Below are 144179 nucleotides of genomic sequence, written 5' to 3'. Positions count from 1 at the left end.
CCTCCTCCTTGGTGACAGAGCCAAGATAATCAAAAGAGCTGACAAATTCAATTTCTTGTCCATCCGTTAGGATGGTTAGGAATAGAGGTCCATCAGCCACTTCCATCAATTTGGTCTTCTTCCAATGCACCTGAAGACCAAGCTTACTTGCTTCTTCTTTAAATAGATTCAAGGCACTGATGAGATTAGTTTGTGAGGATGCAGCCATGTCACCTGCATATTCCAGGGCTGTTATGCAGGACTTCTATCCCTTCTAAAAAAATAAAATAATTCACCCCCCTTTCTCTATCACCATTACTAATGACGTTCCCTTTTTTGAATCCTAATGGACTGTTGGCCTCAATTATATCCTGTGGCAATGAGTTCCCCATGTTGTATTATGGGAGGAAAAAAATCCTTTGTATCTATGTTAAATGTGTTGCCTTTCAATTTCAATGTTATTATATTATTTTAAGGAGGGTTTTTTACCTTCTGTAGACCATCCATATAGGCACAGGCAATTGCTATTGTGGGGGCACAAAAGGTTGGCCCCCATAACATTTTGAAGTGGTGGGGATGTCACAATAAGATTGGAAAACCATGTGTGCTGGGAGATAGTGCTGGCAGAGAGGAGTTCACAAGAGTCTTGTGCAGCTACACTTTTGATTCATGTCCAGAAGTTTGCCTGCATATATAATTTTGAACTTAGCCTCTCTTCTCTTTCCAAGACGTTTCTCAACTGCCCCTCTTTTCATGAGAGCAGGGAGATTTGAAAGTATGCCCAGGAAACTACAGATTGCTCAGTTCCTGAGCATTGACTCACTCTATACTCTGTCTCACTAGGACTTGTTGACCCTGCTTTTATAATATAAATTGCCCTCTCTGCATTAGGCTAGATTAGATATCGCTTCCTTTGCCCCAGATCAACATAAGGAGGCCTCGTTTTCTGGGCAGCAAGTTGTCTCTCTGAAATTAGAGATGGATAGGTAAAATAAAGGAGCAGATGGCAAACAGTCACTTAATAAAACAGCCATTAACATTTTTGCTGCATTACACATGGTCCACCTCCTAGCCCCATAATGGCCCTCAAGTATACTCAGATGATGATAGACAGCATTAAACCCCAGAGTATTTGTAACCAATCTTGCTTTGCACATGGACGCCTTTTTAGGTAGGTTTCCATCACTACAGTAGTTCTGGTTTAATAGGGCTTTTATGGAACCTCTCATTATCTGGGTATTATTTAAAACAACTGTGGATCTGAGGGTTACTGAATGATTCCATTTATACTGCTGACATGTTTCTCCAGCTAACTTTGGATGTTAGTGGAAACATATCCCAGCTGAACGAAGTCCCTTGTCAAACAGATGCATTAAGAAAACTTATTAAAAATATACATAGCAGTGGGAACGATTAAGCCATTGCTCAGTCCATGTTCTGGAACTGTATTGATTTACACCTAGTACACACACAAATCCATTGTTCCTGATGTTAATGGCACAGTGTAAAAATTGTTTCAATCTGCATGTCACTGCATCCCTGCCCCAACTCTTTTTAAAAGGTGTCTGTATTAATTATTACTAGTGATCTTGCTATAGCATGGCTAGTGGACTGGGCACTGGCTTAGAAGTCCAGAAACCTGGGTTCTGCCACTGACTTTCTGTGTGACCTTGAGCAAGTCACTTCACTACTGTGATTCAAGTTCCCCATCTTTAAAAGGGGATAATGATGCCTACCTTCCTATGCAAAGCGCTCTGATCTCTATGGGTAAGAAGGGCTATGTAAAGAGATCAGTAATATTGTCATGTGCACTTCTTTTCTACAGGAATCAATTCTGATGTAGAGGCTGCCATTCGCACTGAGAATCCTTATTTGTTAGCTTTAAGGTTTTCCAGAATAGCCTCAAAAATAGTCTGAACCCTTGTACGTTACAGTCCCATATTCCTGTCCAATACACAGGCAATTTCTCCTCTGAAAATGTTACTGTTTATTGAACTGGGATACTGAAATCTTGCATTGCATGTTGCACTTTGATGTAGCATATAACATGAGGGGAAAGGGATGTTTCCCTCTGGCAATGCAAGTCAGAGCCCCGAAATGAAATGCTAGGCCATTGCAGGGCCAGTATTGTTTTCACGATTCTTGTGCCTCCTCCTCCTTGGCTTTCCCTTCCTCAAGCAGCTGATGCTCATCAGCACAATTGCACAAGTGCACTTTGGAACAAATGAATGAGGGCTAAGGGCCAAGTCTTAACTCCACTAAGTGTATGGGAGTTTTTCCACTGACTTCAATGGGATCAGGATTTAGCCCTGAGGCCTTCCCCTTATATTCATGTCTTTCAGCCATTCATATGCTGTACATCTGTGGCCTCTTGGCAGTTCTCCTGTTTGCAGAACAAGGCACTCCCAGGTACAAAGGTATGATAGCTTTATAGCATCATAACCTCCAGTTTTCCTGTTAAACCCCCTCTCCACAAACCCTTAATTGCCCAGTATTATTTTAATATCTTAAAGAAAAGGAGTACTTGTGGCACTTTAGACTGACCAATTTATTTGAGCATAAGCTTTCGTGAGCTACAGCTCACTTCATCGGATGCATACTGTGGAAAATATAGAAGATCTTTTTATACACACAAAGGTGCCACAAGTACTCCTTTTTCTTTTTGCGAATACAGACTAACACGGCTGTTACTCTGAAACCTTTAATAGCTTAGTTCCCTGATTTTCAATCCATTGTTAAAGGTTCTTGTGGGCTGCAGCAATTTTAAAATCCTCTCTTACATCACTTTGTTTATCTAGTAGCCTTAAGACTTGTCTACATGAGAAAGTTGTACCAGTTATTTAAGCATTATTTACTTAAACTAATGCAACCCCCTGTGTGGTCTCGAAGTGCATATTAAGTTAGGTTTATTTTGGTTTAGTTTAAATGAATTGGGAGTCTGTTTAAGATAAACCAGAAAAGCCACTCCAACCAAAACAAGGGTGTCCACACAGGGGTTTGCTCTGGTTTAACTAATCTGGTGTAAAAACCAATATAAGTATAAGCAGTGTCAGGATGAGCTCCACCCTGACATCTGGTGATGAAGTGTGGCAAGTTGTGGAAAAGAACTTCAGGGGCCGATCTCATTTGCATAGGCACACCCACCCCGCCTAGAATGAGGCCATAGCTGCCCAAATGGTCACTTTGGCTGCTGTGGGATCCCCAGTGTCTCTGTTATTGGGGCAGGAAGAAGAAATTGTTATTACCCTGATTATGGGAACTGTGCTTGGAACTGTACGTGGCCTTTTGTTATGATGGAGGGACTCACCATCAACTAAGTAGCACTCGCTAAGCAAGGGTCATGGGTTCCAAAACTCTGTGAATTGAGAGAGGCTGGGGACAAGTATTAATATTTGGTGGTATGGGCCCCTTGGTGAGGGCCTTACATGCTAATTGCACTTCCTCCTCTCTCCACTGTAGAATATCAGAGCTAATTTTGATTCCATTAGGAGTCTCGTTACAGGCTGCTGAGCTCACTTTGGGCTAATAGTGCACCAGCACTGAGGCTCCCCTACTGCAAGCTGAATTCACCAAAGAGCTGAACTGACTAAGAGCTGAAATCACTGAGCGTTGTGTTAAGTAGTGGGGGAGGCTGAAGACATATTGTGGAGCAGTTTGCGGGACGGCTGGAGTGCCTTGTGGACAGGCTGGTGGAGCAGTTCGTGGGACGGCAGGAGCTGCTTGTGGGATGTGGAGCGGAGCAGTTCATGGACTGGCTGGTGAAGCAGTTTGTGGGACAGCGGGAGCTGCTTGTGGGCCGCAGAGCGGAGCCGAGCAAAGCAGTTCATGGGGCAGCTGGTGGAGCGGAGCGCAGGCCTATGGAGCTGTGGGGCGGTCAGCTTCAGATCATGTAAGGTGCCCCTTACCTCTCTTCCCCCCTCACCCCCCCATCTCCCCCCAGGTTGGGAGGTAAAGCTCTGCAGATAAACTTTCGAATTCTGGGGCTGCCCTGACCAGGGACAGAGACTTCTGGGTCATTGGACTTTTGGGACTTTGGGTGATTTGGGGTTCCTGGACTCAAGAACCAAAGGGAAAGGGCATGCCCCAAATTTGCTTGGGGTGGGTTTTTGCTCATGGGTTGTGTTACGAATCCTGTTGGTGGTGTTTCCCCAACATAATGCCACATTGTTTCTCTCTGTTATTAAAAGGCTTTTGCTACACTCAGACTATGTGCTTGCGAGAGGGGAAGTATTGCCTCTTGGAGGCGCCCAGCGGGGGTGGTATATATTTGTCCCAGGTCACTGGGTGGGGGCTCGAGCCAGTTTGCATTGTGTTATTGGAATGGATCCCCTAGATATTGAACCCAGCCCTTATTGCTGCCAACTCTGACGGGCAGAAGGGTTACATAAGCACATCCCTCGCCGCTTCCCGCAGCCTCCATTGGCCTGGAATGGCAAACTGTGGCCAGTGGGTTCAGCTGAACCTGCGGATGCTGCAGGTTAACAAACTGTCCCAGCCCGCCAGCGGCTTTCCCTGACGGGCCACGTGCCAAAGGTTGCCGATCCCTGATCTAGACCATTCCTGACAGGTGTTTGTCTATCCAGCTCTTTAAAATGTCCAATGATGGAGATTCCACAACCTCCCTAGGCAATTTATTCCTGCGCTTCACCACCCCCACAGTTAGGAAGTTTTTCCTAATGTCCAACCTAAACCTCCCTTGCTGCAATTTAAGCCCATTGCTTCTTGTCCTATCCTCAGAGGTTAAGAAAAAACATTTTTCTCCCTCCTCCTCGTAACAACCTTTTACGTTCTTGAAAACTATTATCAAATCCCTTCTCCGTCTTCTCTTTTCCAGACTAAATGAACCCAATTTGTTCAATCTTCCCTCACAGGTCATGTTTTCTAGACCTTTAATAATTTTTGTTGCTCTTCTCTGGACATTCTCCAATTTGTCCACATCCTTCCTGAAATGTGGCGCCCAGAACTGGACACAATACTCCAGCTGAGGCCTAATCAGTGCGGAGTAGAGCAGAAGGACTACTTCTCGGGTCTTGCTCACAACACTCCTGCTAATACATCCCAGGATGATGTTCGCTTTTTTTTTTTTTTGCAACAGTGTTGCACTGTTAACTCATATTTAGCTTGTGGTCCACTATGACCCCCAGATCCTTTTCTACAGTACTCCTTCCTAGGCAGTCATTTTCAATTTTGTATGTGCCCAACTGATTGTTCCTTCCTAAGTGGAGTACTTTGCATTTGTCCTTATTGAATTTCATCCTATTTACTTCAGACCATGTCTCCCGTTTGTCCAGATAATTTTGAATTTTAATCCTATCCTCCAAAGCACTTGCAACCTCTCCCAGCTTGGTATCATCTGCAAACTTTATAAGTGTACTCTCTATGCCATTATCTGAATCATAGATAAAGATATTGAACAGAACTGGACCCAGAACCGATCCCTGCAGGACCCCACTCATTATGTCCTTACAGCATATATACTTCAGAAGATTCAGAGATCTGATTGTTAGAAACGTCTCCAGCTTCATTATCACCTTTGTCCTGACTGGGGTGGCCAGCTGGACAGTAGGCATGACCATTCTGGGGCTGAAAAGACAACAAAGGCTCAGGAAGACAAGCAGTCTTCCTCTGTGCAGCTCTGAAAGTACTTAAATGGGTAAGTTACAACACAAGAGGAAGACGGGAAGCAGTATTTCAGAGCAGCAGAGAAGACCATCCCTGGGCAGATATTCTCCTAAATGCACGTCACCATTCTGGAGGGAATCCCAGTAGAAAGGAATCACACCTCTTTTACACCCAAATCATCATGCACAAAGGGACAGATGATGCCTTGCTCTTATGCAGGTGTGTAATGGGCTAGGAAGCCTTCGTAATGGTGAGGTAGCATTACAGTCCTTGTTCTTGGGGCAGCAATGGAAGAGAGTGCAGGGGTTACTACACTAGGGCTGTTGTGGGGCTATAGCTCCATTTCTCCCTGCATGGCCAGCAAAGCTGGCTGCTCATACAAGGGAAATACACATCGCCTCAATAATGCTAAAAACAGTGCTTAGATACCTGAGTAATAGTGGTTACATGAAAACTTAACAGAGAAACGTGGCTTACAAGAGGAATCTCTACAGTTTCAACATGTCTACACAAAGTATAAGAGACAAGATAAGGAACAGATCACAGATCAGTATTATTAGAATAAGTAGGGAAAGCTAAAGTGGATGGGAACCTGGGAGGCAGTGACCATGAGATCGTCGAGTTCAGGATCCTGACACAGGGAAGAAAGGAGAGCAGCAGAATACGGACCCTGGACTTCAGAAAAGCACACTTTGACTCCCTCAGGGAACTGATGGGCAGGATCCCCTGTGAGAATAACATGAGGGGGAAAGGAGTCCAGGAGAGCTGGCTGTATTTTAAAGAATCCTTATTGAGGTTACAGGGACAAACCATCCCAATGTGTAGAAAGAATAGTAAATATGGCAGGCAACCAGCTTGGCTTAACAGTGAAATCCTTGCTGATCTTAAACACAAAAAAGAAGCTAACAAGAAGTGGAAGATTGGACAAATGACCAGGGAAGCGTGTAAGAATATTACTCAGGCATGCAGGAGTGAAATCAGGAAGGCCAAATAACTCCTGGAGTTGCAGCTAGCAAGAGATGTTAAGAGTAACAAGAAGGGTTTCTTCAGGTATGTTAGCAACAAGAAGAAAGTCAAGGAAAGTGTGGGCCCCTTACTGAATGAGGGAGGCAACCTAGTGACAGAGGATGTGGAAAAAGCTAATGTACTCAATGCTTTTTTTGCCTCTGTCTTCACGAACAAGGTCAGCTCCCAGACTACTGCACTAGTCAGCACAGCATGGGGAGGAGGTGACCAGCCCTCTGTGGAGAAAGAAGTGTTTCCAGACTATTTAGAAAAGCTGAACGAGCACAAGTCATAGAATCATAGAATATAAGGGTTGGAAGGGACCCCAGAAGGTCATCTAGTCCAACCCCCTGCTCGAAGCAGGACCAAATCCCAGTTAAATCATCCCAGCCAGGGCTTTGTCAAGCCTGACCTTAAAAACCTCTAAGGAAGGAGATTCTACCACCTCCCTAGGTAACGCATTCCAGTGTTTCACCACCCTCTTAGTGAAAAAGTTTTTCCTAATATCCAATCTAAACCTCCCCCACTGCAACTTGAGACCATTACTCCTCGTTCTGTCATCTGATACCATTGAGAACAGTCTAGAGCCATCCTCTTTGGAACCCCCTTTCAGGTAGTTGAAAGCAGCTATCAAATCCCCCCTCATTCTTCTCTTCTGCAGGCTAAACAATCCCAGCTCCCTCAGCCTCTCCTCATAACTCATGTGTTCCAGACCCCTAATCATTTTTGTTGCCCTTCGCTGGACTCTCTCCAATTTATCTACATCCTTCTTGAAGTGTGGGGCCCAAAACTGGACACAGTACTCCAGATGAGGCCTCACCAATGTCGAATAGAGGGGAACGATCACGTCCCTCGATCTGCTCGCTATGCCCCTACTTATACATCCCAAAATGCCATTGGCCTTCTTGGCAACAAGGGCACACTGCTGACTCATATCCAGCTTCTCGTCCACTGTCACCCCTAGGTCCTTTTCCGCAGAACTGCTGCCTAGCCATTCGGTCCCTAGTCTGTAGCTGTGCATTGGGTTCTTCCGTCCTAAGTGCAGGACCCTGCACTTATCCTTATTGAACCTCATCAGATTTCTTTTGGCCCAATCCTCCAATTTGTCTAGGTCCTTCTGTATCCTATCCCTCCCCTCCAGCGTATCTACCACTCCTCCCAGTTTAGTATCATCCGCAAATTTGCTGAGAGTGCAATCCACACCATCCTCCAGATCATTTATGAAGATATTGAACAAAACCGGCCCCAGGACCGACCCTTGGGGCACTCCACTTGATACCGGCTGCCAACTAGACATGGAACCATTGATAACTACCCGTTGAGCCCGACAATCTAGCCAGCTTTCTACCCACCTTATAGTGCATTCTTCCAGCCCATACTTCCTTAACTTGCTGACAGAATACTGTGGGAGACCGTGTCAAAAGCTTTGCTAAAGTCAAGAAACAATACATCCACTGCTTTCCCTTCATCCACAGAACCAGTAATCTCATCATAGAAGGCGATTAGATTAGTCAGGCATGACCTTCCCTTGGTGAATCCATGCTGGCTGTTCCTGATCACTTTCCTCTCATGCAAGTGCTTCAGGATTGATTCTTTGAGGACCTGCTCCATGATTTTTCCAGGGACTGAGGTGAGGCTGACTGGCCTGTAGTTCCCAGGATCCTCCTTCTTCCCTTTTTTAAAGATTGGCACTACATTAGCATTTTTCCAGTCATCCGGGACTTCCCCCATTTGCCACGAGTTTTCAAAGATAATGGCCAATGGCTCTGCAATCACAGCCGCCAATTCCTTCAGCACTCTCGGATGCAACTGGGGCCGGATGCATTGCATCCGAGAGTGCTAAAGGAGTTGGCGGATGTGATAGCAGAGCCATTGGCCATTATCTTTGAAAACTCATGGCGATCGGGGGAAGTCCTGGAGGACTGAAAAAAGGCTAATGTAGTGCCCATCTTTAAAAAAGGGAAGAAGGAGGAGGATACTGGGAACTACAGGCCAGTCAGCCTCCCCTCAGTCCCTGGAAAAATCATGGAGCAGGTCCTCAAGGAATCAATTCTGAAGCACTTAGAGGAGAGGAAAGTCCTCTAACTAGAGGAACAGCCTCTAACAGGAACAGTCAGCATGGATTCACCAAGGGCAAGTCATGCCTGACTAATCTAATTGCCTTCTATGATGAGATAACTGGTTCTGTGGATGAGGGGAAAGCAGTGGACGTGTTATTCCTTGACTTTAGCAAAGCTTTTGACACGGTCTCCCACAGTATTCTTGCCAGCAAGTTAAAGTAGTATGGGCTGGATGAATGGACTATAAGGTGGATAGAAAGTTGCCTAGATTGTCAGGCTCAACGGGTAGTGATCAATGGCTCCATGTCTAGCTGGCAGCCAGTATCAAGTGGAGAGCCCCAAGGGTCAGTCCTGGGGCTGGTTTTGTCCAGTATCTTCATTAGTGATCTGGAGGATGGTGTGGATTGCACCCTCAGCAAGTTTGCAGATGACACTAAACTGGGAGGAGAGGTAGATACGCTGGAGGGTAGGGATAGGATACAGAAGGCCCTAGACAAATTTGAGGATTGGGCCAAAAGAAATCTGATGAGGTTCAACAAGGACAAGGGCAGAGTCCTGCACTTAGGATGGAAGAATCCCATGCACCGCTACAGACTAGGGACCGAATGGCTCGGCAGCAGTTCTGCAGAAAAGGACCTAGGGGTTACAGTGGACGAGAAGCTGGATGTGAGTCAACAGTGTGCCCTTGTTGCCAAGAAGGCCAATGGCATTTTGGGATGTATAAGTAGGGGCATTGCCAGCAGATCGAGGGATGTAATTGTTCCCCTCTATTCGACATTGGTGAGGCCTCATCTGGAGTACTGTGTCCAGTTTTGGGCCCCACACTACAAGAAGGATGTGGAAAAATTGGAAAGAGTCCAGCGGAGGGCAACAAAAATGATTAGGGGACTGGAACACATGAGTTATGAGGAGAGGCTGAGGGAACTGGGATTGTTTAGTCTGCAGAAGAGAAGAATGAGGGGGGATTTGATAGCTGCTTTCAACTACCTGAAAGGGGGTTCCAAAGAGGATGGCTCTAGACTGTTCTCAGTAGTAGCTGATGACAGAACAAGGAGTAATGGTCTGAAGTTGCAGTGGGGGAGATTTAGGTTGGATATTAGGAAAAACTTTTTCACTAGGAGGGTGGTGAAACACTGGAATGCATTACCTAGGGAGATGGTGGAATCTCCTTCCTTAGATATTTTTAAGGTCAGGCTTGAGAAAGCCCTGGCTGGGATGATTTAGTTGGGGATCGGTCCTGCTTTGACCAGGGGGTTGGACTAGATGACCTTCAGGGGTCCCTTCCAACCCTGATATTCTATGATTCAGAGGCACGAGTCCCAAGAGGAAAGTGAACACTATTCTGGCAACTGGAGCACTTCTAGCCATCATGTTTGCCTTCATTCAGATGGATATAGTGTCAGGGTCTCTGTGTTGGGGTGTACAAACCCTGCACCAGGCAAGAAGGGGTTAAAGAGCAGCTTGGGGCTCAGGCAGCTCTGCCCTGTTGTATGTGTGAGGCCTACCCAGCTTGGAGGAGGAGCCTTAAAAAGGGAGCAGATCAGTGCAACAGGCCCCATCCTGCACAGGCGGACACTGCTCATCCTCAGCTCCCAGAGAGCAGCACAGCAGAGAGTTGAGCTACCTTAGGTTGCTTGGGAGCACAAAGTGATAGGACAGCTGGTTGGAGGATCCTGGTAGCACAGAGAAGCTGGTGCTACTCTTTATTTCTGTTCATTTAATTTCCTTTCCCTTGTTACGTTGAGAACTGGGATGAGGGGCTTGACTCCAGGGCAGATCCCTGCTGAGAATACAAGCCCCCTGAGAAGGTGGGCCAATGTAGAAAGTGGGCCGGGGAAGATCCAAGATCATAGAATCATAGAATCATAGAATATAAGGGTTGGAAGGGACCCCAGAAGGTCATCTAGTCCAACCCCCTGCTCAAAGCAGGACCAATTCCCAGTTAAATCATCCCAGCCAGGGCTTTGTCAAGCCTGACCTTAAAAACCTCTAAGGAAGGAGATTCTACCACCTCCCTAGGTAACGCATTCCAGTGTTTCACCACCCTCATAGTGAAAAAGTTTTTCCTAATATCCAATCTAAACCTCCCCCACTGCAGCTTGAGACCATTACTCCTCGTTCTGTCATCTGATACCATTGAGAACAGTCTAGAGCCATCCTCTTTGGAACCCCCTTTCAGGTAGTTGAAAACAGCTATCAAATCCCCCCTCATTCTTCTCTTCTGCAGGCTAAACAATCCCAGCTCCCTCAGCCTCTCCTCATAACTCATGTGTTCCAGACCCCTAATCATTTTTGTTGCCCTTCGCTGGACTCTCTCCAATTTATCCACATCCTTCTTGAAGTGTGGGGCCCAAAACTGGACACAGTACTCCAGATGAGGCCTCACCAATGTCGAATAGAGGGGAACGATCACGTCCCTCGATCTGCTCGCTATGCCCCTACTTATACATCCCAAAATGCCATTGGCCTTCTTGGCAACAAGGGCACACTGCTGACTCATATCCAGCTTCTCGTCCACTGTCACCCCTAGGTCCTTTTCCGCAGAACTGCTGCCTAGCCATTCGGTCCCTAGTCTGTAGCTGTGCATTGGGTTCTTCCGTCCTAAGTGCAGGACCCTGCACTTATCCTTATTGAACCTCATCAGATTTCTTTTGGCCCAATCCTCCAATTTGTCTAGGTCCTTCTGTATCCTATCCCTCCCCTCCAGCGTATCTACCACTCCTCCCAGTTTAGTATCATCCGCAAATTTGCTGAGAGTGCAATCCACACCATCCTCCAGATCATTTATGAAGATATTGAACAAAACCGGCCCCAGGACCGACCCTTGGGGCACTCCACTTGATACCGGCTGCCAACTAGACATGGAGCCATTGATCACTACCCGTTGAGTAGTTTATAGTATGTCTGACCAGACAGTCCTTAACCACTTGCTACAAGAGTCCATGGGCCGGAACCCAGGTTAGAGGGAAGAACTGGCTTCTCCTATAGCCTCAGCAGGAAGACTCGCAGGAAGACCCCAGATATAAGGAGCCAGAAGGACTGTTGTGCCTGGACCAGCAGTGTCAACATGGTGTAAGGTCCTAGGACTATTAAGAGAAAACCCTGGTTTACCCTGAAATGCGTCAGACCAAAGGCGAGCCAGCCGGCGGGCTGAGACAGAAGGCAAAAGGGGTCCATCAGTGGACCTGGACTACAGAGAAAAATCCTGTCATGATTCATCTAGCCTCAAGATGGCACACCAGCTGGAGAGTCACTTTGCCACAGTTTAAGGCTACATTTTAGTCAAGGGTGTTTTACTATTTTCAGTAAAAGTCATGGATACATCACAGGCAGTAAACAAAAATTCATGGCTCGTGACCGGTTCATGACTTGTACTATAAAGCCCTGACTGAATCTTTGGTGCTCTGGGGTAGGGGCGGCCCAGGGGCATCAAGGGTGCTCTGGGGCAGGGGACGTCGTGGGTGCTCTGGGGCAGGGGGCCTCGCGTGGCCTGGGATCCCCATGTGTGCTGGGGGCAGGCAGGAGGCAGCATGCAGCCCGGGACACCCGCTGGGGTTGGGGGTGCTGGGCAGCGGCAGCCTGGGACCCCCACTGCTGCTGGGAGAGGGGAGGGGGCACACGGCAGCCCAAGATTGCCCCAGCAGCAGCCACCGCCGGTGCAGCTGGCCCTGGGGCTGCTGGAATGGCTTGGGCAGCCCCGGAGCAAGCCGCACCGGCCACTGCAGAAGTCACACGGGTCCTGGAAATTCACAGAATCCATGACTCAGCCTTAGCCCCAGTCATCTGTTCAAGAAATAAAGGGCCTGATGGACTCCTGTCCAAACTTGCCAGCGAACAGGGCCATTGCGTAGCAGCTGCAAGAATTCCGCCACTGCGTTTAGCTTGGTTGAGCATCGCGCAGCTGTTAACGGACAGCCAGGCTGAAAAAAATAAGGCTTAAAAAATCAGAGGATTAAAAGAAAAGGCTTAATCTCTGCAAAATAAATGTTAATTAGCATAGGGTAAGCCTGAGTAAGAAGGTACAATTACCATCAAGCCAGGGGAGCAGCAAGGAAACAGAAGCCTGAAGCCAAAGTTCCTCATGAACAACCCCACCCCTGGTGTGACTCAGATTGCGATGTCTGGTCCTGTTCCACAGGCCCTGTCTACACTAGGGAAGTTTGCTAAAAAATTCCCACCATTAGCACGGCCAGTTTGGCTCCACCTGTGCTAGCAACATTGGGAGCCCTGCTGTAGGTGGCTGCTGACTGCCACTGGCATTTTAATGCCAGATGGATTAGACCTGCCGGTCTGTAGATCTCTGGCAGCATCCAGCCAGCCATCTGCACCAGGGCTCCCAGCACTGCCAACACTGGTGGAGCTGACCCACTGTTACCAACTGTGGGAAGTTTTTTAATTTAGGCAGGTTTCAGAGCGGTAGCCGTGTTTGTCTGTATCAGCAAAAATAACTAGGAGTCCTTGTGGCACCTTAGAGACAAACAAATGTATTTGGGCATAAACTTTTGTGGGTTAGAACCCACTTCATCAGATGCATGGAGTGAAAATACAGGAGCAGGTATAAATACATGAAAGGATGGGGGTTGTTTTACCAAGTGAGAGGTCAGTCTAATGAGATAAATCAATTAACAGCAGGATACCAAGGGAGGAAAAATAACTTCTGACGTGATAAGAGAGTGGCCCATTACAAACAGTTGACAAGAAGGTGTGAGTAACAGTAGGGAGAAATTAGTATTGGGGAAATTAAGTTTAGGTTTTGTAATGACCCAACTACTCCCAGTCTCTATTCAGGCCTAATCTGATGATATCCAGTTTTCAAATTAATTCCGGTTCTGCAGCTTCACGTTGGAGTTTGTTTTTTGAAGTTTTTTTTGTTGAAGAATTGCCACTTTTAGGTCACTTAGTTTCACTCCATGCATCTGATGAAGTGGGTTCTAACCCACAAAAGCTTATGCTCAAATACATTTGTTAGTCTCTAAGGTGCCACAAGGACTCCTCGTTATTTTAATTTAGGCAGGGTCAGTGGGCCTGATCTTTCATGCTGTTTGGTTTGACTACTGATGTCACTGGTTACATCAGCATAAAGCTGGAGTAATGCAGTGGTGGATCAGGCCCCATATTTGCTGGGCACAAACTAGAACACGAGCCAAAAGACTCCCTACACTCATACTACAGCAACCGGTCCCAGTCTAGGGCTCAGTCCTACACTCATTGAAGTGAGTGGCTAAGATACCATTGATTTTAATAGTGCACGATCAGGGCCATAAGGAGGAAGACAATAGATTCAAATGAATGAATGGAGACTTTTCCCCTCTTACCCTTTGCTTCCCTAATGAAGTATGTTAAGCCTTGCCTGCAAGGTACAAGGAGATTCTCACAACTCTATTAGCCCTCCCCTGATGAAAGGGAACAATTGCATTAGGAATTGGTAAGCTTAGCATGCTGCAGTGGGCGTACAAGCAGTGTTGTAATATCCCCAGGTTTTACCTTCTCCTGGATATTTCTCACCAAGGAAAGACTGGTTCAGTTACATAAGGGAATGGAGGAAGGGAGACCTCCTTCACATTAAGATAGGTATAGGAACTGATTAATTTTATACAGTAAATGCGGGACATTCTCAAACCACCAGAACAGATCAGAAATAGAGTAGTAATATTGTGGTGGCAATAATACTTTACACTAGAGCCGGTCAAAATGTTTTCCTCAAAAAAAATTTTTTTTTTTTTTACTAACATGGCTTTTAGACCAAAACAAAAATTCAGAACATTTTCAGTTTGGTCAGAATTTTTTTTTTAATTAAAAAACAAACTGACAAACAAAAATTTCAATTTAAGTGTTTGGTTTTCAGAAACTGAACATATTTACTGACAAATTTTGGGGTTTTGATTTTTTGTTGAACAAAAACTCAAAACAGTAGAAAACAATTATGTTTTCTCAAAGTTTCCCCACATACAAGAACTGGCTTTAAAAACACAGCTGTGCTTCATACTCTTATCAGCCCTTTTCATCTGAGGATCTCAAAAGCATTTTGCAAACTTATTACTTATGCCCTGAGAACCTTTGGCAAGATGGAAATGACAACAACACAAAATACAAGCAGATCCCTCCATTGATTTCAGTTATCCAGTTAATGCCCAATCCTGCAACTCCTACTCACTCTGCACATCAGATGTCAGAATCTAGCCCTTACTCAGCTCAGGTAGCATCTTTCTCCACCTATTGTCCCAGTGACTTCAAGGTACTACTCACAGAGAGTGACGATAGCAGAATCTGGCCTCGCAGGGGAGACAGGATCAGGCCTTTATGTGCTACGGGTGTTGTGCTAATAGCAGTGGATCCCCCAACTTTCTTAGGTGCTTTTGAAAAGTCCACTCAAATGATCAAACACTCGAAAGCAGGAGGAGTTCTCATACTTTTCCAGGGCATGGACTACATCTAAATAGAGAGATTGCCTCAATGACATTACCCCTCTGCTCCCATCCACCATCACATAACACCCCTGAGGCAATTACAGCAATTGCTTACACAAAAAGTGATAGAGGCAATACATTTTTGGCTTCTTTTCGTGCCATTTAGCAGAAAGGAAGAGAGTGCAGCCCATTTGACCAGCCATGGACCACCAGCAAGTGCTTTGCAGACCACAGTTGGGAATCCCTACTGCTCAGAGATATTGCTGGCTGTGGACCCAAGCAGGGGTTTTCAGAGGGGCCTGAGGCAGTCGTATTTGTATTGTGTTCATGCACAGTTGGATAACTGGAGAGCACCTCCAAGGAGAGGAGTTTAATAACAATGACAGAGTGTCCCTTTTGGCTACAATAAAGAATAAGGAAAAGGCCCGTGATGAAGCATTTGTAACTATCGCAATGGGTCCAAAATAAATACCCGTGAAATTCAAACTTGACACTGGGTATATTGGGGCACAAGTAAACTGCATCCCTGAGACAAAATATAGGAAAAGTCAATCCCACACCAGGACACTGACACTGCCTGGATCAGTGAGGTTAGCAGGCAGTGTGGGAATCCATGCCACATACTAGAGAAATGCAATATCAAATGCAGCTAGAAAGGAAAATGTCTGAAGTTAGAGTTCTGTGTAATAAACACACCAGCAAAGCCAGTATTGGGACTGACAGCTTTAAAATCATTAAACTTAATACAAACCCTGTTGGAATTGAAATCCATAAAAGGACCTCTCACAGCGGAGGAATATAAGAAAAGAAACAACCCTCGAGGCCCCAAATACTGGCTAACGACTCAGCTTAAAATGGGTAACAGTACCACGTACATACCCTTTGTTTAAATCAAGAAAGAACAAGTCTTGAAAGCACTGCAGCTTTAGGTCAGTCTGCTCTGAAACATTGCCAGAGACCTTTGCTCTGCTGTGAGAGCTTCTTAGCAAATTCCTATTTGTGCCCTTTAGTTTGGGGCCAGATTGCAATACGTTTATTCATACCGAATAATGTACTGCCCCACGAATGGTCCAATGAGTGCATTGCAGGACAACTACTTGTGGAGTAAAGTGTTATGCACTGAGAGTAATGAAATCCCCTGGCCCTTGGCTTGGGAAGTCTCCATGCAGTAGGCTGGGCAATGCAGTGTACTTTATCGCAGGAATGGAATCTCATGTTTCATAAACTGTTATGAGTTACATCGATTATTTTATGTCTGCTGTTCAGGGTTGTAAATCTGACACATTTTATTTACAAAATAAGCCTATAAATATTTCAGTGCAATATATAGAGATGATTAAAGTTAATACACACTTTGCCATGACTAGCACCAATCTCATATGATTTATTTCCTTTGAAGCTCTCAGTGGCAATGAAATTAGAAGTGAGTTTTGTGCTCAACCAAAGTCTCTATTTATCCTTCTCAATATTCTTCCTGGGTCCTATCCTAAGAATGCCTTCATTTGCAGTTACCTCTTAAAAATAGCAACTTCCATACTAGAGTAGCCTTCCCGGGGACATCTCTTTTGAAATAAGGTATACATTGCAGGAACTTACTCTCCAAGCTTCAGGACTATCTATTGTCTCCATTTTCTCTTAATCCCGAGGGACCCTGACTTCAGACCGTGAGTGTTTTCTCACTAATTCACTCATTTGGGGAGTCTGGTTTATTAACTGAAGAAGTGGGGTTTTTACCCACGAAAGCTTATGCCCAAATAAATTTGTTAGTCCTTAAGGTGCCTCCGGACTCCTTGTTGTTTTTGTGGTTTATTAACAACGTTCAGAACACAAGTCTTCCACCCAGCCTCTCTCAGGAAGAGTTAGCCCTTTCAGTTTATAATGGGCTTCAGCATCCATGTAGGCAGCTCTCTGGCATAAAAAGTCTTCCCAGTCCTTTATCAGGGCTTTCCCTTCCTTACAGACCATCCTCAAGTCTTAGCCCTGGTATACACTACAGGGTTAGGTCGCATTTAGCCACGTTAGGTCGATTTTATAATGAATGCGTCTACACAAGCAACCCCGTTCCATTGACCTAAAGGGAGGGCTCTTAAAATCGACTTCTGTACTTCTCCCCGGCAAGGGGAGTAGCGCTAAAATCGACCTTGCTGGGTCGAATTTGGGGTAGTGTGGATGCAAATTGACATTATTGGCCTCCGGGAGCTATCCCACAGTGCTCCAATGTGACCGCACTGGACATCACTTTGAACTCTGATGCACTAGCCAGGTACACAGGAAAAGCCCCAGGAACTCTTGAATTTCATTTCCTGTTTGGTCAGCGTGGCGAGCTCAGCAGCACAGGTGACCATGCAGTCCCCCCAGAATCGCAAACAAGCTCCAGCATGGAGCGAATAGGAGACACTGGATCTGATTGGGGAGAAGAATCTGTGCAGGCAGAACTCCGATCGAAAAGAAGAAATGCTAATATATATGCCAAAATGGCTCAGAGCATGGTGGACAGAGGCTACAACAGGGACACACAGCAGTGCCACGTGAAAGTCAAGGAGCTCAGGCAAGCCTACCAAAGACAAAGGAGGCAAACAGTCACTCTGGGTCAGAGCCCCAGACATGCCGCTGCTATGATCAGCTGCATGGCATTCTAGGGGGGGGACCCTACCACTACTCCACCACTGTCTGTTGATACCTGCAAGGGGGGGAGTCTCATGCAACATGGAGGAGGATTTTGTGGATGAGGAAGAGGAGGAGGAGGAGAATGTGCAGCAGGCAAGCGGTGAATCCATTCTCCCTGGCAGCCAGGACCTTTTCATGACCCTGGAGCCAATACCTCCCAAGGTGGGATCCCCGACCCTGAAGGCAGAGAAGGCACCTCTGGTGAGTTCACATTTGTAACTACAGTACAGGGTTTAAATGCAATAGTGTTTAATGTTTGATTTTCCCTGAAGACTTGGGATGCATTTGCAGCCAGTACAGCTACTGGAAAAGTTTGTTAACATGTCTGGGGACGGAGAATCCTTCAGGGACATCTCGATGAAGCTCTCCTAGAGGTACTTTGAAAGCCTTTGCAGAAAGTTTCTGGGAAGGGCTGCCTTATTTTGTCCTCCACGGTAGGACACTTTACCACGCCCAGCCAGTAACAAGTAGTCTGGAATCACTGCAGCACAAAGCATGGCAGCGAATGGTCCTGGGTTTTGGTTGCATTCAAGCAACATTCAGTCTATATCTTTCTGTGTTAGCCTCAGGAGAATGATATCATTCATGGTCACCTGGTTGAAATAGGGGAATTTTTGTAAGGGAACAGTAAAAGGACCCTGTTCATGCTGCGCTGTTTGTGCTTGGCTAAAAGGAATCATCCCTGAGAATAGCCACGCAGCAGTGGGAGGGGTGAAGGGATCATCCCAAATAGCCACGGGGAGGGGTGGGGGGAGGTGCCTGCTGCACATCTACCTGAAAACCACAGCTCCTCCTTTTAAATGGCAAACCCAACCGGCATTGCTTGCTACGGGAAAGGAGGATGCTGCAGTTTGAAAACATTCCCACATGTTATGAAGGTGTTAGAAGCCAACCCCGCGTACCCTTTGGCTGACCATGGCTGCCTGCAAACCGAATTCTGTTGCCCAGCCGTGTGTGATGTGTCACCATACTGGCAGGTGCTCAATATAAAAGGCAAAATGCGACCTTATACCTAAAGCACACGTGCTGTCTGCTGTGAATTGCTTGGTTCACTGTGAAAGAGTCTCCCTTTTGTTCTCAGAAATGTAGCATCTAAAATTTTACTCTCCCTTTTTATCCCCCCACAGGTGCAAATGTTTCTATGCTGCCCCATCATCTCCCTCCCTGAGGTTATCGCAGATTAAAAGGCGAAAAAAACGCACTCACAATGACATGTTTTCCGAGCTCATGCAGTCCTCCTGCACTGATAGGGCACAGCTGAACGCATTCAGTGGCAGAGTCCAGGAAAGCATTAAGTGAGTGTGATAAGAAGAGGCAGGATGCAATGCTGAGACTACTGGGGGAGCAAATGGACATACTCAGGTGTCTGGTCGAGCTGCAGGAAAGCCAACAAGAGCACAGCCCCCCACTGCATCCACTGTACAACCGCCTGACCTCCTCCCTAAGTTCCATATCCTCCTCATCCAGACGCCCAAGAACCCGGGGGGAGGCTCCAGGCACCCAGCCACTCCACTCCAGAGGATGGCCCAACAGAGGCTGTCATTCAAACAGTTTTGATTTGTAGTGTGGCTACAATAAGCAGCGTGGCCTTGTCCTTCCCTCCTCCCCCACTCCACCCTATCCCACCTGGGCTACCTTATCAGTTATCTCCCCCTTTTTTTTAATTAATAAAGAAAGAATGCATGGTTTCAAAACAATAGTGACTTTATTTCCTTTGCCAGCTGTGATCGAAGGGTGGAGGGTGGTTGGCTTACAGGGAATTAAAATCAACAAAGGAGGCAGGTTTGCATCAAAGAGAAACACAAACAACTGTCACACCGAAGCCTGGCCAGTCATGAAACTGGTTTTTAAAACCTCTCTGATGCGCACCTTGCTGTGCTCTTCTAATCTCCGTGCTGTCGGGCTGCTCAAAATAGGCAGCCAGGTGATTTGCCTCAACTTCCTATCCCGCCATAAATGTCTCCCCCTTACGAATATCTTCTCACAGATATTATGGAGCACACAGCAAGCAGTAATACCAATGGGAGTACTGGTTGCGCTGAGGTCTAACCTAGTCAGCAAACAGCGCCAGCAAGCTTTTAAGTGTCCAAAGGCACATTCTACCACCATTCTGCACTTGCTCAACCTATAGTTGAACTGGGAATCATTCCATACCTGCAACACTGTGCGGTCCCACCAGTCTGTACTTGTTTGCCGGGCCCAGAATCGGCATTCCACTGTATCAAGCAGCCTCACTGTGGCCATGATGTCCCAATTGCCACAGCCTGTGCTTTCAGGAATGTCTGTGTCCATGTCCTCCTCACAATCATCCTCGTGCTGCCATCTCTTAGCCAAGTTCTGCACATACTGCAGTATAATGCATGAGGTGTTTACAATGCTCACAACAGCAGCAGTGAGCTCAGCGGGCTCCATGCTTGCCGTGCTATGGGTTCTGCACGGGTAACCCAGGAAAAAAGGTGCAAAATGATTGTTTGCAGTTGCTTTCACAGAGGAAGGGACGGAGGGAAGGGAGACTGACGACATGTACCCAGAACCACCCGCGACAATGTTTTTGCCCCATCAAGCACTGGGATTTTAGCCTAGAATTCCAATGGGCAGCGGAGATTGCGGGAACTGTGGGATAGCTGCACCGCTCTGTGAGTCGATGCTAGCCACAGTAGTGAGGACAGACTCTGCCGATTTAATGCGCTTAGTGGGGACATACACAATCGACTGTATAAAATCGATTTCTAAAAATCGACTTCTATAAAATCAACCTAATTTCATAGTGTAGACATACCCTCATCAGAGTTCATGCAGGCTGCCCTTATATTCCCAAGCAGGCCCAGTTGCTAGTCATGTGCTCCCATCATGTGATCCCTGGTGTCAGTTCCTTCACCTGGGGGAGATGAGCTAAACCTGACATAGGTGTGAGGCTGCGCCCCAACCCTGTTAAGTGTCCAGCTCACCTGTGTCAGTCCATTTAGTCAGAACAGTACTGCAAACACCAGTATGTTCATCCTGTGGACTAAGGCATTGCAACTGGCAAGAAAACAGAGGATTGAATGGGGAACAGAATCTTCTCCGTACAGAATACATTTACTGTGCAGGGTCTTGATAGCTGGAACCCGGGTCTCTGAGGTGAGTAACCCAACCAGTAGGCTATATAATCATTCTTGCTCTCTTTCTCTGCTCCATGAATATTTAAATATTTCATACAACGTGCAACAATTTCAATAGGAGAGATTAAGAGAGCCCTCCCCCCAATCAGAATATCCCCTAGCCCAGTGGCTAGGACACTCTCCCAAGAGGTGAGAGGCCTGGATTCAAATCCCTGCTCCACATCAGGCAGAATGGGGACCTGAACCTGGGTCTCCTACATCCTTAGTGAGTTCTCTTGGTTTTAGGGATTTCCGCCTCCATCTTTTGCAAGAAAGGGCTGCCCTGGTTTAGGCAGGGATGCTGAGAGCCATTGAACCAAACTAAAAGCCCTGTATAGGATGGAAACCACTTCAAGCCGGGGGGTGCAGCAGCACCCCAAGTTCCAGCACCTATGGGCTTAGGTGCCTAACTCCAGGATAGGGCTGTGAATCTCGAATGGAGAGAAGTGCTTCCCTCTGGCGTAGAGTTACGCACATAACTGCCTTTGAGGGGCAGGGCTTACGCCCCACCCCTCTCCCTGACATTTCCTACTGGCAAACTTAGACAGCTCCCTGCTCATTTTGCTGGCTTCTAAGAATCCCATTCTTAGTCTTAGGTGCCTAACTGTCCCTATGCCTTGTATAGAGCCTGGGTGCCTAACTCAGGGCTGTGTATTCCACACCTAACTCGGGGCTGTGCATTCCAGTAGGCAGCAGAGTCCCTAAGAGTTAGGTGTTGCAGTGCTGTGTCCAAGACACTGGGTGGATCTAGCCCCAACTCCAGTCCAGTATAGCATTCAAACACGTTTGCAACTTTAAGCCCATGAGTAGTCCCTGTGAAGTCAGCAGAACTACTAGTGCTGAAGTTCTTTGAGAGCGTAGCTGTAGGACTGCTGGACTAAGGGGATGGCGTCTCTTCATGAAATAATTATAATTTTAAAAGACCTACAAGTGATCCTTCCATTGCCAAGGAACTTACATAGATTTTTCACTCTGAAGGGCTAATCCACTGAAGTCCAACTTTTCACTATTTGCCCTGGAAGGCTGGAAGAGTTGCAGAAAGTTAACAGTAGCTTTAAGAAATCATACAGAAGCAACTGGCTTACTGGTCACTGGGCTCATCCTTTGTTTTGTTAAAGAGATTAGAACTCGGGCAGTAGTGAATGCTTGGTGGCGCAGAGGAATTCTCTACTTCAGACTCCCACACGCTCGAGATCTCTCAGTATTTCATGTGTGAACTGTTTAATATATATGTATTCATATATTAAATATATGATATTGTAAATCCCTGAACATTCATGAAACTCCTGAAGATAAACACTGAAGAGAAAGTATCTTTCAAAGAGTATTAAAGTTACTTCTTGGTCACTGAAAACTTATGGCTGTAAAAATAAATATTAACAGAAATATGATCACAGTGTCTCCCATTCAAGTCTGCAAACACTGATAGAGACAGCACAAATACGTATCTCATCCTGTTTGGACAACATCAGCGAGGCCCAGCCAAAGCAGCTGCAAATAACTGTGTCTGTTTCAAATTCAGAGCAAATAATCTTTCTGCTATAATTCCTGACAAATAATTTTCTTGCCCAATGATTTTTAGGTTGATATTGCAGGGCTGCTTAGATAATCATCCTGCAACTGCAGATAAGTGGATTGTAATCATAAATCTTTAAATTCAAGGAAATATGATGCCAAGATAGGGTAACTACTTCTATTTTAAGCAAATACATATATTTCCTTGAAAGAAAGGTGGGTGGGGTCGCATATGTAGTGGTGAAATCTATGTGAATTACAGAGCCATGCATCAAATTGCCTTGTATTTATCGTGCACTGATCATTGCCATTAGAGAAGCAGGGGCACTAAATCTCTCGGACAACAGGTTACACGGCAGGACAAGGTCACCAGACACATGCAATGTTCGGCCTTAACTCCACAGTGATCTAATAAGGGGATGGGGGCAGTGTTACAATTTCCTTATTTTGATTTTACTTCTCAGTGCCTCTGTACCTTACCCTCCACACACACCAAGCCTCACCTGAAGTGTGTCTCACACCTCTAGACTGAGCAGGGCAGGTAGGGGCTGCCTGACCTGAATGGGGCTAAACCAATGAGCAGCAGAGGGAGAACATGGACTGGCACCCACAGGGAAGGGGTCTGCTCCTCTGCCCCGAGACAGAAATAGCTTCTCTACCAGGGTTAGAGTTTGAGGGAAGGTCCCCTTTCTCCTAAATTGTTCTGAATAGTTTAACCCCTCACCCCAAGCAGCTAAAATGCTGGAAATTAGACCACTGATAGCATCAGGTTTGTGTGTGAGGGGAGATAAAAAATAACCCCAAGGACTTTAGGAGAAGGGTTAGTGTTTTCTTTGGGAGAATTGGGGTCCTTTTCTCCCCAAGCTTCTGTATTTTCAGATACTCTCCTCCCCCAACTGTTCTTAATGGTCTGGCCTGCAGACTCTGCCTGAGACAGCCCAAGAGCAGACACCAGATGGCCCTTCCTCAAGGCTGTATCTCTCACTGCCACCTGTGTTCTTCTCTCCAGCTCAGCTGTATTGACTAGCAGTTGCATACATGGCTCTCAGGCTATTCTCTGCCTGTGCACACGCTGTTAGCAAAACCTTGCTGGAAACATTGGCATTTCACATTTTTCGTGGATATTTTTTCATGGCAAATGGGCCAATTTCAATTTCATGTTTTCATGGAAAAGGCTGCAAAAAGACAGCTATAGTGTTTAGAAGGGCTTGCTCAGTTTGCCTTGTGGATGCATTTGAGTGCTAGATGTGTGTGTGTGTGGATTTGCTTAGCATATCATTTCAGGGATGGAACTGGAATATTTTTGTTGCAAATGACAAAATGAAAGCACACATTCATTCATAATCTCAGTGTGTGGTGCTGTGCACTGAGGAAGGAATCTTTTGCAGCATTATTAACACAGAAAGTACGCAAAGCCCTGCCAACTGAGAATATCCATCCACACTGCCATTGCCAAACACTTGAGCAGGCTACAAGCAGAGATATCGATGGGGATGACTATTCGGTCAGGAATCTTTATTTCTCAGCTCACCAACCCCTGCAAATATATTCTCAGCGAAAGGAGAGAAAAGCCTCATTGATCTGACGAGCGATCAGACAGTGCAGTTGTCATTTTCCCAGCAGTTGCTAGCACATTTTTGCCTGGTGTGTGAGACAGGTATTTCCTGAGTTAGTCAGTCGAGCTCTTACAGGGATTGTCCCTTTCGCATCTATACCCTTGTACAAAGTACAGCTCTCAGCAATAAAGAGATTGGAGATGAAGTACTGGTCTCGGTTTGAAAAATGCTGGGGGCTGACCTCCAGCAGACTGCCTTCAAATCACACGACCTAGGGAGGATACACTGTGCTCAGCAGAGAACCAGGCACCCCTGGTCCCATCAATAAGGTGATGTGGATATTTTTTCAGACCATGTGGCTGTTCCTTTGTGAAACGCATCTTTGCACAATGCAATTTGTTTTCTTTGTGAATGCAACAGACTTCAGACTAGGAGAGGCTTAAACGAAGAGAGGCTTAAGCTAAGAAAGCAAAAGACTCTCTGCTCTCAAGCTTTCCCATGATGCCCTTTCAGAAAACCAATCAAGACAGCAGGTTACACGGCCTGGGCTCTCTTTCCCCAGTCTTACTAGTAATAACACACTTTGCATTTTCATAGCAGATCTTTAAGTGCTGTTCCATCTTTGGGATAAAGTTCGTCCCTGTGCAGAATTCTAACACAAAGCACTACCTAACTTCCACATGAGCTCTCAGGCTTCAATTTGAAAATTCACTTCCATGAAGCTACACCAATTTCCACCCGCTGAATATGTGGCTCACTCTATCGAAGGTGCCCACTTTTGGCAGCCTAGCTTTCAGGAGGTTCGCAAAACCTTGAATGCCATTCATCCATCCCTACTTTAATTTTCAGTAATAAAACTACAATGTCTCATTTAATCCATGGAGTGATTATTACTCTGAGAAAACACATTTTATCTGCCATTTTTCAGTTCACCTTTCCATTAGTATCTAATGAGAAAGCAAGCCATTAAAAGGCATGGCAACCATCAATGATGGAAGCACTTATGTCTGTATTCATTAGAACTGTGCTTTTTAATAGCACGTGAGTTTGAAGAACCAGGTATTTTCATTAAAAAAGGCATACATTTATAGAAAAAGTCTGATAGAACCTCATCACTTTGCATTTGACATGAGGGTGCTCTTACAACCATTGAGAAACAGAAGAAAGAAAGTACTTGGGGCACCTTAGAGACTAACAAATTTATTTGAGCATAAGCTTTCATGAGCTACAGCTCACTTCATCGGATGCGGTCAACACAGAATTATTTTTGAATTTGAGATTAGTTGTTTTGGGAAGATGACAGTTTTGTCCTGTGTCTGCAGAGCCACCATGAGATTAGTTCACCCAAGCGCAGTAAAGGAAAGGAGGTTTACAAATCATAATATTAACAAGGAATCTGACATTGCAAATCTGAGGAAGTAAAAAAAATCTTGCAAGATAGTTTGAGATCTATTAGAAGTGGACTGAAACCAAAAGTCCAGGTCCAACCACTCCTCAAACTTCAGAGAAGTTTAGATCCTGAGTCACAGCTGGTTCTTATTTCCATGAGGAACTGAACTGAACTCCCATGCGTAATTACCTCAAAATGTGGATCTCATCCAGATTTAACTACTCAGGTCCATGTCTAGTACATACCCAGATGACTAAGTCCTGCCCATGTAGATACCTGCACAATTCCCACTGATTTTGCTGAGAGTTTCACATACCTAAGTGAGGGCAGAGCAGGCTCAGAGAATAAACTTCAAATACATTACCCCTTCCCTACCCTTCACATCCACCCCCTAAAAAACCTGCAAGCTGAGTAGAAGGAAAAGATAAAACAACAACAGAAATCATTGGGATCCATGAAAATTATTAGCAATATAAAGATGGGGAGACCGCTTAAACATGGGCACCCGACCCATGACATATGGCAGCCCTGCAAATATCCACACTGAGAAGTCACTGAAGAACATTATTGACACAGCTTGCACTCTTGTAGAATGAGCTCGCGCCAATAGAGGGGGTCTAGCTGAAGCCATTTCAGATGCAGTCATGATATAAGAAGTTATCCACTTAGAGATCATCTGTGAGGCACCTGCCTGTCCCTTTATACGGTCTGCATATGACACAAACAGACGAGGCAAAGCCAGAAGGAGTTTAGTCCTGTCCAGATAAAAAACCAGTCACCATCTGACATCCAAAGCGTGCAGACACTGCTCCTCTGGCGATGAATGTGACTTAGGGAAAAACATAGACAAATACACTGCCTGGTTTAAATAAAACTGAGAGACCACTTTAGACACCAATTTCGGGTGTGGCCACAATGCCACTTTGTCTTTGGAGAATTCTGCCATCAAAGGAGACTCTGCAATCAAAGCCTGCAAGTCTCACACTCTGCTTGCAGATGTTATCGTCACAAGGTATCTCGTTTTTTTATGTAAGAAAGAAAAGGGGCAGGATGCTTGAGGCTCGAACAGAGGTTCTATGAGAGCCAATAAGATTGTGTTAAAGTCCCACAAGGGAACTGATTCCCGCACTGGCAGATGGAGATGAAAGATTCCTTTTAAGAATCTCACCACCATGGCATTGGAAAACACTGATCTTCCATGAATGGGTGGATGAAAGGCTGAGGATGCACCCTCAACCAGCTAAGTATAAGGCCTGAGGACTGAAGATGCTGCAAATACTCCAAGATATCTAGCCAATGTCAGCTGAACTGTGAGGGCCAATAACCACATTGAAAAATATTTCCTCTTTGCCAAATAGGCCATCAAGGTAGAGAGTTTTCTACTACTGAGTAGGATCTGTTGAACAGCTGCTGAGCATTGCTCTTCCTCCTCATTCAACCATGGAGCAGCCACACCATGAGACTGTAATAATCTGTTCCCCATATTCAACCCTTGCATACTATTATAATAATCTTTGTACAAACTACGCCTTGTGAGGTATTATTTGGAAACTCATAATTTCCTGATCATCATTGTCCTGGTAAAATATGTGTGGTCACCCTATATGTAAAGTTACAAGATTCCATGGTTTTACTAAAACAAGTTCCAAATCTGGGCAGCAGCCAAACCAGTTCTTCAGAGACAAAGGGCAAACTGATGTCTCAGCCAGGTGTAGAGAAAGTCAAATGGGCCATCACCTGCTAAGTGGCTATTCATTGACAGGCAAAGGGACATGAGTGAAAATCTACATCTTAGCAAAGAAACAGCATAGAGTTCCTATCCAGGGAAACTGCCTGGTGCCCTGCTCCCCGCTTGGGAAGCTTGTCAAGGAAGGGTGAGGACTATAAAAAGAAAGGGGACACACCCAAAATGATCTCTCCCTTTCTCTCTGCCCACAACATTCATGACACCCAACAAACAAAGGAATCAACATTGGACAAGGGGAGGGATCCTGACTGAAAGATGTTCAGCCAGTAGAACTGCCAAAGCATGTGGTGAGAGAGACTTTGCTTTGAATTTACTCTAGTTTGTTTCAGAGTAACAGCCGTGTTAGTCTGTATTCGCAAAAAGAAAAGGAGTACTTGTGGCACCTTAGAGACTAACCAATTTATTTGAGCATAAGCTTTCGTGAGCTACAGCTCACTTCATCGGATGCAATGTTGTTGTTAGGCATTAATTGTGTTTTACCTTTTTTTTTTCTTGTAACCAGTTCTAACTTTTATGCCTCATTACTTGTGTTCACTTAAAATCTCTCTCTTTGTAGTTAATAAACTTGTTTTATTGTTTTATCTAAACCAGTGTGTTTGAACTGAAGTGTTTGGGAAACTCCATTTGGGATAACAAGCTTTGTGCTTTCATTTTCTATTAATAAAATGACGGACTTTATATGAGTTTATATTGTCTAGGAGAAAGCTGGGCAGTATAAGACGTGCATTTCTGGGGAAAGTCTGGCACTGGGAGCATGCTGGTGTCATTTGGCAGTGTGGTTCAAGAGTGGCTGACTGCAGCATTCATGCCATGTAGCTGGAAGTGACTTACATGCTGGTGGCTGCTTGTGACCAGACCAGGAATGGTAGCTATAGCAGCAAAGCAGTGTAAAGGGCACCCCAGATAAGAGGGCCGAGGTGACACAGCTGTCCATCAGCCTAGACCGTACCTTGGGTATGTCACAGAGATGCAGAGCGCTTAGCACAGGATGCAGACTGCGATGGTGATTTTGCATGAGCAGGTCGGGATGGAGAGCAAGGGTTATGGGAGGCTGAATCAACGACACGAGAAAGTCAAAAACCAGCAGTGCTTCAGCCATGCCGGGGCAATGAGGACCAGCGTGGCCCAATCCGCTTTCAGCTTGAGGATAACCTGTGCAATGGTTGGGATCGGAGAAAAAGCATACAGGAGAACTGACTGCCAGCTGAGGTGGAAGGCATTGGTCAGAGAGCCTGGACTAAGGTCCCCCTGACAGAAAAACAGCTGGCGTTTCCTATTGTCCTTCGTAGTGAACAGGTTGATCACTGGGATGCCTCAGACTGCAATGACTCGCAGAACACTGGGCTTCAGAGACCACTTGTGGTTTGGGGAAAAATTCCTGCTGAGATAGTCCGCGAGAGGATTCTGGGCATGGGGCAAGTGACTGGTTATCGAAGAGATACTCTTGTCAATGCAGAACTGCCACAACCTGATCACCCCTTGGCAGGGCACCCTGGAGTGTGCTCCCCCTTGCCTGTTCCCATAATACATTGCGGTGGTATTATCAGAAAGTATGTGAACTACCAAACCCTTGATGTGGTCTAGGAAAGCAAGACAGGCATTGTAGATGGCCCAAAGCTCCAAGATATTGATATGCATTGGAGCTTCCTGCTCCGACCACAGGCTCTCAACCTTCAGCAAGCCCAGATGCACTCCCCAACCTATCAAAAAAGCATCAGTGACAACAGTCCTGGTAGGTAAGGGCTGGACAACTTACATTCCCCTGAACCATCCACCACTGTAAGGAGTCCAGGACTGATGGAGGGAGGTGGACCAACCTGTCCAGGGGATGAAGGGTTGGACTGTAAAAAGTCCTGAGCCACATTTGCAGAGGACAAAAGCACAGCCGTGAGAATTAAACCACTTGCGTCCATGAAGACATATGGCCTAAGAGCCTCAGGCACATGTGAACTGTTGTGGAAGGCTGAGACTGCAGACCAAGACAAAGGCAGCGAATTGTCTGGAAATGGTCGATCGGCAGGAATGCTCTCAAACCTATAGCGTCTATTAGAGCCCCAGTGAACTGGATTTTCTGAGTGGGGATCAAAGTTGACTTTCATGTGTTTAGGATGAAACCCAGATGGTTGAGTAAAGGCAGTGTGATGCGGACGTGAGAAAGAACTTCTTCCCTGGACCTGCCCCTGAGCAGCCAGTCGTCCAGATATGGGAAGACATGGATTCCCTACTTCCTGCGGTACGCCGTCACCATGACCATTTGGTAAAAACCCTGGGAGCAGAAGACAGCCTAAAGGGAAGGACTTTGTACTGAAAATGGTAGTTTGTCACGACAAACTGGAGAAATCTTCTGTGGCTTAGGAGAACTGTCACATGGAAGTAAGCATCTTGAAGATCCAGTGCAGCAAACCAGTCATTCTGAGTCAATGTGGGGACAACAGGTGAAAGGGTGATCATAGAGAACCTCATGTATCTGGTTTATTTGTTACTCTGCTCTTGACCAAGGAGTCAAAATGGGTGCTTGGGAGGGCGTGGGTGGGTCACCAGGGGAGGGTTTCTTGACTGGCCAAACCCCAGACCCAACTGCTGCCTGCTCCTCTGGGATCTATGCCCCTTTGGTTTGGGAACCAGGAAGTACCGGGACTAGAAGCCCTGACCCAGTGTTCCAGAGGAACTTCCTCCACTGCTCCCAAGGCCAGTAAAGAGTGAACCAACTCAAGGAGCAGTATCCCATGAGAGGGGTCCCTGAAGAGGGACGGGGAGAAGTGAAGAGGAACTGGATGGCATAACCCGATCTAATGGTGCTTGGTACCCAGCTGTCAGTTGTAATCGAGCCCCAAACATTGTAAAAGCGAGCTAGCCTGTCAACAAAAGGAGGTGGAGTAAAGTGACGACTGGACCTTTCCTCTGGACCAAGGAGTCAAAATGTGTGCTTGGGGCAGGGAGTATCAGGGGAGGGCATGTCGACTGGCCAAACCTTAGACCCAACTGCTGCCTTCTCCTCTGGGATCTATGCCCCTTTCTTGGGTAATCCCGCTGTCTCAAGGGAAGAAAAGGCTGCCCAAAGGTGCATTGCAGACAGTATTATTTCTGCTGTTGGCTCCGAAGTGATGCCTCTGCACTGACGGTGAATAGAAGCCCCCCCGCCGCCCCAAGGAATGTAGGGTGGCCCTAGAATCCTTGAAGAAGTGCAGGGTCTCATCTGTTTTGTCCAAAAACAACACCCAGCAACTGAAGGGCAAATCTTCTGTGGCATGTCTGGAGCAACACCTAAATTCTGCAGCCAGGATGCCCTTCTCATGGTCACTGCAGAAGACGTAACTCTGGCTGAAGCATCCGTGATGTCCAATGCAGACTACAACGAGGTCTTGGCCCCTAAACAGATTTCATTGACAAACACCCAAAATTCCCCTCTGGAGGTTTCAGGCAGCTGGTCCACAAGCTTAGACATAGCTGTCCAATTTACAAAGTTGTACTTGGACAACAATGCCTGCTGGTTCACAATCCACATTTGCAGGAGGAGAAGGTGTAAATCTTCCTGTTCATCAAATCCATCCTTTTGGAGTCCTGGTCCTTAGGAGTGGACTTAAACCTGCCCTGCTGGACTCTACCATTCACTGTGGTTACGACTAGGGAGTTTGGGACCAGACGGGAATAAAAGTCCTCAAATCCTGCACCGGGACAAAATGTTTCTCTGTGTGCTACACAGTAGGCAATACTGAAGCTGGCATGCTCCAGTTTCTAGAAGTGCATCGGTGATAGGGAGGGCTACTCTCCTAGGAGCAGACAGTTGCAGGATATCAACTGACTTATGGGCATTCTCCTGCAGGAACTCTGCCTGAGTGCCCAGGCAAGCAGTCACATGCCGCTAAATCCTCTGATATTGGGCCTTGAAATCCTCTGATACTGAAGGAGAGGAAGAGCCAGGCACTGCTGAATTGTCCAGGGATGAAGTAGAGGCAGTTAACTATACCAAAGGGGGCTCTCGTTCCTGGACTGATGGAGCTGGAAGGGGCAGCTCCATGGGCTCCACACCTGGAAGGCTCACTGGTACCTGAACCAGTGGGTCCAGAGTTTCTGCCACTAATCTGCCCAGTGACCTTGGTTTAGAGCAAGCTGAGGAGTGTGACCTCTGTGACTGAGGAGCATCCCATAGATTCCATGGAGGCCACTGATAAGGAAAGGGCATTGGTAGCCAGTAGGTGCCAGGCCAGGGACCCTCTTCCTGAGTGCGAGATGAGTGCCAATCCTGGTGACCATAATGCTCCATAAATGGTCCCCAATGTGGGTCAGGCAATGGAGAGTGGGAGGAGGAAGATCCCACCCTTGATGCGGAGGAGCATTGGGTTTCTGGGGATAAAGGTGGAGCCAGTCCTGAGGGAGCCAGTAACCGGTCTGACTCACCTGTTGCCCAGAATGAGGTAAGGACCAGTGCTGATGATGGAAGCCGGATTGCCAGCACCAAGTACGCTGGTGCTGACCCCAAAGTTGTCAGCAGCACCGAAACTGCTGACTGTTGAAGTGGAAGGCAGTGAAAGCTGCCCCAGTGACATCTGTGGTACCAACTGTAAGGGTGCTGAGGAGTTTCCTGTTGCCGAGGTTGTTTGCACTTAGCCACGTGCTGATCCTGCTTCCATAAGCTGTGCTGAGCTGACAGACACAAGGGTTCAGCAGCCCGTCCAGCCAAGGGGGCTCTAAACAATTCAGTGTTGGCCAAATTCTGGACCAAAGGCGTGGTCACGATGGACAGGAAGCAGAGGCCTCTAGCTGCCTGGTATGCCACTGACATGGAAACAGTCGGTGCCGGCATCGCCCTTGCCAGTACCTGACTCAACAGGTGCCCCGGGGCCAGAACTGGAGTCGACAGTGAAGGGTCTCTAAGCCCCCTCCTTGGTACCGGGGAGTGGTTAAAGGCTCCCGCACTCCAGTCCACACTCTTCCCAGGGGAGGCGGGAGTCTCCCCATGAGACCTGGAATGATTTCAATTGGTCTTATGCGCCCTTTTCCTCTGTGCACTGCTCCTTGATGTGGGCCTCACCCAAGCACAGCATGCATCACATGTGGGGATCGTTGTTAGGGATCACTCCCCCACATGGCAGACAATGTTTAAACCCCGGTGAGGGCATCAGAGTAAATACAACACTAATATAACTAATACTCAGAGTACTAACAAGATACAACTAGAAAACACTAGTGAGAGCATGTGAGGTTAAGACCAGACAGGGCTCTGACTCCAGCAAGGGGCAGTAAGAAGAAACTGAGAGGGGTTGGGGCGGTGCCACCTTATATAGCCAGGCCACAAGGCACGAACGCCACCCCGCTATGGGTATTGTTAGGCAAAATTCTCAGCTCCGGCATGCTGTGCACACCCACACACTTACGTGGAATACATGGCTGCATCCACTAGAAGATGAACCTTCCCTAAAACTGTTTGTGTTGGACACTTACAGGGTCATATTAACACCTTTTACTCTTTGAGCCCATACAGCCCCATCTAAATTAATACAGCATTTCCTATTGTCCTCTAGAAGGTGCTTATATAAACTGATTGTTTAGTACTTTGTTCTAGTATCTTTGCAGGTATCAAAGTTAGGCTGACTGGTCTATAATTCCCTGGGTCCTCTTAATAGCTATCTTTAAAAAGGGGACCAATGTTTGCCCTTTTCCAGTCCTCTAAGATCTCATGTGGCAAGGAGTTCCACAGGCTAATGATGCACTGTATGAAAAAAATATTTCTGTTTACAAGTTTTTAATTTTCTGCTTTGAAGTTTAATTGACTGTTCCCTTGTTTTCTTTTATGAGAAATCATGAATAGCAGCATCTAATATACCTTCTCTAGGTCATTATTTTGTATACCTTTAAAATGTTCCCACTTATTAATCTCATTTCTAAAGTAAATGGTTTTCAAATCTTTTCATATGGGAGTTTCCCATGCACTTAATCATTCTCATTGCTCATCTGTGAACCCACTGTATTTCACACCTTTAAGATATGGTGCCAAGAACTGAACACAGAATTCTGGGTGAGGATACATCATGTTAAATTATTTGCCATCCTATTCCCTATGCATTCTAACCTGTTTGCTTTTCTGGCTGCTGCTGCACATTAAGAAGTCTTCATTAAGCTGGCAAAAGCCCAGGTTCTTTTTCTCAGTTGTTACAAATAATTTAGGACCCTGTAAGTGTACATGTAATCCAAATTATTCCTTCCAAAATATATTACCTTGCATCTGTCAACACAGAATTTCATCTGCCATTGGGTTACCCATTCACCTAGCTTGGTTAGGTCCCTCTGAAGTTCCACATAGTCTTTTCCAGACTTGACTAACCCCAATAATTTTGTACCATCTGCACATTTTGCTACTTCACTACACACCTCCTTTTTCAGATAGTTGATACATATATTAAACAACAGAAGTCCTAGTACAGAACCTTGTGGCACCCCACTGTTAGCCTTTGGTCTTTATGAAAATTGACCATTTATTTTTATTCATTTTTTCATCTCTTAGCTTGTTTCTAATCCCCAACATTACTTTGCATCTCACTTTATGACTACTTATTTTCCTTAGTACTCTCTTGTGAAGGACTTTCTCAAAGGCTTTTTAAAAGTCCAAATAAATTTTGTCAACCAGTTCTCCTTGATTGGCTATTTTACTGACGTGCTCAGAAATTTTAGTACCTTAGTGAGGCATGATTTTATTCCCTCTGTGGAAGTCATGCTAGTTATATATACTATAGAAAAGATGTTCTCACCAATACACAAGAGAATATGGACACAATCTGATACTGCAGTCCTTATTCAGACAAAATCCCATTGCAAAGAAGACTCCATTTCTGTTTTATCCCTTGCCATGAGGCAGAGGCACCGTGGAACCAGTTATATCTTAATGAACCCACTGCTGTCAGGGAAGGTTCTGAAAGAACGTTCAATAGGGCCAGAACCCTAAACGGAATTATTTTCAGGCAAGGTAAATTCCATTTAACCTTTGCATAAAGAAAAACAAATGTCTTCTCTAAAGCAATTTAAATAAGCATTTTGAGATCTTTCCACTATGTAGAAGTAGGGCTGTGAGTGCAGGCAGAGCTATTAGTAGTCAGAAAGATGCAGACCCCATTTTCCCTCTTTCGTTTTTTGCTGTTAAGTTACTATTATCCTCCATTCCATGTAATAATGGGCTTAACATCAAGTGAAACTGGAAATGGAAAGAACAGTGAAAGATGACAGACTTGAAGGGATTTTATTGGGACTATGGGTTACTCCTAAGGTCAGAATCAGTAAGTATAATTAGATTCCTGGCCTTTACAACAAATGTAAAGCAACTGCGAGATTTCTTTTGTGTGCTTGTAATTAAACATGCACTTTTACTGCCCTCTGCAGTATTGTGAAGTTACTTTGATTCCAACACATGAAAGCTTATTGAAAGACCAGATGCAGATACAAGTGCTCCATTTCTGTATTACATTCATATTTCTGAAAACAAAACATTTTTCAAAATAAATGGAATAGCCCTTTTTTTACAGGACACAAAAGGGGACTGTGTTTCTACTAATAATGAGTGGTTTTTCAGTACCTCTCAGAAATTCATTTCCATACAGACTCCAGCACATAGAAAACTCCCAACACATACAACTGAACCTCAATTAACCCAGAGAGAAAGCTCACATTTTTTGGCTTAAAGCTAAGCTGTATCTTGAGCATCAGAGTGAGATATATTTGGATAAATTAGCTACCTATTGTATTTAAACATGATTCAAGTGACACAAATGAAAGGTTCAGAGAATGAACCCAGCATTAGTAATGCTTGATCCAAATATATCATGGTGGGCAGAAATGACAGATGCTATATCTGGATTATTTAAATACAATTCATGTTTAGATACCACGATGATTAAATACTGGATGGATTAGACAGGGGCGTCTCACCAACACTACTAGCGTCCCCATCCAGTTATAATTTATACTGCACCTAAAGTATCCTTCTGTCCCTCCCTGCTCCAAAAGCTTACAATGTCTCACCCACAACTGGTATTGAGGTTTTGGTTTGTTTCTCCCCGCCTGCATCTATGTTTATCTCAGGCTGAGTTCAGAGGCAAAGACTTAAGACTCATTAATTCATGCTAAGAATTTCAGAACAAAAGTGCATAGATATAACATAAAAAGAAAACCAAACAAAAGGGGCCTTTCAGTAAATATAGACATCCATCAGAAAAGCTCTCTCTAGACTAGAAATTGCATGTTTTTATAAGTACTTTGATAAAATATACTGGCACTTCCCAAAAGGACACACAGACAGCTGGTTCAAGCATAATTAGCTCAAGACTTGCCTCTTTATGCCAATCAATATCTTCTATTCATACTAGCATCATGGCAAAGCAGGTATTCGTGCTGATTCTTGAGCAGGTAAAATCCTTTTTACTAAGTATTTGTATAAGATGAACTCTGTTGGTTGAATAGGTATATTTTGATTTGGTAAACAGATTAATTGAACAGAGATATTGTTTCTGATTAATTTTCTATTGTGTTCTGTCATAATAGGTCTTAAATTGAGCATAGGTCCTGGAAACCCTCCACACAGAAGTAATTTTCACCCAAAATAGCTACTTGTTGTTGAGTGTAAGGATATTAAGAAGACTACTCTATTACTGCACATTCACCTAAATAGGTTTAATTATACCATGTTTATCCACCAGAGGGCTTTCCTGATTGAACCGCAAGGAGCAGCTTGCAGGTCTGAAAATCTGAAGCCCAGTTTCAATTGCAAAGTGTTTAAATATTCCTTTAGTCTCAAGCATAAAAAAAATCAACTTCTTTCTCCCAAACTGGTTGTGATCAGTATTTGTCTTAACTAAATGAACCATCATAACAAATGTTTTTTAAGAGGCACAGTAGTTGTAAACCAGGAAAGTTACATTCAAGAAAGCAAGCCAGTTCTTTTGAAAATATAGAGGAGGATGGTGTAGATTATATCTGGAACACAACTGCCTAATTACAAACTTATGATCAGAAGCACACACTGATTTCAGGTGGCTTCATTTTTGGGTATCCAATTTGGAACACAGTGGTTCTGAATTTCAGAAGTACTGAGCACCTTCAGCTTTGATTGACCTCAGTGGATGTTCTGGGTGCTCAGCACCTACAGAAATTGAGCTCAAAGCATCTCAAGCTGAGCACACAGAAATGGAGCCACATGATATCAAGAGCCAATTTTGAAAGCATTGGCCTTAGACCACAGACAACCAATGCAGCAGATTTCAGAGTAGCAGCCGTGTTAGTCTGTATTTGCAAAAAAGAAAAGGAGTACTTGTGGCACCTTAGAGACTAATTTATGTGAGCTTTCGTGATGAAGTGAGCTGTAGCTCACAAAAGCTTATGCTCAAATAAATTGGTTAGTTTCTAAGGTGCCACAAGTACTCCTTTTCTTCAATGCAGCAGAGAGGTTACTTTGCAGTAACGAGCTGAGTTTATTGCCTCCACACAGCTACCCTACTGAGAACATGCCTTGCTGCCCAAGCTCAGAATTGTCTCCAAAGCAGCAACTATTACAGCCACATGTTTGCTTCCCTTTAGCCCTACTTGGGCACTGGCCAGCAAGACTGTAAAAGGGGCTGCAGGCAGTTAACTAGGACCATTCTCATTGTGGTTGTTGGGCATGTGCTTCCCCATCAAGGCAGATCCCAAAGGCAAAGAATAAAGTGTGGAAACATAAGATTAGTGCAGATGAATTAGTTGATCATCTAAGATCCTTCCACCTCAGCACCACTCTTGCAAGCAGTGAATTATACCTCCCAATATCCCAGTAAGGTAGCTATTATTCCCATTTTGCCAAAGGGTAAATGCATTGCTACACGCTTTATTATGCAAAATGGCACAAAGATTAAGAAAACAGCCTGACCTTACAGTAACTATAATTACCAGAGATGCTTTGCCTACATGCATTAGATTCTTTGGGCCATCAGTGTCCATTGGGGACATACCAGCACCCTAGATATATTTGTGCCACCCCACCCAAGAGTAGGCCCAACCATCCCTCAGTTCCTTCATCAATACAGAATCCCAGAGAGGTAGGGCTCAGTAACAGCTGGGTCGAAGGGGCATGTGTGGAATCCATCCAGACAACCCATCTCAAAGAACCCCAAATTCTATAAGGTCCGAAACCGATCATCCTCAACTATTCCCCCTACAAGATCCCATTTTTGGTGGCTAATAAGCAGTTACCTTTGTTTGGGAGGTGGGTGCTGAGTCTTACTTAAACAAGTTGCAGAGTAGTAGCCGTGTTAGTCTGTATCTGCAAAAAGAAAAGGAGGACTTGTGGTACCTTAGAGACTAACAAATTTATTTGAGCATGAGCTTTCGTGAGCTACAGCGAAGTGAGCTGTAGCTCACGAAAGCTTATGCTCAAATAAATTTGTTAGTCTCTAAGGTGCCACAAGTACTCTTTTACTTAAACAAGGGTTGTAGGACAGCTCTATCAAAATGGGCATCCAATCTGATTGCCTCCACTGAATAGAGTCTTGTAAAGACATGAACAAAATTCCATGTGGCTCCCCTACAGATTTCAGAAATAAGGACATTCTTCAAAAAGGCAGCTGAGGTTGTTTGAGCTCTAGTTGCATGAGCTCTGACGTGGCTCAGTGGACCTAACCTGGCTAACTTGTAACATGCTGTTATACAGTTGGAAACCCATTCTGATAGACAATTCTCACAGAGGTTGACCCATAAGCTCCCCAAAACATCATGAATTGTCCAGGTGTGTTCCTGAATGATTGTCCTGTTAAGGAAATAGGATAATGTTTTTACTACATCAAGAACATGTGGTTTATCTTCTGTGGCAGAGAGTGAGGTTTGGGGGAAGAAAACTGGAGACGAATGAATTGGTTCACATGGAATTCAGCAACAACCTTGGGTAGGAACTTAGGATGAGCACTGATAGTAGCCCTGTTCTTACAAAATACTTATAAGGCAAACCCCGCACTGAGGGCCTGAATCTCCTTTGTCCAAGCTGAGATAATAGCTATTAAAAAAAAAAAAAAAGCCACCTTCAACATTAGGTGGTACAGGTCGGGCTTCAGTTTTTCAGGGTTTATTAATTTCATTTGTTTTTAGCAATTTTGAGTTTTATGTAGATGTCCAAAAATCAGTTTTCAGGGCGCTTTGTAGATACTGTAATGAAAAACATACATTACTCCTTATAGTGTATATGCCCATGAGTAATCTTTGTAATGTTCTCTAGTGTGCTTTAATGTAGTGCTTGTTAAAAAGATCTGTTAAAGCTCACTACAGGACTTTTAGTGAACACCAGCAGGATCTAGAAGGACTAATTAACATGCAAGGTTAAAGTGCTTTAGAAATCATATCCTTGTAGCCTCCATTACTGATCAGAGTAGGCAAGCCCTCAGATCAGAGGTGGGCAAATTTTTTGGCCCAAGGGCCACATCGGGGTTGCAAAACTGTATGGAGGGCTGGGTAGGGAAGGCTGTGTCTCCCCAAACAGCCTGACTCCTGCCCCGATTGCCCCCCTCAGAACTCCTGACCCATCCAACCCCCCCTGCTCCCTGTCCCATGACCGCCCCCTCCCAGGACCCCCCGCAACTCCACCCCCTATCCAACTGCCCTTGCTCCCTGTCCCTGGACTGCCCTGCTCTGCCCCATCCACCCCCCTGCTCCCTGACAGGCCCCCCAGGACTCCCACACCTATCCAACCCCCTCTGCTCCCCATCCCCTGACCGCCCCCACCCGAACTTCCGCCCCATCCAACTGCTCCCTGTCCCCTGACTGCCCCCAGGAACCTCCTGCCCCTTATCCAACACCCCTGCTCCCTGCCCCCCTACCGGGCCACTCAGAGCGGCAGGACTGGCTTATTGGAAAGCCTGGGAGGTGGGCGGGCACAAGCTGTGCTGCCCACGTAGTGGTGTGACTACAGGGGAGGGGGGACAGTGGGAGAGGGGCTGGGGCCTAGCCTCCCCAGCTGGGAGCTCAAGGGCAGGACAGGCCTGAGGACCATAGTTTGTCCACCTCTGCCTTAGATACAAGTAATTATTTCCAGTGTTCGAATGGTGTTTACTGGCTAAATACCAATTTTTTTAACTGGGGGTGTTTCACTGGTGTTTATCAATTAAAATAAAAAAGCAGATGCCCTACCTCTAGGGAAGCAGTTGCTGAAAGGCTCAGAGGGGGAACCCCTCAACCCTGTTAATACTATATTGAGGTCCCCAGAGGAAGAGGGCTCCTGAACTGTAGGGACAGCATGAGTTAGGTCCTTAAACAACCTAGTCACAGTAGAGAGAGAAAATACAGTGTAGCCCTGGCTACAAGGGTGATATGCAAGTACTGCTTCTAGATGGACCCTTGTGGAGACTTTCTTAAGTTGGAGCAGAATGTTCTGAACTTCAGCTGAAGAGCTTCTTTCAGTGGACATCAGCCAGGCAGTCAGATCTGACTGCTGTTCTGAGAGATCATGTCTGGCAGAGCAGGTAAGGTTGAGCAGGGTGGTGTTGAAAGGTTCACTGGATTGGAATACCAGAACTGGTTAGCCATACTGGGCCTATCATGATCACCAGCCTGCCTTCTCAGGAGCCCTGGCATTATGGCGATCAGTAGGAAAGGATACCTCAAACAGTGATCGTGAGATGTTGAGTTCAGGACCCTGACAAAAGGAAGAAAGGAAAGCAACAGAATACTGACCCTGGACTTCAGAAAAGCAAACTGACTCCCTCAGGGAACTGATAAGCAGGATCCCCTGGGAGGCTAATATGAGGGGGAAAGGAGTCCAGGAGAGCTAGTTGTATTTTAAAGAAGCCTTATTGAGGGTGAAGGAACAAACCAGACCACTGTGCAGAAAGAATAGCAAATATGGCAGGCAACCAGCTTGGCTTAACAGAGAAATCTTCAGGGAGCTTAAACACAAAAAGGAAGGTCACAAGAAGTGGAAACTTGGATAGATGCCTAGGGAGGAGTATAAAAATATTGCTTGAGGATGCAGGGGTGTAAACAGGAAGGCCACAGCACATTTGGAGTTGCAGCTAGCAAGGGTAACAAGAAGGGTTTCTACAGGTATGTTAGCAACAAGGTGGTGGTCAGGGACAGTGTGGGACCCTTACTGAATGGAGGAGGAAATCTAGTGACAGATTATGTGGAAAAAGCGGAAGTACTCAACACTTTTTTTTGCCTTGGTCTTCAGAGACAAGGTCAGCTCCCAGAGTGCTGCACTGGGCAGCACAGTATGTGGAAAAGGTGAGCAGCCCTCAGAGTGAAAGAACAAGTTAAGGACTATTTAGAAAAGCTGGACCTGCACAAGTCCATGGGGCCAGATGCAATCCATCTGTGGGTGCTGAGGGAGTTGGCTGATGTAACTGTAGAGCCAGTGGCCATTATCTTTGAAAGCTCATGGCGATCAGGGGCGGTCCTGGATGATTAGAAAAGGGCAAATACAGTGTCCATCTTTTTAAAAAAAAAAATTAAAAAAAGGAAGGAGAATCCAGGTCTCTTCCAACCTTAATCTTCTGTAAGTCCCAATGTCCAGCAGGTGAGAAAGGCAGCCGACAGTAACGTTGGCCTAGACCCATTTACCTAGAACAAAACACTTGATATTTCTTGTTCTAGTCTGCGGCAAACTGCTCTAGATTTAGGAATCCCCCTTGTGAAAGACTTTCTGTAATAAGTCTTTGACAGATTTCAGAGTTACATGTTAGTCTGTATCCGCAAAAAGAACAGGAGGACTTGTGGCACCTTAATAAATTTGTTATGCTCTAGAGACTAAGCTTTCATGAGCTACAGCTCACTTCATCTGATGACTATCTGGGATAGTCTGAGGACTGTCTACTGACGTGAGCTGCTTTCTGAACACCTGGGAGATACAGGGCCATTGGCGTGATCTGTGATGAATATACCAAGTCCAGAGCAAAATGTCCTGCCAGCCTGACGTGGCTCTCTCTTACCTGCGGACATAATGCACAGCTGTGGCATTGTCTGTCAGCACTTGGATTGTGTATCCCTGGGAGTAGAGGCAGGAATGCTTTGCATTCTAGGTAGAGGACTCTGAGTTCCAAGCATTTATATGCAATGACCTTCCTGAGGGGAATATCGGCCATATTTTTGAAGGTGACCTAGATGAGCTCCCCCCATCCCTGAATCTATCACCAGTGTCTTATTAGGTAGAGTTGTAGAGAGGGGTATTCCACGGCACAACTGAAGTGGGTTTTTTCCACCATTTTAATGAGGACTTCTCACAGGACCATGACTATTGTGTCCATGCAGTTCCTCTCAGACCCATTGGTCCATAGTAATGCTACTAAGTGTTTGGGGGGGAGAATAGTTGCTAAAAAGTGGGGGGTGGGGTGAGGGGGGACACTGGTAGAAACTCTGCCAAGCTGTGGCATGAAACCTGGTATTGAGAGGAAGATAATAAGGGCACCATAGCTGAGGCGGCAGTGGGTTGCCTGCTTTTTCTTCAGTGGCTCCAGCGACCTCTGTTGTTTACAACAGTATGGAGCAAAGGGACATTATCCGAAGGAGATTTGAGCTCTGGCTTGCTTTCTCCTTGGGGATGGAGTGCACAATCCCAAAGAATGTAAAGCAGCTCTACAGTCCTTTAATGAGCAGAGGCCCTTGTTGATCTCTGAGTTGAAGATGGAAGACCCATGATCTTGGTTTTGACCTTCCTGAGTATTCTTGATGACTGGAGCCAGGATGATCTTCACACTGCCACTGTTGTGGCCATGATGCACACAGCTGTATCAGATGCATCCAAAGCAACCTGCATGGATATTTTAGCTGTGGGTTGCACCTCTGGCATGATGATTTTAACTCTTTCCATAAACTAAGACAATTTGTTCCAGTGCAGATAATCATATTTTGCCAAACACACCTTGTCATTGGCAATGCACAGTTGGAGACTGTCAGAGTAGACTTTTTTGATGAACCGATCCAGTGTCTTAGGATTCTTTTCCCTGGGCGTTACGTTAGCAGCCCTTCCTCTTTGGATCCTTCCTGAACACCCATTATGACAAGAGAGCCCGGTGCTGCCTATGAATAAAAGTACTCAGAACTTTATAAACTTCAATTCTCATAGCACACCCTGTGAAGCAGGAATTTCCATTTTACGGAATGGAAAAAAATCACTCCACCTTTCCCCCCCACCCTGATATCATATGTAACAGAGGGCAGAGATAGGGAGGAAACTCATGTCACATGCTATGCTAGGTAAGGAGGTGGTCTAGAGCATATCTAGCTGTCATGCCATTCCTAGGCATAGCATGCATCCAAGACTTCATTAGATTGTTACTTTGAAGAAAGCTCAAGCAATCTCATTCTTACTACTTCCATAAGGAAAAAATTTAACAAAAACTACTTGTAAATATTTCATATTTAATGTATTTATTTTTAGCAACACTGTCCCATACAAAAGCAATAGAAACATTAACTGCTTTCAGCAGAATGTATGTACAAAGTTATCATTTACAACAGTTTTACATTAAAAACAGTGAATACAAATCAAGCACTTTCCCTAGATATATTGTTTATTTTTCTCTAAGTGTTAGATAAGTTATGTCTATCCATGACTATTTACAGGTACCAAATTTAGGCTACAGCTTCTTAATGCATCGCTGCCACACTTCAGTTTTGTTTTTTAAATGGGGTTTCCATATTAAACTTACATATTATGTCCTTTCCCACCATTACAAAATAAGCTTTTGCAGATGAAAGGAATTTACTTTAAATGAATCAGAAAAAGGAAAACCTTGTAATGTGGAAAAAGCACTTACACAAATATCTTTGCCAATTAAGGGAAATCAAAGTGAAAGTTAGAGGTTGGGTGATTCTTGAAACAAGGACAGAGCCCTCCCCACTTCTAGATCAATAGTTCAAGTATCTAGTCCAATAATGAGCTAAAGTTGTTACAGGTCATTGTAGCTACATGAAATAAAAATTTCAGTTTATCTGTTGAGAGGCCATGGATTCAGCTGGTATTGAATTTAAATTCCCCTCACCCTCTGTAGGCAGGCTTTGCAGGAGAGTTGGTTCACGCAGTAGCAGGGCAGCATGCAAAATCTCAAACCACACCTGCTTATCCTGTTCTGTGGATACATTGCTCTGTGGACTGCCAACAGAGCACTTAAGCAATAAACTCACATATGGGGAAATGAATGACAACCTGAAGTTTTACAGAACTAAGTTTGCTGAAGGATAGCAGTGTTGCCTTTGGCTGTTTCTTCTATGACTAGTTCCATCTTCTGAATAATTATAAAAAAGTAGTCTTGTAAAATCATCTGATATACATAAATTAGAAGTCAAACAGGAAGTCACACAACTTAAGTTCTATTCTTTACACAAATTTGGTCCAGAAAATACGTAGACAGACCACAAATTAAGGAACAGCCCTTTAACTTGCTTAAGCTTCTGCACTATTGACAGGTAGGGAACAACATCCAGTTTGAGTATACCAGGCGAACATTTCACAAACTTTTAAAAGAATGTTTTCCTTAGAACAGCCTGCACAGAGCACCACTTAGCTCACAGTACTGAAGTCTTTAAGTGGCTCATTCAAACATGCCTCCAAGTCAAATTCGCCTTCCACCCGATAGTCAACATGTCTAACCTTGGTGGGCGTGCCAGAAAAGGTATCCTAGAACAGAAAATTACATTAATGATTAAGAAATTAAGATCAGCATGCACCTCATCTATTTAATATTTCATCTTCATATTCCATTATTTCTGTATTTCATTTAGACCTTCCTATTTTCACTAAAGTATCATATGTGATGTATTAAAGGCAGATCCAAACCAATTTCAGTAACTTAGTCTTAGTGAATGCTTGAACATACACCACCTTTTAAAAGACTGCCCTTGGGATGTTGCATCTATGTATATGATTTATCACAAGTGTCTACTAAAGCTCTGTACAAACAGTACTATATCAGAAGCAGCAGAGTTGGAAGCAGTCTGTACAGAATGCTAGACCTTCTTGTACTGCTGTTTTTTGCTCAAGAGGTCACAACATTTTAGACTACTTCAGTCTTCTCCAAACTTTTGAAAGCTGAGTCCTCTTTAGGCCGAAGGCTATGATTTTGGCACAAGCATGGTTATTGAAAGTTAGACAGGATACAGGAAACAAACAATAAATCACAAAAGTGTACATAGGGCCAGTGTTAGGAGGTAGCAAGCAGGGCAACTGCCCACCACCCAGGGGCTGAATTAGTGGAATTTTGAGGAAGTTGTGAAGGCCTCATACAAAAAAACAAACAAACAAACAAAACAAACCACAGAATCTGCGACTGACTCATAGCCTTACGCCCCATTTCAATCTTCATGTGTTGTTAAAGGCATACCCAAAATGAGTGATCTCAGAAGATCATGCATTTCACGACATGTTCCCCTTTCTTACATACTTTGAAAAGTGAAATATTTAATGTTAACATTAAAAAATCATCAATGGCATCTGAGTTAGTACCCACTGAAGTATTATTTCAGGCTTTCTGCAAACTCAGGCATTGCTAGATTAGTTATACTTGAAAATATGACCAAGAGTTTTTTCACAACCATATAGCTAGTCTTTAAATGAAAACTCAGACCTTGACGAACAATTAAGTGGTTTGTTCACGCATCTCTGGCTAATCTGAGGGGAGGGGTGGGGCACAACCTCACACTTTAGGAAACAACTGTGAGAGCAGCAAAAAGTTGATTATTAATAGGTTTTTCAATTAATCACAGTTAACACATGTGACTAACACAAACCAAATTAACTAGATTGAAAAACTGTGGTTAATTGCAATTTTAACCACACTGTTAAATAATAGAACACCATATTAAATTTACTATAAATAGTTTTGGATGTTTTTCTACATTTTCAAATATATTTATTTCAATTACAACACAGAATACAAAGTGTACAGTGTTCACTTTATGTTAAATATTTGCACTGTAAAGAAGATAAACAAAAGAAATCGTATTTTTCAATTCACCTCATACAAATTCACTCAGTCCTACTTCTTGTTTAGCCATACACTAAGACAAACAAGTTTGTTTATATTTATGGGAGATAATGCTGCCCGCTTATTTAGAATGTTACCTGAAAGTGAGAACAAGTGTTCTCATGGCACTACTGTAGCTGGCATTGCAAAGTATTTAGATGCCAGATATGCTGAACATTCATATGCCCCTTCATGCTTCAACTTGTAAGCGCTAAAAATTTTTACATTGTTTTGTTTGAGTGCAGTTACACAAAAGAAATTCAACATTTTTAAAGTTGCACTTTCATGATAAAGAGATTGCTCTACAGTACTTTGAGGGCAACTGAAAAATACTATTTCTTTAATCTTTATTACATTGAAAATATTTGTAATAAAAATATAAAGTGAGCACTGTACACTTTGTATTTTGTGTTGTAATTGAAATCAATATATTTGAAAATGTAGAAAAACATCCAAAAATATTTATAATACATTTCAATTGGTGTTCTATTATTGTTTAACAGGGTGATTAAAACTGATTAATCACTACTTTTTAATCTTGCTATTAACTGTGCTTTAAATTATGACAGCCCTAATTATTCATCTGAAATACAGTTTAGTTGAATAATTATGGCAAAATATTACTTACATAATTGTCTTGAGAGCTTGCTTGAGATTCAGTAGAATTACTTCCTATGGATTCTGTCTCCATCTCCCCAAGATCAACTGGACTGCTATAAAATTAAAACGATTCAGAGATTTAGAGCAAGTTAAAATCTCCCAATGATGCAGTCTACTAAACTATGGTATAGTTTAAGGAAGTAGTGTGATTCCAACAGCTGTGTCACTTAAGGAAATCGCTGCATGCAACACTCAGATTCAATAAAAAAATCCTGCATTGCTTGCAATGAACTTGGTGCATCACTTTAGGAATTCATAACCTTGTGTGTTCTTTTCAATTCAGGAGGTCAATTTTTTGTAAGTTTAACTGTCTGAAATGACAACATGAATCTTACTAAAGAATGTCTCTCACAAGTCACATTAAAGATAAGCAAAGCTCTTTTAATCTAAAAATCCATTTGCTGATGCTAGAAACAACCAGCATGCTTTTACTATGTTTGGAGCAAGAGATCAAAGCAAGATTCTACCAATTAACATGGTGAGTTGCAGCTGTTCTTCTAGGAACCTGTCTAACCTTGGTGGGGGTGCCAGGAAAGGTATCACGCATTGGTGAGGGGATGATGATCAACTCTGAGGACCCTCAATATGCAGTAACAGAAACTAGTGAGAAAGCTTGTAGAAAACTGGGAAGAGGAGTGTTTTGCCAGCTGTCTCCAAGGAAGATGCAGCAAGAAAAAAAAAAAAACAAAAAAAAACCACTACACACCTGGTCCCCCTCAGCTCACAAAGTTTGGTGAATGAAGAGATCTCTTCTCCCTTCCCTTCTAGTAGCAGTCTTTATTTTTTTTTCCTATTTTTAGACACTCCCCTATTTCTTCAGTAGGCAGCTTTTTAAATGTTCCCACTGTTGCTACAAACAGTAGGAAAGCTAGCTTTGACTTCCCACTGGCATTTTACCTAGCGTCATCTAGCTCTGCTCAGAACTTGTTTAGACAGCATGGTAGTAAATTACTAGTACCTTGTTTATTCTAGCATTCCACTGTCACTACTGCTGATAGTCAGTTAACTTTTAGAGAAATAGATCTAGTGTAGACAAGGCCTTCAAAAGCAAAGCACAGGATGTTTTCCCCCCACAATCCAGAAACAGGTACCTTTGCCTCTGTGCCAGTTTCCCTTGGGAAATGAGGGTAATGATACTGACCTCCTTTATAAAGGATTTTGAAATCAATTGGGGGGGAAAGTGTGATATAAGAGCTAGATATTACTAAAGCAGGGTGCCCCATCTGCCAGATTGCAGATGTTTTAATCTCCAAGCCACATTCTCTTGATATCTACTACACAAAGACGACATGGGGTAGAAAATCCCTAATTTGATCTAAAAATAAATTAGTTAAGTAAAAAAGGGCTTTGGGATTTTCTTGAAGGCATGGTTCCCATTTCTGGAGAGGGCTTTGGGATTTTCTTGAAACCATGGTTCCCATTTCATTCTTCGGAAATGTCAGATGTTTCCTGGGCTCAGATAAATAAGTTTTGAAAAAAAGCTAAAAATGACTATGCGCTTAATCCTTAACTTCCTCCTGGGGGAGAAGAGATATCCCCTCTTCCCCCTCCCCGCACAAAATGCATCCTCCTCAAACCCAGCACATGGTCCCAGCAGCCCATTCTCCCAGGGATTATATTAGCTGGTAGCAGAAGAAAATGATCTTGTATCTTACACTGTGCTCCTGTACCAAAGGTTCAGGATTCAAAGCCTACCAACTGTGCATGATAGGGCTGTTACAATCAAGCACTTTAGTGAGGAAATGCCATAATGTAGACTGCAAAGGCATCCTTAATTCAGCTGCATTGTGTATGCATTATACTACTATCTTTAATTACATGATCACATACTATTTCCTCCACAGGATTCAGCCTCATACAGTGAACAGGATGGTGCTGAGGGAATTAATCAGGGTTGTGTAGTGAATGAGGCTGTCTGTAGGATCCCTGCCTCTTTCACTATAGAAGTAGGAGCATATATAGAGAACAAGGCAGGGGACTGCAGGAAGGGAAAAGGATGGCTTTGTGATTAAGGCAGGCAAATAGAATCATGGATCTGGAAGGAACCTCGAGAGGTCATCTAGTCCAGTGCCCTGCACTCAAGGCAGGACTAAGTACTATCTATTTCATCCCCGACAGGTGTTTGTCCAACCTGCTCTTAAAAATCCCCAGTGATGGAGATTCCACAACCTCCCTAGGCAATTTATTCCTGTGCTTAACCACTGACAGTTAGGAATTTTTTCCTAATGTCCAACCTAAACCTCCCTTGCTGCAATTTAAGCCCATTGCTTCTTGTCCTATCCTCAGAGGTTAAGAAAAAAACATTTTTCTCCCTCCTCCTTGTAACAACCTTTTACGTTCTTGAAAACTGTTATCAAGTCCCTTCTCAGTCTTCTCTTTTCCAGACTAAATGAACCCAATTTGTTCAATCTTCCCACATTGGTCATGTTTTCTAGACCTTTAATCATTTTTGTTGCTCTTCTCTGGACTTTCTCCAATTTGTCCACATCTTTCCTGAAATGTGGTGCCCAGAACTGGACACGATACTCCAGTTGAGGCCTAATCAGCGTGGAGTAGAGCGGAAGAATTACTTCTCGTGTCTTGCTTACAACACTCCTGCTAATACATCCCAGAATGACATTTGCTTTTTGTGCAACACTGTTACACTGTTGACTCATATTTAGCTTGTGATTCACTATGACCCCCAGATCCCTTTCCGCCGTACTCCTTCCTAGGCAGTCATTTTTCATTTTGTATGTGTACAACTGATTGTTCCTTCCTAAGTGGAGTACTTTGCATTTGTCCTTATTGAATTTCATCCTATTTACTTCAGACCATGTCTCCAGTTTGTCCAGATCATTTTGAATTTTAATCCTATCCTCCAAAGCATTTGCAACCCCTTCCAGCTTGGTATCGTCCACAGACTTTACAAGTGTACTCTCTATGGCATTATCTAAATTACTATACTATATTAAACAGAACTGGACCCAGAACCGATCCCCACGGGACCCCCCTTGTTATGCCCTTTCAGCATGACTGTGAACCACTGATAACTACTCTCTGGAAACGATTTTCCAACCAGTTATGCACCCACCTTATTGTAGCTCCATCTAGGTTGTGTTTCCCTAGTTTGTTTATGAGAAGTTCATGCGAGACAGTATCAAAAGCCATACTAAAGTCAAGATATACCACATTACCACTTCCCCCTCATCCACAATGCTTGCTACCCTGTCAAAGAAAGCTATCAGGTTGGTTGACATGATTTGTTCTTGACAAATCCATGCTAACTGTTACTTAAGTTACTTAATGATACTCACTAAGTGTGTTTGCAAATTGGTTTCTTAATTATTTGCTCCATTATCTTTCCAGGTACAGAAGTTAAGGTGACTGGTCTATAATTTCCCGGGTTGTCCTTATTTCCCTTTTTATAGATGGGCACTATATTTGCCCTTTTCCAGTCTTCTGGAATGTCTTCCATGACTTTTCAAAGATATCTGAGCCATTAGCAAGTATCTCCTCGAGCATTCTAGGATGCATTTCATCAGACCCTGGTGATTTGAAGACATTAACTTGTCTAAATAATTTTTAACTTGTTCTTTCCTTATTTTAGGCTCTGATCCACTCATTTTCACTGGCATTCACTATGTTGGTCGTCCAATCACCACCAACCTTCTTGTTGAAAAGCAAAACAAAGAAGTCAGTAAGGACCTCTTCCACATTATCTGTTATTGTTTCTTCCCCCCCCGCAATTAAGTATCAGGCCTACTCTGTCCTTGGTCTTCCTCTTGCTTCTAATGTATTTGTACAATGTTTTCTTGTTACCTTTTATGTTCCTAGCTAGTTTGATCTCATTTTGTGCCTGGGCTTTTTTAATGTTATCCCTATATACTTGTGTTATCTGTTTATAGTCATCCTTTAATGTGACTGAGTTTCCACTTTTTGTAGGACCTTTTTTTTTTTTTGAGTTTTAAATTATTGAAGATCTCCTGGTTTAGCCAGGGTGGTCTCTTGCCATACTTCCTTTCTTTCCTAGCCAGTGGGATAGTTTGCTCTTGTCCCCTTAATAATGTCTCTTTGATGCCTTGGGAGAGCTCAGTTCTATCCCCACCTCACCAAATCTTCCTATGTGAAGCTGAGCAAGTCACTTAAACCCAGATCTGGGGGACTATTAATTGTTTTGGGAACCCATAATTGAGTTCCAGGGCTTTTATTCATTTAAATTGTATGGTCCCTCACACCGTACTTCAGGTTTTTAACAGTCAGCAATTATAATTTTAATTGTCAGTTGTTTGGATCAAAAACATCTTCCTGCATTCTTTGCTACTTCCATCAGCTTGAGCAAAGCAAGCAAACGCTACTAATGATGGAAATTGCAATTTCTAATATATTTGGAAAAAAGTTGTTTATGCCTGAAAACTAAAGATTATTAAACTGATATCCCATTAGTATAATTTTGCACATTTGTCCTAATCATTTTATGTATTGTGTTCAATCTCTACAACTATTTATCTTACACACACTGATATTGTGGAGTTTAATTCCACAAAGTTTATTAGATTGTAATGAGCCAGCTCAATACAGAAAAGCACAAATCTGTCCCAAATAGAGATTAACTTTAAATTAACAAGCCTTTAACAAGTCAACCTTTGCCCTTTATGCTCCAGTCTTCCTGATGAAATCAGGAAGAAAAGCCTTTGTGTTTCATTCTCTTGGGTTAAGCTGTTTTATTCTTCTATTTGTATGGCTAAAGACTGCATAGAAAGTACACCTGAAACCACTAAAAATAGTGAGTTATATAATCTTCGGGACTACTGACCCACACTGCCAATATCCAACAGATTCAAATGAGCAGGAATCTAGGCACCATTTTAGTGTTGCCTTTAAAGTCTTCTTGCTATGTCTGAGGCAAACAGAGTAAGTGATAGCAGGATGCCATCTATACATGAGATGGTGTCAAGAACAGCACAAGGGGAACTACTCAGAGCAAAGAGTTCAATGGCTCCATGTCTAGTTGGCAGCCAGTGTCAAGTGGAGTGCCCCAGGGGTCGGTCCTGGGGCCGGTTTTGTTCAATATCTTCATAAATGATCTGGAGGATGGTGTGGATTGCACTCTCAGCAAATTTGCAGATGATACTAAACTGGGAGGAGTGGTAGATACGCTGGAGTGCAGGGATAGGATACAGAGGGACCTAGACAAATTGGAGGATTGGGCCAAAAGAAATCTGATGAGGTTCAATAAGGGTAAGTGCAGGGTCCTGCACTTAGGATGGAAGAACCCAATGCACAGCTACAGACTAGGGACCAAATGGCTAGGCAGCAGTTCTGCGGAAAAGGACCTAGCGGTGACAGTGGACGAGAAGCCGGATATGAGTCAGCAGCGTGCCCTTGTTGCCAAGAAGGCCAATGGCATTTTGGGATGTATAAGTAGGAGCATAGCGAGCAGATCGAGGGACGTGATCGTCCCCCTCTATTCGACATTGGTGAGGCCTCATCTGGAGTACTGTGTCCAGTTTTGGGCCCCACACTACTGGAAGGATGTGGATAAATTGGAGAGAGTCCAGCGAAGGGCAACAAAAATGATTAGGGGACTGGAACACATGATTTATGAGGAGAGGCTGAGGGAACTGGGATTGTTTAGTCTGCAGAAGAAAAGAATGAGGGGGGATTTGATAGCTGCTTTCAACTACCTGAGAGGTGGTTCCAGAGACGATGGTTCTAGACTATTCTCAGTGGTAGAAGAGGACAGGACAAGGAGTAATGGTCTCAAGTTGCAGTGGGGGAGGTTTAGGTTGGATATTAGGAAAAACTTTTTCACTAGGAGGGTGGGGAAACACTGGAATGCGTTACCTAGGGAGGTGGTAGAATCTCCTTCCTTAGAAGTTTTCAAGGTCAGGCTTGACAAAGCCCTGGCTGGGATGATTTAATTGGGGATTGGTCCTGCTTTGAGCAGGGGGTTGGACTAGATGACCTCCTGAGGTCCCTTCCAACCCTGATATTCTATGATTCGCACTGCCACAGCAAAACAGGGCAACAATGCCTAAATTGCTTTGTGTTATTCATACCAGTGATGCTCAGACTTCAGTGGTTCAGGACCCAAATTAGGGATCAACATTACCCAATACAGCCAGTAGAGTGAATTCATTGTTTCATTTACTATATATATATTTTCATATTTAAATGGAATGACAGGGGAAATATTTATTTATTTTATTCTCATAGCGAAATGACTGACCAAGTCATTATTTTATTAACTACTAGGGCTGTCAAATGATCAAAAAAATAATTATGAATAATTGCAATTAACATCACAGTTAGTTACACTAAAACAATTCTAGAATACCAACTGAACTTTATTATAAATATTTTTGGACGTTTTTCTACATTTTCAAATATATTGATTTAAATCACAACACAGAATACAAAGTGTACAGTGCTCACTATTTTTTGTTACAAATATTTGCACTGTAAAAATAGTATGTGGTGAACTGAAAAATACAAGTACTGTAGTGCAATCTCTTTATCATGAAAGTGCAACTTACAAATGTATTTTTTGTTACATACCTGCACTTAAAAACAAAACAGTGTAAAACTTTAGAGCCTACAAGTCCACTCAGTCCTACTTCTTGTTCAGCCAATCGCTCAGACAAACAAGTTTATTTACATTTACAGGATAGGATGCTGCCCGCTTATTTATTATGTCACCTGAAAGTGAGACTTTGCATTGGCATGGCACTTTAGTAGCCAGCATTGCAAGGTATTTATTTATGTGCCAGATATGCTAAACATTCGTATGCCCCTTCATGCTTCAGCCACCATTCCAGAAGACATGCTTCCATGCTGATGACACTCGTTAAAAAATAATGCATTAATTAAAATTTGTGACTGAACTACTTGGGTAAGAATTGTCTGTCTCTTGCTGTGTTTTACCTACATTCTGCCATATATTTCATGTTCTAGCAGTCTCAGATCATGACCCAGCACGTTTGATTTAAGAACACTTTCACTGCAGATTTGACAAAACACAAAGAAGGTGCCAATGTGAGATTTCTAAAGATAACTACAGCACTCAACCCAAGATTTAAGAATCTGAAGTGCCTTCCAAAATTTGAGAGGGATAAGATGTGGAACATGCTGTCAGAAGTTTTAGAAGAGCAACACTCCAATGTGGAAACTGCAGAATCCGAAACAAGAGAAAGTCAACCTTCTGTTGAAATGATGAAAATTAACGTGTATCACTCTGAGCTGCTTTGGATGGTTATCGAGCAGAACTCGTCATCATGGATGCATGTCCTCTGGAACGGTGGCCAAAGCATGAAGGGACATATGAATGTTTAGCATATCTGGTACGTAAATACCTTTCAACGCCAGCTACCAAAGTGCCATGCCAATGGCTGTTCTCACTTTCAGGTGACACTGTAAATAAGAAGCAGGCAGTATTATCTCCCATAAATGTAAACAAATTTGTTTGTCTTAGCAATTGGCTGAAAGGACTTGTAGTCTCTGAAGTTTTACATTGCATTCAAAAACAAAACAGTTGTGTAACAAAACAAAAAATCTACATTTGTAAGGTGCACTACAGTACTTGTATGCGGTATTTGAAAAAAACTTTTTTTACAGTGCAAATATTTGTAATAAAAATAAAGTGAGCACTGTACACTTTGTATTTTGTGTTGTAATTGAAATTATATTTGAAAATGTAAAATTAGAATGTATTAACTGATTAAACGGAAATTAATTTTTTGTAGTTAATCATGTGAATTAACTGTGATTAACTGACTAGCCTATCAACTACAATTGGTTAATAACATAGTAAAAGCCTCCTGATTAATTATTAAAATCACACATTTTAATATCATGTGCTGCAAAGAGCCACTTAAACAGAGGCTCCTGAGCTGCAAGTATTGCTGATTTATACCATTCTGAACATAAGATAGATAGATATAGTTTCTGCCAATTTTTGTTGTGCCAGAACAGTGCTTCAGATATGAAATAACGGTGACAGGGGGGCTTGTTTAATCTATTGACTAGAATGAACTTTAGGTTCTGACAGGCAGGGCCTTCAAGCATCCGATGAAGTGAGCTGTAGCTCACGAAAGCTCATGCTCAAATAAATTGGTTAGTCTCTAAGGTGCCACGAGTACTCCTTTTCTTTTTGCGAATACAGACTAACACGGCTGTTACTCTGAAGCCCTTAATAGTAACTTCTTGGGTTTACTAAGATATAGCACTAAAATTTGGCAAAAGGTAGCCTTAAGGACTTGGAACAGAAGTTATCCTTGATGACAATGGAAGCCACAGGCTTGCTAAATATGGAGAGCCAGGTGAGTCTTACATATTCCGACTAAAGGTGAACTGAATTGGAACTCAGCTAAAAATAGAAAAGTGTTTATACGGTGCGAACACTTAATACTGCTTTAATCACTTTGAAAAGCTGCAGATGAATTAAAATGTTCAATAGAGGACTCAGATGATAGCATAGTCATATTTTCTGAAGAAAAATATATTAGAAGAAAAAATTGTTTGTTTGATACATACATTGCTTGCAAGTCACTTCCTTCTTCAGCAGGAGGGTCCCAAGAATGCAAAGCAACCTTCCAGAGTCTGATCTGCTGGTCCCAGGACCTACGGCTATACTTCTTAAATTTATTTGGAGTTCTGGGATGGACCCCTGGTACTCGATGACACCTATTTATTTAGAAAATTGTCATGAAAATTCCACTATAGCTTTTCAAATAATCTTTAAAGTGACTAAATTTGTCTAACACTGGAAGCCTATTAAATCCCATTCTCAGAATATTTTGGGTTGGTTCTAAACCCAGGCAGGTATTTAAGACAGTTAAGCCTCTTGATTATTGTGCGGCTCAGGTTTCTCCCTCCTCCACCCCAGGAAGTTTGGTCTAGAAACAAATTTAATAAGTAATCAAATGTGAAGAACCAGACATGCACAATGTTTACATATTTATAGTACACCACTGAAACTTACCTTGGAACTTCTTTAATGTATCTGTCATATGCAATTGTGTTTTTTCCATAATTTATCTGTTTTTGCCTTCTCATCAGAACCACTTCATCTGTCTCAAGTTCTACTGCTACAGTGGATTCCTTTGAATCAGAACTAAAGAAAAATATATCTAGATTTGAATTGCATTATGATCTTGTGAGCACCAGAACACACAGCTGCAGCAATCCTCAGACCTGCTGCACTAATTCGGTTTATCTCTGAACTGTTCAGGATTTTGTTGAATTAGCATGTTACAAGGTGAACTTGTTAAAACAAATTACCTCAAGTTGATTATTTACAACAAGAAAATCATGGACATGCAAGGAGTTTAAAAGTAACGATTGCAGGATATTTTTTCCTTTGATCTCAAGAGATGAATTTACACTTACCTTCCAGAAGAGGACTTCCTTTCTCTTGCAAATTCATTTATCAAGAGCTTTCTTTTGTATCTAGAAAAGACAGTTTATTCAGTATAAATACTTGTTTAAAATATAAGAAAAATGTATGTTACTTTCATAAATTGTTTCCACTGCATAATTAATGTAACCTCTATTAATGTTCATCTTCACTGCAACATTGGCTGGCTGGCCTTGCCCACATGCTCAGGGTCTAACTGACCGCCGTATTTGGGGTTGGGAAGGAATTTTCACCAGGTCAGATAGGCAAAAAAACCCAGGTTCCCTGCCCTTCTCTGCAGCATGGGGCACGGGTCATTTGCAGGTTTAAAGTAGTGTAAATGGTGGATTCTCTGTAACTTGAAGTCTTTAAATCATAATTTGAAGACTTCAGTAAATCAACCAGAGGTTAGGAGTCTATTTCAGGAGTGGGTGGGTAAGGTTCTGTGGCCTTCAATGTGCAGGAGGTCAGACTAGAGGATGAGGATAGTGGGTTCCTTCTGACCTTAATCATCAGTGAAGTTCAAATCATAGGTGCACGGTAAGCATTTTTCCATCATGGAAATGGGTCCTTCATTTCTCTCTTGGAATCTGAAGATTCATCTTTCAAAACTCCACCTCAAGTCTTATCACAATAATTACCATGCAAACAGATGAGTAGTGGATGGAATGACATTCAAAGAGAGTCAGTCAATCTCACAGCAAGCCAATCCTGTATCTGCTAGACTGTTGGCAGATCAGTGATGTTGGTCACCTCCTTCAAAAGGACTACATCACATCACTTTTACAGTATTTCTAAGTCTAAGCTGGCCTGGGAACAGAAATCAGAACTTGTCCCTATATATGACAGCCATAAGTGATATTTCATTATTGTACTGCTGTAATACCGAAGGTAAAAAAGCAGCTATGACTAGAATCATAGAATATCAGGGTTGGAAGGGATCTCAGGAGGTCATCTAGTCCAATCCCCTGCTCAAAGCAGGACCAATCCCCAATTAAATCATCCCAGCCAGGGCTTTGTTAACCCTGACCTTAAAAACTTCTAAGGAAGAAGATTCTACCACCTCCCTAGGTAACGCATTCCAGTGTTTCCCCACCCTCCTAGTGAAAAAGTTTTTCCTAATATCCAACCTAAACCTCCCCCACTGCAACTTGAGACCATTACTCCTTGTCCTGTCCTCTTCTACCACTGAGAATAGTCTAGAACCATCGTCTCTGGAACCACCTCTCAGGTAGTTGAAAGCAGCTATCAAATCGCCCCTCATTCTTCTCTTCTGCAGACTAAACAATCCCAGCTCCCTCAGCCTCTCCTCATAAGTCATGTGTTCCAGTCCCCTAATCATTTTTGTTGCCCTTCGCTGGACTCTCTCCAATTTATCCACATCCTTCTTGTAGTGTGGGGCCCAAAACTGGACACAGTACTCCAGATGAGGCCTCACCAATGTCGAATAGAGGGGAACGATCACGTCCCTCGATCTGCTGGCAATGCCCCTACTTATACATCCCAAAATGCCATTGGCCTTCTTGGCAACAAGGGCACACTGCTGACTCATATCCAGCTTCTCGTCCACTGTCACCCCTAGGTCCTTTTCCGCAGAACTGCTGCCTAGCCATTCGATCCCTAGTCTGTAGCTGTGCATTGGGTTCTTCCGTCCTAAGTGCAGGACCCTGGACTTATCCTTATTGAACCTCATCAGATTTCTTTTGGCCCAATCCTCTCTACAAGAACAGGTCTTCTTTGCAACTCCAATCATATATAACCTATGGTACCTTGCAATTTCTTTATTAACATTGGTCCTCATTTCATCTTCTTCAACTACAGATCCCCAGTCTGAACATCTTGAAAAGGGCCCAGGACCTTCTGGTGTTGTAAAACTGAAAAACAAAATCTCTGCATGAAAACTGGAATGTTATCCCAATTCCCCCACCTAATTAATCTCTAATTTGGTAGCTAATTAAAAGTATTTTCAATAGAACTGCTTACTCATTGTATTCCTTATGTGTATCCAATCATATATACATGCACTAATAAAAAAGTTTCAGGCTAGTTACCATTGCAGAGCTTGTACAGCTTGTGACACTGGATAACCAGGTCATGCTGGAGCATATTCAGGTCAATTCACTTGTGTACAGCAAAGTAATGGTTAGATATAAGCATGTATTCAGATTTTTAAACTTCATGAAAACTAGTGGAACGTTACTGGTACTGTTTTCATTTATCTATTCCTGTCATAATGTACGTAGTAGCAAACATTTACACAGTAAATACCCTGATAAATAAATTACCCATCAAGGAAATTTTGTAAAATGCTAAAGAAGGACTTAAGGACTTTAACAGAAAATGCTAATTTCAAAGTGAGTGGCCATTATGCATATGGTGGGAGGTCAAAAGTCTATGTCCATTTCTCACACCTCGTCTTCAAGGGAAAAGCTCAGGTGATAGACTGTCAGCTTGCTTTTGTGTAAAGGAGCTATAAATATGGATTCAAGAAATGAGCCATCATCTCTGGAACGTTTGGATTCTAACAGGGCAGAATAACTGAATGAGAAGAGGGAGATACCCGGAATTAATCTGGGTAGCCCCGAAAGGCTTTTGGGAAACTAGAAGTTTATTACATCACTGTCACCACTGGAGTTACAAACTGATTTACCTGTTATATTTTACCTGCTTTAACCTCTCAATAACTCTTTTTTCTTAAGCTAATAAACCTATAGTTAGTTTACTACAGAACTGGCTGCCAGCATCGTCTTTGGTCTAAGATCTGGAATATCAACAGATCTGGTGTAAATGGGCTCTTGGGACTGGGAGAAACCGGATCTGGTGTGATTTTAGGTTTTAATAACCTTTTATCACAATGTTCAGTTTGTCTGGATGGCAAGATAGACTGGAGAGGCTAAAGACTGACTCCATGGCAAGACTGGTACAGTGATCCAGGTGTCCATCCTGAGGTAGGCACTCGCTATAGACAGTGTGACAGCTAAGGGGGAAAGATTTGTATTCTGTTATGTTTTTGGCATCAACAAATTGCAGAGCTGATAATGGGACCATGCAAGTGTAATTTAAGGCAATGGGGATGCACAGGTGAGAGAATCTGGCCTGCCAACAGACAAGGCACAAACAAAGCTTGACTTTCAACTGCTAAATTGAGTTTGCAGGGTCATAGGATAAGAAACTTCTTCCTTGTAAATGGAGCACATTCTGAAGCCTTGAAACAGAAGTGGGACACAAACACTGAACTCAATGACAATTCACTTTTCAAAATACCACATTTCAGTAGGTAGATTCTCATTTATAATGCCGGCCTCTGCAGTTAAACAAAAACTACAGATTTTAAGGTAGGGAAGGAAAAAAATAGCATACTTTATATTACATTAAAAACCACTACAAGCAGCAGATCTGACATTTTGCCTAAACTCTGAGTATATTTCTGGTTACTGCAACTAGGAGGCTGAATAGTCTATCTTTCCTCTAATATGGTGTCCAAAGTTGTGCACAAGACTCCAGGAGTGGTCTGCGGTAAAAATCAGAGATGGGAAAAGTTCTTTTAGGCAATCTAGTTCATCACTCTGCTGATGCAAGACTACTTCTTAGAGCACTAGTTCTCACTGTGGCCCTGGGGAGGTAGGGGGATCACAATTTTTTTATTTTTTTTTTAAATTCACAGCAGGTCCAGGTTTAGTTAATGAGACCAGGATCCATCTCCCCACACTGATAACCCCACTGGAGAAGGAGACCCACACACACCTGCTTGTGTCCCAAGCAATAGTGGCCACTATGCTGGGGTGTGTGGACCCACTCAGTTCCTCACCAGATAGCACTGTGGTGTCTCCCCAGGGCCTGCGTGGGTCACTCTGGGGTTGGCTAGGTCAGGACTTCTAATGGCCACCTTGTCACTACCACCCCCCCTCCCATCCTTGCCAGCCAGCAAGCTGCAGCAGCAGCCGCCGCCGCCTGGATGTTGGCCACTGGTGAAAGACGCTCCCCCTACCCTCTAGAATAGGACCAGCCTGCCACCTCTCCCCCACTGCCCCACTAACCTCTCCACCAACGGATGGGTCCTCAGTGGGGAGGCAAAAGCAGGAATGCCTGCTTCCACCACCCAGCCGTTGGAAAAAATGGGCTAATTTCACAATTCCTGTGCAGCAAAAAAAAAAAAAAAAAAAAAAAAAAAAAATCAATGATTTAAAAACCCAGATTTTTTTATTTAAATCAGATTTTTTTGATAAAATGCTTTTTGAGGAAAAAAGCAATCTAAAGATAGTTTTAATTAAGATACACTATAGCTCAAAGATATCTCATCATGGAATAGGGATTATAAATTCTAATTCTATAGTATGAGACAATATATTCAGGTAATGTTTAAGAAAAGTTTTGTAAATGACTTCCAAAAATTAATGGATTAGGGACCCAATTATATGGGGTTCCACAGGCTTCTGTATAGATTATTTAGGTTAATCTCTCTATTTACCTAATGGGACTCAGTACTCAGTCTAGAAGATACCATCAGAAATGCTTAATTTTGCAGTTCTCAAACTGTGGATGTGTGTCTTCAGAGGTAACATGCTTGTTAACAGCAAAAATGTTTTCAAATAAATAGAGAGGTGAGAAATAACAGACCTCAACTCTATTGTCCCTCTGTAAATATGTGTACACAGAGTCAATCCCTTACCTCTCTCTAAAAGTGCAAAGTTTCAAAAAGTTCAATGAATAGAAGATTGTTGGGTGCAGAATAGACTTGGACAATGAGAAGAAGTCTGGAGATAAATGTGAGAAGCGAGGGACATAGGCTTTTTTTTGTTAAAATATTATACGTTTGCTGTTGAAGAAAAAAATCCAGAATACTTAACAGTTGTTGTTTTAGTTAAATAAAACAAATTGAAATGTCTGTCTGGTGATGTTCTCCTCCTAATACAGCACAGCAAGAAAAGCCTCATAATATTCATGATTAATCTGTTGAACCGGAGATAGTTCACCTTCCAGTGACTTCATAAATATCTGATTCAATTACCTTTGTTAAATGAAATAACCAAACAATCATTCATTTTCTGATATAGCTGTAAAACTAATCTGAAAAGTTTTCAAAATAAATCACTGTTTAAAAATGTATAGTCTGTACCTTCTAAAGATGAAACCTACATCTATCTCTGAGTTGTGAAGAGTGTGTGTTAAGGTTATAACCATGAAGAATGCACTTTTATGTAGAAAACCATGATTAAATCGAGTCTTCCTGACCAGTGATTTAAACCAAATCCACCCTGCCATGCAGTCTGTGAAACCACAATTTTCACAGGGCCCTATCGGTAGGCAATTGGCAGTCTGCAGAGTACTTCTCCGTGACGTACAGAAGTAGTTTCAGGACTTTTCTAATCTTTCCAGGGGCTTTTCCAGGCATCTGAATTTATACCAATACAACCATGCTTGGTGTGTGTATCATGCATATTGGATTTTTTTTTTTTTTTTTTTAATATTTTTAGTCACAGAATCGTAGGACTGGAAGGGACCTCGAGAGGTCATCTAGTCCAGTCCCTTGCACTGATGGCAGGACTAATTATCTAGACCATCCCTGACAGGTGTTTGGAGATTTTTGAGAACAGGTTAGACAATGATAGAGATTCCACAACCTCCCTAGGCAATTTATTCCAGTGCTTAACCACGCTGACAGTTAGGAATTTTTTTTCTAATGCCCAACCTTAACTGCCCTTTTTGCAATTTAAGCCCAGTGCTTCTTGTCATATCCTCAGAGGTTAAGGAGAACAGTTTTCTTCCCTCCACAAGAGCATTCTTTAATTGACTGTGTCGATTCAACTACACAGATTACAAAAAAAATAAAATAACGGAGGATGTAATTTACCTGTCACAGAAAGGCAATATCAACAAAGTGCATTTTCCCCACCTTTGTTTACTTAATGCTTGCTTTTTCATGTAAGTGAGCTCTAGAGCTGCCGCAGCTCACAAAACTGCATCACGATATGAAACTTTGGATCTATGGCATTACAGTATGTTGTCCAGTGCTCTGTCCAGACCAATCTTAAATACTTTAATCAATGAAGCCACAATCTCCCTTTTGACGATTGTAAAACCTAACATACCTCACCATGAGAGCATGTTTTCCAATATGCAGCTCAAATTTACCTTTTCTAATTTTATCCCAATGTTCCTACTTATCAGACCTATTTTGCTGCTCAACGGACGTTTCCCATCCTGGTGGATGAGGGCAAAAAGTAGCAGCATGAACAGGGAACAATGTATGACCTCAAATTGATCCCCTGCATGCATTCTTCCAAAGCTAAAAGTAGCTCCTTGGAAAGCGATCCACACTGCTTCCCTGCTCCTGCAGTAGCCCTAAAGCATCCAGTCCTGGGAACTGCTCCCATGAGCTTTAACTCATGCCACTCCCTCAAGTCCCTCTTCTCTGCTCACTCATCTCAACCATAAGGTCACATGATGCAGATAATTTAGCTTTGAGAGTCTGTGCAAGATGAGCAGATTCAGGCCTTCCAGCGATCAGGGGTGCCGTTAACAAAAAACAGGGCAGAAAAGAACAACCCAGCTATTTATTCATCACAGGAAGTAGCTCCAAGATAAAAAGGTACAAAGTCACTAAGCAATGTTTTTCACTCCTTGGTTTTTACACCCTACTAGTACTTTAATCCCTGTCTCTCTCTCCCCATGCTCTCCCCCCCAGGTTACTAGATAGTGATATATCACAGGAGGGTTGGAAAGTGAAAATATACTGGTCAGTTTCACTGTTTCTCATGCACAGGAAGCACAAGCCTGTTTCAGCTGCATACTCTATGAACAAATCCTTTATTAAACATACCTATCCAACCTGTTGTCAGAGGGTCCATACTTGTTTTCATCATCAAAAACGGACGAATCTGCATCATTCTGTTTTCTGCGTTTCCCATCTGCTCCACGTTTCCTTCCTTGAGACCAACGAGCTGGGTGTTGTGGGCTGCTGGGAAATAGGTCAGTCTTTAAAAAGTGAAACTTACATGCTGGCTTTGTAACCTTTTACAGCCACAATGCAACAAAGATTGCAATAATAAGCATACAGGCACCACTTTTACCTTGAACGCAACACCCAGCAGTTCCCTATTTTGTCCCTGAAAGGCTTCTCAACTCGAATCTGCACAGGAACTGCTGTCTTCCTGGAAGGGGATCTAAAAACCTGGGTGTCCCCTCTCTCAAATCTGCATCCCCTCCCCCACTTTTCCCGTACCGGGAGCCTATGCCAAGACCATGTGTTTCTTCGCCCCCTGCCCGACCCTTCCTTCACTTCAAGCGAGCCCGCAGGATACCCGCCCCGACTCCGGGTGGCGCTTCTCTTCATGAGACGTGACACCCCCCGGCCCGCTTTCACCAGCCCGGGGAAATGCCCCGGCTCTGGGCGCCCTCGGCCGCCCGGGTTCGAGGGAGGAGTCACACCAAGCCCGGTCTGTGGACGAGCCCAGGGGCTGCCCCCGAAAACGGAGGCGGGCGGGCGGGCTCGGGGTCACCCGGCCGCGCTGCCTCTCGGCGGGAAACTTCCCCGCCGCTCTGGGGGGGGGGGGAACGGCTCCCCCGCGACGCTGCCGCCGCGGGCAGCGGCGGGACCGGAGACACCTGCCCCCGCCACCGCCCACCTGCTCTCGCCGCCGCCGCCGTGGGGGCTCCTCTGGCGGAAGGACATGGCGCGCTGGAGGCTCGGGGCAGCGCTGGGGCCACAGCCGGTATGCGCGATGACGGGCCGGGGGGGGGGGGGGGGGTCGCAGCCTCCTCAAGTCACCCCGCTCGCGCCTCCCGCCGGCACAGACTGACCGGGGAGCTGCGCTCCCGCGCGACACACGCCCCTCGCCCGCCTCCTATTAGAGCGCATGCGCTGGCGGCCAGGGCCCGACCATCGAGGAGAGGGGCGTGAGTTTGTGACGAGAAAGAACCTGCTGTCTCAAGCCGGGAGAGCCCCCTCCCCCCTTCAGCCCGGGAAGTGATCCTGCCCTATCAGCGCCCGAGGGGAACATGGAGGTTCGGAACGGGCGCAAGTCCTCGCACGGGGGGGCGGGCATGTTTCTCTACCCCCCCCCCGCCATGAGTGCCCTTGTGGGCTCGTCCTGCAGCTGGCGCCGCGCGCCCGCTCCCTCCTTCCTCTCTGAGGGGCTCCGCGCCCAGGGGCGTGTTGGCGGGAGAATCTGAACCCAGCAGCGGCAGCGCGGAGGGGGTGGTACTGTTGCAGCCCGTGGCGTGGCGGCTGTACATCGCCCGCCGTGCATTCGGGGGTATTGCGTCACGGGGCTCGTGCTACAGCATTTCCTTGCACCCTGCGCGCCGGTCCTGCGTGATACGGCAGAGCGCGCTGTCCATTGTTCTCTTCGGGTGCCTTGGGTGCCACTGCGTTGCCTTGCTGGGGTTTCGTCATACCACCATGGGTCTCACTGAAACCTATTTTAAAACCCTCCCAGTTCTGCACTGGCCCATCACTTTCTCACCACCAATCTGGTGTTTTTCTAAGGGACCATGTAGTCGCCTTGTTCAGCAGTCCCAAGAGCATTCTGCTCCTTCCTCTGCTTACACAGGTCTCGCACACAACACCCTGTCCGCTGTCTGAATAGCGAGACGAGGAGAATTACACCCCATGGTGTACTCTGAGATACATGCGGTATTTTCTTCTGCTTCTGTAGTGTTGGGAGTGGCACGTTGATGTGTCTATTAAAAGCTAGAAACACTGCCTATGGAAAGTTAGGTGCTCTTTTTGCATGTTTAGCAGTATGGCCAAGATTTGTCATAGCGTCAAAATGGCATAAGGCTAGATTCGTGCTATCTGAACAGCTTCTATAAGATTTGTTTGATATCCTAATAAAGAGCCTTTATTTGATAGTTAGACTGACCTAAAATGGACAAATATTAACTAACTAGTAATATGACTGGAAAGTCTCTTTTTAAGTTACGTTTACTTGTACAGTTCAGGTTGCACTGATTATACATACTCTGATTGTAAATCTGTTTCTTTTTCAGTGCAAAAATCCCAGGAGTCAAAATTAGTCTTTCAAGATTGGATCTGCTGATTCTCTACAATGTATGACTGAAGTCCTTGTTCTTTAATATTTCTTCTATACACAAAGATAGACTAGATATTTTCAAATATTAAATTAGCACTTTTAAAAACAATTAAAATCTACCTATTTGGCAGTCAACTGGAAACCTGTTCCTTAAAGGCCTGATGCAAAAACCACTGGCGTTCTTGGGAGTCTTTCCACTGACATAACTGGTCTCTGGAGGCCAGGGGCCCTAAATCTCATTGTTAGAGTGTTTTGGGCTTTGCTGAAACACACCTAAGCTCTAAAACTGATGCATTACCTGTAATATCAGAAAATACTAACTCAGCACCATATTTTTAGTGGGCTGTAATATTAACATCCTGTATTATGCACTGAGAAAGGACTGTCCGCTTTTTATGGATATAAAGTTATATGATGGAGTAGAACAACTAAGTACAAGAAGCAGTGAGAGGCAAAAAGGCATTCTTTAAAAACAGGAAGTTAAATCCTATTGAGAAAAATAGAAAGGAGCATAAATTCTGGCAAATGAATGTGTAAAAATATAATTAGGAAAGCCAAAAAAGAATTTGAAGAATAGCTAGCCAAAGACTCAAAAAGTAATAGCAAATATTTTTTGTAAGTACATCAGAAGCAGGAAGCCTGCTAAACAACCAGTGGGGCTACTGGATGATCAAGATGCTAAAGAAACACTCAAGGACAATAAGGCTATTGCGGAGAAACTAAATGAATTATTTGCATCAGTCTTCACGGCTGAGGATGTGAAGGAGATTCCTAAACCTGACCCATTCTTTTTAAGTGACAAATGTGAGGAACTGTCCCAAATTGAGGTGTCAATAGAGGAGGTTTTGGAAAAAACTGATAAACTAAACAGTAATAAGTCACCAGGACCAGATGGCATTCACCCAAGAGTTCTGCAGGAACTCAAATGTGAAATTGCAGAACTATTAACTGTAGTCTGTAACCTCTCATTTAAATCAGCTTCTGTACCAAATGACTGGAGGATAGCTAATGTGATGCCAAATTTTGAAAAAGGCTCCAGACATGATCCTGGCAATTACAGGCCAGTAAGCCTAACTTTAGTACCAGGTAAACCGGTTGAAACTATAGTAAAGAACAGAATTGTCAGACACATGGATGAACATGAGTTGTTGGGGTAGAATCAACATGTTTTTTGTAAAGGGAAATCATGCCTCACCAATCTACTAGAATTCTCTGAGGGGGTCAACAAGCAAAGGGGGATCCAGTGGATATAGCATACTTAAATTTTCACAAAGCCTTTGACAAGGTCCTTCACCACAGGCTCGTAAGCAAAGTAAGCTGTCATGGGATAAGAGGGAAGGTCCTCTCATGGATAGGTAACTGGTTAAAAGATAGGAAACAAAGGGTAGGAATAAATGGTCGGTTTTCAGAATGGAGAGGAAATAGTGGTGTCCCCCAGGAGTCTTTACTTGGACCAGTACTATTTAACATATTCATAAATGATCTGGAAAAAGGGTAAACAGTGAGGTAGGAAAATTAGCAGATGATTCAGAACTACTCAAGATGGTTAAGTCCAAAGCAGACGCAAAGAGTTACAAAGGGATCATAGAAGATTAGGTTGGGAAGAGACCTCAGGTGGTCATCTAGTCCAACCCCCTGCTCAAAGCAGGACTAACCCCAACTAAATCATCCCAGCCAGGGCTTTGTCAAGCTGGGCCTTAAAAACGTCTAAGGATGTAGATTCCACCACCTCCCTAGGTAACCCATTCCAGTGCTTCACCTGCTAGTGAAATATAGTTTCTCCTAATATCCAACCTAGACCTCCCCAACTGCAACTTGAGACCATTGTTCCTTGTTCTGTCATCTGCTACCACTGAGAACAGCCTGGCTCCATCCTCTTTAGAACCCCCGTTCAGGTAGTTGAAGTTTGGTATCAAATTCCCCCATCACTCTTCTCTTCTGCAGACTAATTAAGCCCAGTTCCCTCAGCCTCTCCTCGTAAGTCATGTGCCCCAGCCCCCTGATCATTTTCGTTGTGCTCCGCTGGACTCGCTCCAATTTGTCCACATCCTTTCTCTAGCGGGGGCCCAAAACTGGACGCAGTACTCCAGATGTGGCCTCACCAGTGCCGAATAGAAGGGAATAATCACTTCCCTCGATTTGCTGGCAATGCTCCTACTAATGCAGCCCAATATGCCATTAGCCTTTTTGGCAACAAGGGCACACTGTTGACTCATATCCAGCTTCTCGTCCACTGTAATCCCCAGGTCCCTTTCTGCAGAACTGCCGCTTAGCCAGTCGGTCCCCAGCCTGTAGCAGTGCATGGGATTCTTCTGTCCTAAGTGCAGAATTCTGCACTTGTCCTTGTTGAACCTCATCAGATTTCTTTTGGACCAATCCTCCAATTTGTCTAGGTCACTCTGGACCCTATCCCTACCCTCCACCGTATCTACCTCGCCTCCCAGCTTAGTGTCATCCGCGAACTTGCTGAGGGTGCAATCCATCCCATCATCCATATCATTAATGAAGATGTTGAACAAAACTGGCCCCAGGACCGATCCCTGGGGCACTCCGCTTGATACTGGTTGCCAACTAGACATCGAGCTGTTGATCACTACCCATTGAGCCCGACAATCTAGCCAGCTTTCTATTTACCTTATAGCGGATAGAATTAATCCAGTCCATACCTGTTAACTTGCTGTCAAGAATACTGTGGGAGACCTCATCAAAAGCTTTGCTAAAGTCAGGGTATATCACGTCCTCCGCTTTCCCCATATCCACAGAACCAGTTATCTCATCATAGAAGGCAAAGAGGTTGGTCAGACATGACTTGCCCTTGGTGAATTCATGCTGACTGTTCTTGATCACCTTCCTCTCTTCCAAGTGCTTCCAAATGGATTTCTTGAGGACCTGCTCCATGATTTTTCCAGGGACTGAGGAGAGGCTGACTGGTCTGTAGTTCCCGGAGTCTCCTTCTTCCCTTTTTTAAAGATGGGCACTATATTTGCCTTTTTCCAATCATCCGGGACCTCCCCCAACGAGCTTCCCTTGCTTGGAGAAGCACCCATTTTAAATCTGACTCTGTCCTGTGTTTCTGCAGGTGCTGCAAGATGGGGGAGATCCAGGTTGCAGCCCCCAGCCCTGCGCTGTCAGCTTCTATATAGAGAAACAAAGTCAATGACCCTTCTGGTAGAAAGCTCGGGAAGTATTGTTCAGTTCAGTGGCCCTTGTCAGGGTTCCTTCCCCACTTTGAACTCTAGGGTACAATGTGGGGACCTGCATGAAAGACCCCCCTAAGCTTATTTCTACCAGCTTAGGTTAAAACTTCCCCAAGGCACAAAGTCTTTGCCCTTGGATTAGGTAAACGCTGCCACCACCAAGTGATTTAACAAACAATCAGGGAAAGGACCACTTGGAGTTTCTATTTCCTCAAAATATCCCCCCAAGCCTTTACACCCCCTTTCCTGGGGAGGCTTGAGAATAAACAAGATGAGCACAGACCAGCCTTGGATTTTTAAGACCCAAAAAACCCAATCAGATTCTTAAAAAACAGAACTTTATTAGGAGAACAAAAAAGATAAGAGAACAACTCTGTAAGATCAGAATCGAAGATAATCTTACAGGCAGTCAGATTCAAAACATAGAAAATCCCTCTAGGCAAAAATTTAAGTTAAAAAAAGACACAAAAACAGGAATACACATTTCCTCCAGCACAGCGAATTTTACAAGCCAAAACAAAGAAAACCTAGCGCATTTTCTAGCTAGATTACTTACTAACTTTACAGGAGTTGGAGGGCTTGCATCTTTGATCTGTTACTGGCAAAGGTATCACACAGACAGACAAATGCCTTCCCTCCTCCCCCAGATTTGAAAGTATCTTGTCCCCTCATTGGTCATTTTGGGTCAGGTGCCAGCCAGGTTACCTGAGCTTCTTAACCCTTTACAGGTAAAAGGATTTTGCCTCCGTTCAGGAGGTTTTTTATAGCACTGTATACAGAAAGGTGGTTACCCTTCCCTTTATATTTCTGACAGCCCTTGATTGCTATGTCACAGATTTTCAAATATAGTCTGTTCACTGACTGTCAAGCCTGTGATACAAAATGGATGCTGTAACACGTAAAGAAAGCTACCATCATAAATGTCATTCACAAAACAAAATGGAGTTCATAATTTGATACAGACTTATCCCCAAAACTGTCTCAAACTGAGTCTGGTACTCCCTTGCTCAGGCATTTACCTATCAACTGGGCTTTACAGCCTTAGCCAGATAGCACGATCCAGTAGATAGCACACGGGAGAGGAAATCAGTGAGACCTAGGGTCTTATCTTGTCTCTGCCACTGATCATCTATCTTACCTTGGGCTAGTCACTTCAACTCCTTGTGCCTCTGTTTCCCTTTTGTCTGTCTTGTCTATTGAGAGTATCAGCTCTTTGGACAGGGACTAGCCTAGCATAGTTGGGTCCTGATCTAGGTTGGGATTGCTACTGTACATGTGATATTAAGAATAGTGTTGCCCCTTTTTGACTTGAGAACTTAGTCAAATTTTGGGGCTCTGGGGATGTTCTAGTTGGGATTAGAAATTGGTCATAGTTGGGTATTTCTTTGCAGTTTTTTTAATTTGCAAAGAATGTACAAAGTCCTGTGTCTGCACATGCAGAATCAAAACCAAAAGGAACAGTTTATTATCTTACAGCTTAAAGCCTCTTTAGCTAACAGAGCCAAAGGCCCTCTCTCCAGCTTTTCCCAGGGTCATACTGTGCTCACAGGCTGCTGCTTGGTTCTCTTGTTTTTCCCTTTGCTGTTCTGTCTGTTCTTGTCTGTTTTCAGTTTGTGTGTTGTGTTCTGTCCCACACCCACCTGGTTGTAATACGCAGTGGAACTCTGTGCCCACATGGTGCTAATTTCTGGGCTGACTCTGAGAATACAAGAACTGGGGGGTCACCAAATGAAATTAATAGGCAGCAGGTTTAAAACAAACAAAAGGAAGCATTTCTTCACACAACACATAGTCAACCCATCGAACTCTTTGCCAGAGGATGTTGTGAAGTCCAAGACAATAACAGGGTTCAAAAAAGAACTAGGTAAATTCATGGAGGATAGGTCCATCAATGGCTATTAGCCAGGATGGGCAAGGATGGTGTCTTTAGCTTCTGTTTGCCAGAAGCTGGGAATGGGTGACAGGGGATGGATCACTTGATGATTACCTGTTCTGTTCATTCCCTCTGGGGCATCTGGCATTAGCCACTGTTAGAAGACAGGATCCTGGGCTAGATGGACCATTCGTCTGACCCAGTATGGCCATTCTTATGTAATATACAATGGAAAACTTAGTTTAAGATATACTATGTATTAGCCTTTCACATGATTTTCAGATATCTTTGCTAATTAACAAGATTAATCTGTAAAGGAACAACTTCTCGAGTAAACCACATAATAGTGCTATATGTTTAACTTGAAGATTTGTTCCTTTACAGACTAATCTTTTCTATTTGATACTGCAGAGAAGTGATAATGAATTAGAGAATTTTCATTATGGTCTATTGCTGTAAAAGCTGGATTGTGATGTCATTGCAGAATGAAGGGAAGTGAGCACACAGGAAAGCCACTATTGAAACTATGTTGTCAATAGAGAATTAAAAAATTCTCCTTCTTAGTAATAAGGTTAAAATGTACACTCTACTGATGTGTAGTTGAATGGATTATAAATAAATTTGACTTCCTAGTCCAAAGGATAGAAATACAGTGGATTCAAGTAAAGGTAAAAAACAGTACTGAATTGGCAGCACCATTCGGGCTATTACCCATAAGAACAGGCTCTGCAGAAAGCCTGCCCAGCTTCCCCTGCTTGTCATGGATGAGATTAACGTAGTGAGTTCCAATCCAGACAACAGACTGGCCTACTAATTGCCTCACTGGAGTAGTAGTACTGGGAGAGATTAAATTTTTCATTCTCCAATTTTTTATTTTTTTAGTCATCTTTAAATACACACTTTGACAACAGCATGTTTTACTGCCATGCAGGAGAGGAATTAAGGAGAAATTTCTTGTTGAAATCTATAATTTTGTTTGCTCAGCAGTAGCAACACCCAGCTACTTAAGCTGCTGTTGACCCATGTTAAGGGTCATGCACTGTGAGATCTTCTCATTTCAGGCATTGGGATAAATGCACAGGAACTGAGAAAAATATTGACCACAGAATAAAGGAATAGTCACAGGAACAGAATATTTATCTGGCTAGACTGGCCAGAAGTTTAGAGTAAACAGTTAGTTCATAGGCATCCCCAATCCACAAACAAAATATAGTAGGAAATTTAAGTAATTAAGAACTTGCCTTACTATTTTATATTTGCCTCATTATTTTATCTTTAGCACCCCCACTTCTCTTGTCTGAATACATTGTAAGGGGTATATGGTCTTCTGATGTGATAAAGCTGACAAATTTTAAACTCCAAATAAAATACGGTACTCTTATACCTCAATTTCCCTCCAAAAGTAGCCATAGACTGTTATATTTGGTTTGATAGTCTGGCTAAGCACTAGACTTGTGCTACTTCTCCTGCCACTAAAATAAGTTCACCTGTACGGTGAAATACAGTAATTGTTTTATATCACATTGCTTCCAGCATTAAATGAAGAATTCCTTCTCCAATTAAAACCAGAAGCGATTAGCAGCTCATTTTGGGTAATTTAAGTCAAACACAAACTCAAACTCTTCAATCAAATAATCATTTCTGTAAGATGCTCCAACGTGTAGGCTGCACTTCATACCTCTCCAGGTTGTAGTCTGGATGTCTGTACCAGCTTTTGCCATCATCAGACATGAAGGAAAAGAATCATTCTGTTTTCTGCATTTCCATACTGGGGAAGGGGTACTGCAAATTTCTGTAATCCACGTTTGTTACATTTATTTCTTTTGCACTTTCCATTGATCATTTGAGGTATGCGATCTGGGTTTATTTTGTAGACCTTTTTCATGTGCATTTACTATCTATGCCATTTAGGAGTTTTCTACCTACTTACAGCATGAAACTCAAAAAATAGCTGGGGAAATACTGAAGAATATTTTGTGTTATTTTCTACCCACTTAACTGTTTTTGAACAGGATCATTTCGTGGCCATGAAAAAAATTTGTTAACTCAGTTCATTTGCCGGTATACAACTGTCTACATCAGAGAACTCACCATCACCAGACTTGGCTTGCAAGCTAAACTACTCTCAACCCTGCAGGCAGTCACTTTAGCGTCAGAATTAAGGCATGCTAATGGACTATGCAAGGAACCTTACGACCAGTGTCCATCCTGTTCTGTGGGGAAAGTAGGGAGGAAGAGTACTATTTATCCAAGGCTGTCACTCTTGCTCATTAAAGGTGCCATACATTTGGCAGTTAAGATTCAAGGGGTACACACCCCCTAGAATTTTACTACAGAAAGATACAACTATCCAAAATGCTTCCGTTATTGATGGTTAATTATACTGATGTTTAATACTGGTATTGTGTCACATTCAATACTTTATACTAAAAGAGGAGAGCACATGCTGCAATGTGTCTAAGCACAGAGTTAAAAAATCGGGCAGTTATGGCCTGCATTCCTTCCTATATTAAACTGCTTACTAATACAAACTGATGACAGCAGCCTGTTTTGGATTGTTGCAGTAAATCCAACAGGAATTATATTTCTTCAGTGTTTGTATTGATTTTCATATAAATTTCTTTTCTGCTTTTCATCAGACATTGAAGAATCAGGGCCATCCCCATGTCTGCAGTTCCATTCCTGAGAACTGCCTGAAGGTACTGCACTACTGAAAAACAAAAACCAGTAATTAGGAAACGACATGAGTACTTGCCTGTCAGCTTTGCCCAACACGCTACTGGAATTGCAATAACAACTAGCTCCCATTATAATTCCCGAGACTGAGGGAGTGGTAATGACAAAAAATGGTACGCAGATTACAGCACTGCTGCGGAAGTGATTTACAAAATACAGCGGCAGAAATGAAAAAGACACAATCCTGATCATACTTCTCTCAATTAACTAGCTCAATTCCAACAAATATTTGGAAAGGCTGGCTTTATTAGCCAACATCTTATACAGAGACTCAAACTTCAAAGTTCTTAATAGTGGAAAAAAGCCCAAAAGAAATTCTTCACCCCAAGAAATATAACAGTTCATTCACTTCAGTAGCAATTACCATTGATCAGTCTGGATAAAGAGATCAGCATCAACATCTCAGTGATCATTCTAAATGTCTCCTAAAATTCTCTTATAAATAAATAAGAAGGGCGGAGGGCAAAATAGTTCAGAAGTTCCCATGGCCTGACTCATGTGGAGAAGAGGGGCACTTTACCATCAAGGCCCAATGCTGGGGAAAGGCAATCACCAATTCAACAAAGCTTCCATGAACTTGCAATCTTCCCCAGAAAAGCAGAGGAACTTTATCTTGCTGCCACTGGGGCAGAGACACACGGAAATGGAGCTAGCTACTGTGGGGGAGCAAAGGCTTCATTCCCCGAGTGATTAGCTGGGAAAAAGTCTAGGGTTAAGTGTTGGGAAAAGTTTTAAAATTGTGAGAAAAGTAGACAATGAAACAAGATGCCAAAGGAGATTGTAGAAGATCCCTCCTAGGAAGTAGTCAAGACTTGGACTAGCTCTCTGCCCCCTCCAGGCATACTTTACTATGCCCCTTTCAGAAGTCTGATTTGTCTTTCTGTTTTTCACTTGTGAGCCTTGTCTGAAGCCAGAGCCCTGGGCAGCAGTGCTAAAGCATGTAACTTAGCTTTGCGGAGCCCCTTGTGGCATGAGACCCAGGGCAACTGGACTGCTTGCCACCCCTTAACGCCGGCCCTGCATTTGCGACCCTTCTAAACCCGTCCTGTAACTCCCCTGGAATTGCAACCCCCTGGCTGAGAACCACTGCTTTAGGGAAAATAAGACCAACCCTGCTGTAAAGCAGTAGATTAGAGAGAGTGCAAATTGTGTGATCTATATGCATGTTGGCTGCAGATCTCATTTTTCTTCAGCAGGTGGGTCCCAAGCATGCAAAACTATCTTCCACAGTCTGATCTGCTGGTACCAGAATCCCCGGCTGTACTTTTCTTAGATGTGTTGGGAGTCCTAGGATGAACTCCTGGTATTGGTTGGTTGCTATATATACACACACAATAATGTTAAAATTTTCACCCTGCAAACATGTTTTAGATGCGTTAACTTACCCAAGCATCAATAACCTATTAAATCACATTCTCATTAAAGCTTTATGGCTTAACTGAAATATGCTAAAATTGATCCACCACTAGTAGTGTCAGAAATATGAAATAGGATAGGAGCACATGGTTAACAGTTCATATTAGCACCGCATCATACAAGAAGTTATTATAAAGATTGTTACACTTCCTGCAGCATGGTGTCCTTTAAATGGGGTGGGGGATTTCAGAAGACTACCAAGATGCTGTGGACAGTGGTGTTGGCAATTCAGTAGGTGGCATGCTTACCAATGAGTCAGCATTGAACAAGTGCTCCAAGAATGGTGTTAGGAAACATTGTGAAGCTGGATGGGACGTCTTTCATGTAAGATCTAGAACTGGAAACCTGCCCACTGATGATCACTGGGGAGCCAAAGGCACTGTTTAACCTTTTCTCCACTACAAAAATAAAAACCATGTTTAAACATGGCTGTAGTCACATCATGTTAGAGTAGGATTCATGCATAGGGGAGAAAAGGTTTAAAAAGGAACTAGATAAATTCATGGAGGATAGGTCCAGCGATGATCTGCCAAAATCTTAACAACGGGTTCCCTCCTCACCCCACGAGGGGGTCATTGCCCACCCCCGCCCCCTGGGACTCCTGCCCCATCCAGCCCCCCTGCATTCCTTGACCCCCCCCCAGGACCCCTGCCCCATCCACTCCCCTCCCTGTCCCCTGACTGCCCCCAGAAATGGGCAGGAGGGTCTCGTGGGTCACCATAGTGGGTGCCCACCCCACCCCTAAGAGCCAGAGGGACCTGCTGGGGGACGAGGTGTGGAATCCCGGTGGTGCTTACCTGGGGCAGCTCCCAGGAAGCATCCGGCAGGTCCCTCTGGCTCCTAGGGGTGGGGGAGCGTAGCTAGTGGGGGAGCAGGGGGAGCGACCGGTCCCCCCACTGATCACATCAAAAGTGGCCCCTTAGGCGCCAACTCCGTGGGTGCTCTGGGGCTGGAGCACCCACGGGGAAAATTTGGTGGGTGCATAGCACCCACCGGCAGCTCCCCGACCCGCGCCTGGCCCCAGCTCACCTCACCTCTGCTCCGCCTCCGCTTCCTTCTTTGAACGTGCCACCCCGCTCTGCTTCTCCACCCCCCCCCCGGCTTCCCGTGAATCAGCTGTTCCCCTGCGCACGCCCCCCCCAGGTTACCTGCTGCGGCACGGGCGGCCGTCCTCGCGCCCCTCCCGCCCCAGCTCACCTCCGCCTCCCTGGGCCTGAGTGCGAAGCCGCCGCCTGCTTCGCAGCCCACCCCGGCTTCCCGCGTGAACAGCTGATTCATGGGAAGCCTGGGCGGGAGAAGCAGAGCAGGGTGGCACATTCAGTGGAGGAGGCGGAGGCGGAGCAGAGTTGAGCTGGGGGTGTGGCGGGGAGCTGCCAGTGGGTGCTCTGCACCCACCAAATTTTCCCCTTGGGTGCTCCAGTGCTGGGGCACCCATGGAGTCGGCGCCTAAGGTGCCACTTTTGGCCGGTTGTTAAATTTAGAAGCCCTTTTAGAACCGGTTGTCCCTCACGGAACAACCGGTTCTAAAAGGGCTTCTAAATTTAATGGATCACTTGATGATTATCTGTTCTGTTCATTCCTTCTGGGGCAGCTGGCATTGGCCACTGTCTGAAGACAGGATACTGGACTAGCTGGACCGTTCATCTGACCCAGTATGGCCATTCTTATGTTCTTACCTCAAGAAAACAAACTTTGTAAAGGCATGTTATTAACTTGTTTAACTCTACTAGCTACCAAGGCTAAAGCATGATGATGTTTTATTCCTGTATGACTGGATAGAAAAAAAAAAAAACACCTTCATAACGTTTGGCCATAACAATGTTGATTATGGTTATTTTTATAAAGAGATATTTGTAAAGAATAGGGGAGATGAACTTCAGTGTCCTGTCCAAATTTCATCTGATATTTTTTTTCTGCCTATATAGCTTACCCAGCACATTTTACTGAATATGACATTCTTCACTTCCTGCCCTCAAACTATCAAGTAGCATTGCTGTGCTCAGTTAAACAAATGCCAGATTTCACCCTGGAGCTAGCTGCCTTTCCATAGCTGAAATGATCTCGTCTGTACAGTTTGTAAAGCACTTTGAGACCCTTTGGGAGAAAAGGTTTCATATGAAGCCGTGCCCATCATCATATTGTGGAAAACTTTCAGGTTATTTACAGTACCTCTCAGAGGATTTGTATAGTAATCTTTTCTGCCTGGTGTCCCAAGGAACTAAGGTAATACACAGAAATATTTGTTTAACCGGAAGGTTTGCTCTTTTCCAGCCTTACTCCTCTTATTGATCCTGCAGTGGCAACAATACATTACAGACAAGTGGGACTTATAATACATGATACAATTGTGTTGCAGGATCAGAAGAGAGCAGCAGCAGTAAGATGTCACCCATGCACAAAACACCTGCATTTCCACGTGTTCCTGCTTACTGGTTTCTGAGCTCTTCTGCTGATTGTTTACATAGAGGACGGGGCTGACTGGAAATCCACATTTGGATGGCATGACTTACAGGCTCTGGTTCCTCCTTTTGCTAGGTTAACAAACAGAAAGGAGCAAAAGAATTAGGGCTTAATCTATTGTGGTATCTACACTGAGCTTGTCTACATTTCAGTGCTAAACCCTGTTCAGCCTCCAGTCAGCTAACGTGATTGCTGACAATCATGTTCTGACACAATTGTATACTGCAGGCCAGGCCTGCTAGAACAGAAGAGTCACAGGAAGCGGGATCGAGCACAAAAATATTAAAAATCTTCATTATTAGCAAAATAGACAATAAAATGTTCTTTCTCCAGCCAAATTTGCTTATGTGGAGAATTTCTCTTTAGGTTTACTATTTGAACACAGTTCTTAGTCAAGGATTTATTCATAAAACGTATCAAATCAACCTAATGGAAAAAAGCAAGCAGTGCACTGAACTGAATGCATGAGTTGCAAATATTCACCTAACAGGGATTTGAAATGCACACAAGTTATTTGGGAATTTCTTTAATGTGTCTGTGATATGCAAGTGTGTTGTTTCCAAAAGTGATCTGTTTTATTCTTCTCATCAGAATAATTTCATCCATTTCCTTTTCCACTGATCTAGTAGAGTCATTTAAAACAGACCTAGAAAAAGAGTTAGAAATCTTTTTTTTTTTTTCAAATGGTGCCAGAAGTCTGATGTTTAGGTGCTAGAACTATGGACATTGTTTGGGGCACTGGGCTAAATCTTCTTTCATTTTCACCTGTGTAGACTAGGAGAATTGAAGCACATGGAGCTACACAGTGAAAAACTAAAATGAGAAGAGTCAGGCCCTCTCCATTTTTATCAAATTTATTGGTTAAGTGATTGTTTAGTTAACATGTTTTTGCCATTTGCAGTAGTATGGGCATCTTAATATCAGAAATTTATGATTAGATCCAAAATAAGGAAACCAAGTAATAGCTAATTCTAGCATGCGTGCATAACCTCCTTCTTGAAATACAAGTTTTTGGGCTCAATATGGGGGTAACTGGGCAAAATGTACATGAGATATACAAGAGGTCAGACTACATGATCTAATGGTCCCTTCTGGCCTTAAACTCTATGGATCTATGAAAAGAGAAAGGAAAGAGTTCCTTTTTGTATTGGAAAATACTTCTGGAAAATATGAAAAGTTTACTCTACATAGAGGTTATGCAATTTAGTGTTTACAAGCAAGAGCAATTAGGTGGATGGTGTCAGCAGTTTCTGAAGTACTGAACAGGATTTTTTAGCTCTTCAAGTTTCCTTTTAGACTTGGGAAGAAAGGCTGGACATTTGGTTTCAGCCATGCTAAGTGTAGCCTGATGGTGAGAAATCTTGAAGGAGATGTTGGAGAGGCAGGATAATACAGAGGTGTTTACGAGTCTTCACTAGTGCATGTAAAGTGCCTGAAAATCATGAGACAGAAGGCACTAGAAATGCAAAGTATTATTATTAAATAATCACACAGCACTTACTTGGCAATTTTTTTATTAATTGGTGTCCTTATTGTTTTGCCTTCCTCAGTTGTACTTCCCCAGTCTGAGCAATTTGAAAGGGGCCTAGAGCCTGCGGATGTTGAAAAACTGAAAAATAATTAAGCCTCCACACTGACATTTGTTCCTCAATTTCCCCTGCTAATTTATCACTTAACTGACAGCAACCTAGCCTATATTTGACACCCCAGCTTCATGGCAGTGTCAGGTAGTACAGAACTTGATATTACTTCAAGACAAAGTGATGGTATCCAGGCTCCTTACTGCATCTTGTCATTTTCAAAACTGAGCAGCCAAGCAAACATAGACTAAGGAGGGAGAGGAAGGTTTCTTTATGAAACAGTGTTCTCACCATTTGAGCAAATTTAATTGTTAACAAAATACCAGTTATGTTTCATACTTTTCCTGAATTTCTTTTCAGAGTTGGAGGCTGTATGATTTGTCATCTAAAGCAAAATAATGGGAGCTGGGAAATTTCTACTTCAGTAAGTGGTTGAGCCACTAACATCCCTGTGACCTTGTAGAAACTCACCCAACTCCCTAATGTTTAAATCAAACAAACTGAAAACTGGGTAGTGTTGCAATAGGTTAGGACAGTAGGAGGCCATGTGTCCTAACTAGACCTGTTCACCTTTGTTGTGTTAGTACCTCATAAATGCAATCCATGCCTGTGTCCTTTAGTGTTATACATTATAACCATATCCTCTCAAGTCCTTGTATTTCAATACACTACAGTTGGTGTTGGTAGTAATACAGTTAAAGTTGCTCAAGTTATGTATAACAGAATGATTCTGAATGGGTGTACAAATAGAGTCCTCCTAAACTATTTCACATCTCTTTCAACTCCTCCTACCTCTCAAGATTTGCAGGAAGGTCTCTAGTTTGACCTGTGACACAATATTCAAATAATTAGGATATTCTTAATGTGGAAACTGCTCTCCAAGACATTAGTACCTCTACTAGCATAATCTTGATTTTCCTATCTTCTCCTCAGTTATAATCCAAGAGACCCTTTTATTATCTTTGTTGCCCACTTTGATACCCACTTTTCAGTTCAGTAAACTTCATGTACCATGGTCCTCAAAACTGTACAAAATACTCCTAGCCTTTTGTTCAGCAATATCATTCATGCTCTCTTCCAGGTTGCATTCCACTTATTTGCATACATTCCAGCACTTTGTTTGCTTTTGTTTCTGCTGCCAGACACCAGGAAGTATATGCTTATCTCCACCATTTCCCTATACCCGCTCTTTTAAAATTTGCAACAGTAAAAACACAGAACACTTTGGAAACTAGTTACCACATCTGATCTCATTTTGAGTTGTCACCAGTGAATGACAATAAATACTTACTACCAGATTGTGCTATCACTGAATGGGTTGAACACGTTAACAAAGAAAGAGGTTTCTATTTACACGCAATGTGACTGTCCACACTCATGGTAAGGGACATATTGACAAAGTACAGAATTTAAAACATATGGCTTCCCATTACTGCAGAAGAAACTTTTCAGGATTCCAGCAATTACAGTTTCCTCAGTTACTATCTCATCAAGTAATTTTTTTTCCTTTTAAAATAAAGTGTTTGCTGATTTTATTACATTAACTTAACCTATTATGTAGCCAGACTGAAAGCTGTACTCCTGTATAATAGAAGTCAAATAGATAGATCATCTTTTGCTGGTTTGACACTATTAGATTAAATGTTTTATAATAAAAAGCTCAAGGCTACAAATTCAGAAAGTTGTATTCTTATTTAAAGGAAAAAAGGGACAATGGCACCTCATTGTGTGTTGTTTCAATGTCAAGCACTGAATCTGTAGAATCTTCAGATGCCCCTACATGCAGTCTATGCCATACTGGTATTCATCAGACATAAGGAATCTGAATCATTTCTGTCTTTGCAACCAACAAACTGGAGGTTGTAAACTGCTGAAAAGTTTGAAAAATAAAATAAAAAGTCTTCCATTAGCAATCAAGTTAAATGTCACTGCAACTTCACCCAACCAAAATGCAACTAAAGTGGCAGCACTACTTGAAGGTTATCATCAGTCAAAATTCCCAAATAAGGTAAGATTTGGTATAAAGATTTTTTTAATAGAGGGCTGTAGCACTGTTTAAATGATCTGAACAATGTAACTACAGCTCTAGGGAAATACCATTCTAAGGCTATGTCTACACTACACAGCTTTTAATGTCTAACAAATGTCTAGACATTAAATAGTCACACTATGGTAGTGGCACAAACTAGTGTAACTAATGCCTGAATTTTCAGAAATGCATGCCCAACACTACTGTGCATGGAAACTGGGGATTTGCATGTAAATATACAATACCTACTGTACTGATATTGTGTATGCACAAGGGAATGTAGAAGTGCACACACACTTTTTAGGATTTCCACCTTCAATCTGTCTCCAGGAAATTATTATTCTATAAATAAATATTTTATTTTACAAAATGAGTTTGGCTATTTTTAAAGATGAACAGTAAGAAGAACTGTTCTAAATATTGCTTTTATGCTTACACATGTTAACGGGACAGGGTGGATGGAACATACTTTTAAAGTGATTCTTCAATGCAAGTTATTACTTTCCGTGGAAGAGAGAAAAAGGACCTTATTTCACCATATACTTCTCAGGCCATCGACCTGATGAAACCACAAAAATGGATGTCCATTTCTACACTATATCACTTAGTCTCCATTAAAGTATGCAAGTCAATTAAAAAGTTAGGGGCGTTGTGTAGTAAGAGGCCATTGGCCCATTGTTCATTTTCTACTAGCTCTAAAGGTAAAGCTCATTGAGGTTTGAAAACACTCGGTTCTCTAGTCTAACATATCCAATAAGATGTTTGCAGAACTTAGAGACATGTTGGACTCATTCAAACAATCTAAACTTCAGAAGTTGTTGGTTTTAGGAATTTATGTCAATTAGTATTCATGACATTACAAAAACCACTTTATTTAGTAAATATTAGTGAGTCTTCTAAGACAGGGGATCTCACAACAAATTTTTGATGGCCTCAGAGTGTGGCCACCAACTCTTCCTGGTGGCTGGTCTGACAAATTTTCCTAAAATACTTAATTAACGTTAGGAAAAACAAATAAATAAGCACATATGCATGCCCAAATCATTGTAATTTATTTATGTAGGTTTTTTTCCCTCTGCAGACTCAATAATAAAAACAATGTACAGTTGTATTTTGGTGTCTCAGCCCCCGCTGCCATCCCCAGACCCCACAGATCCCTCCCCAGGCTCCCAATCACCCCCCTGCTCCCCTGGACCTCACATCCCAGGCTCATCCCACTCCATGCCTCTTGACCACGGTGTCTGGTAAGGCCAGCACTGCTGAAGTGCCATTGCCCTGGGCTGAAGCCCAGAGCGGAAGCCCGATGGCTGGAGCCAAGGAAGGGTCCAAGGGGGCCTGAAGCTTCACCAGCCGGCACGGGGGAGTGAAGCCCAGAGCCCCCGAGCTGAAGATTGGCAGGGGGAGGGGCCAAAGCATGGAGCCCACTGTCAGAGCTCCAGGGCTCAAGGAGGGGCTGAAGCCCACTTTTGGCTGAACCAGGGGAGGGGGCTGAAGCCCACCTCTGGAGTCCTGCAGCTGAAGGGGGAAAAATGTGGGCTGAAGCCCTCCCCTGGAGCATCTGGACACTGCAGGGATGCACTTCTGTTTGACCCCTCCCCCATCTCTGCCCAGGAGGCTGTCATGGCCACAGGAAAACACTCAGGTGACCGCACGTGGCCACATTTGAGAAACACTGTACTTCTGTAGATACAGCACTACCCTTAAAAGATGCAAGAATATTTTACATTTATGTGTATTAGTGCATTTGGTATACTACAATATTATAAAGCGTTACTAAGCTCTATTCTTATGACACAAAGATCCACTGAAATTAAAACTTCCAGTCACCTCAAAGAGAGGCTTTTTATAGTTAAAAAAGTAAAGAAATATATAGTGAATCTACTGGGCAAGCTGCTCAGATAGGAAAGCTTGTATTAAAAAGACATACTGGCAATCATCTTATTTTTACTTTATTAAAAAAATACTCTGCAGTTCTATAGTGCTTTTCATCCAAGGATCTCAAATTCCTTATGAATTAAGCTTCATAACACCTCTCCAGTAAAAGATTATTATTCCAAGTGGGAAAACAGACATAGAAATTGAGTGACTGTCAGTGAGAAAGCCACGGTCAGACTACCCATTTCCCTGCTGCGCCTACTCCATTAAAGACCACACCTCCTTACCATTGTGTTATGCAAACTTGATTAAAATAAATACTAAATTATCTTTATTTGCAAAAATTATTACAGAAGTGAAATGCACGCACCTATCTGAGAGCAGAATTCAGCCCACTAAGACTATGTAATGTAGGCTGAAAGAATACTGTAAATGTCACTTCAAAATAACCTCCCCACAAACTCATACTCACTTGAGCATGCATCATGTATTTTAAATGATTAGTGTCTTGCTTTTATTTTTTTTCAGACTTAGCACAAGCCTGAAGCTAAGGAATTCAATTGGATTCTGGACAAATAAAAAAAAAAAACCTGATGTCAGTTAGCAATTTTTTATGAAAGCGATTCAGATCCACATGGCCAGCCTCTATATCAAGTTTCGATTCCATACGATCTGAAACAGCTGAGATATGAAACCCAGGAAAATCATCATTAATTAATTAATATATAGTATAAAGAGTCGCCAGTATTTCATAGTAAAGAGTGCATGCCTAACAGCATGCTCAAGTGAGTACTTTCCCCAAATACAAGTAATCTGGTAGTTTATATATATAAATATTAAAACAAAAAAGAGGCCTATATGTCATTTCTAAGTGTCCTTAAACCCTGTCCACAATACAAGTTTTAACCATATTTGAAACCAGTTCTTGACATGCCTGGCTTGTGTCTACACACCACACAGGCTGTGGCTACACCAAAGTTTAAATGAAATCTCCCGCTATTGCAACTCATTGCTTGTATTATTACTATGCTTGGCAGAACTGACTATTTTTAAAAAAATAATTTTGGCAGATAATACAGAGGTTTATTTTTAAGCATTCGTTTAGATTTGTATTTATTTAAATTTTCATCTTTGCAGGAAATTGTTAGGGGTGGGTGGGGGGTGAGAAGAGGGTGGTGGTGGTCCAGACAATAATTATTTAATGACAGTAGATGTTGAGATGCAAAAAGTTAAAGCTACCTAAATGGCATCCCTGCTTCAGCTCCGCTAAGCCAGCATTACAACACGCTTTATACACATTGAGGTGGGACTGTAATAAGTTCTCAAGCAGCATTTTTCTCATTTTGCCTATCTATAAATTTCAGTTAGTACTGCCGGAAATATTATTTCATCAGTTTGTGCATGTCTGGTGAAATCAACGTTTCCTGACATTTACCAATAAAAATCTAATTCTTCAAAGCATAATTGTTACCAATGGTGGGAGCTCGAGTGTAGAGTGGCTGCTATCATTTTTTACACTACGCCATCTACTTCTGCTCAAAGTGGTCCTACATGACCTACAGTGATTCAAATGCTGGCAACCACTAGCACCTTGTCTATACTCCCACTGCTACTACCTACCCCTTGTGGAGCTGCATCAGTGGGAGGTTTTAAGGAAAGTGCCAGAGTAGACAAGGCCACACAGTTGACGCGCTAGTAATACGGTCTTGTCCGCACCAGGAAAATCTCTCTGCTTTTCTGCACTGGTGCAGCTCCATTGTGGAAGCTGTGGTATAGGAAAGCACAGGCATTTTTACCACTGTGTTGTCTAACCCACACTCTGTCTATACCTGAAATAGCCAGCATGGCGACACGTCCTTATCCAGTCCTGACACCCCATTCATTTGGAAAAGCAGTTGCCGAGGAAAAAGCTACAGGTTTTGACACAGCCGAACATTCTTTTGGATTACTCAGATAATTGAGAGGATTGCTGCTCTCCGTCCAAATATGGATAAGTCATGCTTAACATTAGCATTAGCTGGAGAGTGCTGAGACTCCGAACAGGGAAAAAGTAGCTCTAGCTATAAGATGCTCTACACAGCACCAGCAGCACTTCAGGTTAATGAACTAAATTAACCACCCTTTTTGACTGACCTTCCTTGTATACTAAATATATCTGGAAACAAACTATTTTCTATTCTTCCTTGCGCTAAACTCCCTGCAGAAGTTACAGCGTAATTTCCTAGATCTCTATAGTAGTTGATCTGTGGGCCTGTTTTGGTGGAAAGGAAAAACACAACACTGAGACGTCTGTTTTGAGGAAAGCCCACAAAAATTAAAATGGACTTTACAAATGGATTCAAGATGAAGAAAGGTAGGCTGCAATTTGAGCCAACTATCCTTAGCAATAGCAACTTGCTTAGTACATCTTATTATAAAGGAAAATTAGCCCTTAGCTAAAGAATCATTAAACACCCATGCTTAATCCTGTAACTAAAATAGCACTTAAGATATAGCTAGTTTACCAGGATTTCACCTATGATATAAGGGAAGCAAATGGGCCACTCTTATTGGTTTAAAGTGCATCCAACTGTTTGGAAATGAAAAGCAACCCCCCCCCCCCCCCAAAAAAAACTCAACAATCTAAAATTTTAACTACGATGTTAGTGAATAAAAATGGAGAACACATTTTGAGGAGTGGGAAGAAAAGGAAAAGAAAATGTTCGGTTGCCATTTTCAGGGCTTTGAAGAAGAAAACTCCAGAGCTTTTACCTCTTCAGAAGCAGAAGAGCAAGAAACAAATCTAATGGGGCTCGCATCCAACCCTGCTGTGAATACATTCAGATTTCAAAAGGTAAATTGTACCAAGATATTATTCATTGTATTATGCAAACATCTAAAATGCAAAACTTTGCTCGGCAGGTTGGACAGGGCACTTGGCTTGATAGCCAGGTCTCTGGGTGCTGCTGATCCTGCCGGCTGGCAAACCATTTCCCCATGCAAGTCAGGCACCACATAGGACGACAGTAGCATTGCTGGCATTCTCCTTCGTTTGGCTCTTGGCAATTTTTAACAAGCTTGATGTTTGCATTAGTCTGCATACACCCTATACATGGCTCCAGCTCCTATAGAAAGAGAAAAAGGGTAAAAAAGCATAACCGTATAGCAAATTATTGCTCTTCAACAACATTTACGAAGGTACTTGAAATGTAATGTTTGTTATGTAGTCTCCTTCCCCCAAAAGGAAGGAAGATATATTGGGTGAAATCCTAACTCCAATGAAGTTAATGGGTGTTTTTCAAGACGGCCAGGATTTCACCCCCTGGGAGTTTTCCAGCAAATTTTGTATAACTGAAAAGGACAGACTATCTGGGCATTAATCCACAGTTAGTCATGTTGGGTGTGCACCTGCAGCCCCCTTGAGAAGGTGCAGGCTGGAACAACAGTTTTTAATGGTTTTATTAACAATAATATTTTGCAACGCCATTGGGCTTTCCAGCCCAGACCCTCAAAGCATTTACGTGGTCCAGCAGATAGGGCACTAAACTGGGAGGATTACACCTGAGTTCTGCTCTCAGCTTTTTCAATCATTAGTGTGGCCCTCGGCAAGTCACTTAACCACTCAGTGCCTCACTTTGCTCATCTGTAAAATGGCCTTTATTATACTTACCATACTTTGTACAGCACTTTACTCTATAAATGAAAAGTGCCAAGTACTATTTACAATCAAATTAGCCTCATAATTCCCCTTCAAGATATTATCTACATTTTACAGAGGGGGAAAGTTCAGGCACAGAGGGATTGAGTACATTGGTTAGAGTCACGCAGAAAGTCAGTCTCAAAGCTAGGGAGATATCCTAGATCTCCCAATTCCCATTTCTGTGTTTTAACTCCCAAATCATCACCTCTCTTTTTCAATGTAGACCATTACTTATGGTATCAGTCAGTATCAAACCAAAACCCATAAGCACAAGTACTTTATACCTAAAGATACCACAAGCTAAAAGGACTGAAATAAAGTGATTCTCTCTCAACCCAATAACTGTACAGTTCTGAGCCTGAAGGTTTGTTTCCATTGACACTTGGTCCTTATTATTACCGAAGAAAAGATTCAAAATATTATTTATAATGAAAATAAGATCCAGATTAGGAATCATTTCAATACATTAAAGGATAATAGCCCAGATCAATAAAGATGTTTAGGCACCTAATTTCCATTGATTTCAAAGGACATTGGGTATTTAAAAACCTTTAAGGATCTGGGCCCAGATCTAAAGTAACTTAGCTCTCCAGAAATACAAGATGTAAGGTGTGAGCTAGCTAAGGCAAATTGTCAAGACAGGGTATGCGCATCAATTTCAATTATTAATATTAACTCTAGCTCTCTAGACAACACATGGAAATGTAACTCCATCATTTCCAAATTCCCCAGGTAAAATCCTAGCGTTGACATTACATTAAAATAAAACTCCTTATTATGATATTTCCCATCCTCCCCCAAACTTAATCCATCAATGGCTTCTCTTGGAGCAAACACCAGAAAAAACAGCCAGGTTTACTTTACTAAATATTTACTGAACTGTAAGATAACCACTACGCAAACACAGTAATCATAGATTTGACTAATCCAGAAACTACAATTATTATAATGTCAAGTGATTAGAAACTCCTACCTGATTGCTGGGAACAGGGTATGTCTGATTAATTTCCACCAGCGATGTAAAGGTTTCCAGAAACAAGTCACTGAGGCTCTGATGGATCACAACGTTAGCTGCGTTACGGATCGGAGCATGAAGTTTCTCTCGTAGTTCCCCATACTCTGAGGAGTTCAACCTAAAGAAAGGATGGAACAGAATGTCACCTCATCATCCATTTAAGTAAGAAGAGAAAATTTATCTTGCTTGCTACTTTGAAGCATAACATCAAAGAAGTGAATACCTAGAAAAGTTGTGTAGAGTGGTGCAGTCTGGTATCTAGTCAGAATAAATACACTTTGGGCTTTTTTTTTTTTTTAATAGGTAGTAAAAGGAAAAACTTTATTTTCCTTTTCCACAGGTCAAGACAAACCCTGAAACCCTAAACTCGTTCACTCTTCTTTTAATTGTTGTGGTTGGTTCATGCGGGACCATATTTTCAAAACTGGCTTCTCGTCTTGAGTGCCTAACTTGAGATACCTTTGGCTTGTTTCTTCAGAGATGCTGTGCACCAACACTGCCACTGATTTCAGATGGAGTTGCAGGTGTATGACACCTTGGAAAATCATGGCCAAGTTCAGTCAAGCTGGGGTTCCAAAAATTGGGACACCACAACCCTGAAGCCACTTCTGAAAATGTTGGTCTTAAGCATGCATGAAAGGGGTTAGTCTGACAATACTGAAGGGTGAAGCCATCCCTTTAACTACAGGGCAGATATAACCTGGATAGTGTGTGCTTTTCACACTGGCCATTATCATGCCTCAACCAGACCGAGATGCATGGCTACTAGGGCCAAGAGTGTAGTTTGGACTTCATGCCCATTCAAGTCCTTGGCTTCTTTGCCAAGACTGCCAATAGGGGCCATACAAGAGATGAATTAAAATATTACATAAAACCAAAATAAACCTTGTTCACCAGTAAGTGGAAACCAACTTACTGAGTCTCTGCAGGATTTACATATGTTACCTTGTCCAGTCCCTCCCCTGCCCCATTTGCACTCACTCATTTACATCACGTCTAAATTCTAGTTTGTAAGCTCTCTGGGGCAGATATCAGTTTAGTTATTGCTCCTTTCAGGCACATATCACATAGCTAGGTGCAATATAAATAAATAAATTAGGGCTGTCGATTAACTGCAGTTAATTCACGCGATTAACTAAAAAAAAGAATTGCGATTAATCGCAGTTTTACTCGCACCGTTAAACAAAAGAATACCAATTGAAATGTATTAAATATTTTGGATGTTTTCCTACATTTTCATACATATTGTATTCTGTGTTGATTGAAAACAAAGTGTATATTATTTTAAAAATGATAAAAGAAATAGTATTTTTCAATTCACCTCATACAAGTACTGTAGTGCAAGCTCTTTGTCATGAAAGTGCAACTTACAAATGTAGATTTTTGTTACATAACTGCACTCAAAAACAAAAAACAATGTAAAATTTCAGAGCCTACAAATCCACTCAGCCCTACTTCTTGTTCAGCCAATTGCTAAGACAAACAAGTTTGTTTACATTTACAGGAGATAATGCTGCCCTCTTCTTATTTACAATGTCACCAGAAAGTGAGAACAGGCATTTGCATGGCACTTTTGTAGCCGGCATTGCAAGGTATTTATGTGCCAGATATGTTAAACATGCCCCTTCATACTTCGGCCACCATTCCAGAGCACATGCTTCCATACTGATGATGCTCATTAAAAAAATAATGCGTTAATTAAATTTGTGACTGAACTCCTTGGGGGAGAATTGTATGTCCCCTGCTCTGTTTTACCTGCATTCTGCCATATATTTCATGTTATAGCAGTCTCGGATGACGACCTAGCACATGTTGTTCATGTTCAGAACACTTTCACTGCAGATCTGACAAAATGCAAAGAAGGTACCAATGTCAGATTTCTAAAAATAGCTACAGCACTCGACCCAAGGTTTAAGAATCTGAAGTACCTTCCAAATTCTGAGAGCGACGAGGTGTGGAACGTGCTTTCAGAAATCTTAAAACGCCACTCCGATGTGGAAACTACAGAACCTGAACCACCAAAAAAGAAAATCAACCTTCTGCTGGTTGCATCTGATTCAAATAATGAAAATGAATATGTGTCAGGCTGCACTGTTTTGGATTGTTATCAAGCAGAACCCGTCATCAACATGGACCCATATCACCTGGAATGGTGGTTGAAGCATGCGCATCTGGCACGTAAATATCTTGCGACACCGGCTACAACAGTGCCGTGGGAATGCCTGTTCTCACTTTCGGATGACATTGTAAACAAGAAGCAGGCAGTATTATCTCCTGCAAATTTATACAAATGTGTTTGTCTGAGTGATTGGCTGAACAAGAAGTAGGACTGAGTGGCCTTGCAAGCTCTAAAATTTTACATTGTTTTATTTTTGAATGCTTTTTTTTGCACATTTGTAAGTTCAACTTTAATGGTAAAGAGATTGCACTACAGTACTTGTATTGGGTGAATTGAAAAATACTATTTCTTTTGTTTTTTACAGTGCAAATACTTGTAATCAAAAATAAATATAAAGTGAGCACTGTACACTTTGTATTCTGTGTTGTAATTGAAATCAATATATTTGAAAATATGGAAAACATCCATAAATATTTAAATAAATGGTATTGTTATTAGCAGTTCAATTATTAATTGCGATTACTTCTTTTAATCGCTTGACAGCCCTAAAATAAATAAATAAAGTGTGTTAATAGTGCCAACCATTGAACTGCTTTGTATGTAGCATTATGGGTAACACAACTGAGATTTCATGTTTCACATAGGCTATACCTACAACCATTAGATGGTAACAACTCTGTGTCACTATTGTCCAGCAACATTGATCGGGTCCACATTAGGTTATTTTTGCTAAAGTTTCCCACTCTTGCTACCACCAGTTCAGCGCCGGAGGTGGTAGCCACAGTGGCAATGCTAGTTAAGATACGGCTCCTGGTGGCCCCCATTGTTTTAAGCACTGCTCAGCACAGGTCACCACAACATGGGGCATAAAACCTGTTGCAGAGGGTAACTTGTCTATAGTAGGGCTCTCATATGTGCTATCACTGGTGGAACTGAACCTGCGGCAGCAAAAGTGAGAAACTGTAGCAAAAATGTCCTAATATAGACAAGGCCATAGAGGTAAAGGCTCTTCATCCTATTGCTAATTCTCTGAGCTACCCATGTTCTTTAACTGTGATTTTCCTTTCTAAACCTGCTCTTCCCCCATTTTGAAGCTGCACAGGGATACAGCAATTTTGCTTTAAATAGTGATGGCACACAGGAAAATCAGGATGTGAAAGGCAATTACTGCTGGGTCTTTCTAGGAAACAGAAGCCTCTAACACAAACCCCCTACAATGGGAGAGTAATTTCAGGAGCATGATAAGATCTTATTTGGCAAGTTCCAGAGTAGCAGCCGTGTTAGTCTATATTCGCAAAAAGAAAAGGAGGACTTGTGGGACCTTAGAGACTAACCAATTTATTTGAGCATAAGCTTTCGTGAGCTACAGCTCACTTCTGTAGCTCACGAAAGCTTATGCTCAAATAAATTTGTTAGTCTCTAAGGTGCCACAAGTCCTCCATTTCTATTTTTGGCAAGTGCAGTTTGCAGGGACACAACTAGCTGTTTGGTTCTGTCACAGACAGAACTGATAAAGAATACTCATCCATTACTGGAAAGAAATCTTTCAAGGCTAAGGCTAAGCTGATTTAACAGATCAAACTCTTGTCTACAGCCATATACTGTAGTCTCTAGTACTCAGCTTTTCAGCCTTTACAAGTTAAGCTTTCACACTGATCATATGTATCTGAAAACAACACATCTTGTTTTGACTACATCTTAACTTCAGTAGACTGAGAATTATTTTGATAGGTAATTTAACCTACAATAAGGTAAAATTAATCCTGCCCCAGCAGAGGGGGCTGGACTAACGGAGCCCTACAGTTCTATTATATTTTAACATAGGGCTGCAATCACACTGAATATTACTCTGTTCAAGTTACAATATGTAGGAGTCTGCAAAAAATAAAAAAGGAAAAGGAACAGTTCAGGAGGACTGCACCTAGGAGATACTTTAAAAGAGACATTCCTGGGATAACATACATATTTGTAATGTGTGTCACCACTGCCCATGGCTGAATGGAATCACATCTGCTCAAGTGTTTGTGATGCTATCTTCTGGTGGCTGCAGACTACAGGGTGGTTAAATGCCCTAACCCCCAATGTTTTCGGAAAGCTCAGTGGGAGAGAATCAGCTGCACCTGGGAGAAGTCTGAGAAGGGTTTAATGGGCAGGAAGTGAAGTTAACTGGAGTACTGGAGAGCGGAGTACTGGAGAGCAAACTAGTGGTGCACAGAGCTTCAGCAGCACACAGGTGCAGGAAGTCTTGCAGTGGTTGGAGAAGCACAAAAGGTGGGATACTAGGAGCAGAAAGGGAAGCCCAAGTGTTGTTTAGAACCGCTGGCCAGCTGCAAGATGGTAGAAACTGGAGCTGGGCGTGAGGGTCAATGGAGAGATGTGTAAGAGAAACTGAAAAAAAAAATCAATCACCTGTATGAGAAAGGCATGATACAGCCCTTTGGAGAGCTACTCCAGTACACTACTAAATGAAGAATTATAGCTAAAGATAATATTGCTGATAGCAAGTAGAGGTATTCCTTCAGTGCAAATGGTCGAGGCCTGTGTGTTCAGGGCAGAAGGTCCTAGGGTCTCATGTTGAACGTGTGTGATATATGGGGCCTTGTTCACACAAGTCAATTTTTACAAAAACTTTCCACTGTTGCTAACAATGGTGCAACTCAGCCTGTGGGTATGTACCTATACTGCACACAGGGGGAAGGGGAAATGTTGACATATGTCCTATTATGACTTAGTTATGTTACATCTACATTATACCTATGGAGATTTGCTATTTCTGCATTTTCTTATTACAAGAACTTTCTGACTTTATAAAAAATATTCTTGGTACTAGTTTATTTAGCAAAAGGAAGGCCCTGATATTTCTTTGGAAAAAATTACCAAGGTAAGTGTCTGATTCTTAACAGTGGATGTGACTTTACTATTGCCTCATTAAAACACAATTGAAATAATCAGCTAATGAATAATCTTTATGTCACCATCTTCAAAGCCCTACACACATTTGACCCTCCCTACTTATACCTTTGTCAAGGATTGCATTGGGCTCCTCCCTTCCCCCCACAATCTCCACAGTTCTGCAAATGTTCCAGCTCTGTCAGTTTTTCACAATCACCCTTGTGCCTTCTTCCATGCTTCCTATGACCTCCCTGAGCTACCCTGCAAGGGTCCTGCCTGGTCCACTTTTAAATCTCTCTTAGACACACCTCTGTCATGCAGTAAGTCAAGTTGATTTGTATATAGGTTGTCCATTACTGTGGCCTTTTCCTTAAACTCTTTCTACTTAACCGTCCTTATACTAAGCTCCTAGAAGTAGGGACCATCTGTTTTCAGTGTCTGGCAGATGCCACTATAAATAAATAACACACTGAAATTGATGGATTAGTATCTTAGATCAGGCCTGAATATATCTGCTATTCTAGTTTAGACTTCAGAGCCCTCTGACACTTACGATTTAGTCTGTCAGTCATATCCACAGGCTCTCCCACAGACTAGAAGCTTACAGATTCAGCCATGTAAATGGACACTGTCAGCTACCTTTTCAAATATATAGTTTTAAATATCCTTTTAGAAGCATGAATAAAAACAAACAACAGGGCGTTGTTTGTTTATTCCTTTGTGAGACAGCATTACTAAGGATGTCAGCATCACTAAAAATAGCCTTTGTTAACTACATTTTGCTGCAGAACTGTAGATTTATCTAGCTCCTACATAAACAGTGACTTGAAAAACAAAAACAGCAATTGAGAGGAACACAGAAAACAGAAAATAGGCATTTAAAATCCAGAGAACATTCACTAAGAACATAAGAATGGCCATACTGGGTCAGACCAATGGTCCATCTAGCCCAGAATCCTGTCTTCCGACAGTGGCCAATGCCAGGTACCCCAGAGGGAATGAACAGATCAGATAGTCATCAAGTGATCCATCCCCTGCCCCCTTTCCCAGCTTTTAGCAAACAGAGGCTAGGGACACCATCCCTGTCCATCCTGGCTAACAGCCATTGATGGACTTATCCTCCATGAACTTCTCTAGTTCTGTTTTGAACCGTTAGTGTCTTGGCCTTCACAACATCTTCTGGCTAGGAGTTCCACAGGTTGACTGCGTGTTATGTGAAGAAATACTTCCTTTTGTTTTAAACCTGCTGTCTATTGATTTCATTTGGTGACCCATAGTTCTTGTGTTATGAGGAGTAAATAACACTTCCTTATTTACTTCACACCAGTTATGATTTTATAGACTTCCATTACATCCCCCATTAGTCATTTCTTTTCCAAGCTGAAAAGTCCCAGTCTTATTATTCTCTCCTTATATGGAAACTAGCAGGATTTTAAATTTAAATAAGGTGAAATTTGGGGCCAAAGCTACTTGTCCACTTCTCTTTAAAATTAGGTTTGTTTGCAATATGTCACTGTGAAAACACAACCACAGCTTGTAAAGGTACGTATGTCTCAAAGGAAGATGGAAATCATGGTCAATTTTGCTAGAGTCATTGATTTTTATCACAATTTTGACGGGAGATTTTCCCTTGTTCCCTCTTCTCCCCCATCCCTCACCCACAGCTCTTCTAAGTGGCTTCGCTCTCCCTCTTTAACCTGCTCTGGGAATGAGTAACTTGTTCCTCTGATTGGCCAATTTGCCTTACAGAGTAGCAATCTCCCTGAATAGCATTTTTCCCTGCACTTTACAGGGCTACACACAACTTTCTCTGTTGGCGGCGAAGGGGAGGTGTCAACACCCTAAAAGTTTTGGGATCTGTCACAGCAGCAGCAGATATGACATATGCACTTCCCTATCCATCATCAAATGGCATATACTATACACGGCATAACACTGCAAGGTTAATTTGTTTTACCGGATATCGAAAGCTTTCACATAGGGATTAATACTGGCAACACGGATGGTGAGGAACTGCACAGGCATGTTTGAATCAGGTGATAGTTCGTGTTGTCTGGAATCTGTCACTGTCAGATGAATGTCCTGCTGTTGGGCAACATGTAAATTGTAAGTGGTCACTTTAATCACCCAGGTGTCCGTAACAATCACCCTTGCTCCTGGTGCTCCAGTAGCAAACTTGTCAATCCTCCTGAATTCTGTATTGATGGAAGAAGCCACTGCCCGCCAACCAGACTGTGGAAGAGCATGAAAGGCAAGTGTCCGAGCTAAAGGATGGTTATCCCAGCCATTCCGTGACCAGTAATATGCCAGGATGCCAGTGACTGTTGGAGCAAGAACAGCCAGCAAGAAGAATATTTCCCAGCCTTCTGAGGCCTGGTAAAAATAGAAAAGCTGCTTCTCTGGTGCTGCAAAGCACATGCCAATGTAATAACCTGCAAAGAAAGATATTTACTTTCAGAAGACAATAGAATATATTCACACCAATTGATCTTATAGTTCATCTGGCGGGTGTGCTCAACTCTGGGTGACTTTTTTTTTTTTTTTAGGGTGGTGACTTCAATTTCAACTTTCCTAGCCTGAGTCTTTAGAAGGCATTTATTTTTACACAAGTTATACAGTTAGTAAAGGGAGGTCATTACAGTTTGCTGAGTAAACAAACCCATATCCCTATATAACATATAGTCAAACATAGCCAACTGAGAGTTACCGAGAATAAAAGTAAAGTGGTATGTATATAATATGCAGGTCCCAGAGATGGAATTAACCCCATTATTTAAAGTTTGACAGTTTGGGTTTTTTTTTAAACTTTATAATAAATGGCACTGCACTACCACCCTGAACTGCCTTTCTGTGCTTGCTTCCTTCCCTCTCTGGGGTTAGTTAATCCTGCCAGAGTAGGTCTTCTGATGACAACAACAGACAGAGAGAGTTTCTCGGACAGTGGTGCTGATTGGTTCAGTTTCACAATTCACATGCAGATGTAATTTCATACCTTTGAGTTACAAGATTTCTCCTCCCAAAATGAATTACTTTGTTTAACACTACAGCTCAAGTATTATTTATGTTCACTTACACTGAAGATTTCTCCTCCCAAAATGAATTACTTTGTTTAACACTACAGCTCAAGTATTATTTATGTTCACTTACACTGCTTTATTAGAGTGGTGTAGAGACACAGGGCACCATGGTTGGGGTGAATGCAAGACTGTCTTTATTTTCTGTTTACACAGAATTTTACCTCCCTACAACATGCTCCCTAGGGGCCACCCTCAATAGCGGCTCTAAGCATTCACATCTAATGCCCCAAGCAGAACCTCGCTATTTGCACCATTTTCTGGGAAACCCATTATTGATTACTTCATAATTTGCAGAATCTGACAATCAGTTAGTTAAAAGGTGCTATATCTTACAGTATTTTTTCACTGACATGTAGTTTTGTTTTATTTATAATATTCTGTAATGTCTGAGTAAATATTCTAATAGTGAATTTTTATAAAACAATGAATTCTTAGTAATACCAGATCTCACTAGAGCTGATATTAGATCTCCACTCATAGGCAGGGCAAGACCATTGTTATTTTGGTGCAAATTAATGAGGCTCTGATGCATATGAAGGAGCTGCTTCACCTCACAAGTACTTCAGATGTGTTTGTGGATTTGCTAAAGAGACAGAAGCATGTAAAGACACTGAAGCCATGGACAATCCCTCAACCTTCAAGATCTGGGTCTTGCCTTCCTTCAGCTCACACAGCCACACCCACGTCAAGGGGACACAATAGAGCGCATTTTTCAAACTCAGTGCAGACAAGGCTACATTCAGTAAAGAAGTGAGGATGCAAATCACAGCAAGTGAAAGAGATGAGAAGGGGAAACCACACTGTCAGGAGACTGACTAAATGATGACAAAAAGAAAAGGAGTACTTGTAGCACCTTAGAGACTAACCAATTTATTTGAGCATGAGCTTTCGTGAGCTACAACTCACTTCATCAGATGTATGCTGTAGCTCACGAAAGCTCATGCTCAAATAAATTGGTTAGTCTCTAAGGTGCTACAAGTACTCCTTTTCTTTTTGCGAATACAGACTAACACGGCTGTTACTCTGAAACCTAAATGATGACAGACCAGGGTCCAGGCTTTCTGCACAGTCACTGCTAACTGAAGGTGCAACGGGACAGTCTGACAGCAGAGACTGTACAAATACCTATTTTAATTTGCTGTCACCTTCTTCCTCCTTCTCCATCCCCTCAGTTCTTACCACACGACCTAGGTATTATCCCCCCACCCCCTTCACCACAGCTCCCTGGCTATTTCCCTCCATCCCCTCTCCTCAAGCTATACTCCCCCATTCTCCATAGTTCCTTGATCTCATCCAACCCCCTAACTGTTCTCCTGCCTGACCATTCTCCCACCCTTCCCTACAGTCCCCTCGCTATCCTTTCCCACTCCCTTTCCTTCCTCCCCCTTGCTACTCTCCCCCAGCACTTTCCCTCTCCTTCCACCAACCCCTCGCCCGCTACTCTCCCCCACCATCTTCCCGTTCCTCCCCCCCTCCGGCCACTCTGGCCCCAGCCCTTCCCCACAGCCCCCTCCCCTGGCCACTCTGGCCCCAGCCCTTCCCCACAGCCCCCCACCCCCCGGCCACTCTGGCCCCAGCCCTTCCCCACAGCCCCCCGGCCACTCTGGCCCCAGCCCTTCCCCCCAGCCCCCCTTCCCCTCCCCCCAGCCACTCTGGCCCCAGCCCCCCTTCCCCCCCAGCCACTCTGGCCCCAGCCCTTCCCCACAGCTCCCCCCCCCGGCCACTCTGGCCCCAGCCCCCCTTCCCCCCCAGCCACTCTGGCCCCAGCCCTTCCCCACAGCTCCCCCCCCCGGCCACTCTGGCCCCAGCCCTTCCCCACAGCTCCCCCCCCCCCCGGCCACTCTGGCCCCAGCCCTTCCCCACAGCTCCCCCCCCCCCGGCCACTCTGGCCCCAGCCCTTCCCCACAGCTCCCCCCCCCCCCCCGGCCACTCTGGCCCCAGCCCTTCCCCACAGCTCCCCCCCCCCGGCCACTCTGCCCACAGCCCCCCTTCGCCCCCGCCTCAGCTGCTTCCCCCAGCCCCGCTCCCTCCGTGCCCCAGGCCCCCCTCACCGAGCGGCAGCAGGCCGTGGGCCAGCATGGTGCCGGTGCTCCTCCGCAGGTGGTAGTGGACGAAGGCCGCGTCCTCGCTGCCCAGCCAGCCGGCCAGCAGGTTCTGCACGGTGAGCCCGGCCGAGCGGAACTCGTTGGGGGTGAACACGAAGCAGACGGCGAACACCAGGTAGGCCAGCGTGAAGGTCACGGCGGGGCTGTCCATGGCCCGCTCCGCTCCAGAGGCGGCTCCGAGTCCGGCCGCCGCGCAGGGCCCTGGGAGAGGAAGTTGTGCGGCGGGACAGAAAGCGGCGATCCCCGGCGCGGCCTCCGCCCAGCGGGAGACCAGCCCCCAGCGGAGCCGGCTCGGGACCCTCCTGCGAGCGGGGGCGCTACAGCGGGCTGCAGGGCACGGAGAGGCCCCGGGGGCGCGTGTGCCTGTCCCCGGGCCGCGAGCAGCCTTCCCGGGCCGCCGCCGACTCCCGCTCGGCTTTCGTGTGCAACTCTCCGGTTCCCAGCCCCTGTGACGCGAGCCCTGAACACGTAACCGGCTCCGGAGCGAGGTATCCGAAGTCCTCCCACAAGCAGCGGGCTGCTGGGCTTTGAGGTCCAAAAAACTTCATGACAGTCGGTCCCTCGGTTTTTCACAAAGAGCCGTGGCCATTTCACCCAAGGGGCCTGTCCTGCGTGCCCCGGTTACTACCCGGGCTGTTGTAATTCCCTACTAGCCCGCGGCCTGTGGCTGAGTCAGTGCCTCTACTGAGAAGCCAGCAGCCTGAGCTCTGCTCCCAGGCGCTAGACAAGGGACTGACCGCAGGGGATCGATCCTGATACGGATTCCCCTGGGCTTGGTCAAGTTACACAAACCAGCATTTTCCAACTTGGGCACCTAACTTTAGGCAACCAAATCTAGAGATGCTAACCATTGCTAGTATTATACCAATAAAGTAAAAACCAGCAGGATCTTCTTAAAGGGGAAAAGGCAAAATGCCACATTTATTGTGAATACAGAAAGAATCATAGTCAGCAGTTAGTTATAGCTATAACAACATTCCATTCAATCTCATATTTAGTCACACATTCATTCATACACACTCTCACAGGTTCTGCAAGGTTGTTATCCTAGTTACCAGCCTTAGAGTTGCTCATGCCAAGCCACTGGCCAGGTGGCCTGGACAGGAGGAGGGAGCAGGGCCTTGTCAGATGTTCATCTGATGCTCCTGGAAGTTGGTTTGCAGAATCAGACCCCAAAGTTCTCACTTTCTAGAGTCCATTTTTGTAGGAATTTCTTCCTATACCAGTCTATGGGAATTGCTTCATCATGCTGTTGCTGAATCAATCAGCAGATGTCACAATCCTGACGGCTCTGTGCTGCCAGATGTTATCTTGTTCTTTGGTTCTCCCATTCTTGGGGCTGTTGGGTGGATTCCAGTCTGCCCTCCCGGCTTATGCTCAAATAAATTTGTTAGTCTCTAAGGTGCCACAAAGACTTCTTGTTGTTTTTGCTGATACAGACTAACACAGCTACCACTCTAAAACCTTTACAGAACAGTGTTCAGAGTAGCAGACGTGTTACTCTGTATCCGCAAAAAGAAAAGGAGGACTTGTGGCACCTTAGAGACTAACAAATTTATTTGAGCATAAGCTTTCGTGAGCTACAGCTCACTTCATCGGATGCATTTAGTGGAAAATACAGTGGGGAGATTTATTTACACAGAGAACATGAAACAATGGGTGTTACCATACACACTGTAACAAGAGTGATCAGGTAAGATGAGCTATTACCAGCCGGAGAGCGGTGGGGGGGGGGGGGGGAGAGGGAGAGCCTTTTGTAGTGATAATCAAGGTGGGCCGTTTCCAGCAGTTGACAAGAAGTCTGAGGAACGGCGGGGCAGGGGGAGGGCAGGGAATAAACATGGGGAAATAGTTTTTCTTTGTGTAACGACCCATCCACTCCCAGTCTTTATTCAAGCCTCAGTCATGCTGAAACTGTGAAAAAGCAGCATCACTTGCCCCATAACCTCAGCTGTGCAGAACACAATGCCATCCACAGCCTCAGAAACAACTCTGATATCCTAATAAAAAACGCTGACAAAGGAGGAGCTATCGTCATCATGAATAGGTCGGAATATGAACAAGAGGCTGCTAGGCAGCTCTCCAACACCACTTTCTACAAGCCATTACCCTCTGATCCCACTGAGGGTTACCAAAAGAAACTTCAGCATTTGCTCAAGAAACTCCCTGAAAAAGCACAAGAACAAATCCGCACAGACACACCCCTGGAACTCTGACCAGGGGTATTCTATCTGCCACCCAAGATCCATAAACCTGGAAATCCTGGACGCCCCATCATCTCAGGAATTGCTACCCTGACAGCAGGATTGTCTGGCTATGTAGACTCCCTCCTCAGGCCCTACGCTACCAGCAATCCCAGCTATCTTCGAGACACCACTGACTTCCCAGCTATCTTCGAGACACCACTGACTTCCTGAGGAAACTACAATCCATCGGTGATCTTCCTGAAAACACCATCCTAGCCACTATCGATGTAGAAGCCCTCTACACCAACATTCCACACAAAGATGGACTACAAGCCATCAGGAACATTATCACTGATAATGTCACGACAAACCTGGTGGCTGAACTTTGTAACTTTGTCCTCACCCATAACTATTTCACGTTTGGGGACAATATATACCTTCAAATCAGCGGCACTGCCATGGGTACCCACATGGCACCACAGTATGCCAACATTTTTATGGTTGACTTAGAACAATGCTTCCTCAGCTCTCGTCCCCTAATGTCCCTACTCTACTTGCGCTACATTGATGACATCTTCATCATCTGGACCCATGGAAAAGAAGCCCTTGAGGAATTCCACCATGATTTCAACAATTTCCATCCCACCATCAACCTCAGCCTGGACCAGTCCACACAAGAAATCCACTTCCTGGACACTACAGTGCTAATAAACGATGGTCACATAAACACCACCCTATACCGGAAACCTACTGACCACTATGCCTACCTACATGCCTCCAGCTTTCATCCAGACTACACCACACGATCAGTTGTCTACAGCCAAGCTCTACGATACAACCGCATTTGCTCCAACCCCTCAGACAGAGACAAACACCTACAAGATCTCTGTCAAGCGTTCTTACAACTACAGTACCCACCTGCTGAAGTGAAGAAACAGATTGACAGATCCAGAAGAGTACCCAGAAGTCACCTACTACAGGACAGGCGCAACAAAGAAAATAACAGAACGCCACTAGCCATCACCTTCAGCCCCCAACTAAAACCTCTCCAACGCATCATCAAGGATCTACAACCTATCCTGAAGGATGACCCATCACTCTCACAGATCTTGGGAAACAGGCCAGTCCTTGCTTACAGACAGCCCCCCAACCTGAAGCAGTACTCACCAGCAAGCACACACCACACAACAAAAACACTAACCCAGGAACCTATCCTTGCAACAAAGCCCGTTGCCAACTGTGTCCACATATCTATTCAGGGGTCACCATCATAGGGCCTAATCACATCAGCCACACTATCAGAGGCTCGTTCACCTGCACATCTACCAATGTGATATATGGCATCATGTGCCAGCAATGCCCCTCTGCCATGTACATTGGTCAAACTGGACAGTCTCTACATAAAAGAATAAATGGACACAAATCAGACGTCAAGAATTATAACATTCAAAAACCAGTCGGAGAACACTTCAATCTCTTTGGTCACTCGATTACAGACCTAAAAGTGGCAATTCTTCAACAAATGGAATTAATTTGCAAACTGGATACAATTAACTTTGGCTTGAATAAAAACTGGGAGTGGATTGGTCATTACACAAAGTAAAACTATTTCCCCATGTTTATTCCCTGCCACTTCCTCAGACGTTCTTGTCAACTGCTGGAAATGGCCTACCTTGATTATCACTACAAAAGGTTCTCCCCCCCCCCCGCGCCCCCTCCTCCCCCCACTCTCCTGCTGGTAATAGCTCATCTTACCTGATCACCCTCGTTACAGTGTTTGGTAACACCCATTGTTTCATGTTCTCTGTGTATATAAATCTCCCCACTGTATTTTCCACTGAATGCATCCGATGAAGTGAGCTGTAACTCACGAAAGCTCATGCTCAAATAAATTTGTTAGTCTCTGTGGTGCCACAAGTCCTCCCTTTCTCTTTACAGAACAGAGCCGCAGGTGTGGAGCTCAGCCTTCTATAGGCCTCTTCACTTCTGACTGTTAAATAGAGACTTGATCCTGCACTGAATTCTGCATGAGCGGACTCTTATGCCTGTCTGAGGTCAATGGTGCTTCATCAAGTGCAGAAGTCCACCTGTGAAGAGCTCATTCCAGAATTGAGGTCTAGGTGTTTTCATAGCTTCCACCAATACACCATATAAAAATCCAGTTGAGGCTTCAAATTCAGAGCCTTGCCTTGTAATTTCATCCCATATCCTTATGTGGACTTGTAATCACTAGGCTTAATTTTTGTAAAATTTCCCCCTGTGCAAAGTGGTTTATGGCATAAACACAGAGAAGTTAGATAAACAAGTAAAGTTACCTTGCTAGAAGGTTGCAACTTAACACTACTTTATTTTTTAGAATTCAGAATGATAACACACAAGAACAAAAGAGAGACAAAGCTGTTCCCTAAGACAGAGAGGCACAACTCACCTTCCCCTTGTTCTTTTCAGACTGACTATGGTACTGCTCCCCATCCCAGATGACTAAGGTACCTAGCCTGCAAGTGGACCTGGAACTTCCTCCCTCCACACACACTCTTAAAGTGATAGCTTGCATGTCCAGATTATTCACACAAGTAAGGGTTATTCATAAGAACAGTCCTATTGGGTCAGACCAATGGTCCATCTAGCCCAGGATCCTTTCTTCTGACAGTGGCCAGCACCAGATGCTTCAGAGGGAATGAACAGAACAGGGCAGTTTTGAGTCCAGTCCCATCTTCTCGCAGTTGGTGCTTTAGGGATACCCGGAGCATGGGGTTGCCTCCCTGACCATCTTGGCTAATTGCCATTGATGGACCTATGCTCCATGAATTTATCTAATGCTTTTTTGAACCCACTTACTTTTGGCTTTCACAACATCCTATGGCATTGAGGGTCACAGGTTGACTGTGAGATTCATGTGAGTAAGAATTGCAGGATTGGGCCTTATGTTAGTCATTTCAAAAGTATGTTATTCAGTTATTTCCAGAGCAATGTTTTATGTCATTGTTGTTAACATTTACATTTTTCAGAAATAAATAAGATTTTTGTAGCATTGGCTTGGTGTTTTATAAATACCAGAGGTCCTTATCCTGCAAAAGGGACCCACTTGTGCAGACCCCTTGCTCACACAAAGTCCTGTGCATGTCCAGGGACTGAATCCTGACCTGAGGTTGATGCAGGTGCAGTGATCCACCTACAACTTATTATGGCATTTGTGCCCATGTGAGCATAAGAATCCTTGCAGCATTGGGACTTGAAATAGATAATTGCAGTATTTATATTGCAGTAAGATTTTTAAATAATATTTGGGTAGGATTAAAGTAATTATTTGCCCAGGTTAAATTTTGTTTGTAATACAGACAGTTGTGGGGCTGTTTCAGTGACCTATGCTCTTTATTAGTAAATATACAGCATGTTTCTTGTAGGAAACATTTATTTGAAGCAGAATATATTTAGGTCTCATTAGCTTTCCTGAGCTCACAAACATCAGCCCCTGATTCTGAGCCCCTGAAGCCAGTGGGGAGAATTTGGCGCTTAGCCAGCGGGAGCGAGATGAAAAGGTTCTCGTGTTCCACCCTCATCCCTGGAAAACTACATTTCCCAGCATGCCGCAGGCACCATCGCTTAGTTCTGGGGAGCTTTTATTGGCTGGGTGCCCCTCCTCCAGCCCCCTCTCTGATTGGTCTGTTCATACCGAGGTCACCTCTGACTTGATTGGCTCCTGGCCTGTCATTGGCAGAGTCGAGCTAACGTTGACATTTGAAATCCTGAGGCGGGGGCCGCGGCTGCGGCGAGTGGGCTCGGTTGGTTGCTTGCCGGTGACGGGGAGAGCGGCTGCGGGGCGAAGAGGGGAGACACCTGGGCAGCCGAGCGCACAGGCAGGGCCTCAGGCCTGGAACTCGCCGGCAGGTAGCAGCCCCCCCGCCCCAGCTGCGGGGAAGCTGGCGGGGTGGTGTGGGGGGCGCTGAGGTGTCGGGGAGGGGAGGGGTTTGTGGGTTCCCCGCTGAGGGAGTCTGGGGTGTGGTGCGGGGCCGGGGGGGGGGGACTAATGGGACTCCCTGGGCCGGGTGGATTTGGCTCGTGCACTGACGCGACGGTGAGGGTGTCCTGACAATACGGCGGGGGGGGGGGGCGTTCGTCTGTCGGCCTCTAAGCCTCCCAATCTCCTGTCGCTCCCTCTTCTCCCTCTCTCTAGTCTAAGCCGATGAAGCGAGCTGCAGCTCTCGAAAGCTCATGCTCAAATAACTTTGTTAGTCTCTGAGGTGCCCCAAGTCCTCCTTTTCTCTTTGCGAATACAGACTCACACGGCTGCTACTCTGCAATCTCTCTAGGCTGTTCTCCCTTCCCCATTGCTGCAGCTCAGTGGCCACGTCTGTGGCTGCCCGGTGTGGGAGCCGCTGCTCCATTCCTGGCTCTGCTGGTAACCGAATGTCTTGGTGATTCACCAGAAAAAGGCCCTCTTTTGTTCCCCTGAAATGCGTGACAGGGGCAGGGGGGAGGGGCAGGGGGTTTAATCATCAGCTGACTTGGCAGTGGCATGACCGGGATCTCCTCTGCTCCTTGTGAGGCTGTGTCACCCTCAGACCTTTCCTTTGAGTTATGTATTACTTTCGCAGACTTGCCTGTGGGGCTGTAACTTACTAAACAGGATGCCTTTTTGTGGCTGGGAAGTCTGAGTAAAATCAGCCTGGCAATCATGTCTTCTAGTTGTAAATAAAAATTGATTTTCATTTACATTTGCTACTAACTTAAATGCTGGTATTTTTTTTTTAGCATAGCTATGGTCATCCCAATGACTAGGCTCTTACTGAGTGCTAAATCTAAGAGCTCAGTATTGCAAAAAAATAAAATGTAGGTTTTAAAAAATGTGGTATGTTTTACACATGTGCCCAAGGAATCTTTAAATATCCATGTTAATATGACCGTGATTCTCAACCTATTTATCATTGTGGGCTGCATATCCAGCTCTCTATGTGTTATGTGGACCACATCCACACAATATATATTACGTGTATGGCCCCGAGGATGTCGTATGGGCTGTAGCTGTGTGCTGATTGGGCCCCAAGTGGTCCATGGGTTGAGAACCACAGTTCTATGAACTGAACATAGACAACATGCACATGCCAGTATAGAACACTGGCCATGCAAAGCACTGAAGCTACCTGTTCTTCATGTCCTGTGTTCTGCTGAAGAACTGAAGGCATTATTCATAATGCTCCACACTAGTCTCTTCTCTCTACGCTGAATATTCAATGCAAACTTTAAGTATGCACAACTGTGTGAGTATTTAGGTACGCTGTTGCCATGATCTTAAAGTTTGACACATATGCCAAAATGAACTACTACTAAACAGTTTTTAGCTGCGCATCTTCTAATTTCAGGTTTTGTGCATTCTGAGGCATACAGAGAAACCTGAGTTGACCTTTTTATCTAATGATATTGACAGTTCTGCATATGCAATTGCAGATTGGCACCAATGCACTTAATTATATCCTTCACTAAAACCTAAAGCAATTAAATGTTAAATTGTTGAGATTTATATATTTATCAGGTGGAAAACTCAGTGATGGCTTTCACATACTAACTCAATCACATTTACACATGACCATTCTTATGCGGTTGTACCTCATGGTATACTAATATTTATGCAAATGGATCAAGTTATAGTTAATTGCTGTGAAAACTAACTTGTGTTCTCAACCAAATCTTACATTAAAGTAGTCTATTCTCTGCAACACTACTTCAGATATCAAGTATTTACAATGACTTTGTTTCAGAACGTAGAAATGGTTGCAGTGGTTGCTAATGTATGGAAATCTAGATATATGTGGTGTGTGCATGTATAGTATCTTTAACTCGATGTTGGATCCCTATTGTGCACATCATATGTCTTTTTAGTGGTCTTATTAACTTTTCCAGCATGAGCAAAGGCAGCTACATTGAATAAGTGAAGAAATCTCTGAATGGTCCTTGTTGTGTAAAGAGATCTGGTATTAAAAGGATGCTGTCAACTTAAATCTTATCTTATACTTCCTATTTTATTCACTGACTACTTAGAATATTACAACTACAGCTCTAAAAATTCAGTTCACTGCTGCTCACAGGTTTGTGTGCATGTTAACCCCCCCTCCCCCCTTTGGCTTGGACAAAAAGCAGTGAGGTTAACTTCCCTTGAAGATTCTCAGAGCTGTAATTTGGGGGCAAAGTTTCAGTTGACACTGTCCCTTTAGAACAAGATGAGGACTAAAAAAAATACCAGACATGCTTTAAATCCTGCTAAACTTTCTTGCATACCTTTCCATTTTTAAAAAACCCTCATAGATAGCTCTTAAACATTCAAGAGTAATACTAGGCATCTGTAATTATTATCACAATCATACCTACAAAAAGACAGACAAATGAAAAGTGTCTGTCAGAAATCGCCAGAGTTAGAGTCCAGTGCCAGCATTAAAAACATTAGGATTTTTATAATAATTTTTGAATACTTGCTTTCACTGTGCTCTAAACTTCTCTATCTTTTGTCCTTGATATAAAACCCACTGAAAAGTAAGCATACTATAAATTGTGCTCCCCTAGATCACTCGTAAAACAAATCAGCCTACAAAGTCTGATGAGCTGTATATAAGCTCCTTTAATGTTGACAGTAACGTTGCATGGAAAAATTATATTCCCTATAAAGCTCTTCTGGTTCTCATGCTAAAATGTTATATATATTATTTATGTAAATAGGACCCTATGGTTCTATGTGCCTTATTATGTCTGCTTGAACTGTTGAGTCACAATTTATATTTGAGGGAGATGAATAACTGACATCCTGAGAAAGTGGGAGGAAATGCATATTATGCTTATGTCCTCTGTACCATTTCAGAACATTAACTATTAAAAACTCTGTTCAAATAAGGAGATTCTGGAAGCTTAATCATGATGCATTATAAATAAAATGTAGGAATTTTGCAGGCATTCTGTTTCCCCTGCAAAAACTGTGGCTACGCATAGCTTGAATGTCATGACAACTGCATGACTGCACATACCTGTCAGGTTTGGGGGAGGGGAGGGAAGAGAAGAGAACTTGTGACCACGTTGTGTTTAAAAGCAGAGTTGCTGATGTAATATTGTATGTATCTGCTTTTTCAATGTATTGTAGTATGTTAACTTGCATAAGGATTTAGAATAGTTGTAAAACTCAGTTCTGTGGCTGTTACAGTCTTTCTTCACTAGCATGCCAGGCTGACTGTTAAGAGGCCAATTATCTGAAAGCACAGCTCTCTGACAACACCCTCTCATTCACGTTGTGGGCATGTAAATGTGTTTATTTTCTAGAATGAGTCTGCAGATTTTAAATGGCGAAAACATCAGTGATGATCTAACAGCAGAAAGCTGTTCCTTCCTTTTCCCGCCACCAGAGTCCACAGGGAGACCTTCTATCCTTCGTCCATCACAGAAAGAAAATCTGCCACCAAAAAGTGTAGCAAAAGCTATGAAGGTATGTCTGCATTTATGTTAGCCTCTTCCTTCTCACGCTTTCAGGGCCTCGCTCTTAAGAGAAAAAATCATGTATGTATTGTTGGGGGCTTAAAAATATTCAATCAGAAACTACTTTTTTTTCACCTCAAAGGTAACTTTTCAAACTCCTATGAGGGATCCTCAGACTCACAGAATCCTGAGTCCTAGTATGGAAAACAAACTTGATGCTACTTTCACACTAGACGATTGTACTGAAGTTCTAGGAGACCTTCATCTGTCTGAATCCAGCAGTGCTGCGTGAGTAATACACTTAGTGTTCTTGCAAATAATTAAGGCTATTAAGAGTGACTGGTTTGTGAATGCAATATATGTTGAGGACGACTATCTCCCATTAGAAATTTGTCTGCATAATCAACTCTGACACTTTCATACTTATCAGCAAGTTCTAAATTGTACAAGTAAAGCAATCTGGTGCTGCAATTAAAAATGATACAGGGGAGCCTACATAGCTGGAGCAAAAATACCCTAGTAATAAGCACTACTACGATAGTAATTATAATAGTACTACAATAGTAATTCCCGTGTTCTAGTCCCAATGCTTTCACTGATACTGGTCAAAGGAGTCTGACTAGAGGCAATGCTTGAGTTATACCTATAAAACAATGCTGGGAAGACAAGCCCTTAGACTACACCATTGTAATACATGTACATGACTAAGATTTTTTTCAGTGGTACTCACTTATAAGTAGGGCTGTTGATTTAATTGCAGTTAACACACACGATTAACTCAAAAAAATTAATCGTGATTAATTGTAGTTTTAATCACATTGTTAAACAATAGAATACCTGTTGAAATTTATTAAATATTTTGATGTTTTTCTACATTTTCAAGTATATTGATTGCAGTTACAACACAGAATACAAAGTGTGCAGTGCTCACTTTATATTACAAATATTTGCACTGTAAAAATGAGAAACAAAAGAAATGGTATTTTTCAATTCACCTCATACAAGTACTTTAGTGCTTTCTCTTTATTGTGAAAGTGCAACTTACAAATGTAGAATTTTTTTTGTTACTTAACTGCACTCGAAAACAAAATAATGTAAAACTTCAGAGCCTACAAATCCACTTAGTCCTACTTCTTGTTCAGCCAATCGCTCAGACAAACAAGTTTGTTTACATGTGCAGGAGGCAATGCTGCCCGCTTCTTGTTTACAGTGTCACCTGAAAGTAAGAACAGGTATTCACATGGCACTGTTGTAGCCAGCATTGCAAGATATTTACGTGCCAGATGCACTAAAGATCCATATGTCCCTTCGTGCTTCAGCCACGATTCCAGAGGACATGTGCCCATGATGATGATGGGTTCTGCTCAATAACAATCCAAAGCAGTGCCAACCAACACATGTTCATTTTCATTATTTGGGTCAGATGCCACTAGCAGAAGGTTGATTTTCTTTTTTGATGGTTCAGGTTCTGTAGTTTCTGCATCGGAGTGTTGCTCTTTTAAGACTTCTGAAAGCATGCTCTACACCTTGTCCCTCTCAGATTTTGGAAGGCACTTCAGATTCTTAAAACCTTGGGTCGAGTGCTGTAGCTATCTTTAGAAATCTCACATTAGTACCTTCTTTGCATTTTGTTAAATCTGCAGTGAAAGTGTTCTTAAAACAAAGAACATGCTGGGTCATCATCTTAGACTGCTCTAACATGAAATAGATGTCAGAATGTTCAGTCACAAATTTAATGCATATGTTATTTTTTTAACAAGCATCATCAGCATTGAAGCATGTCTGCCAGAATGGTGCCCAGAGCATGAAGGGGCATATGAATGTTTAGCATATCTGGCATGTAAATACCTTGCAATGCTGGCTACAACAGTGCTATGTGAATGCCTGTTCTCACTTACAGGTGACATTGTAAATAAGAAGCGGGCAGCATTATCTCCTGCAAATTGTAACCAAACTTGTTTTGTGTGAGCAATTGGTTGAAGTAGGATGGAGTGGACTTTGTTTTATTTTTTGCAGTTATTTTTTGTATATAATTCTACGTTTGTAAGTTCAACTTTCATGTTAGAGATTGTACTACAGTACTTGTCTGAGGTGAATTGAAAAATACTGTTTCTTTTTTACAGTGCAAATATTTGAAATAAAAATAATATAAAGTGAGCACAGTACACTTTGTGTTCTGTGTTTTGTAATTGAAATCAATATATTTTGAAAATGTGGAAAACATCCAAAAATATTTAAATAATCTATTGTTTAACCGCGTGATTAATTGTGATTAATTTGTTTAATCGCTTATAAACCCTACTTGTATGGCATTTTTTGTTCTTTTTTCAGAAAATTACTATCTTCAAGCTGGCTAAAAAAGAACTGGGTAATCTTTGACTAGTGGTCAAATTCTGATCTCAAATCCACGCAGCCTCTCTGAACTGAACAGCAGTATTTGATTCTAGATCTTTAGGCATGGTCACTAATTTCTTAGTTGTAATTCATATGTCAACTAAACTTCTTGCTCCTATGTCTCTAAATGTCAGGGTCTGACATGTAGGGATTAAGTGACTTTTACAATGGCAAAGTGGAACATTTATTGATGGTGTTGTACAGTCATGATTCAGGCACAAGTAACAGCATCTCAAGAGCTACTGCTTTTGTTAGAATAATAGAATATCAGAGTTGGAAAGGACCTCAGGAGGTCATCTAGTCCATTCCCCTGCTGTTGTATATCTCCTCTCCCTTTCTCCATGCTACAATGAGAACGCTTGTGTTGCTGCAGTCTAGTATTGTGTTGTGGTAAGGAGTATGAGGACTTATTTTAGGACTAGGAGGAAGAAAGTACTGCAGACGGAAACTTTCAAAGAACAGCACTGTGGTGCATAGTTCTCAGGCTCTTATTGGTTAAGTACTGAAAGAGGATGGGAGGGGTCTGATTACTTAGACAACAAGTCTTGCAGAGAAGAGACTCACAGGGTGGGGAGATCGTAGTGAACTGTATCCTTTCTTGCTTCCAACTTTGTCATGCTGGAACTTTAACTGGTTGGCTTTTAATTATGTTTTGCTGTATAGCTTTTGTGTTTGTGGCATTCATATAACTTTTTGTACTCTTTTGCAAAAGAGGCAAAACAATGGGAGGAAATACTTTTTCAGGAAGTAATGTCTTAATGCTCTATCATGTGTACATGAGCTACAAATAAGCAAACTTGAGCTCAGGGGTGACTTGGGAACATAACATTAGAATGTGTCTGTAGTGATTATGCATAATCTTTCTATAATCTATTCACTTACAGCAGTCAGTCATTTCTTTCTCCCCCCACCCCCTGTGTTCTTCCTTGCCTCTCTGTTTTTAGTAAGTCTTAGCATTCAACTTCTGTATTCAGAGCAGTCTATGCAATTCTGGCATACATGTTTCATAGATGGCGGGGGAGGGAAGGGAGTGTTCACGGACAGCCAAAAAAAAAAAAAAATCAGCAGTGACCAGAGAAAGCAAAGGATGGAATGGAAGAAGTGAGTCATGTTATAACTTCATACATTATGTTGATGGTCACTCCCATTCTTATAAACTCTGTGTGAATATCTACAGTAGTCCAGGAATCCGTACCATTATCTGAATCTAAGTTCTGTAGGGGTTTTCAGTACTACTGGTTCTTTACTACTGCAGTACATATTCAGCCTATCCAGAGAGTTATGCTCTGAATTTCAGCCTCCCTTGTAAAGCATTCCTATGTGGGCTTGAGGAGAAAAGGAAGGGGACTCAGCAGTGTGTTTCTATATGAGCACAATGTGGTGGAGGAGAACTGACTTCTTTAGGAGAGGTTTTGTTGGCTTTTCTCTAATCCCTGAACAGTAAGATACCAGGGTTGTAGGCTCTTTAGAAAGCAGACAAATTCTCTTGCTTTTATGGTGATCTCAGCCCTCTTATGTCCAACTCTTTTGGTGTAGCATAAAGCTTTGCAAACTCCAGCATATGAGTTTGAAAACTGTTTTTTTTAAATGGTGTCTTAAAATGGCTAATTATAAATTAACACTGACTTTATTTTTGTGTAACAGAAATCAACATGTAACAGAATTTGACACTAAAATTACTAGAGAAGATGCACAAATGCAGGAGGAAGCCAGTGTTGTTCCTTATCCAGATGATGAGATGCCAGTGAAAAGCTGTGGTACATACAGCATTGATTTTGATAACTTAAACAACATCAATCCATTCCAGAGTTCCTCTCAGATGCAGAATTCTCCTGAGAGCCTAAAAAAGTCTCCTATATTGTCTAGCAACCCTGAAAAGGTTTCTGAGAAAAATGATACAAATTCTCTGTCCCTTCCTGTTACTTCCCCACCTACTGCTGCAGTGTCTGAGAGTACAAATCTAAATGCAGATACTCTTATTGGTGTGACAAAAGAGACTGTTTTCATGGATGTCGTGGTGTCTGGTAATGAATCCAAACCAATTCCTAATGACACTGAACTGGATATAAAGCCCACTTCTGGTGAAGTCAGCAAAACCAATTCTTCCAACGGATCAACACAAACACAGAATTCTCCACCACCTGTACAAGGGTCCTACACCTTTGATCCTAACAGCTCTGATACAACACATCCTTTCGAAACTAGGGAATCAAAGCTACAGAATTCTCCAGTAGCAGAAAGAACTTCAACAAAAGAGTCAAAACCTGAAGAAGAGGCTAGCTTCTCCAAAGCCGAATCTGTGAAACTAGAATTTGACTTCACTGATAACACAGCTAGTAAAAGGCCACCTCCAAGGAAACTAGGTAAAAGACCTGGAATTAAGCCTCCTTCCAAGAAAACCGCTATAGCTCTAGGGAAAACATTGGAGAACTCTGAGGCAAAAAGCAAGAGTAAAACAGAAAGTGATATTCCTGTTTCCAGTGCATCTTATAACTTTGACTGGGACAAATTTGATGATCCAAACTTTAATCCATTTGGAGGAGGTTCCAAAGTTTCTAGCTCACCCAAATGCCCTAAACCCAACACCGAAAAAGCTAATCAGCAAGAGGAACAGGATAACACCTTACCAAAAAGGGAATCTCTTCCACCAGAGCAGATTAACAGAATTGTTGTTGCAGATGAGACTGCTGAAGAAATAGTGCCTGAAACTCAGTAAGTAAATCTTTAATTGAACTTGTAGAACTGCCTCAAAGACTTTTTTTCAGGGCAAGATGATGCCAAAAATTTGTGGGTGCAGAAATCTGTACAGTTCTGAGAAATCTGTGCTGGTGCCTCTGAACAGAATTTTTCTGTTGACAGTCAACAAATTTTAAAAATACTTCTCTCTGTCCTTGCTTCAAAAAATAAAAGATAAGAGCATCAGATCTGTGTGCCTGCTCTCCCTTCAACATTGCCCTGCCCCCTCCTTCAAAATAAACATTATATCTACCCTGATTCCCATTCACTGATCTGTCACATTCCTTCCATTGTAGATGTTAAAGCTTGGAGAGCTACCAGATAATGGCTGGTTCAGTAGCAGGGAGCGGAACAAACTGGACAATTGTTCTGTTTTACACTCTTAGCCTAAAATCAATTCTCACTTCACCTCTGGTACCTAACCCTAATGTTCTTGGGGTGCAGGACAAGAGCTAGCAAGGAAGAAATGACCCTCTTGTTCATCCTATTATTCTATAGTAGGGAGTTCACACTGCTTTCTGGTTGTGAACATGGTCTGTAATATAAATGCTTCTCACAAAATCTGGAGCTGCAGGAAAAAGTAGTAATATCAAGGGACTGGAGCTTTCTTTCCCTAGTTAATTTTAGGGTGTAGGGTGTTGAGTTTTGAAGTCCAGTTTTAACCACTACATGCCAACGACTTTACTATGGAACATATTGGAAACAACTAGCTGTTTATCCAGAATAGACTCTATTTCATTTCATTTGATAAGAATGAGTAATACGTGTTCACTCTCCTGGTCAAGCATACAGAGCCACCTATTACTGTTAAACTTAGGGTAAATATTAAATTTACACTACCATCAGCTAAAGTTTTGGACTGCTACAGTGAGGCTTTATGGAGTGCCTATAAAAATGTTACTACGGATATTAGACCATTGTTAAGGGGAGGGTGGGAACCCTATGAGTTCTGGGGTTTAACTCCAACAGAGCTGTTTTCACAGAAGTAGAAACTCCTTTAAATCTAATCTCCCTGCTTTTTGTTAATGGAAAAGGCTGTTTGGCCATTCTGTGACAGTCATGACTTTCTATGCATCCATGATAGCATTCTAGCTTTCATGGGAGAAGTATGTAAATTCATTGTCTTACCTGCTGATTTTTTGTTAATGGAGAGCTTGTTGCCATTTAGAGACCACTATATTAGTGGTGGGCTGAGGGGGGAGGCAAGCTGTCAAACAAGCTTCCTCTGCCTAAATGACTCTTAGCCAGGTCTAGGAACATGTTTAGACCTTACAGCTGACTAGATTACAATGACTTTAACCGTTTGTTTAGTAGCTTCCCTGAAGAAAAACTGAGTGAAGATGAAGACAAATTTGTAGTTCAAGCAGAAATTGAAGAGGAATCTTCAAGAGAACTAACTATGGTAATGTGTATCTATATTTAAGATATCCAGTTCTAGGTAAAACCATTATGTTAAAGCAGTTTTCTATTTCTAATAAAGTTGCTGTTCTCCCCTTCTTGCATGCCCTTCAGTCTAAAACTGTAACTCTTACAGATCCTCAGACTTCTTTAGTGAAAACAAAGTTTATTTTAAAAACCAATGAAAGAGGGGTTGGGCCCTGTCTGTACCAAATACCAAATCCATAAACTCAGCCTGATATAACTGAAGGGATCAAATCATTATCACGGAATATCTGAAATATCTTGATTTTAGTTGACAGCATAAAGTGCTCAGGCTAAAAACTTAAATCAAGGGTGGGGAATCTGATAAAATGCAGTTCTGCTTGATGAGGATTAACACAATGTGTTGGGTTAACAAATTCCTGCTGCTGTTGCAGTCTTCCCCATGGATTCTGTTTCAGCAACCCTTTTAACTGTTGTGTAACAAACTGATTTAATCATCACTAACGTTTTTAAGTGCCATAAATGCACTATGCCAGTCATACTCCCAATGTTCCATATTACAAACTAAGTGTGTGTATGCCTTCCAGGAGAAAAAAACAAGCTCAAATACCTCACCAGTTGATGCCCACAGTCAAGATAACTTGCCTTTATTTGGCAGTGGAACATCCCCTTTGGCTGACCAAGAACATGAAGCCAATTGCAAGAAAACTGAAATGGCAGTTGATATAAATGATCCAACAGTAGTCACTGAGTCTGAAGAGTACTTCAGACCCTCAACAGAAGGTAAGAGTAGTTGCTCTTAGCAAGGCGCTGCAACAGAACTGGACACACATGCTGTTAAAACAGCTCTGTAGGCTGTTTTTCCGCTACTTCAGTTTAAGTTACAGGAACATACATCTCATTACCAATTCTAGTTTTTAATGTTTCATCCTGCCTACCTTTAAAGGGACAATCCTTAAATTCAGACCAGTAACTTTTCCTAAGATTATTGAAACTGACAGAAGTTTAAAGAGGACTTTTTACACTTAACACTTGAAAGCATTGTTTACGGTCAGTTTCCCTCTAATAGTTTTCTTTGACTGTTTGCTTCTTGCAAGTACTACCCAATAGCTATTTTTAAAGTTGAAGGAGGGGGGAGAGGAGTAACTTTAAAGCCACCAAAACTGGCGGGGTTGTCGGAGCTGGTGGAGTATCCAAAAATACTCTTTCCTTTTCCTTCCCCCTTCAAAAACTGACTAGATTTCCTGTTGACATTGTCCCGTCAAGCAATCGTCACTAAATAACCAGGTGCCAAATCCAGTTACAATCCAAACAATACCACCTCGCCTGTTTTGGTGACAATGATACAGTTTCTAATGGGTTACACTTGGCTGGTTGTAACACTAGAAAAGCACTTCTTTGTTGAATTATTCTTTCTAGGTCATAAAACCACACATTACCAAAGTGCCCACTATACAAAACACAAATCTATTGAACAATCTTGATACTACATTTACTTCATACAAACCCATAGGACCCACCCTGTCCTTGTTATGGTACAAATGGCTTTTCTGCATTTTCATACCTTAAACAGAGAAATCAAGTGCAGAATTGCAATTTTATTAAAAAATAAACTTCTATAGTATGTTGCATAATTCAAAAGATTGTTTATGCTCAAAACTAGAGGGCTAGGTCTATCATTGCACATTAAGTTTGCTTGTTCCCCTTTTACAATCTATCACAAACCTCTTAATACTTGGGTTGGTGGATCATTTTGGAAAACGATGAGTATGGTAATAGCAGCTGTGTGTAAATCTGCATAGATTGAACTGTCAATGATATACTAAAAGGACAGAGCTCATAGAAGAGCAGTGTGTCCATTCTTGAGGATACCTCCATGTTAAACTTAAAGATGTGCACTAGCTTTTCAACTACATCAAGACACTTGAATCGTGTTAACTCCTTCCGTCCCCAAATAAATAAACCTGAGTTTTAAGAAGAGCAGTGGGGTTGTGGGGTTTTTTTGTTTTATTTTTTTTAAATGCGAACTCTTTCCCTTCTAGGCTAAAGTTCAGGGTTCTTTTCTCCTGCTAATAACTTAATCTAACTGGGGACAGTAGTTTCTCTTTGCTTTCCATCAGTTTCATATCAATGTCACTTTCCATCCTGCTTTATTAACAACTGTATGACTGTATTAAATCATTTTTATTAATATATTTGCCCTTTCCAGTTCTAGGAATGGGCATAGAAATAGACTACCTGGAACAATTCGGTACATCCTCAGTAAGTATCTGATATTTAAGCAGTTAAACTTGTTGGCTCAAGAGTTAGGGGTGGGGAGAGAACAATAAGATCTAATCCTTTCTCCTCTAGGTTGTAGGTTCAAATGTGGCCCAGTTGGGTGTAGCAGTTTTATGTACCATCTCATGAGTAGATAGAGACAATGGGTTGAGCTCAGTCTTTCTCATGATCCCCCTATAATTAGCTGCTGTCCTTGTTGGTAGTCTAGCCAAGGCTGAGGTTTGACTAAGCCTATCTTCTGGAGAGAACACACCACTTGAAGTTTCTGAGTTGGCTATACTACAAAGTAACATATCCTTCAATGTGAGTAATATCTCCCCTATCTCTCCCCAGTTTAAAGAGTCTGCTTTGAGGAAGCAGTCATTGTATTTGAAGTTTGACCCTCTGCTGAGAGACAGCCCCAAAAAGCTGGCTCCTGGAACAATAAACTCATGTGTAGTCAATGCACCATTTCAAAGTGGGTAAGTATAGATTTTAATCTAAATTATAGCACATAAATTTGGTTTTGAACACTCTCATTTTAACTGTTTTTGGTTTTTTTAGTCCTCTTTCTGACTTCAGTAGACTGCCTTTGGAAACCCCAAAGCCTGCAGTGAAATCTCTTCAAAATGAAGAAAAGCCTAAAGGACTGGATCTTCTGGGAACTTTCCCAGCTCCAGTAAGTAAATCATAAACATGTCATTTTGCATGTTAGTGGATTTTTGCATGAGTTCTTCGAGTGGGAAGAATAAACAACCTTTATCAACTTCTTGCCTGCTTAGTGTTCCTGCACTGCTGTGGGTTAGTGTTGGTGTTACAATTGCCGGTACCCTCAAACAGGACGTATGCATTCACTGGGTGAATGGCATTACAAGTGTTGCCAAGAGACTTTAAATGGCTTAATACATATAGGTTGTCTCTGAGTTTTAAAATGACAAAGGAGCTGTGATGATGTATTGAATCTGGGGTACACTTGAGGATATTATGAATATCCATATTGTAATGAGTTATGCCAGATATGCCATGTAAGGTATCTGCAAAAATGTTATAATTTGCCAGATCTGATGATCTGATTTATGTGTTTATTATGAGTTCTAGATATGTATGTCTGTATTTCAAACTTGTGCTATGCTTCTGGGTGACACCCCCAGACAGTTTGGTATCTGTACTGCCTAGTCTGCTTGATGGCCAATTAAGGACCATCAGCTGTACAACTGACCCATTGAGAGAAGGTATGGGGATACACCTTATGAATCAACAAGGCATGAAGGGCATGCCTAAGGACAGAAAAGGCTTCCAAGCCATGTGCTGGGCAGTTTGTTTGAAACAAAGGAAGCACAAGCCACATGGCAAAAGACTGTAAAAAGGCAGCTGCATGTTCTCCATTTTGGCTTCAATCCTGCTTCTTACCTCTGGAGGAACTTTGCTACAAACTGAAACTCTGAATAAAGGACTGAATGACCCATCCACGCTGTGGATGTATTCCAGAGGGACTTTCAAGCCAGCAAAATCACCAATACTGCTAGGAGCCTGATATATGGACTTTGAAGTCTTTGTATGTATGTGACTCATTCCATTTAACATCTCTCTTCTGGTTCTTCCCCCCCTTATAATAAACCTTTAGGTTTAGACACTAATCATAGAATATCAGGGTTGGAAGGGACCTCAGGAGGTCATCTAGTCCAACCCCCTGCTCAAAGCAGGACCAATCCCCAATTTTTGCCCCAGATCCTTAAATGGCCCCCTCAAGGATTGAGCTCACAACCCTGGGTTTAGCAGGCCAATGCTCAAACCACTGAGCTATCCCTCCCCCATAAAGGACTGGCCAGCAGCTTGGTATTTTGGGTAAGATCCAAACTGTACTGATCTGGTAACGTGGCTGGCCCTTTGGGGTCAGAAGAACATTTTTTGTATATGTGAGTAGTTTTAAAACTAAACTTCTCACTGTACTGGGAGAAGGTGCTGACTGTGAGCCAGAGAACTGGAATGAAATAAGAGGGTTGTGTGATTTCCTTTTTGCTTCTTGATAACCAGTGGGGAATCAGAAGCCTGGTTTGTGACTGGTTGAGGAGATAAACTTCAGTGTTTCCCACCAGTCTTGGGAGTATCTGCTCTCCCTTTTGCAGCCTGCCCTGCCCTTGGCATTTCCAGTGAGGGCTGCCACAGGCACCACAGGTCACATTGGCATAGTCTTGGCAGGATCCACAGAACCAGATTATTTGGGTTTTTGATCAGAACCCCATGATATTCCAAATTGGAAATTTAAAACTGAATGTTAAAGTTAGTTAGCTGGCCAGTTCTGTACAACTAGCCCTGCTGGCCACACCTCAAAGATGGGATATGGGGATTAGTTAGTGGAACCAGCTGTATATGAGGAGCCGATTCCTTTATAAAAAGTAGCAGGAAGCTTCAGAAAGGGGAGTGCTCAGGGAGAGAGGCAACAGTAAAATGGAAGTCAGAGACTGCTAGGAGTGAGCAAGTTCCAGCATGAAATCCTGAGCCGTAGGGAAAAGGGCTTCAGGTAGGGAACACCTAGGAGACACCCTCAGCAGGAAATGCAGATTGCAGCCTTGATGGAGGTTTGAGGACTTTGTTTTATTATTATTTTTGATTACTCTGATAAAACAATCCCCAAGGAGGGTTGTGCTGAACCATAGAATTTGTTTAGGTAGCTTGATTGAGTGTGATGGCTCTGTTAGTAGAGCCAGGTACCTGCAGAGTAATCTCAGGCCATGAAGGGGTGCTCAAGAGGCAGTTGGCCTATTCACAAGATCTTCATATTTACAATAGTTTCTAGCCCCAATACTGGGTATTAAAACTAACTTTTTTTTAATGTTTAAGTGAACTGTTATCATTGGTGAGGAGGCTTCTATCAAGCTTGTTTTGACATCAGAGTCACTGTCCTATAATTGTGCTATATAATAACATTTTTGTTGGCGCTTTTGTTTTACTCTGGCAATTAAAAACAAATCTCCAAAAGTGTCTTCCACACCCTGAATTTCTCTTCCTAGTATCTTCCACACTATGTCTTCCTAGAGAGCAGTTAAATGTTACAATCTCAACATATTTAATTTTTGGCTTAAAATTAGGCTAAGATATTGTGTGTCTGAGTACAGAAATTCAGGATAAAGAGGAAATTCCAGCACTAAGCACTGGTCCTTTGGGGGAAACGGGGGAAATCTCGCTTGCTTACCATAACCTTAAGCTAAATTCTTACAAAACTTTGTGTGACGAGAAGCATTTTTGTACATGATCCTTTAGATTAAACTTGATTAAATGGTTCTCTGATGCCTAATAGCATTGATCATATCTCTGAAAATTGGCGCTATTAATGATCTACAGTGTTTCTGATGTTAAACACTAAAACAGGCTTGCTCTTGGATAGTGGGCTCCTAGACTGGTGTTATTGCATGTTGCCTTTCAGTCCCTAGAGGCAGCTCAAATTCCCATTTCAGTCAAAGCATTCTTTTTTCATACAGCTGAACCCATGTAAGGTGAGAAATGGGTTTTCACTGTAGTTCCTCTGCTTCTTGAATAAGCAGCACTCTGTGCCAAATTCTACAATTAAATGTAAAGTTTTAAACTTGGCTGTCCTTGTATAACTCTTTGTGGATGAAGGTCTGTTTGCCTAGCAGTAATGCTTAACTTGCTGTGGGGGGAGCTGTTTCTTTGTCTGCTGTTCATGAATAGGCAAATAGTGCAGTGCGCTGCATCTCAATATAGCTATAGTATTACCACATCTCTTTATCAAGCTAGAAAAATGACTAAGCAGTTTATAGGGATAGCTTTGGGGTTAAAATAACTTGCAATAATCTGAATAGATTCTAGTGTAGCTGATGTGGTAGCCACTCAAACTTTTTGTTTTTCTTCTCCGCAAAGGATACAGTTCCTCTAATTCCAGATATCTCAACCAGTAACGCTTCACCGCTCTCTCCTTTTGGTGTGCCAACCAACACTGCAGTTGACGCTATTATAGAAGTGCTGAAATATAGCCAAAAAGATATGGATGCAGCTGTTGAAACAGTTAAACTAGAGGTAAGAAGAAAGCTTAAAAAGCCTTGAGGAATGTAGCACTTACTTTGAAAAGGCGTGTCATTATAACTTGTGTTATACCAATAAAATAAAAACCAGCAGGATCATCTTAAAGGGGAAAAGGCAAAATGCCACATTTATTGTGAATACAGAAAGAATCATAGTAAGCAGTTAGTTATAGCTATAACAATCCATTCAATTTCATATTTATTCATACACACTCTCACAGGTTCTGCAAGGTTATCCTAGTTACCAGCCTTAGAGTTGCTCATGCCAAGCCACTGGCCAGGTGGCCTGGATATGAGGAGGGAGCAGGGCCTTGTCAGATGCTCATCTGATGCTGCTGGAAGTTGGTTTGCAGAATCAGACCCCAAAGTTCTCACTTTCTAGAGTCCATTTTTATAGGAATTTCTTCCTATGCCAGTCTACGGGAATTGCTTCATCATGCTGTTGCTGAATCAATCAGCAGATGTCACAATCCTGACGGCTCCGTGCTGCCAGATGTTATCTTGTTCTTTGGTTCTCCCATTTTTGAGGCTGTTGGGTGGATTCCAGTCTGCCCTCTGGGGGTCCTCTGGTTATTTCCATTTGATGCCTTCTTCTGCCGATGGACACTGGATTCTTAGGCTGGCATCTCCCTGATCATTCCGTTATTATCCCCACCAAGCATCCATCCACATACATCCTCTATCTCTATTTTAATCACAATTGTTAACAAAGTGAGATGAATACAACAAAAGGGCGGGAAGTCTCTAGGTGCTGTTTCTGTTAGAGTATTGCTTTGAGTCTCTCTGAGTAGTTGTTGTTACAAAGAATTGCTTTGAGAACAGACTCTGTCTTAGAATGTACTAACACAATTAGAAGCTTGCAAGTTTCACACACAGAGGGAGAGAAACAGTACCAAAAATCAAGAGACCTCTTAATTAGTAATACCCTGGAATTTAAACTATGGGGAATCAAACTCATTTGTGATTTTAATACAGAACTTCTTTAATATAATCCAACACATGCAAGCATTCCCCTCTTTGAGTTACTCAGTAAATACTGGGCATCTATTTCAACACTTGTTATCCCACTACCCCCACCTCCCTTTTCAGGTTTTGAAGTACAGTAACTCCCCACGTAACGTCATCTCGCTTCATGTTGTTTCGATCTTACTTCCCTGCTCGATTACAGAACATGCTCCATTTAAAGTTGTGCAATGCTTTGCTATAACATTGTTTGTTTGGCTGCCTGCTTTGTCCACAGCTGGCAGACCCCGTGGATCAGCGCTCTCCCACTCCTTCCCCCAGCCCCTGCCTGTGGCAATCAGTTGTCTTGTGGCATTCAGGAGGCGGCGGGGGGGAGGGAGGAGCGAGGACACAATGTGCAGCTCCCCCTCCCTCCGCTGCCTCTTGAATGCTGCAAGCCAGCTGATTGCTGTGGGCAGGAGGCAGGAGAGGGAGGGGGGAGGAGCGAGGACACAGCGTGCAAAGTAAAGAGGGAGGTGGGGGGGGAAGAAGAGGTGGGTTAAGGGTGGGGGCTTCGTGCAAGGGGTGGAGTGGGCAGGCCGAGGGTTGAGCCCCCCCGCCCCTGGTGCTTGCAGAGTAGGGGAAACTGCCGCTGCTGCTGTTCAATGTGCTTCTAGCCTACAGCACCTTCAGCCTCCTTTCCTGCCTCATTGTCTCCAGTGCCAGTGGGCTGTGCCTGTGTGGGGTAAGGTGGGGGCACCTCCCAACTATAGTACTGTACTGTGACAAGAACAAGAAATGATGGATGCCCTGAAAAGACCATTCTTGATGAGTTTCTCTGAAGGAGGAAGACTTTTTAAAAAAAAATAAATTTTTTTTTAATTATTTTTAAAATGCCCTGTGGTGACAACATGAGGGGAAGAATCTTATCTTTTCAAATCAGTTTCTTCTAATCTGGAGCAACAAACACAAATATAACTTCATGGTTATTGCATGGCTTCACTACAGGACAGAGTCATGTTTGTCTGGGGGCCTTAACTGTGTTTCTTATAACTTAAAAGAGAGCCAACCATTTTAAACTAAGCCTGAATTTCCTGGGGTTATAATGCTTGCTACTAGGATAGTTCCTACATAGCTAATGTGTTTTTTCTCAACTGTAACTCCATCTTAATATAACTTGTCTGAAAATGTAAGGTTATCCTTGTTCCCTCCAAATTTGTGTGAACACAGATTGATTCAACCTGCAAATTAACATTGACTTGAATAGATTAAAAGAGTTGGCTGCATGCTGTGAGAGTCAATAGTATAATACCGCTAACAGTGAGGGAGTAAGATGCCTATATCACAAATTAGGGGAAGTCTACTTGGAAAAAACAAGTCTGTGATCAATGTATGAAGAAACAGTAAACTTAGTCTTGCTGTGTGATGCAACAAACACCAGTGCTGTGTGTACAGGGATAGCATGGGAAGGTCACTTGTAATCTGCTTTAAAACAATTTTTTGTGTGAATCTTTTTGATTGAGAAGTGTTGAATATTACAATGCACTATGAGACTAGTGATAACTCTACATCACCCAGTCTACTGGTCTGTCTCTGACTAGTACTAGAGCTTTCTGCCATAACTGACACTTATGAAATAGTGTCCATAGGGAAAATTTTATCTTCTGTCAACACCTCTTTAAGATACCCTTCGGGTTGTTCTGAATGTCCGTTTATCTCAATCCCTGTTAAGTAAATTTAGAACTTTTTGTTTTAAGGTTCAAGAAAAGCAAATGGAAGTTTTAGAATGGAAAAAGAAGTATGACAGGCTTTATATGGAATACCTGGAAATGGGGTTAGTGCCTGCTAATTATACAGCTTGATTTATTGCTTTTGATTGCTTTCTCTAATGTATATTCAATATTGTTTTTTAGAAAAATTGTTGCAGAGTTTGAAGGTACAATAACCCAAATGATGGGTAAGTATACTGAGTAAATGGAACACTGCTTGAGATGGGCTTTTGCTTAGACCTGAAGGGCGCACTAAATATATAGCTGGCTTTGACACAAGAATATCTAGTACTCTTCTGGCTAGTACTTTAGTCATGCTGTCAATACTGCATTACATGTTACACTTGTATCATACTGAATCCTTGGAACAGAGATCAGAGCTAGACAAATTAATGTGTTTATGGACAGATTTCTAAAGTAGAATGTGCACAGTTGTATGCATCTTAATTACACAACTGGGGTACTTGCATGTTTGCTTGACTTGTACAGACACATGCACGTAGCAAGGTAGGTGCCTGATTTGTACCTAACTGAGGCATGCACAGTAATGGCCACAATATGGCTCGTAGCTGTTCAATTCTAGGTGGTCCATTGATGTTACAAGTTCCAGTTGCTTACTAAGCAATTCAACAGTTTGCTACTAAATGAGAACAATAATCTGTTCCACTTCTGTAGATCACACACAGCCATATCACTTCTGACCAAATGTCAGTGGAACCCTCTGGTGGACACTTCTTGTTTCTACTGTTCTAAACTGCAAAGGCAACGATTAACATGTCAGCCAAAAGCTTGCATCTTGAATCCATAAGAATATGAGAACGGCCATACTAGGTCAGACCAATGGTCCATCTAACCTAGTTTCCTGTCTTCCGACAGTGGCCAATGACAGATGCTTCAGAAGGAGCAAATAGAACAGGGCAATCAAGTGATCCACTCCCAGTAACTGTCAGTCAGGCCTAGGGAAAACCAAAGAATCCCTGACTGTCTATTGATGTACCTATACTCCATGAAATTATCTAATTCTTTTTTTAATCCAGTTATAGTTTTGGCCTTTGCGACATCCCCTGGCAATGAGTTCCACAGGCTGACTGTGCATTGTGTGAAGAAGTATTTGTTCATATTTGTCTTAAACCTGCTGTCTATTTCATTGGGTGACCCCTCATTCTTGTGTTACGTGAAGTGGTAAATAACACTTCCTTATTCACTTTCCCCATACCATTCAAGATTTTATAGACCTCTGTCATACCCCCTCCACTCCTTAGTCATCTCTTTTCTAAGATGAATAGTCCCAGTCTTTTTACTCTCTCCTCAGATGGAAGCTGTTCCATACCCCTAATAATTTTTGTTGCCCTTTTCCATTTCTAATATCTTTTTTGAGATGGAATGACCAGAATTGCACACAGTGTTTATGGTGTGGGTATACCATGGATTTATATAGTAGCATTATGATATTTTGTCGTCTTATCAATCCATTTCCTAATCATTCCTAACGTTGTTAGCTTTTTTTTTTTTTGACTGCCACTGCACATTGAGCGGAAGTTTTCAGAGAACAATCCATAATGACCCCAAGATTTTTCTTGAGTTGTAATGGCTAATTTAGACCTCACCATTTTGTATGTATAGATTGGATTATATTTTCCAATGTGCAATACTTTGCATTTATCAACACTGAATTTCATATGCCATTTTGTTTCCCAGTTGCCCAGTTTTAAGAGATCCCTTTGTAACTCTTCAGTTAGCTTTGGACTTAACTGTCATGAGTAATTTTGAATCATCTGCAAATTTTGCCACCTCACTGTTGACCCCTTTTGCCAGATTTATGAATATGTTGAACAGCACTGGTCCCAGAACAGATCCTTGGGGGACACTATTTATTTCTGTCCATTATGAAAATTGACCATTTATTCCTACCCTTTTGTTTCCTGTCTTTTAACCAATTACTGATCCATGAGAGGACCTGCCCTCTTATCCCATGACTGCTTACTTTGCTTAAGAGCCTTTAGTGAGGGACACTGTCAAAGGCTTTCTGAAAGTCCAAGTACACTATATCAACTGGATCACCCTTGTCGACGTGCTTGTTGATTCCTTCCCCACCCCCCGCAAGAATCCAAATAGATGAGGCATGATTTCCCTTTACAAAAGACATCTCTCCTCTTCCCCAACAAATCGTGTTCATCCAAGTCTGATATTTCTGTTGTTTACTGTATTTTCAACCAATTTGTTTGGTACTGAAGTTAGGCTTACCAGCCTATAATTGCCAGGATCACCTCTGGAGTCTTCTTTTTTAAAAAATTGGTGTCACCTTAGCTATCTGGTACAGAAGTGACAGATTACATATCTCAGTTAGTAGTTCTGCAATTTTATATGAGTTCCTTCAAAACTGGTCCTGATCACACATTACTGTTTAATTTATCAATTGTTCCCAAACGACTGCTATTGACTTCAGTCTGAGACAGTTCCTCAGATTTGTCCCTTAAAGAATGGCTCAGGTGTGGAAATCACCCTCCCATTCTCTGCAGTGAAGACTGCAGCAAAGAATTCATTTAGCTTCTCTGCAATAGCCTTATCTTCTCTGAATGTTCCTTTAGTACCTCAATCGTCCAGTGGTCTTACTGATTATTTGGCAGGCTTCCTGCTTCTGATCTACTTTTATTTATTTATTTTTGCTGTTTAGTCTTTTGCTGGTTGCTCTTTTTGGCTTGCCTACTTATACTTGATTTACCAGAGTTTTTTTTTCCTTTTTATTTTCCTCAATAGGATTTGACTTCCAATTTTTAAAGGGCTGCCTCTTTGCCTCTTAACAGCTTCTTTTACTCTGTTTTAATCTTGATGGCTTTTTTCCCCTATTACTATTTAATTTGGGGTATACATTTAGTCATCCTTTTACAAGTAAGCATGCTAAAGCTGTGCATAATTTAGATTAAATCCTTAATTAAGGAAGACTCATATTTACAAGAATGACAGTTCTACGATGCTTGTCCTTTGGTCCTTTAAAGAGAATTCTGCAGGAAAGGTAATATGGCTGCGTGTGCTGATAAGAATTAAAGGTTTCGTAAGTAGAGATAAGAAGTAAAGGTTTCATTATGCTACAGTAATGTCTGGTCCTGTGTCTTTAGTAACTGGGATGAGGGGGTGCTTTGCTTTAAGAAAAACAAAAAACACCCAGCCCTCTTGTATATATATATTTTTTTTCATCTTTAGAGGATGCCCAAAAACAGAAAGAGTTTTCAAAAAAGGAAAACCAGAAGATGCTGGAGGAGAAACAGCAAGTTCTGTCAGATCTGAACTCCATGGAGAAGTCTTTCTCTGAACTCTTCAAACGATTTGAAAAACAGAAAGAGGCTTTAGAAGGTTATCGCAAAGTAAGATGATGGAGTGACACTGGTACTGTGCTTCCAAATCCCAAACAAGACTAAGGCCCTGTTAAGACTGGGGAAATAGCTGAAATTCTAGAACACCTCACTTTACACTAGGTGTTAGGTGGTCACAGTCAAAATTCGACTCCCCCTAGAAATGTGGCTGGTTAAGGTCTCAAAGATGTTAGTAGTTAGGGTAGACAAGGTTCAAGTCATGTTTTAAAATGCAGTAAGTATGGTTTAAAAAAAAATTGTTTTTGTTCTTTTTTAACTGAAAGTACTCCACATCTTCCTGGCTGTCTTGAGAGTTGCATCAAAATGTGACTAGCTCAGTGTCCTATCCTTTTCTATCACGAACAATTGAACGAGTGACTCTGAGGAGAAGATTAGATATGTGTCCAAAGAGAGCCTGTCTCTGGATTATTCATAGGTTCCGAGGCCGCAGGAGGTCAGACTAGGTGATCACAAGGGCCAAGATCATTTCTACTAGAAGGATCTGGTTCGGGTTCAGGAGAAGTCTGCCTATTACATTAGCCCTTGGAGACCCTAACTTTTATATCACAACTCCCTTGTGCCAGAACTGTACAAACCAAGGCGGACCAGGCCTTTGCCCTAAAGTCTCACTCAGGGAAAACTGACTTATCTTTTCTCCTCCCATCTCACTGTAGTGGCTTTTGTTGCACTGCATGGTTTCATGCTTGGTATTAAATATTTAATATTTGATTCAACTGCAGCAGGGTCCAAATCCTGAATTTTCCCCATCATCTTCTGCCTTTCCTGGAAGAGGGTTGATTTAGCCTTACTTTGAGCCAGAGTAGGTGGTACATTGATTGAATGAATAGAAGTGGCACAGAATGAGAAAATTTCAAGAACATGGTGGCTTTTGGTAAGAGAAGAGAGAAAAAGAGACAAAGTTGAGGATGCAAACTAGGATGAATTTCTCCTTTGTCGGCATTTTGAAGATAAGTGAGCCTAAACAGAGGTGGGCGAGAACAAGTGGCTGGGTGTTGAGGAAAGATCTGACATTCAGCTATACCCTTAACTATTTGTTTTCTTGAACAAGTCTTTTGTTTAAAAAAAAAAAACAACAACAACAACCCTGCAGTAGTAGAGTCTTGCCTGCCTATGGGGTAATGAGGTTAAATTCAAACAACCACCTTGACACTAACTGAACTCTCCAATTATATTGGGATAGAATGAAGAGGCTCTGAAGAAATGTGCTGAAGATTATCTTGCAAGGATTAAGAAGGAAGAGCAGAGATATCAAGCACTGAAGGCACATGCTGAAGAAAAACTGCATCAGTGAGTACTTTCTCATTCTTAGTCTCTCATGTTTACCTTATACGTAGGGTGAATTCACAAGCAAAACTCCCCTTGATTTCAATGGGGCCAGGATTTCACTTTAGTATCTCAATCTCAAAACCTCTCTTAGAAATATTGTAACCACTTCTAAAGTGGAAGAACCTAACTTGACTTCAGACCGTAACTTGCTAGCTGTTTTGAATTAAGTCAGATTTAAACATTAGCTCACTTTGATTCCAGAGCAAATGAAGAGATTGCCCAGGTACGGGGCAAAGCCAAGACGGAGTCTGTAGCACTGCAAGCTACTTTGCGTAAAGAACAAATGAGGGTACAGTCTCTAGAAAGAAGCCTTGAACAAAAGGTCAGTTTAAGTATCTGCTACTTGACTGGTTTTACACTTGTAATAAGTTACGTTCTAAACTAGCATCAGAACTGGTGTTCTCAGGATACCACTGTGAAATAGCAAGAAGTCTGGTGGTACCTTAAAGACAAACATGGCTACCCCCTGATACTGTGAAATAGGAGTCTTGATTGTATGTCTCAAATATTGGTATGGCAGAACCCTTTGATACTGAGAGATGGACTCCATCTACCCTTGTAGAGGGATCTATTGTGAATAATGGGTTCATTTGCATAGATGAGCCTCAGAAGTAACTAACAATATATAGACTTCCAAGACTGGATACTAGCTGAACTGTTGAAAGGGTGTAACTAAAATATAGGTTCAGGTTGAAAGTGAACAGTACACCTTGTCCTGGGAATGAGGCTTAAATATGATGGCACTGCATCCGTTCTAGATGCATTATGATCTAAAGAACCAGCATCACTCATGCTATAAACATAATTTCATAATGAATTGCTTCAGCCACTTAGGAAGTGGAAAAACAGGCACCAGTAATAGGTATGTTGATGGTTGCATCTTCTATTTAGTTGTAAAGAGAACTTACAAAAGGGTGTACAACAGTCTAACAATAGTCCTTAACAGTAGAGACTACAGTCTAAATTTTAGACACTGCCTGGAAAGTTAAGGAAACAATGTAATGTAGCTGTCCCTTTAAAATCTAATCAAGATATGCCTCCTTAGGATGCCTTGTTCCAAGTCTTTACTGCATTTACAGAATTTGAGCATTTGTAATGGAACTCCTGTTCCACACAACACCAAAGGTGCTATGACTCCTGTGACTGCAATTTTGTGATATGAATGTGAGTTGCAGTTTGTTCTTGACTCACTAATTCTTTGTCTTCTTAACAGGCAAAAGAAAATGATGAACTAACAAAAATCTGTGATGACTTGATTTTAAAGATGGAAAAAATCTAATATTTGGACTGTTGTACATATGTTCACTCAGATTCATTCTGTCCTTTTTCTTTGTGTGTTCAGTGACTTTTTAATTATGTATGTGGAAAGTAATAAAAAGTAATAGATTTCACTTGCACTTGTTCCTTCATGTAATGTTGGTTGTATATTGGCTATAAATATGGAGTGTCTGCCTAATTTAGAAATACACTAAAATGAGCAGGTTCACCACATGCCTATGAAAAGTCAATTGAATAAATGAGCAAGTGTAAGTTTCACTCAAATTTTGTAAATAAAATAAATTGGGACACTCATGGCTCTTAATCCATTAGCTGTGGCAATCTCCTCAGGAGCTCTGGACTAAAGATCTTAATATCCCACTGGCTACACCAGCCCTCTGTTTGCCTTGCCGTTAACAAGATATGCACTCCAAATACCCTTGAAGCATTCCCCTGTGATATCCAGCCCCTGATACTGATTATTCACAGAAATCCCAGATACTTTACCCAGGAGCAGCACACCCCAGTTTTACCTTAAATCTCCAGTCCTGTCTTATATCAACACTTGTAATAAAACAAAAGGTTTATTTAAGAAAAATTAAGGATTTCTCTAAAAATCAGTGACAGAAAAATGATTACAATACAAAACAGTCATAAAATCCAAACTAGGGCCTAAACTTACTAATAGTTACCTTTCCTATCCAAGTAGGCCTCCCCCACAACCATGTTTATCCTGCAGAGCTGGCTAGTTAAACAGGAATCAGGATCCAGTTTTTCATGGAAAAACAGCCCAGATCAACAAGATGCCTCCTGATTGATTGGATCCAAAGTACCTTTTCTCCATCTCATGTTAGCATATAACAGTTTCTTGCCTTTATTCATAGGGTCATCCCTTGTCTGTTTTATTGTTTGCAGTTGTTTTTTTGAAGGTTTCCTGTTGATGGGACAATGGTAGACAGTTGAGCATTGCATTACATCACTGGCTAACCAGTGTCAATTCCCTCTGATATAAATAGGCTTTCACTAAGTACTGGATTACTCCTCTTAACCTTAAGGGCATAAACTTCAATATAGTTACATTATTCCTTAAATTGCCACTTCCCATCATGCCAGGATAATTAACATTGAGAAGTTGCAAGCTTTCAACAGAGATCTTACACATGTCATTTTATGTATTTGGCATGAGTTTGTCAGGACTGAGAGGAGAGTTGTTTGCAAAGAACACAGGACCCTTGCTCAAGGAGCCATTGTGACAATCTAAAATAAAGGCATCTGAGATTCAGTTCTTTCAAAACGGGAGCTGTGGTTTTAAATATGGCTCAAGGCCCTTCAGGTTTTCCTATTACATTCAGCATTGGAGGGAGGAATTTTGCCACTCATATGCAACTTGGGGTACAATATAGAGCTTCACACTGCAAGGGCAAGCACGAACCAGTCCATGCTAAGGCAGCTTTGACCCCTCTCCCTCCCTACAGCACTGTATTAAGCTCTCCCTCTTCATACTGCTTTACTACCAGTTTTATTTTCCTTACTTAAACTAATTTAGTGGTCATGGAAGTGACAGACTCCTATAAGGTAGTAAGTTATTCACAGAACAGGTACCTCACATACAGCAAAAATTTCCTGTGCCTGTTTCAACTTTAGCCAGTGGGGATGGCTGGAGGATATTGACTTTTGGTCTGATTTGCAATGGATTTAACTAGCTAGTCTTGTAGTGGAAAGCTCTCTGCTCTATCAGTGGTCTTAAGATGTATCGCTCCCTGGAATTTTTCTTTGAATATTATTTCCATTAAACATTTTTTGGGAACTAGTTACTGTGATGAATCTTCATGGATTTCATGATTTTTCTAAGAACAAGACTGCAGTGCCATGTGTTTCCACAAGATGTAGCTGCTGCCCTTCTAAATGGACTATATTTTAGCTGTAGTAATGTGAGGAAACTATACCTAGTCAGTTCTCTTTATGTGTCCAATACATTGAATCGCCTTCTCTGTTCTTCAGACACTCATGAATTAAAGATTCATTGTTCTAATGAAGGTTCTTTTACATGATAGGCAAACAGCTGCAAAAGGAAATGTACCTACTGATCATATATCTTATTCAAGGCTCCCCCTGTTATGATTAGGGTTGAAAGATTTTTTTTATCAAACTGTCACTTTCACTGTACAGACAAAGTGATGAAAAAAATATTTCCATTGATAATTATTGAAATTTACAGCTATGTAGTGTAAGAAAAATGCTGCTTGAGAACTTAGTTTGATTTCAGAATATTTACTTGGTATGTTTTGACATGATGTTGAAAATGTGTTAACAATTAATAGAGCGCTCACTTTTTGAATCTAAACATTTACTGACAATTATTGTCTGCCCCCATAATTTCTCATACTGGACAGTGTAAATTGCTAAAAATAAAGCTTAAAATTCATAATTTTGTGCAACTGAAAATGTAAATCAATAAACATTAACAATTGCATAAAATAAACATGGATATCAGTCAATTATAAAATAATAATAATTGAATTCTGCTAAGCCCAGTTATGACAGATAGCTTCCCAATAGCAAATGTTATAATATGCTTATGTATAGACTAGGAACTTAGAAAATGCCACTTTCAGGAAGTGATTGATGGGATAGTACAGAGGAAGAAATAAAGCCTGACTGTTGCACTGTCTTGAACACCCTGGATAGTGGAAAATATTTATAAGGATCCTTGGAGATATAGTCCAAAAGGTATGCTGAATATAACCTCTGCCCATGTAACTTTGCATTGTGATCCTGTCAGCTCTTACAACATACAGCATTAAGCTGTACCAAAATTTAAATGGAGAGCTCTAAGAATCCTGGCTACTAAAGGAAGTGGGGTTAGTGATATGGCAGATGGTACTTGACTGAGGCCTTGGCTACACTTGCGAGTTACAGCATAATAAAGGAGCCCCAGGTGCACAAGCATACTACCTGTCCACACTGGCAAGGAATGTAGAGCGCTCTGACTCCACGGCTACAGCACTCCACCTCGGCGAGTGGAATAACGTTTGCTGCTCCCCTGCTGGAGCGCCGCAGCGCCAGTGTGGACGCCCTGGTCTGTTAGTGCGCTCTGATCGGCCTCCAGAAGTGTCCCACAATGCCTGTGCTAGCCACTCTGGTCATCCCTTTGAACACTACTGCCCTGCCCTCAGGTGACCAACCCTCAAACCTGCCCTTTAAATTCTCTGGGAATTTTGAAAAATCCCTTCCTGTTTGCTCAGCCAGGCGTGGAGTGCTTGCAGCGCATCTTTCCAGGTGACCATGCCTCCATGTGCCAGGAGAGCCCCAGTATGGAGCAATGGCGAGGTGCTGGACCTCATCAGTGTTTGGGGGGAGGAAGCTGTCCAGACCTAGCTGCACTCCAACTGTAGGAATTACGATACCTTGGGACAGATATCAAGGGCCATGCTGGAAAGAGGCCATGACCAGGACGCACTGCAGTGCAGGGTTAAATTGAAGGAGCTGCGGAATGCCTATCACAAAGCCTGCGAGGCAAACCACCGCTCCGGTGCTGCCCTTGCAACCTGCCATTTCTACAAAGAGCTGGATGCGCTACTTGGGGACAACTCCACCTCCACTCTGTGGACCACCATGGACACTTCAGAGCCTAGTCCAACAAGGCAGGAGGAAAAGCAAAGCGGGAGCGAGGGTGCTGAGGCGGAGGAAGACACTCCGGCGTCCCTAGATGCATGCAGTCAGGAGCTGTTCTCAAGCCAGGAGGAAGGTAGCCAGTTGCGGCGGCCGGTGCTTGGGGAGGACAAACACCAGAGGAGGTTCCCGGTAAGCGACTTCTATTTTGGGAATGAAGTTATTCGGTGCAGGCTCTTGGGGTGAGGAGGGTCAGGGCTACATGCATGCCTAGATGCGGAATAGGGCATTGATGTGCTCTCTCACATCACGATAATCGGCCTCAGTGATCTCTTCAAAGGTCTCATCCAGAACTTGGGCAATGCACTTGCGCAGGTTTCTCGGGAGAGCCACTGTGGTCCTTATCCCAGTCAGACTAACTTGTCCGCGCCACTGTGCTGTGAGGGGCAAGGGGACCATTGCTGCACACAGGCAAGCTGCATATGGGCCAGGGCGGAAGCCGCATTGCAGTAGAAGAGCCTCCCTTGCTTCCCAGGTTACCCTCAGCAACGTGATATCTTCCAGGATGAAGTCCTGTGGAAAATGTGGGGACAGTGTTCAGTATAGGGGCCCCCTGCCACTGTTGGCTCTCCCCAAGGCCCAGAAACCCAGAGGACAGTACAGCCATGAAACAATCAGTCACGCTTGACCTTGTGCTTGCTCACCATTTTGGGGCTCCCGTGGGTTATGTGCATTTGCTTTGGGACGGGCAAATTTATGCTATTGTGTGGACTGTGGTTGCCCTTAAGTACGGGGGAATCATTGCTCTGTCTGGTGTGAACAATGCTGCCTCTGTTAAGCATTGCATTTTGCCTTTACAGATGCAACCTTGAGATCTCAGCCATCCATGTTATCACTGGCCGAAAGACTCCAAAGAATCAGGAAGAGGCCACGTAGAAGCAAGGAAGACATGTTGTATGAAGTAATGCAACATTCAAGTAATGAAAATCAAAAAGTGCAGGAGTGGTGGGAGAGTGAAAGGAGGATCCACCAGCAGAATGCTGATCGCTGGCACCAAAGCACAGAGCAGCTGATAAGCATCATGGAGTGCCAAGTGGACTCGATCCTGGTGCTCGTAGCCATGCAGGCGGAGCACTACCGCACCCACCCACCCCTGCAGCCCTTGTCCCAAAATTCTTTCCCTTGTGCCCCCATGTCAACTCCAACCCACTTTCCCCAACATCCGGGTTCTTACCGCCTCCAGCTGCTTCCAACACCTGTAGCTTCACCACCCAGCCCTGAAAACTACGACCCTTACCCACTGTACTCAACCCCTATCATCATGCAGTATAGCCATCCTGAAATGCAGCACTCATTGCACAGCACTCCAGACAGGACATACGCAAATCTGTGATTGTACCGTTCCACACCCCTTTGCCCTTTCTATTTCCCAAGCAGTTGTCTCTTTTCAATAAATGAATATTCTTTTCAATAAATGGATTTATTGGCTTTGAAAAAATTCTTTATTATTGCATAAAGTAAAAGATACCTTAGCCTAGGAAAGAAACAGGCACTGCAAGTCAGCGTTGCAAACACAGATTTCTACTAACATTGGAACCACTGCACTTCACTCCCGTGCAGGGCACCAGACATTACTGGTAGCTTTCAGCCTCAAATTGCTCCCTCAAGGCATCCCTAATCCTTGCAGCCCCACGCTGGGCCCCTCTAATAGCCCTGCTCTCTGGCCATTCAAATTCAGCCTCCAGGTGTTGAACTCCGAATTTCATGCCTAAGAGAATCTTTCACCCTTCCCTTCACAAATGTTATGGAGGGTACAGCATGTTGATATAACCACAGGGATGCTGTCATCGGCCAGGTCCAGCTTCCCATACAGAGAGCACCAGCGGCCCTTTAAACAGCCAAAAGCACACTCCACAGTCATTCTGCAGCAGCTCAGCCTGTTGCTGAACCGCTCCTTGCTGCTGTCAAGGCTCCTTGTGTAGGGTTTCATGAGCCACGCATTAAAGGGTAAGCGGGGTCTCCAAGGATCACAATGGGCATTTCAACTTCTCCTATGGTGATCTTCTGGTCTGGGAAAATAATCCTGGCTTGCAGTGAACAGGCCAGTGTTCCAAAAGGTGTGTGCATCATGCACCTTTCCAGGCCAGCCTGCGTTAATGTCAATGAAACGCCCACGGTGATCCACAAGCGCCTGGAGAACCATCGAGAATACCCCTTCCAATTAACGTACTCGGAAGCTAGGTGGGCTGGTGCCAGAATTGGAATATGTGTGCCATCTATTGCCCCTCCGCAGTTAGGGAAACCCATTTGTGCAAAGCCAGCCACAATGTCATGCATGTTACCCAGAGTCACGGTTCTTCTGAGCAGGATGCGATTAATGGCCCTGCAAACTTGCATCAACACAATTCCAACGGTCGACTTCCCCACTCCAAACCGATCAGTAGCTGTCTGGAGTTGCCAGCTTCTAGATTGCAATAACCACCCGTTTCTCCACCATCAGGGCAGCTCTCAAGCTCGTGTCCTTGCGCCACAGAGTGTGGGCAAGCTCATCACACAGTCCCATGAAAGTGGCTTTTCTCATCCGAAAGTTCTGCAGCCACTGCTCGTCATCCCAGACTTGCATAACAATGTGACCCCACCACTCAGTGCTTGTTTCCTGAGCCCAAAAGCGGCATTCCACGGCTGTGAGCATGTCCGTGAATGCCACAAGCAAACTTGTGTCATATGCGTTGCTTGAGTCGATATCGTCGGAGCCCTCACTGTTCCTTTGGATCATAAGAAGTAACTCAACGGCCAAACGTGACGTGCTGGCGAGACTCGTCAGCGTACTCCTCAGCAGTTCGGGCTCCATTCCCGCAGACCGAAAGGGAAGACAGAGCTAGCAGTACAAAAAACGTTGAAAGATGGTGCCTAATGTGGACAGAATCACAGAGGTTTCTGGGATGCGAACCGATGCCTCAGGGGGTGTTGGGACAGGACCCAGAATGCCCTGCACTCCCCGCCCCCTTCCCACAAGCCACAGCGCCAGAATGGGAAGAGGTGTTCTGTGGGATGGCTGCCCATAATGCACCGCTCCCAATGCCACTGCAAATGTGGCCACGCCAGTGCGCTTGCAGCTGTCAGTGTGGAGAGACTGCAGCGCTTTCCCGCTCTACGAAGGCGGGTTTAACCCTCAGCGCTCTACCTCTGCAAGTGTAGCCATGCCCTGACTTGTTAAACGCTGGTTCTGACTGCTTGGGATCATTATGCCACAAAACTTAGCATTAGGAGCATTAAAGCTGGTGCTTGAGCTAAATTTCCATTCAGGTAACGATATTCTGAGTGCCAAAAATTCTCCCTGCGGTTTCAGTTGGGTTTTGTGATCACGTTCTAAACTTCAGTGTCTGCTGTAATTGCTGCCCGCTTCCATCTCAGAAGTAGCTGCATTTTAGTTGTGGGTGAAATGTATCACCCTTACTTCTTCAGACAGATAGTATGAGCCTTTATTTAATGTTTATAAAGTACTTTTTGATCCTTGCATGAAAGGTGCACTTGAAATGCCTTTTTACTGAGCATTCTTTTTACTGCCTATGGATCCTCAAGTCCTGAGCACCCCCTTATGGCAGAATTTATGCTGTTGACACTGTACTATGTACAGGGGCTTGGATATGCATTTAAGAATGCTTGACTCTATTACACTTATGGGATATGATTGTTTTCATGTAATTTAAGAGGATTTTTTTGTAACCAAGTGGAAATGGGGGCTCCTAGCATGGACAGTGTATGGGTGCTATGGGCAAAGGACGCAGGACCTGGCTGCTGTCACTTACAAACCAGGAGAAAGCCAATGGAATTACAGTGATATAAAACCCACCTGAGAGAAGAATCAGGCTAAATATTTTTTGATCCTGATGCTGTAGACACTGGGGCCTACATCTTCAAAAATACTTACATGCCTAAGTCCACTGTTAGTGACTACTGCTGTTCTCAAAACTGCTACTCAGCGGCCACTGCTCAGCATTTGCAAAGCCACCTAGGCTGATGCTGCCCCACAGCTAATATGCTGCTCAGAGTTGTATCTCAAACCCAAGTCCTGGAGGCCCCGAAGTGGGATGCTCAAATTAGGCATTCCCTCGCCTATCTCACTAGCAGGATCTGTGCAGCTGAGATTTCCTTGGCATGGAGGAATTTCAATACAGTTATAGCCACGAGAAATGGAAGTATTGCAGGTTTCAGAGTAGCAGCCGTGTTAGTCAGTATCCGCAAAAAGAACAGGAGTACTTGTGGCACCTTAGAGACTAACCAATTTATTAAGCTTATGCTCTAATAAATTGGTTAGTCTCTAAGGTGCCACAAGTACTCCTGTTCTTTTTGAAGTATTGCAGTGCTGTATCAGACTGTGAATTCACATCCATATATAAAAAAAAGCTGCATTTTTAACCTTGTACTCTATAGCTTAGAAGTGGGTTTAATTTTTTATCCTGTTTGTTACCACATTGTAAACATTTAAATAAAATGGCTAAAAATGGATTAAGTAGTACACTGGCTCAATTTTGCTTCCACCTTCAAACTGTTGTTGGGACCCACAAGCCAGAGCATTTTTTCAAACATGAGGAGGAAATTATTGTTATTTTTAATGGAAACACACTATTAAACTCTTTTGCTTAAATCCAGTAACTTTGGCTACATTCGGCATTTACAGTTTTTAAAAAAGTATTAACTGATAACATGATGAATCATTTATTTTTGAGAGGCCCAAGCTCTGCAAAATGGAGTAGTCACAGTAGCAATTTCCTGGTGCTTTCCAGTGGGCTTAGTACAAATGGTCCAAATATTTTATCTCTCAAAATTAAGTGATAAATTTCCAAGCATCTTCCTTTCTAGCAGGGGGTAGTTTGTGCCTGCAAAATGAATTGTAGTTGTACATCTGATTAGTTGCACCACTACATAAAATGCCAGCTAGATGTTCAAGTATTTAAGCTTCCCACGTGCACTTCATTTGCAGAATCAAAATTGGGTGACTAGAGGCCTGCGTCTCCTCTCATTTAAACCAGCTTTACAGTGGTGCAGCTCTACTCACTTCAATAGGGTAATGGTGTAACTCCACTGATCTCACTGGGGTGACTGGATGCACATAAGAGGATCGGCCCACAGTTGATCAGCTAGTGTAACTTGGCATCACTCCAATGAAGTAATGGAAGCTGATTTATACCAGCTGAGGACTTATTTGTCCAGATAAATGCATATGACAGGTCTCAATGGCCCTGAGCACCTGTGACAGTTTATTGGGGAATAATCCACATTATGGGTTATTGGAAGAACAATGTATATCCCCAGATGGATTACTTTGCTTGTTAGGATTCAGGAAACAGCTGTTATATAAGCTACAGTTATGGAGGCAAATCCTCCCCCATATGTCTGTTTGTGTCCGGCTGTTGTCGCTTGTCTTATACTTAGATTGTAAGCTCTTTGGGACTGGGGCCCTCGAGCACAGAGTTCATTGGAGTGGTCCTCGACTCTACCTGTTTCAAGGCGTTCCTGCTGCTGGAAAGGTTCCACACGTTGACGAACCTCATCATGGAAGGCTTCGCATTCCCTCTGACTGCTGCCAGGGTCTGTCTGCATCTCCTGGGTCATATGGCAGCGTGCACTTACGTGGTCCACCACGCCAGGCTCCGGATACGGTCTCTGCAACAAGGGCTGCGGACGGTCTATTCCCGGTCCCGAGACCCCCTGGAAAAGATGGTTACCATTCCCCAGGCGATACTTAGCTTGCTGTGATGGTGGACTGACCACAGGAGAGTCCTGGAGGGGGTTCCGTTTGACAACTCCCCTCACTCCATCGAGTTGGTGTTGGATGCCTGAGACCTCGGCTGGGGTGCGCATCTCGGCGACCTCCGGACACAGGGGATGTGGTCCCCGGAGGAGGTGCAGTTACACATAAATGTCAAAGAGGTCTGAGCAATCCAGCTGGTGTGCGGAGTCTTCTTGCCCCACCTGTTGGGCAAGGTGGTACAAGTCCTGATGGACAACACAGTCTTGATGTTCTACATCTACAGGCAAGGGGAAGCGCTCTCATTGGCTCTCTGTCAGGAGGTGTTCTATCTGTGGGACTTCTGCATCAGCCACGAAACCCATCTGGAAGCTTGTCACCTTCCCGGTGTCAGGAATACACTGGCAGAACAGCTCAGCAGGGACTTCTCCTCTGACCAGGTGTGGTCACTCCATCTAGGGGTAGCCTACATGATCTTCCAAAGGTGGGGAACTCCCCCAGTGGACCTGTTCGCTACCAGACAGAACAGGAAATGCCAACAGTTTTGCTTTTGGCAAGGTCTGAGCAAGGGTTCCCTCTCGGATGCCTTCCTCCTGTCATGGTCAGGGAGCCAGATGTACGCGTTCCCTCCAATTCCGCTCATCAGCAGGGCCCTGGCAAAGATCAAGAGAGACAAAGTGCAGGTTGTCGTGATCACCCTGACGTGGCCTCACCAACATTGGTTTGACACACTCATGAGCTTGTTAGCGGCCCCTCCCTGGCCCCTGCCCAACCTACCTGACCTGCTGTCACAGGACCACGGCCGGCTCCTATGCCCCAACCTCGAGTTCCTCCACCTCTCAGCGTGGATGTTGCGTGGCTGAACCTGGAGGAGTGGACCAACTCGGGAGTAGGAAGCCCTCAACCAGACTGACTTACCGGGCCAGGTGGATGAGGTTTTCCTGCTGGGCATCCAAGAGTGGCATCTCTCCCTCGCACTCTTCCATTTAGGCTGTCTTGGACTACCTGCTCCATTTGAGGAACCAGAGCCTGGCACACTCTTCCATTAGAATGCATCTAGCGGCCATCTAGGCTTTTCACGCGCCGATCCAAGGACAGATGGTGTTTTCCCATGACATGACAGTCAGATTCTTGAGAGGGCTCAAGAGACTCTTCCCGCAGGTATGGACTCCTGTCCTGCAGTGGGATCTTAACTTGGTCCTCGGCTCACTGGCCCACCCTTTGAGCCACTGGATTCCTGCTCCCTTTCCCATCTGTCATAGAAGGTCATGTTTCTGGTGGCAGTGACATCGGCAAGACCGGTCTCTGAAATTAAAGCCTTGACCTCAGTACCGCCATACATGGTCTTCTACAAAGATAAGGTTCAGTTGTGACCCCACCCGGGATTCCTGCCAAAGGTGGTCTCCACCTTCCATATGAACCAGGACATCTTCCTCCCGGTCTTTTGTCCCAAACCACACAAGACCAGTGAGGAGAGGTGTCTTCACGCCCTGGACGTCTGGAGGGCCTTGGCTTTCTACTTAGAATGTACCAAGCCTTTCCAAAAATAGACTCAACTCTTCATCACTACAGTGGATAGGATGAAGGGCCTTCTGGTGTCCTCGCAGAGGATTTCCAATTGGATAAGCTAGTCCATAAGGACCTGTTATGACCTGGTGGGGGTTCCGCCATTGCTGATTGTCAGAGCCCACTCGATGAGAGTGCAGGCATTTTTGGCAGCCTTCCTGGCACACATCCCTATCTAGGACATCTGTAGACCCACAACGTGGTCCTCTGTTCACACGTTTACCACTCATTACGCCATCACTCAGCAGGCCAGAGATGACGCTTGGTTCAGCAGAGCTGTGTTGCAATCTACACATCTGTGAACGCCTACCTGCTTCCAGGGGTACTGCTTTGGAGTCCCCGAATATGGAATGGACATGAGCAAGCACTCAAAGAAGAAAAAACAGTTACCTTTTCCGTAACTGGTGTTCTTCAAGATGTGTTGCTCAGATCCATTCCACAACCCACCCTCCTTCCCCGCTGTCGGAGTTTCCGGCAAGAAGGAACTGAGAGTGGGGTGAGCTGGCGGGGCCCCTTATACCATGCCATGCTGGCACCACTCCAGAGCCGGTCCCCTCTGGACACTGCTGAGGGAAAAACTTCCGGCACTGGTGCATGTGGTGAGTGCACACATACCTAATATGGAATGGACGTGAGCAACGCATCTCAAAGGACACCAGTTACAGAAAAGGTAACTGTCCTTTCCCCACCCCTGCTCTAGTACAACAGGGTCCTGGTCCAGGCTGCGGCTCCTGGGTGCTACTGAAGTACAAATAATAAAGAAGAAGAAGAAAATCTATTTATTAAGCACTGCCCCCAGCCTCCTGCTGCCCTGATGTCTTCAATCAGATTTGACTTGGTCCTCCCTCAAGCAAAATTTCATCAGTCAGTGGGAGTTTTCCTGAGCGAAAACCAGACAAAGCTTCAGGCCTGGGTCCTGGTGCATTTACAAACATTGCATAAATATGTATTTAAATGGCAAACTTTAACAGGTGTTTGTCCTTCTGTTGACTTTGGGGCAGGTTGGCAATGGGCCACCTAATCAGCCAATTAAACCTTTCTCTGTCTGAGGGATATTGTGTCCTCTCCTGGTTAACTGTTCTAATGTTTGTCTTGTCACTTTGTTAACAGCTAAAAGAAAGAACTACAGCTTTTCATGGGCTGTTTTAGCTCAGTTTCCAAAGAAATCCACACCATTCTTCACAAAGCCAAGCACCTGCAAACCAGCACATAAAGAATGTTTTTCAAATCAAGAACCTGATTCCTATCAAAGTTAAGACACTTTCCCTTCCCTGAGACACACCCCTCCAAGTAAACTTTGCACTTTTTGAATTCAATCAACCCATTTTCCTCTGTGTACAAGTGACAATCTCTCCATTATCCTCCTGGGGGATGCTGCACAAGCCAAATGGAGAACAAAGTCAACAGAAAAAGAGGTAATTCCATCTCCCGTGAGCAAATTACATGTATTCTTTAGAGGAAATGTGCCACGCATAGTCCCAAACCTCATGGGTTTAATTAGGCCTAGTCAATGAAAACTTGAATGTCTTCTGTAGGCCTGTATATGCAATCTCTGGCATATAGTCCCCCACTTAGACAAACATGCACCAGGAAGCAAAAAAGCTAATGTGCTCAGATCATTAAGATTAACCGAGACAAAAAAGAAAACATTTGAAATAAGCTGGTTTTATAGATTTCATTATGCATAAAGTTCCACCCACATCTCTTCCTTGACTAAAAAATCCCCATCACCTCCCCCACCTTTCTTTTCATTAACAAAACAGGACTGATTCTGTTTCTCAAGAGCTAAGGAACAAACTGTGGCCAGATCAATGTGCTGAAAAGTAGGGCAGAAAGCTCTCACTTGATAGCTGATGGTTTTACTTATAATTGTGTCTTCATAATTCAGCATTTCCATTTTAAATTACTGTCAGTAACAAAAGGGAGAGCTATGTTTGGGTTGTAAATCTGAGCCTAAAAATGGGACCGGGGCTCAGATCCTGGACTCCATCCAACACAGTTCAGGAGATAGGGATGCAAAGCTGGCTTTAAGATATTTTTGCCTCCTGTTCCCTCACCTTCTACTGCTAGTCCAGTTCTGAACTTTATTACATGGTCATGATCTTTCCTGGATAAGAAGTAGTCTGTAGAGGGGCAATGTAGCCTAGTGGGTAAGGCATGGGACTCAGGAGACATGGATTCTGATCTGCTGTGTTATCTGCCCTTCCTCTGTATGCCTTAGTTTCGCCATAGGTAAATTGGGAATAATGATACTTGCCTCTTCTGTGTAAAGATTTTTGACATGTGCAGACTTTAAAAGCTAGGAATTATTATTGATATTTTCCATGTTCTAGCTAGCTAGAGGCAGCATGGTGTTAGCATTTTAAATTTTAGCTGCCCAGATCTCGTTAGAAAATATGTCATTTTTATAAACTAATTAGCCATGAAACATCACATCTGGTAGAAAAGGACTCACAAGTCTAGTTTCTATGGAAATGTCTATAAATAAATAAAATCGGTTTATAAATAAATAGACTCTAGCCTCTGTGTCTCAATCAGCAGTTTCTTCTCAAACAATGGAACATATTGGATGGAAATGACGTAAATCAGAACCCCAAATCAGAAGTCTCCAGAACTTCGTAGAAATTAGGATCTGACTATACTTTTACTAGTTCTAGTACCATAATAATGTCATAATCAAGGTCCTGTGTCCTCTGCGATACTGTGGCTATGGAACTTGCTGCAAAATTCACGCATTTAGATTCAGCATCAAAGGGTATTAAAAAAATTACATTTGTAGCCCTTATGTTTATAAATAAACCTTCCAGTGTAAACTTGGTTTAAACCAATATAGCACTGCTTTCAATCAGCCTGAAACAATAACTCTAAGGCAAGTGTAAACTGCCTCCATTCAGACCAAGATGTTATGTCTGAACCTACTGATGGGAACTTAAATGTCAGTGTTAGTTATTTCACAACTGACAATTTTCATAGATTTCAAGGCCAGAAAGGTCCCATTGTGGTCATCTAGTCTGACTTCCTGTATAACACAGGCCATAGGACTTCCCCAAAATAATTCCTAGAGCATTTTAGCAAAGCTAAGCTGCTTATCATCATACAACTTCAAACTGCCTTCCATTCCCTTCCCAGGTTTCAAAGCCCCAAATGTTCTCTGCTTTGCAGACCTTCCCTCTGACTTCTGTAATGCAGTTATAGTTATCAAAAATGGGATCAGATCGTCAGCTGGTGTAACCAGGTAGCTCCACTGGAAGTCAAAAGGCTATGTCAATTTACATCAGCCCTGAGGATCTGGCCCAGGATTTTATTCTAATACAGCTATTGATTGATTTTGTTATCATAAAGACAAGATGGCTTAATCAAGATGACCTCAAAACATGGAGTTATCTGGTGGCTGCAACCAAAAGACAAAGAAAGAAAATAATTGAAAAGTTCTGAGTATCGCCGGTGACGTGCAGAGTGGTATTGATTGAAAATTAGGAAACTAAGCTCCCTCCTTAAAAACCAAAGGTAAAACAGGTTCCTGTTTCCTGTAAATTAAGTGGTTTTGAAGAAATACTGACAGACAATTACTGTGAGGATTAGAAGTGCAATTTAATAGGTCACTGCTAATATTTAGTACATATATTCTCCTGAGGATGTTTCATATATGCTTATTACCCAGCACCCTGCAGCTGGTACTTTACAGTAAACTATTTAGCTTACACCGCCATTTCCATTCCTCAGACCTGATTTTTGCAATACTTTGAATTAATCAACATGAGCACTGAGTGTTATTAACCTTTTGCTGATGCTTTATGTCCTGATGGTGACAATTATATAAGCAGGAATTACGAGTCAGTTTGTCTGCTTGAAATCTGTAATTCATTCCTGTGCATTTTCATAAATCTCTCCTAGTTTATGGCTTGTCCTATTTGAGGCACTCTGGGAAAGTGCTTATGCATTCCATTTTGGCCAATTACATACCATGCAGAACAAAGCAGCATCATAGCCAGCACCTTGGTTGATGATCCAGTAATGGATGATGGAGAAATGCATGTAACTGGTGATTAATTGGCACCAGGTGCTGTAACTGTAGCATGAAATGCACTTATTTACTTCTGTAAGGACTTGAGAGGATTATGCTCAGCCAGGCTTCAGATAAAAGATTAGGATGTATCTGTACTTGAAAATAAATATTGTTAATACTGGGCCAGATCCTGGAAGGTGCAGAGTCTCCTCTGGAAGGTGCTGAATTCCCACAACTCCCACTGAAGTCATTGGGAATTGGGGACAGTCAGTACTCCAGAAGATCCAGCCCCAAATCTGTGTTTGAAGTGAATGAAAAATCCATATTAGAAGAAAAATGTAGTCACAAATGTTGAGGGGAGTGTATGTATGTGTGAATCTGTGCCTACACACGTAGCCCTAATATCTTGCCAACTTTCTATGTAACATCAGTTACATATAGATGATATGCATGTATATACCTGTCTATCAATAGCCATATTATTTAATATTTATCTATTCCAATTTTCCAGGAATTGGGACCCTGTGGGGTTAGGTGCTCTACTAACATGGAGGCAGATATAGTTCCTATTGCCTTAGTGGTTCTCAAACTGTGGTCCATGGAACACTTACTTGGGGGTCCTTAAAGAGGTGGTAGGTTATATGGTGTTGGCTTCTTGTTTCTAGCTGCTAAATCACCTTATAAGAAGTTCAAGCTACTTTAAGGAGAAGATTTTCAGAGACACATATGAGAGCTAGGTACCCAACTCCCACTGGCATCCAATGGGAATTGGATGCCTAACTATCCTTTGAAAATCTCCCCATACAAATACTTTCAAACAATTTATCCAGGGTTGTAGTGGATTCTCCATCACTGATGATGTTTAAATCCAGATTGGATGTTTTTCTAAAATATCTGCTGTAGGAATTATTTTGGGGAAATTCTTTGGCCTGTATTATACAGTAGGTCAGGCTAAATGACCACAATCGTCCCTTCTGGCCTTAGAATCTATGAAACTTCTCTAAGTTAGACAAAGCCTCTACAAGTGGCATTTGTTCCATCAGCATGGTATGCTTTAGGCAATCTGTAACCATCCCTTGTCCTTGTGTGAAACTACTGCCCATTCAACTAAAACCTCTGTTCACAGTTATATTTAGTTTCTTAACCTTGTAATGAAGATAGTTTCCTGATACTTTATATCTTGGCAACAAAACAAGTAATTACTTTAGATTGCATCTTTCATGCCAAGTGCTGGGATTCAAGCCTGCTAAATATGGAGGAAGTTACAGATATATTTAGAGGTGAGTTACTTTGTTAGTCTTAAAATGGAATAATTAGTACGATCTGCAACTTGATTTAGCTTTGACTGCTAACAAGAAAAAAATGAAGGCCCTTGAGAGGAGCATTAGATCGAGAATATAGTGGGAAATAAACTGGGCTGGCCAAATAAAGGTTTCTAGGACTTTGGCCTAGGTCCTCAATGGCATTTAAGTGCCTTACTCCAATTGAAATCAATGGGACTTAGATGCCCAAGTACCACTGAGGCCTTTCTGCCTACTTAGGGCTGACACAGATAAATGGCCTAGAGGGGCTGGTGGCAGCAGACTCAGCAGTAGCACTGAAGTTTCAGCAATGAGCCCATCTCTGGGGCCAGGAAGGTATGCTGGAAGCTCCTGGAGTGTGCCTTCTTGTGGGCCATGGAAACGTGAGGCAGGCATGCTAGCTGCTGCTCCCCAAGAGCTCAAGGAGAGTTGTTGGCAGCATTCTAGCTGGTGGTGCTCTGTGGAAAAGACTCACTTGTGCACAGCGCAGGACAAATTAAAATGTAACATTCTGTTTGGTTGATCTACACGAGACAGACCGAACAGACCACAGATGCACACTGATTTCCGTATGGGGGCAGCCAAAGGTCATTCATGCACTTTGGTTGTGAAATTGTACAAGCTGTAGACGTGCTTGCATCCCAGTGGGAAAGCC

The 144179-nt window shown here is 43.1% G+C and overlaps 3 protein-coding genes across 10 annotated transcripts; 1 reads left to right on the top strand and 2 right to left on the bottom strand.

The window, feature by feature from the left end:
* Window positions 1–42437: 42437 nt before the first annotated feature.
* On the bottom strand, window positions 42438–62931 carry SLBP (stem-loop histone mRNA binding protein). Of its 4 annotated transcripts, none has more exons than XM_048849124.2 (8): window positions 62710–62931; window positions 61905–62042; window positions 56854–56958; window positions 55078–55137; window positions 54671–54802; window positions 54223–54372; window positions 45677–45761; window positions 42438–43703 (listed from the first exon to the last, which is right to left on the bottom strand). In XM_048849124.2, the coding sequence occupies exons 1-8, from the start codon at window positions 62754–62756 to the stop codon at window positions 43587–43589; spliced, it is 834 nt and encodes a 277-aa protein (XP_048705081.1). In that variant the 5' UTR covers window positions 62757–62931; the 3' UTR covers window positions 42438–43586. The 4 variants fall into 4 exon arrangements, with proteins under 4 accessions (XP_048705081.1, XP_048705082.1, XP_048705083.1 ...); XM_048849125.2 differs by having other exon boundaries at window positions 61905–62039; window positions 62710–62930; XM_048849126.2 differs by lacking the exon at window positions 62710–62931 and adding an exon at window positions 62155–62571.
* Window positions 62932–81343: 18412 nt separating this feature from the next.
* On the bottom strand, window positions 81344–96849 carry TMEM129 (transmembrane protein 129, E3 ubiquitin ligase). The gene is made up of 4 exons (XM_048849121.2): window positions 96119–96849; window positions 92948–93422; window positions 85938–86097; window positions 81344–84389 (listed from the first exon to the last, which is right to left on the bottom strand). The coding sequence occupies exons 1-4, from the start codon at window positions 96321–96323 to the stop codon at window positions 84141–84143; spliced, it is 1089 nt and encodes a 362-aa protein (XP_048705078.1). The 5' UTR covers window positions 96324–96849; the 3' UTR covers window positions 81344–84140.
* Window positions 96205–127421, top strand: TACC3 (transforming acidic coiled-coil containing protein 3). Of its 5 annotated transcripts, none has more exons than XM_075128109.1 (16): window positions 96205–96287; window positions 105658–105820; window positions 105953–106098; window positions 109849–110916; window positions 112252–112342; window positions 112911–113106; window positions 114533–114585; window positions 114937–115064; window positions 115147–115261; window positions 118462–118617; window positions 121322–121398; window positions 121478–121521; window positions 124535–124695; window positions 125885–125991; window positions 126232–126352; window positions 127244–127421. In XM_075128109.1, the coding sequence occupies exons 2-16, from the start codon at window positions 105659–105661 to the stop codon at window positions 127307–127309; spliced, it is 2691 nt and encodes an 896-aa protein (XP_074984210.1). In that variant the 5' UTR covers window positions 96205–96287; window position 105658; the 3' UTR covers window positions 127310–127421. The 5 variants fall into 5 exon arrangements, with proteins under 5 accessions (XP_074984210.1, XP_048705074.2, XP_048705073.2 ...); XM_048849117.2 differs by lacking the exon at window positions 96205–96287 and adding an exon at window positions 102097–102246 and having other exon boundaries at window positions 112255–112342; XM_048849116.2 differs by lacking the exon at window positions 96205–96287 and adding an exon at window positions 102097–102246.
* Window positions 127422–144179: the final 16758 nt, after the last annotated feature.

The sequence above is a fragment of the Caretta caretta genome, chromosome 4 (assembly GCF_965140235.1).
Source record: "Caretta caretta isolate rCarCar2 chromosome 4, rCarCar1.hap1, whole genome shotgun sequence".
NCBI classification, from domain to species: Eukaryota; Metazoa; Chordata; order Testudines; family Cheloniidae; genus Caretta; species Caretta caretta.
This window is presented reverse-complemented; position numbering and strand designations above follow the sequence as displayed.

Coding starts and splice junctions, on each gene's coding strand:
- SLBP (XM_048849126.2), bottom strand. CDS start 62,417: ATGAAGAGAAGCGCCACCCGGAGTCGGGGCGGGTATCCTGCGGGCTCG. Junction 54,803..55,077: donor AGGAAGTCCTCTTCTGGAAG/GTAAGTGTAAAT, acceptor ATTTTTCTTTAG/TTCTGATTCAAAGGAATCCA. Junction 43,704..45,676: donor CAAGCTCTCAAGACAATTAT/GTAAGTAATATT, acceptor TTTCTGTTCTAG/GATACCTTTTCTGGCACGCC.
- TMEM129 (XM_048849121.2), bottom strand. CDS start 96,323: ATGGACAGCCCCGCCGTGACCTTCACGCTGGCCTACCTGGTGTTCGCC. Junction 86,098..92,947: donor GTGAAAGCTTTCGATATCCG/GTAAAACAAATT, acceptor TCCTTTCTTTAG/GTTGAACTCCTCAGAGTATG. Junction 84,390..85,937: donor ACCCTGTTCCCAGCAATCAG/GTAGGAGTTTCT, acceptor CTCTTTCTATAG/GAGCTGGAGCCATGTATAGG.
- TACC3 (XM_075128109.1), top strand. CDS start 105,659: ATGAGTCTGCAGATTTTAAATGGCGAAAACATCAGTGATGATCTAACA. Junction 105,821..105,952: donor GTGTAGCAAAAGCTATGAAG/GTATGTCTGCAT, acceptor TTCACCTCAAAG/GTAACTTTTCAAACTCCTAT. Junction 118,618..121,321: donor TTGAAACAGTTAAACTAGAG/GTAAGAAGAAAG, acceptor TTTTGTTTTAAG/GTTCAAGAAAAGCAAATGGA.